Source organism: Gymnogyps californianus, chromosome 1 (genome assembly GCF_018139145.2).
Source record: "Gymnogyps californianus isolate 813 chromosome 1, ASM1813914v2, whole genome shotgun sequence".
Lineage (NCBI taxonomy): Eukaryota > Metazoa > Chordata > Aves > Accipitriformes > Cathartidae > Gymnogyps > Gymnogyps californianus.
Window position 1 is genome coordinate 176,247,412 of NC_059471.1, and position 144,179 is coordinate 176,391,590.

The 144,179-nt window shown below is 40.7% G+C and overlaps 2 protein-coding genes across 2 annotated transcripts; one reads left to right on the forward strand and one right to left on the reverse strand.

Moving 5' to 3' along the window:
- Positions 1-23,980: 23,980 nt before the first annotated feature.
- On the forward strand, positions 23,981-29,110 carry CSRP2 (cysteine and glycine rich protein 2). The gene is made up of 5 exons (XM_050903628.1): positions 23,981-24,113; positions 26,107-26,275; positions 27,268-27,400; positions 28,075-28,168; positions 28,777-29,110. The coding sequence occupies exons 1-5, from the start codon at positions 24,002-24,004 to the stop codon at positions 28,851-28,853; spliced, it is 585 nt and encodes a 194-aa protein (XP_050759585.1). The 5' UTR covers positions 23,981-24,001; the 3' UTR covers positions 28,854-29,110.
- Positions 29,111-33,827: 4,717 nt separating this feature from the next.
- Positions 33,828-114,113, reverse strand: ZDHHC17 (zinc finger DHHC-type palmitoyltransferase 17). Its single transcript, XM_050898094.1, has 17 exons — positions 114,051-114,113; positions 94,684-94,787; positions 85,507-85,629; positions 79,044-79,121; positions 77,488-77,632; positions 71,025-71,089; positions 69,491-69,653; positions 64,759-64,884; positions 63,331-63,473; positions 59,202-59,302; positions 50,607-50,731; positions 47,132-47,194; positions 45,736-45,829; positions 41,734-41,817; positions 41,184-41,341; positions 38,899-38,993; positions 33,828-36,974 (listed from the first exon to the last, which is right to left on the reverse strand). Exons 1-17 carry the CDS (start codon positions 114,111-114,113, stop codon positions 36,836-36,838), a joined length of 1,869 nt encoding a protein of 622 aa, XP_050754051.1. The 3' UTR covers positions 33,828-36,835.
- Positions 114,114-144,179: the final 30,066 nt, after the last annotated feature.

Sequence of the window (144,179 nt, forward strand, 5' to 3'; positions counted from 1 at the left end):
GATGAACCTTCAGGAATTAAAAATGCAGCATGGAAATCTTGATTAGCAATCATTGCTACCCAAAGTTAATGATTGTTAATGATTAATTAACAATTGCTCAAATGAGTTCCTGCAGCAATTGGATTAAATTATATAGGAAATTACTGTGCCATGGTACACTAGACAAATGATTCCCCTAGTGTGTATTTATAGAAGTAAATTGCACAAAGCAAGCAGCAGAACAATTATCAAAACTAATCACTCCTGGAACTTGGGATCTTGTTTACCTTTTATCTGGGGCTGTGAAATGGACAGATAATACTCATGAAAAGCTGTATCACCAGTGGCAAGACTTAACATCTGGTGATGGATGCTCACCCAGAGTGCCAGCCTTACAACAACATATGCTTTTCATGCTCCCTTGTAACCTTCTAGTTTTGAAGGAAGGCATAAAAATTTGCAGAGATTCTGTTTTCTTCAGTGATCAGTGTCAGAGATGGTAGTGAGGGCTTTGTTTCTCTTTAAGGGCTTTATCCAGCAGAGAAATGCTGACAGGCAACTTTATGTGCAGCTGTGTGACCACTGGTTTCAAGGAGCACTGCAGATCTATTTGCATTCATCCCACTGCAGGATCAGCTCTTGGTCATTTATTTTACTTAGGTGTGCTTGCAACAAAGTGAGGATGGAAACTGCTTTATATTATGTTGAAAAGAAAATGGGGGGGGAGGGTAAAGAGGAAAAATGATGCAATCATCAGAAAATTATTTGAAACAACAACAAAATGTTAATAGTCTAATGAAAAGGAGAGATGGAATACAAACCTACAAAACTTGTCACATGGTTGTATTTTTTTTAATAAGAATTTATTTTCAAGTGAATGGATGATTCACATGGAAAAATATGTTCTAAGTGTTCATCGTCTGTGGGAGAGTACTGTTACAACATGCATAATGTGGTTTCGGAGAGAACAGTTTGGCTTTGTTATAAAGATGCGGGCTTCAGTGGTAAGAAAAGTCTATGTTACTTTAAAAATCTGTCAAGGTTCCAGAAATAAAACTTTCTTTAATGGAAAAATATAGCATCATTATTCCCAAGCTGTTATTACGACTTGGTCTTGTCATGCAGAGAAATCCGCAGTTAGTTATCCATGCTACTGAATCATTTGATAGTCTCCTTGAAAGATACCATCCCATCCATTTTATAACATTATAGTAACACAGCTACAGTGTAATCATCTTCCCTTTCACAATATATGAGGGTCATAACACTGCAGTGGGGAAAATTGTCCACATCCTAAAACTTTCATTGCTCCTTCTGGGCTGTAAACCCCTTACCTACATCTGCTGTTGTACTTACTTTCCCTTCCCTCCTGTATTCATTTAGTCAACATGGAAATCTACTGGCAAATGAGCTTCTTATTCAAGTTTCCAAAGGCAAAAGCTTGTTTCACGGATGCGAAGGGAAGCCCAAGTTCATTGCCTCATCCAAAACCAGTTCTGTCAATGATTGCTTCTGATGGGAACGCTTGGACCAGCATTTATTCACCACAGGGTGTTCGTACACAGCACATGGGGAAGGTACGTGTGGTCCTGGGCATATACCAACGTATTAATGTGAGATAACCCTCAGTGCTTTAGGCTGAGGTGACTTGCTGAAATTGGTAGCAGAGACACAAGTACGATCCAGCTTCTCCATAACTCAGAACCAAAACCAGACGAGTACTGAATTGAAAATAAATGTATCAGGTCTTATTTTAATAGCCTTCTCTGAGAAAAATTGTAAAAGGATGGCATTTATCACTTTGGTTGCTTATTTGTTTAAAATATTGCAAATGAAGTGATTTGCTGTAGCAGAAGTATAGTTATTGCTTGTACAGCATAACTTGGGCCGATCTGAATTTCCATTCGTAGCTATGCTACTATCTGGAAACAGAGAATTTTTCAGTAGTTGCAACTAAACCTAGTTACAAGTACTTAGAGAAATTGATAGATATATTTGAAAAAAATAGGTGAGCTGGAAAAAGGAAAAAAGAGAGAAGGAATCTGTTACTGAAAAACAGTCATTACCACATCCATCATTCCTGCATTTCAGGTCTGCCAGCGCCCAGGACAAGACAAAACAACTTGTTACATTCATTAAGAAACAAAGCAAAGATGAAGCATCATTTCTGCTCTTTGATCCTAACTTCCTGAGGGGTAATGTTTATAGCCAGAGCAAAGATGAAAATGTCTATACACCTCTCATCCAATCTGAAAAATGTAATACGTTTCTTTTCCCCACAAAAATAAGATGCTAGGAAATCTTCAAGTAGGAGAATGCATCCATTGCCAGGTACTGTAGGACAGTAGCTATATTCCTTCAACATTACTTTCTTGTTAAAAGATATAAAGAATGCACACTTGCAATTTGGCATGACTTTGACCCAGGCTGTAGCTTTGTTCAATAAACATCCTGACTACAACATTATCTCTCTCTCTCTCCCCCCAGCCAAAAAGGCAACCCATTTAATGTGTATTTTTTGTAAGTAATATTCAGGAAAAAAATATGAAACTGAAAACTCCAGAGCACTACCAGCTACACTAAAGGAGAAAAATGAACCTTTTAGTAATATTTATATTAGTGACTTGTATCAGCAATCCTGATGCAGACTGAAGTAAAATCTCAGTGGCCAGCTCTAACACATGCTGCATACAATTTGGAAAGATCAATATTTTGACACCTTTCTTTTGGCTAAACCTCAAATTAAGACCCAAATCCTATGCATTACAGAATGTTCCCATGCACTACGGAGTGCTCTTGGTGGGATGCCATTTGCCCCTGCTCCCAGTAATTCAAAGCCCCCTTGATGGCAGATGTTTGTGAAGATCTATTTAAGCTAAAGGAAACACGGGTTCCAGTTTCCTCTTGGGTATCGTTCTAGGCCTGGGGAAATTCAAGTCAGATGATAGACAACTTTTCTTCTACAGACAGGAGAAATCCCAGTTCCACGAAAGGAAGCCGCACACAAGTCCCCAAACGTGGGACGGCTGCACCAGATTTGGCATGTAACTGGAGTGCACAAACTGAGCACTGTCCCTAATGATGAAGTTCAAGGAAATGGCCTTAATTGGGCCCTTTGAAAATGATGAAGAATTGAATATAACTGATGAGCCAACGATGACCATGGAAACAAGCCACTACAGCCACTCAGCCGATAACAAGCAAAGCAATGAGTTGGCCAAAACACTGAATCAAAAAGAAGCTGAGCCTTCTTGTACCCACAATGCTTTTCTGTGTTAAAATCCATTCCAGCTATAGAGCAAGAGACCTGCCTTCCTGTCCAATTCCTCACCCCCCTTTTGCCCTTCAAATTGTTTTTTAAAACATATTCTTTTGTAAAGCTTTACAGCTCCCTCCCTCACTATGAGACATCGAATGCCAATGCTCTCATTCTGTATAGACCTTGTACAGACAAATCCTCTGATGTTAACAGCCTGTTTGAGCAAATAGTAGCGTGAGGACTTCAGGATCTGGCCAGGAATAGCATACGCATGTACCTTTCGAACACTTGTCGATACGCCGCTCACCAGCCTGCCCCCATGAGCTAACTGCTGCACTCTTTGCATGACCTCCCTTCTTCCCATCCAACACCCCCTGTCCTGACAACCTCACTTGAATTACAAACAAACCAAATGACATCCCTGAGATTTCAAAGCCTTGACTCCAGGATGAAGGAGTTATATACGAGGACGGTGGAGCATGTCCTCCCTCTCAGGCCCCCCAAAGGGGGGTGGCGGGGCCAGTCAGGAGCCTGTGCCTCAGGAGAACAGCGATGCGGGGGTACTGCAGGTACCTGTGCCACCGCACTATCCACATCAGCGCCTTCAGCTGAGTTTTCAGGAGATCCAGATGCCTAAGCCTCAAGCAAGCACTGGTGAAGGACTACATAGTAGAGCCTTACATTTTAAGCAAAGCTGCAAGCTGCTATTTAGCTATCTAAATTGTACAGACTGGGCACATGTTGGATAAAAATTTACCTTTTGCTGAAACATATTTTCATCCACAGCAGAAATTCGGAGCTCTCTCTCTTTCTCATCCCTCTAAAAATCATTTGAACTTTTGTTAACAGAGCACCTGCAGCACAGGGCACCAGCAACACCCAGTTGCTGCTCGCCTGAGGGCTGGAGTGGGATCCACATGCTGCTGGAGTGACATTTCCAAACAAATGCTGTCAAACTGTCATAAATATTTCCAACATCAGGTCTCTGTGTTCAGACTCTTCAAACACATGCTAACGCAAGCCAAAATTGTACTCAGCGAGGCTCCCTTGGGACTTAAGGTAAATTTGCGGGTTTGTGTTTGCTGAGTTGGGCCTTTTTTGCAGCGTAACTTGGTACTCAAAATGAATGAGGAGCTGTCTCCTGGAAAACTGGATTCCTGGAGACATTTTCATTGATTGTTGTTTTAAAAAGTGCTTTCAGAAAATATGGAAGTGCTTCAGTTCAAAAGGCTGAGGAGTGCAAGATATTTTATGAGCCTCAAATGCATAAATGTTCTAAGTCTACCATGTCTGCTGAACTGTCTGGAAAACATACCATGGCAGGAGAATACAGAAAGGCAGCACAGTGTCATTTCTGTGCTATACATCCAAACAGGTGGTCATGTCTTCCATGGAGAATCAAAGCCTGAAATCCTCACTCAGCTCCAAGACCTGAACCGTGGTGTGGCAATACGAGCCTGTTCATCCCACCAACTCCGATGCCTGAGCAGGGACAGCGAAATCAGGTCCTGAGGTCACAGCCCTGTTCTGCAAAGCTACTAAGGGGAACCTACTTAAGATTCATTCAAGCTGATGGGACTTAAAGTATGTATGTCCTTAAGTGTGCATTTTACCAGGGAGCTTACTTCAGCCCTGACCGAATAAAAAACATTCTTGGGAACCTCTTCAATAAAAATGCTGTAAGTATGGAGCTCGAATCCAGCAAACTGCTCCAGACTGTAAATCAGTGGAGCCCACTGACCGCCTCAGCTGCACAAGAGTCTGTCCCAGCTGTGTAACAGGATGGAAGCCTCAGCTGGGATCAAGCCCACAGACCTGGGACCAGCGCAGATGCTCAGACCCCTATGGCTCGGCAGTTAGGCTGTATATATGATGCACTCAGGTGCCTCAGTAAACCCAGAGCAGGCAGAGCCCTGCTCAGCTCACACACTCAGCAGGTTACTATAGAGAGGTAGAAACCAGGAGGCAAAAGGCAGCCTTCAGCCTAGCCACTTGGGATGCTGGCTGTGGGCTGGCCTCAGGGACCTCCCTTCCTTTGCACCCAACACATGGCAGCCAACACATGGCTTTCGAAAATGGAGCAGGGTGCCTGCTTGTGGTGGGTTGACCCTGGCTGGATGGGTCACCAAAAGTGCCCACCAAAGCCACTCTGTCACTCCCCCTCCTCAACTGGACAGGGGAGAGAAAATATAACGAAAGGCTCGTGAGTCAAGATAAGGACAATTTAATAAAGCAAAAGCAAAACTAAAGGTCGTGCATGAAAGCAAAGGAAAACAAAAGATTTTATTCTCTACTTCCCATCAGGAGGCAATGTCTGGCCACTTCCCAGGAAGCAGGGCTTCAGTATGCATAGTGGTTGCTCCGGAAGACAAATGTAAATAACGAATGTCCCCCCTTCCTCCTCCTTCTCCTAGCTTTTATTGCTGAGCAGATGTCATATGGTATGGAATATCCCTTTGGTCAGTTTGGGTCAGCTGTCCTGGTTATGTCCCCTCCCAAGATCTTGCCCACCCCCAGCGTACTGGCAAGGGGGAGCAATGTTGGAGAGACAGCCTTGATGCTGTGCGAGCACTGCTCAGCAGTAGCCAAGACACTGGTGTGTTATCAACACCTTTCTAGCTACCAATACAGAGCACAGCACGATGAGGGCTGCTATGGGGAAAATTGACTCCATCTCAGCCAGACCCAATACACTGCTTTTCTTTCAAACCACAGCTGGAAGAGATGGATGGGTAACAGCTGAGACAGTAACTAGTCAGAGCCCTTGCTCAGGACTCCTAGGGCACAAAGTCCCACTTTTCTGGTCAGTACCCAAGGAAATGGGCCAGCGTGGGCTGGGGCACTCCTGGTCCTGTAGAGCAAGTTCATGGAGGAGAGCGGATGGAGGAGCAGGGAGGACCTGTGTGTTTGTACTGCTTCAGGGCCGGACACCTCTGATGGGGAAGCCCTGGGCTCCCTGTTTGCATGGGTAACTGCTAGGGTGTTCTTACAAGGAGCAGTCCCTGAGTGATGAACTAAAGCAGCCCTGGGCATAAGGAAGAGCAGGGTGGATAACCCCTCACCCCAACAGCCCGGGCTCTCCTCCTCTTCTGCACCCACACCTGGCAGCCCCAGTCTTGCAGGGCAGCTTGGAGCCTGGCGAGGGGGGCAGTACTCCAGGACCGCTGCCATCCTCTCCGCCTGGAAAGAGAACTAAATCCGGCTTTCCCAGACTCTTGTCGACTGCTCTAATTGCAAGGTTATCGTGCACAATAGCACCACAAGTTGCCTTCAGGGAAGCTGGCAATGGTGCTTCTGAGAGAACAATCCTGCCTGTGTACTAGGCACAGCAATGGCTGTGGGGCACGAACATTTTGCTTAGGATCGCGGCTGGCCTCGGGTATCCTCCACGCCCTGAGCTGACATCTGTGCCAGAGCTGCGGCAGCTCTGGGTCTGTGTAAACACGCAGGTCAAGCAACCTTAAAATCAGGAACCAAGGAACCTTTGTAGTCAGGTATAAACACACTTCTCCTTTAACTGTCCAAGTCCGCTACTGGATTTGACTCCAAGTTGTACAAAATGAGGTAACACTTACACGTGGAAAAAAATATGATTCAACTTCTCCAGGTGCTATGGTATAATATAAAAATCATATCTGACATCTAGTGAACATCAGCAATAGTGACAGCTGCTGGTCTTAGACAAATGCAGGAGTGCTGACACTGCAACGTACAAGTACAATATTGTACATTATCTGCATGTGTCCCCCTCCCACCCACCTGAAATTAAGCCTTCTGGGAAGACATCCAAGAAAGAGTACACCTAACACTCAGGCCCCTTGTCTCCTGTGACAAAACCCCATAGAATGGAGCAGATTTAAGAGCAACAGAAAACCTAAAGCAAAACAAAGAAAACCATTTTTAAGAGCTACGCTGAGTGCCAGAAGGCTAAGCAAAGACTTTATCTACTCCGAAATAACAAATCGGTCCAGTGCCACAAGTAGTCTAGCAGTTCTGGAAAGCATATCACTTAATGCCAACAATAACAGACACCTTCGGTCAAATATGACCCCTTTACAGAAATTTACCATATATGACTAATTCAGACAGACAGTAGTAAATCAAAAGTCTGTTCCTCATCTATAAATGAAATTATTTATAACACAGTGAAATTCTAACATTACAGTGGTATATTGCACAATAATTTTCTTTCATATTTATTTATTTTTCCAACATTTCTTCCCTGAAGTATAGTTGAACTAGGGGCAAAAGAATCAAACTACAAAATACTATATAAATTCAACTGCAAACGTGCTGCTAAGACAAACTAAAATAACACTGAAACTTGACATGAGTTATTTGAAAAGGTCAGGGCAATAGATATGAGATGATGTAAACCTTGTTGTCCTTCCAGTCCATGTGAAAATAATATGTTCGTATACACGTATGTATACATGTGTGCATGTGTCTGTGCACGTGTGTGCATTCGGTGCCCACTTGTGGGCTGCTCTCAGGCAAGGTGGAGTAAAATAAACCAGATGAAGGCTTTGGGGTGGAGGTAGCGAAAAGGCTGCCAGACAAAGGGGAAAATAAAGGATTAGGCAACATGGTATGTCCTGCATTTTCCATACGGCAAGAGCAGGAGGAGCGGAGAGGCAACTAAAGCAAAATGAATATCAGGAAGTGTTTGTATAAGCAAGCAAATAACCCCTAGAAACTACTTCCATAAACATTACTGAGGTGATTAGCATAGAAAACACAAGGAACAGATTACATTTACACAGATTTGAATATCATATGAATTTACAGTAGCTAAAATAAACAACTCCAAGGATCACTGACTTTCCTCATTCAAGAAGGACTTTGGTTGTACAAGTCCAGAGCAACAAGAGCAGTGCCCTGATGGCAGCCAAACTGTCAACCGTCTCCACTTGCAGGACCAGGCAACCCATCGTCTCCCCAGTTATAAAAGTTCATTTCAAACAATGAGGCCTTAATGATGTGCTGACCCCCCCACAAACATCCACACGCAAGTGCAGGGTCTCCATCCTCAGTGGTGAAAGCCTCACTGAGCTGGCATAGAGTTTGCTTGAGCACACACAATCCCGCTCCTCAGCTACCAGCACGGTGAACAACATGTGGGCGAACAGGCTAGAAAATGTCTGGCCGAGTGTCCCACCAGCCTTGCACTTATTGCCCAGCTGTGAACCGGTGGGCTGGAAGCAAGGAAAGAAACTGGTAGAAATCTCCGACACCTCCAAGGTGTTCAGGTGCCCTATGGTTAATGGGATTTGGTGTCTAATGTGCGTGACCAAAAACTGATTTGGTGTCTAACCAGCCTGCCCGTCATCTCTCCAAACAAGAGCTGTACTCCTGAAGCACAGCAGCACTTTGAGAACATTTTCCTGAAATACCAAATGGGTAAGAGCAATGTGAGTGTGGTGAGAGAGGAGGCAATTTGCACATAAGAGGTCTTCTGCTGTGTGCCCTGAATTTGGCAAGTCCTCCCTAAATGCAAAACAGCCACAGGCTGATGGAAACTACCAGCATTCATTATCCTGAACGTGTAATTATCATCAACTATCTCACCCAATGTTAAATCTTCATCTCTCAGCTGATTTCCCTATTGGTTTTGGCACCAGACTCCAAATGCACCGCAGGCAATGGAATCGCCCCATTCCCTTCTCTAATTTTTAGAGCAGACCATTAAAAGTATCATCAAACAGTAAAAATTGTGCTAACCTGCAAAGCAGTTTTATTTTACCTTACATCTTTTGCAATTAAAAAAAAAAAATCCTCTTCTGTTTTGCATAAAATGACTGCTTTTTAGAAGAGCTAATTACTTTTGATTTCTGTTAACCTTTTGCTGGGAGCATAACACCGAATTGAAAACAGTATCTGGTTGCATGACAACAATTACATGTAAATAAATCAACACAAATTTTAGTTGTGAATTTCAGGCCGATGTAATTATTCTTAGGACATTAAAAGCTGGTTTCGGAAGAACGCGTACAATGCTAAGGGGCCTTTAAAAGGCCTAATTCACACCAAATAACCACAGGCTGGAAACAGAACTCTTTTATTTCTGGTGTAAAGCAGACACAAAGGTTAGATTTTGGAATGCAAAATTAATATGAAGGCTTTTTAATGCTGCACTAGCTGCTGAAATTTTTCAGTGCTTGTTGCACTTTTGCTCCTTTGCTGTTTCTGTGGGGTTTGGCCCGAGTCGTGCTGAGAATTTGCTGTTGGAAATACTGATGTTGTGGCTCACTGCAGGAACAAGACTGAAACCACATATGGTGAAGGAGAGGCAGACAGAAGGCTGCTTCCTAAATGACCAGCACCATAACAGTAACGCCGAACATTTCATCTTCAGACTAGCATGTTGACCTTTAATTAGTGAGAAGATCATAGTCGCAACCAGCTGCGATGGCGATATGGCTCTCAGTAGTTAAAACTTATTGCCCCCGCTTGGCTATCCCAACGTTGGCTGCTGTTATCCTCACATTACAGGTGGGGGAAGACGGCCAAGGAAAAGGAGGGAAAGCCCATCCAGACCCATGAAATCCATGGGCCCCTTTTAGCTGTCGTTAGTGGGTTCTTGATTTGGCCTCAGCCTTGGCTAGACGAGGGGCTCACCTACTCGTAGGAGGGTTTTGCAGCCCAGCAACACCATCAGAGCCCCACCAGCGCAACGGCCGGCGGCCACAGCTGCTCTAGCACGACGCACGCCAGCCCCCGGGAGAGAGAAACGCCAAAAGACCCTTCTGCTGTTCCTCCCGCTCCGAGCCACGTCACCGAGGCCGCTATGTGCACACAAAGCATAAACTGCAGGGTACAACATGCTAATTCATGGCTTTTCAATCGAGAGTGGAAAGTTTCAGGTGATTTACATTGAACTGGTGGTGTGTACTTGCACTGAGCTCAAATGTGCAGAACGAATAATAGAGAGTAAATAATAATGTGTGTAACCAAGAATCAAAAATGGCATAGACATCACTATTGTGATGTGCATACTTACATATACATATATACATACAGATAGGTATGGCTATATAAATTTCTGACTTGAAATTTAGTCTCTGACTGAATAAAAAAGTACAAATGTTTTTGAGTTAGGGGAATAAGCCTTTTGGTGGTAAGGAAAAACCACCATTAAATCCTAAAATTTCAATTAATGTATTCTTTATTAAAGAATACTTTTGAACATCTGTACTGCTACAGGAAAAAAAATCTTAGGACAAAAAAAAGAAAAAAAAATCTTACTGTACAGGCAGTACCATAACTTGCAAGGAATACAGAAAATACACATATTTCTGCATCTAGTAGCCAGTTTGGAGTTAATAAACTTCCTAATTTAATTTTTTTTTTTTTCAACCTACTACTAAAACCTCTCTCATGCTGATGACTGTCTCCCTTGTTCAGTCTTTATGTCTCAAACAGCATTACATGTTGGTCCTTTGTCCTCATCCAGAGACCTTTTCCACTGGGACTTTGCATATTATCTTCCTACTTATCTCTGTTCCAGCTTCCCTTATTACCACTTATCTTTTTTGCCCCATTTACACATTTACCCTTTTTGCTCTCTTTGCTTCCTTTTCTCACTCTGAGCTTCACATTTTCTCTTCTGCCTGTCACAGTCTCCCCATTTATGCCTACAAAACAACCTCCAGAACCATTTTTTTTAAAATCCTTGTTTAATCCCTACCTTTTAGACCATAAATCTCAACTACCTCCCCTTCAACCTCTGTTCGTATGTCTTCTCCCATTTTAACTTTTGGGTTAAGTAGGCTGTCTTTCTGACCTCCATACATGCTATCTCTTTTTATGGTGCAATGTCTCTTTTAATTAATTGTATTGAAGAATCTACACCCCAAGGAAGACCAGAAAAGACCCCGTGGTAGACGATGGCAATTTGCTTATTTTTAAAGTTTGTGCGGATAGCTACCTCATCTGTGCTAGAAAAGAAAACAGAGTTTACTGTTGCCCAACATCTAGAAAGATAAACTGGCTTTGAACACAAAGCAGAATCAATAAGAAGCACAACAGCCTTGTTTCATTGCCTTGCTTAATGAAGTGTAAAAAACAAAGTGACAGCACAACAAAGAGAAAAGAATAATTGATTTTTAAATGTATTCCAAAGGTGACATTTGTAATCCAATTAAGGAAAATATTGTAACTTGTTTGGGCTTTTTCCTGACCACGGAATTTCACTTTTGTTAAAGCTGGATCTTCCCTTCCAAGTGATAAAATATCTGTAGGAATCTTTTCGGCTCTTGCATTGCTTTTTTACACTTGTATTTCTCAGGAAAAGAGATCTGTATTTTACAGGCGCTGCTCTATCTTAGCAGGACGGTGTGTGCGCTGTTACACAGTGTGTGTTACGTGATGATGGCCATCGTAATTTGAATGCAGCATTAAAGATAATGAATAAGCCAAGCGCTGAAAGCTGACCATCAGCACCGTACAGAAGGGGTTCTGATGCCCTGTAGCCTCCTAGTGCTTCTGTATTTCTGGGAAAAAGGGATCATTGCCAAGACTGTGTGATGTGCGATAGCTAGCCAACGTGATCTTAAGCACAGCTTGTTTTCACTCACTGAGTGTGGAAGGAGGTCATAAATTGCTATCCAAAGAAACCACAGAAAAGCAGAGTGCCTTACAATGATTTGTTGCTGATGATGTAGTTACAAGATCAGCCAAAGCCAGCATTGCCACTAGAAATTATTCTTGCGCAGTTAATTTCAACTGGGAACCGTTGTGCACCCCGATTAATGCTGTGGCCAACGACAGGGAAGGGAGTAGGAACGAGCAGAGGGGGGCAAGGGACCAGGGGAGCACCAGTGCCAGTGCTGGCTGACGGATATCTCTGCTGATGGTGGAAGGCAGCATCCCAGATGAGCAGTTTCTGCTGGGCAACTCACATCGAGTGCTCACTGGGCACTACGATGGCCTTCATGTTAATACAATCACAGAGACATCTCCAGGCACTCAGTCTTGACATCCTCTCCTTGCTGAAACCCCTGCGTATAATCAGTGTTTCCATGGTACTGTTATTACCTGTTTTTACTGGTTCAAATAATTATTTAGTGATAGAGGTAATTAAAATACTCCATCCAGTGATGATAACTGTATAATTAATAATCAGCATTAGCTGATTTAATTCATGAGGTATTCTTTCCTCTTTAGATGGCACTGAGATGAGCAGTTCAGCTTCAGTTCTTCCTAAAACACATAGGAAAATGCAGATGTGAGGCGTTACTGTTGTATCACACAGCTGCTGCCATGAATCCTGCACACCAGGGATATGTCAGAGACAGGAACGGGTCCATCCAGAGCTAACAGAAACTAACTTTGGTGGCAGGAGCTAATGCTGCCTCACCTGTAGCCGGTATCCACTGGAGAAAGCCACCACACAAATGCAGTGTCGCTGCCAGTTCATTGCTGGGGGTCAGACTGACAACTGCTACGCACCAAACCAGGAGCTCTGCAGGCTGGGAAGAGCTCTCAGCCACAGATGTCCCTCGGCGAGCCACCTGCAGCCAAGACACCCTTGCTTTTCAGGCAGAGCCTTGCTGCAGATGCTTAGTTTCCAGGCAAAGGAAACAGAGGTGGGCTGCAGCTTATGGCTGGCTCTTGTCGCTGCTGCTACATGCAGTCTTAGAAGCACCACTAAGGCAGAGCCCAGTGCCACCTATTCCCCTTCAATGGGCTGCTAATGAAGCATAATCAGGTTTATGGAGAGTGCTGTCTTTCTCCCACCAGGAGACTCAACATTGGATGAGGTATACCTATCCTTTCCTTTTCTGCTGCTGGAAAAAAGAGACTTCATAGCATGCTCATACACTCCCCAGCGACATGTGTTTGTCATTGGTGTTACAGTCAGTTGCAAAGTAGGAGTCCGATGCTCATTTTTTGTTCAGATGAGAACAGGAACAATATGCAATCCCACCGAGCCCCTCTGCAGACAGTCAGGGCAATTAAAACACTGCTGGCTGCAAGGAGACATGCTAGAAGCTACAGCCCAACCACACTCAATAGCTTATTCCCCTTGAGGCTGTGTAGGTTTCCTGCCAAAACTTCCACTCCCTCTCCCTAGATCTGACGGACCTAGCCTGGGAAAGGTGAGGCTGTCAGGGGGAGGGACACCAAAGCAGTGGTGCACCGGTTTCCAGCAGGCATCGGCACGTTGCTGGGTTTACTGCTGACCACCCTCCAGCTCTTTCCGTGGAGTCTGAAACGCTTTTCCTTTGATGTAAGGATGCAGGGAACTTCGTGCAACGGCAACACGATGCAACCTGGAAACCATCCACCTTCTTCTTTCTCACAACGGCTAGCAGGCAGCCCTGGCCCAAGACTGCCAGTGGCTCTGACGAAGGTTGCTCGCAGGTGATGTAACGGAGCCCGAAGCGGTGCTCCTTGGCAGGCAGGCAGGGAACAGCATAATCACCATCCCGCCCTGGCACGACTTGCCTTTGAGCTTCCTCTTCTTATCAGGACAAGAAGCTACACGCAGCGGTGCCGGGGTGGTGGAGAAGGGTTTAGGGTCCTAACCATTACTGGGAAAGGGGCCGAGGGGGGAAAAAAAAAATCACATGGGCTCTTTTTTCAGCCCAACCACTGCTTCTTGACATTATGGATTTAGTAAGGCTGCCATCTGCTATCCAGGTAACATATTCCCTGCAACTCCCTTAGCAGCCCGATGGAGCTGGGAAGCTTTCCGAAAACAGCAGAGTCAGACTATTTCACCTTGCTATCCCCTCTGTGCCTGCTATCTAATATTAAATACATTTCCCTGCCCTCCTCAAAAATCAGTAACAGTATTATTGGAACAAGCTGTGTGGGTCCTCAAATTTTGTCCTGCACTAACGAAATCCTGTCAGTCAGTGACAGAGCTTGTACATGGCCAAGATTACTGAAGCTCTTACCTGCAGGTTTTTCCATGGCACGACACGAGGGATAATCTGGCCTTGTGAGCATACAGTGAATAAATCGAGCTTTACTAAAGAAATCAATACTTTCAGCCTCAATTATGCCTCCTGCCAGGGAGCTGACATCATTACTAGCCCAGGTGTTAGTATTCTGCTGAGCTGGCATCTGAAATATAGCTCATGTTTTGCTAGGCTTTTCAGAAACCTCCGTTCAAAACCTCAGAACTTGAATATAGTAACTTCAACTTTTTGCTGGGTTTTTGCAGTGCTGTCGCCTGATAACATCAACACCAGCAGCCTACATTGTGCTTTACCTCGCTAAATGTATTTAGGATTAGATGCAAACCATGTGTTTCTTTCATCTTTACGGGGTTTAGATAAACCTTACATCAGGCTGAAGCGTTCCGTGCAAGGCCCTGGGAGTCAATGGGAGCTCTCTGCAGGAGTCCAGATCCATCTCCCTGGGGGACCAGGAACACACCGGATTCAGAAAGCTTTGCTGAGCTGGAGAGGGGTCTGAGAGCCTCTGAGTCAAAACCCACTGCTCGGTCTCCTTAAAATCCCACTAGCACCCATATTTCCAACAGTGGGCAGCTCCACAGCTGCCTCCATTTCTGCTCAGAGCCCCTAAAGCAAAGCCCACAGGGAAGCGGGACCCTGGAAGACAGATACTGCTCTGCCCCTCGGCCCCGCTGAGGCACGTTCAGGGCATGCCAGGCGTGAGAGGGCTTGCATGTTTCCGTCTCCCAAATAACTTGTTATTTGCAGCACTGGCCTTGCCCACATGAAAATCAGGTTCAAATCCTTGGGCTGCAGCAGGGGTTTGAGCCGCAGCCTCCCATGCGGTGGGAGACAGCCTTGGCTGTCAGGAGGGTGTTGGATACAGCGGATGGCTCCCTCTCAGCCTCTCCCATGCCACTGTTATACTGGGAGAAATAACCTGGATTCACAGCAAGGGGAGGGGACCGAACACTTGCGAGCATCGCAGCAGGCGTGTGGTCGATGTCCAGCACCCTGCCTCCTCTGCACCCCTCTGCCGGACGACTGAACCGGCGAGGGTGGGAAAATGGCTCTGCCGCTGTTCCCAGGCAGGACTTTTCCAGCCCTAACCTCCGGAGAAGGGGAACTACGTCAGCAGTGAGGAGCGATCGCTCAGCATCCCAAACAGAGAGCGGTGCCCAGCTCCCCCATCAGCCCAGACCCTGAGCACTGGGTCACGGCCGTCCCTAGGGATGAAGGATGGAGCGTGGCAAAGCATGGTGCTCTCCTGGCACGTCTGCACAACCGTGCTGCCCTGCTCAGAAGTAATCTGGGTGATCTACTGACCTCGTATCACTACAGATCATATTGGGATATGTGGTAGAGCTAACCTAAGCAGTGATGTATCCGGGTGATGCTCAATCTCCCTCTGCAACACTTTTTGTGAATAATATTAGATATTTTAGTGCTTAAGGTGGGACCAAGAATTCCTCAGTGTGGGAAACATCTGGGATGCTGCAAAAGCCTAATACCTTTGATGATCTGTGTTGAAGCACACACATCTCCCTTGGCCATCACTTAGAACAAACCAAATTCTTTAAATTAAAAGTTTAAATTTTCTTTATTTCTTAGTTTTAAAATCTTGATAGCAGAGAACTCTTCAGTATCAGTCCCTATATCTTAGGAATCAAGTATCATGAGGTATAGTATTAAAAAATGAATGCTCTATAAAACGGAAGATCTGGATAGATTTCCAATAGGGTCACAAATCTGACTACTGTTTTCTATATTGAGAAGCATCACTGATATAAAGACATAGGTTAACAAAGATGAAAATACTTACAGGTTTCATAAAATTATGCTAGGTTAGATCATGTTGTTTATTGAACACCCAAATAGCTATTTCTTATAATCACTAGGCTATTGAGGATTTTGTAATTAATTTTATCCTAGAATTAAAATTTCCCAGAAGTAAAATAATTTATAAATATGACCAATGATAAAGAAATCAATGAGCTTGGAAAGCACAGCCTTCTCATATTGAATGTCCCCAAGATTTAAAGAGCTGATTAAAAAAAATCACAGCTCTGGTAAACTCTTAAATTGTCTGCTGTATTTTCATTAATTTGTGCAAACTTCATTGATTTATCATTGTTATATTTATGGTAGAATAAATGCATAGCACTCTTGAGATGCATGAATGTTTAGATAAGGAAATTAGCTAAACACATATTCCCTTCTAGGATAGGGCAAATCTGGGTAACTCTGGGCCTGAATTAATTTTTCACTAGCTGATATTGCTTACAGCTCACTTGAAAATCCCTTTTACTAGGGGCAAGTTTGGGGGTTGGCCAGTGAGCAATTAACCAAGGTACCACGGGAACCACTGCAAGGTGGCTGACCTCGAAGGCTGGTAAACGATAAGCTCTAATGCTAGCTTTAAACCATCTTTCGTAATAGGAAAATTAGCTAAATTATGCTCTTTCAAGAACATAATTAAGGGAGCTCTATCAGTAGTAGCAGTATTTGGATAAAACTAGGCCTGACAAAAACGATGTCAGAATATGACTAAACCCCCTGCAAAGTACAATCTGGACTATCTAGAATAAACTTTCATAAAATAATAGCAAGGATTACCAGCAGAGCAAGCAGATTGACTCTGTCGTAAGCAGACATGCGGGACCATGCTTACAAGATCAAACGAGGATAAGATAATCCCAGGTGAGTGGAAGGTATTTAGTGGATGTAAAAGGCCTGAGGACACTGATGTGCAACAAGTCTTTTGAGAAATAACTAGGTCAGACAAGCTGATGATTTACTCAGCTCCCCCAAAACATGGAAAACAACTTTTACGTAAAATTATGGCATAGAGAATTTTGTTCTGAGGTGATAAACATGCTTTGGGTCAGTTTTACAAGTGAAGGGAGAACTGGTTTTGTGTAGAGCCTGTGGACTTTCCCGTGGCCAAGGAAGCAGAAGAAAACAGAGGCACACCTCCCCGCTCACAGAGCTGTCGAATCAGCAGGGGAAACGCATGGGAGCTGTTAATACACTCGAATGCTGTTTCTCAGAAATAAACTGTCCTAATTATAAGCTGCTGAGCTCAAAATGGCAGAAGCCAGACAAAAAGCTGGCAGGCTGCAGAAGCCTAGCTGCCCACGGGGACCTGGCGCGGTGGTTAGGTGGGAGCTCCTCCCCAGGCCGGTGAGAAGAGGCAATATCTGAGATTTTGGGCAAGTGAGTTGGAAAGAGGAATTTATGGCAGGTGTTGGGCAGGAACACCGGGAAGGATGGGGTTGTGTCAGGAGGATGGCGAGGAGGGTGAAGGGGGCAGTGGGGCTGCTCGGGCACTGGGAGGGATGCTCAGGGTAACAGGGTGAAGCAGTGCAGGACAGCAAGGAGGAATGCGGCAGGGTCGGACGCAGGCTCTATCTTTAAAAAATTCTGAACTATGCCCTCAGGAAAGACAGAGACAGAGAAGAAGAGATCTGCTGAGGAGATAGAATATGTATTTTATATATAAAATAAGTATGTATTTATAGGTAATACATATATGCATACTTATAAGTATATTTATAAAATGTATTGATCGAAATAGTCCTTATCAATGGAAATAAAGTATGTGGTGAAAGTTTTCATTCTTGCTTTTGTTGTCCTACATTACAAAGTATTATTCCCGAGTGATGCAGTAATGTATTCCTTAATATTGTTCCTACAGTCATGGACTTATCGACATATTTATGTATGTCCCTCATAGTTATTCTGCTTCTGACAGACTGGCTAAATATTAGACATGAGAAAATTAATTCTTGGATGTCAGACTGTCTTCTAGCTCACTTAGCAGTGCCTCACCATTGAAGAGTGTTCTATTTCATACCAGCGTGGCACCTTAGTCACAGTGAGAATTTCCTTTCTTTGACTACGGTCAGACCTCGCTAGAACTGCAACGCTACTCTCTTCCTTTTGGAATCTCTGCTGTTTATTTTTTATAGTCTGTAGGACACGTTATCAAAACGGAAAATCTAGTAGCTTTGGAGGCTACCTGAGGAGACAAGGTAAATAACTTAGCATCATCACACGTAGTTCCAGCAGGGCTGGGAGCAGGACAGGTTGGACAAGAGAGCACAGGCATTTCACGCAATAAATGGAGTCAGCCTGCCCTGACTCATACGCCTCTTATTTGTCTGACTTGCAGAGATCCTCTCCCTTCATGTAACCTCCAAGTCATGAAACAACAGTTGCTAATACTTCTGCTTCTCGTTGTGCTCCCTTCCCTCAAAACCTCGAACTAAAATTTTTGCTATAATGCTTGAGGTCAGACTCTTGGTCTTGCTCACAGCGAACACCACCTTGTTCCGTAGGAACCGATACTGGCTTTGCTTATGGAGCAGGGCTCTGAGATGTGCATAAATCACGCACAATCTGGTCATTCACAATTCATTGCAAATGAAAAAAAGAAAATCATAAATGGGAAGGAAAAAATCTCAGCGAGTTGCGGCTGCCAGCACGCAGGCTGCAGCACACTGGCAGCACATTTTAAGGGGAGAACACCGCTAACTCTTCTCATTCGCATGCCTGCCATGGAGGTAATTTTTAATCTCGCGGTACTGGCAATTTGGCCCCATGTACCAACCGGTATAGCCGCTGGACAACACAGGTTGCACGCCACCCAGCCGCCGGTGCTGACAGCCCCACGGGACCTATTTCGCGCCCGACCTGCGGACAGCCATTTCGCTGTACAGTGCTTGTGCTGGAGGTTTTGTAAGGAGCTGCCTCCACCCAGCTCGCTGGGCTTTGTTTCTGGTGCGCACGAAGAAGTCGTTCCTGTGCTGAAACAGAGCAACCTGGCACTCGTACAGGTAATGAGCAGCTGATTTGGTATTTGATTAATAAAGAGGAGATAAACCTGCGTCTCCCTCTAAACACAGGGAGCCCTGTGCATAATCCTGAACCGATCCAGCCAGTGCACGACGGCCCTGTGGACTTGGGAGTTTGGGCCGCTTTTAAAAAGCAGCTCAAGCACTGAGCTGTTTTCTACAGCATGAACTGGCTGGTGTGGACAGGCCTAATTGCTGGCCTTTTGTGAAAACTATTAAAGTCCTTCCTAATTAGTCCATGCTGGAGCAATGGTTCAGCGGGGAGCGACGGTGCCGATTCCTCCCGTGGGGGTGCCGGCAGAGTCCCACGCGCCTGGGCACCAGCTCCCACCCCAGCCCGCTTCCTCACGTCTAGAGAAATGTATTTCTGAGCCCTGCACACCTTCCCCCGTGCTCCTGGTGAAACACGATCACGGTGCCCAGCCTGCGTCGACCTCATGTGGATGGTGAAGAAGTTTAGAATTTAAAGAAAAATCCTAAAAATGGGTAAAAACACAGGCTGGGGTCCTAGCTGAGACTGCAGTCGGGATACCTCCTGTTGTCTTCCCGCCTCTCGGGGTGGCTACAGCAGGGTCACACCCTTCACTCCATCGCACTCGGATGCCCCTGCGACCGTCACAGAGCTTCACGGACACGGGGGGGGGGGATGGGGGGGGGGGGGATGGGTGCACACGGCTCCCGCGGCCCACCGCGGGGCCGGGGTCTGAGTCCAGCAGGGATGCGGTCAGGCCCCACGGGTGGGTGGGGTGTGGCGTGTGAGAGCACTTGCTGCCCAGCAGGACCGGGGCTGCGCGGCGGGAGCGGGGCCGGGCCGGGCCCGCCATGGCTCCGCCCCGGCTCTTTAAGCCGCTGCGGGGCCGCGCCGGGCTGAGACGCGCCGGGCTGAGACGCGCCGAGCCGAGGCGAGCCCTGTGGTGAGTGCCGGGCCGGGCAGGTGCGGAGCGGGACGGGACGGCTCCGCGGGAAGGGGCGCCGGCAGAGCCCCCACACAGCCGGCCGCATTCCCGCGGTGCGGGATGGGGCTCGGTGGTCGCTCCTGCCGCTGCCGCCCGAAGCTGCGCCTGTGGGGCCCTGTCCCGCCCCACCCGTGAGGGCTGCGGGGTAGGGGGGGTCCCGTGGCGGCGCCCACGGTGGTGGGGTGGGAGGAGGGCTGGGGGTGCCCCGCTATCCACCGCCCCCGGCCGCTTGTGCAGGGACTGGTGCTCGACCCCTCGCCCGGAGCGAAGCGCCGGGCTGTGCGGGAGCGGCCAGCGAAGCCCCCCGGTTTCGGCGAGAGGCGAAGCTGCCGGCGAGAAATGGAGGGAGCTGAGGTTTCCCTGGCGCTGCTCGGCTGGCTGTATCGAACGGCGCCGCAACACGCTTGGCTTCCCCAGCGGGTCGCTGAAAAAGCAATCCGGGATAACTGGATAGCCTGAAATTCCTCAGTGTCTGTCTTGGGGCTGGTTTAGGTTTCTTGTATTTAAACCTGCTGTTAACAAACGGGTTGGAAAGGACTTTGCAGTTGCCGTGGTTTGTCGCTGGCGTTTTCAGAGAACGCTAGCCGAATAACGTGCTCTCTTCTTGACTGGGTACAAGTCTAGCAGAAGTCAGGATTTTCTTATTAGAGGACAGTAGCTGCAAACAAACCTGCAATTGAAAGTCAAAATTGTTGGTACTGGTAGTCAGATCATCTGGATGTTTAATTACTGCTCTTGAGCTCCTTGAAGGCCTGCCTGAACTAGCCAAAAAGTCTTGAGGGAGCAGGGAAGGCCTGATGCAGGATTGGAAGCCTGAATCTGCTACCTGTGGAGCTCTCGAAGGAGACCTGGGCAGCACCAAGCTCGGGGCGGTGTTAAGAGAGCGGCTCGTGGGCAGGAGTACAGGCTTGTACGCTGTGCTATGTGCAGAGCTTCTTCAAGTCATCAGCCCCTTTCCCCTTAGGTGCCTTCTGGGCACCGCTGCCTCAGGGTAGCCCTTGCTGTTGGGTAATGGAAGAAATATTGCCGTTCTTCCCACAGAAGCCGTCACGGGAACATTATGGGGAGGATAAATGGAAATATCTTCTGTGGAAGAGACCAAGGTCACCTTGAAGTACTGACTTCAATTCCTTTTTGCTTTTCATTTAATGAATTCCCAGAGCCCTTATCAGAAGATTTGAGTCAGCTAATGGTTGCCAGATTGTCTAATACTTCGTCTCCCTTGGGAAGAAGGGGTGGAGCTGCACCCCGTGTTGCCCAATTTTACATGGGAAATCTGGGGCAAAGCTGGAAACCTGATCCAGGTCCTCAGCTCTAGTGTGCACGGAAACTTAATAATTGTTTGCTAGCAAAATGATTAAAACAATTTAGACTCATGTGAATGCACAAAAGAACATGAGCGTGGGGATGGTGAGAGGAAAAGACAGAAGTAGTTCTTGTACCAAATACCGTTTACGTTTTGGAAAGCATACAAAGTGGAAAGGAATCTCTTCTCCTTTTTTTTTTTCCTTTTTTTTTTCCCCAGTCCATGCATTCCTTTTCCAAAGCTTTGTGCAGCCTATATTCCCTTTAACTAAGGACGCTCTTTGCCATGATTGATGTCAGCTGCTGTGCAGTAGCACAGCCAAGCACTTGAATAAAAGAAATGGAATCTTAATTTTTAGACTCTACAGTTGTGCCAAGAATGACAAAGGCAAAGTGGGAAATGTCATAAAACTAATTTTATGAGCTCGGTCAGGGTATTAGTGCTAAACCATGGAGCAGTAATGGTGCTAATCCCGTGGAAGTATTAAACAAAGGGCTATCTCAGTAATTAGTGTCAGTGTGCAAATGGCACTGCTCAGCCACTCCGAGGAAGTTTCCTAAGCCTTTGCTTAGGAATGTACCTAAGATGCCCCAATTTAGGTTAATAAACTAATCGTATTTTCCCACATGCCATGAATGGCTGTCTGCTTGTCTTGGACAAAGGTCTTGTAGCAGCTACTTGGCAGCGTGTCTTACTTGGGAACCACTCAACCTTCCCTGCATCCCTAAAACTGCTGAACTACTGGTCAGGCTGCTCGGGCAGGAGGCTTGTTTTAGCAGCACTAGCAAGGTGGGTCACTTAATTCAGTCTTAGCCAAAACTGCTGCTCTGAGATGTGATTTGCGAGTCTGCTCTGCCTTGCCTGGGGAGCACGAGGCAGCAGCCAGGTGCCCGAGAGACCCCTCACTCTGCACTGAGGTTTCTCCCACACGTCGGTGAGAGCCCCTTAGAGAAAGGGCATCTTGAAGCAAAGTGCTCCTCTCTGGCTCCCTGTGGCACGGCGGCACTTCCAGTTCCTCTCTGTTGGCCGGGGGGAAAACTGGAGATTGGCAGTCCTCTGCTTCTGGCTCATAGGGATGAGCGGCAAAGCTGACTGAAGGCAGCAGGTTGTGGGCATTGTGTGGGGATGCTGTCGCGTGTCTCTTCTCCCTGTCTGGCCGACATAGGAGAGCTTCTAAGGGTAACTGAAGGTGAGTTGTGCCGAGAGAAGTCAGAAGCTCCTGACAAATTCCTTCCTTCCTTCCCTCCCTGATAGCTGACCCATACCACAGTGCTGCTGTGGGGAGCCTACTGGGAGGGAATGGTGCTGCTGGTGGGGTAGGATGGCAGGAGGTGCCCTCTGGGCTTCCAGTGGGCAAACCCACGGTCCTCGCCCAGAAACCCTGTCTGAAACAAGGATCAGTAAGGAGCTGGGGGGTTGATGAGGCCTGAGCAGCTCCGCTGGGTTAGACTCATTGAATCCATAACCCTCTCTCTGGCTGCTGTTGGCCTCCTTGCTTACGAGAGGTGGTCCTCTGGTGGGGAGCTGCAGGGGAGCAAACCAGCATTAACCAACAGTCGCGAGTCGAGGGCAGTTCAGTGCCTACTGGGAGATGAGCCTTCAACAAACACCGCTATGTTAGCTCGTGGTGGTGGCGGGAGGAGGAAAGCCCCAGAAAAGCCAAAGGTGGTGGGCAGTGCTCTGCTTTGGTGCTTTAACCCGGGACGGTTAATGGGAGGAGCAGGAGGAGCTCCCAGTTGAGCTGGGTGGGAACTGCCGAGCACGGGGGACCTGGGAGGGGGCAGCTCAGCTTGGGGTGGGACAGTTGCTGCTTCTGGCTTAAAGTAGGAGGCTGTTCCCAAGGCTGTAGTTTGACGTGATGGGCGATGGTGCCTGTCCCTCCCTGCTAGCCTTCTGAGTGTCCATTGCAAGTAATGCATGAGAGGGAGTTTTACTTTATTTTAAAGCAGCTGTGGCTCCTTGAGCAGTTGGGTTTGGTTCATATACCTGTCTGGTGAAGGCGCAGTTCATGTAATAGCGGTGGAGTCCCTGGGAAATAATCCCCCTTAAACTTCTTTGAAGTGCAGGCGTGATCTCAAAGGAGTTCAGAATGTCCCTACGGCCCAACAAGTGGTTCTCCGGTGAGGTGAACTTTGGCTTGTACTGCATCCCAAATGATAGGCCCTGCAGTAAAACAAAATGCCGTTGTTGGCACAATTGGTTTACTTCCATCAGACGAGAGGCCCAGCGTTAATGAAGCATAGAAACTGAAATTATGTCCATCTGGGGGGCGTTCACTCAAGGTACAGTAAAGCCCTTGTGCATGAAACTGTAATTTGTGCATGTCCAATTTATGTAACTTTCAAAACCCTGGGCAGGGACAAGAGGACACGTCTCACGAAGACTGTGTCTCTGTTTTTCTTGCTGTTCAGCAGCAGCAGCAGCCGCCTCTGTTCCCCTTGCCAGTCCATCTGCTTTTACAAATAGCCGTAGAGAGCCCGCCTAAGCCTTTAAGTCTGGTCTGGGATCTGAAGGGCTGAGAAGTTGATCTGATCACAAAAACTTCTCACGCGGTGGAAGGTCACGTTTTTAAGCAGTTGGCGAAATCGCAGGCTTGTCCTCTGATATACAAACTCCGCAGACTTGCTTTAAAGGAGCCTGTAACCCCAGCTGTCCTCTAGCCGGGGTGGTGGAGGACACCATGGTTAACAAACCTCTCCCCTTCTCCCCTCCTGCCTGGCTGGGCGCGCAGAGCCACCATGCCGAACTGGGGAGGCGGCAACAAATGCGGCGCCTGTGGCCGCACCGTCTACCATGCCGAGGAGGTGCAGTGCGACGGGAGGAGCTTCCACCGGTGCTGCTTCCTCTGCAGTAAGTATTCCCCTCCCGCTCCCCTGCAAAACCTCTCCTGGTGTAGCTGGGGGGTCACAACAGCAAGGTGCTGGTCCACCAGAGACGTCCCAGGCTCAGCTGGCACCCGTGATGCACAGGGGATGGCAGTGGCCAGAGATGGCTTTGTCCATCACATGTTGGGCTTGACTCCTGCTTCCCCACATGCTTCCTGGGCCTGGCGGTGCCGAAGGGAGAGCTTGTCTCCTGGAGAGATATTATCCTACCTGTCCAGCGTGGGAGGGGTGGGATGTGCCTCCCAAAGCGTAGCACATCATGCTTTTCTCCTCCGTTTGCCCCTTTCCCAGCCTTCTCCTCAGGAGTCTAAGGGATCTTTAGGATGGAAACCTGGCTTAAGTGTTGCTCATGCAGAGGAGAAAGCCCAGTGGCAGAGCCCTGTTTGCACTGATCTGAGCTCAGGTGGACTTCTCCCGGTGGTCCTGGGGCCGGCAGCAGCTGAAGGAACAGTTATCAAACCCCTGCCCTGACGTCCCACACAGACCGGGACACCAGCGTGCCTGAGCGTAGCCGAGTTGTCGATGCTTTAGCACAGCCAAAAGCCTAGACTTTCTTGGCACAGGGGCCTGTGGTTTATTTCAGATGAAAGGAGTCCAAAGCATTATTTTCCAGTCCAACCAACAAGCCCAGCGAGGCATTGAAAATCGCTTTCTCTGCTGAAAAGACCTCTGCTTAGATGAAGGGAACAAAGGGTCGCTGTGAATCGGAGGCTCCTGCTTTGCAAACAGACAGCCTGTCTGTCTGGATCAGAGGATTTTACCTTATTACAAACATGAGGTACTGTTTTGTCCCGCTTGCTGGTGTTTAATACCTATGGGCAGAGCTAGGGTTTAGCCCTCTTCGTATAAGCCACAGTTACAACTGCCCCTCTCAAACTAGTTTGCTGTTATTCTGCAGCATAACGTCAGCGGACTGTGCTGGCATGTGAGCCTCAGCGCACCTACGCTCCTTTCCCTTAGCTCTACAGCAGTCACAAAAAAAGATTAGATGTCTCAGCTGCCTCATTTTCAGCCTTTTATGGGAGTTTCTATTAAAAGAAACCTGGAACTTACAGTCAAACAATGGCTCTAGTGTGTCTGAATATTTGCTTTTCCTTAGTGCATAGTTCTGTTGGGGTTAAAGTCTGTAGACTTAACAAACATGTATTAGTTGATTTACTTATTGGATATTTGTGTCTTATAAAAAGAGCCTTGGAGCTAATGAATGCCATAAGCAAAGGTCACCCTGTATTTTGAAGACCTTAAAATTCTTTTAAAACAAAAAATTCATAAGGCTTTTTCTTTTTTTTTTTTTTCTCCCCAAATTCTTTATCACGGGCATAATGCTGTTGCAGATGGAAAGAGCATGCCAGTTGGGATACAAAAGAAGGTTTAAGAAGGAAATAGTTCTGCTTTCTACTGTAACCTTGAGCAGAATGCTTGCATTGTGCTGAAGGACAATGTAGGAATGCCAGAAAAACACAACCCCTCCGGTGACAGCTATGAAACAGTCTCAACTCTGCCCCAAACCAGTACCGAGGCAGGGAGAAAACCTTGAAGGTTTGGGTTTTTTTTTTTCCCCAGCCCCACCCTGGCCAAAAGGGCAGGACAGGGGCTCTTCTGCACCGATAGACTTTTGCTTCATGCTGTATGGCATCTGTCAAGGGAAACTGCTGACTGCACTATCTGGGTTTCTGAGCAGCCTCATTCATCAAACCACAGCAAGTTTCCAAGCTTTAAATGTCATGGGCATGAAGAGGTGGGAGGGAATAGAGCCCTTTATAGGGCTAAGAATAATTCGCGAATTCAAACGACAACCTACTCCCTCTAATCTCTGGCGGTCCTACAGCCTAATAGGAAGAATTGTGGACAAGGAAAGCCATAACATCACTTCTCACTTGATTTTTGGCTTACTACATCTGCTGATGGAAATGGTCCCTTAAGGCAGTTTTAACTTCTTTTTTTTTTTTCTCCTCCAGTGGTCTGCCGGAAAAACTTGGACAGCACAACTGTAGCGATTCATGATGCTGAAGTTTACTGCAAATCTTGCTATGGGAAAAAGTATGGCCCGAAAGGTTACGGTTATGGGCAAGGGGCAGGCACGCTGAACATGGACAGGGGAGAGAGACTAGGCATCAAGCCTGAGAGGTGAGTGACCTGAGTTGAGGGGTGTGGGACCCTTGTCCTTCTGTACTGTTTTCAGAGGAGTCTTGCAGGCTGGATTTTGTTTAGTTCATGTTGTCTGGAATAGAAATGCTGCAAAATACCCCAGTATAACCGAATGCAGGGCATTTAACCTGCAGCGCGCAAAGCTTCCGCTGGTGACTATGTGAGTAGGCACCGTACGAGCAGGAGTTGGTGCAGGTAAAGATGCATTAACCCTGTGCGTGAGCCACAGGGGACTGGATTACGGAGCTGCTGATGGCTCTGCACGACCCCGCAGAGGTGACTGTGGGTCTCGAGTTGCTCTTCTAAATAAGCTGCAGATGCAAAAGTTCAGCAGGTTCTGGCAGGGATGGATTTGAAGAGCTGAGAATCTGGGGCTACAAGAAGAATGAATTTTTAACTGGCAAATGAAGAACCATTTGTGCTTAATTATAGCCAAAACCAAAAGGCCTATTAAATAGTAAACATTCCTAGTCTGATTAAGTTCTTGCTGTAAAGCAAAGCATGGGGAAAGAAGCTGAGGTATGCCTCACAACTTGCTTCATGCAAGTTCCCAAATTATTGCTTGACGTTTAGATGATGTATGCTCTCCAGCCAGGTTCAGTGATCAGTTCAAGTTCCAGATTATGATCAGTGGACAGGAATTTAACACAATTATTTGTAGCTTACTATCTGATAAATCCATGCCCTGATACAGAATTCAGCGCTTCCCTAGAAGTGAAAAGGTGAAGGTTCCTCAGAAAACTAGCTTTTACAGTAGCTTTTTTTATCCTTTGAAGCATGGCCTTTCTCTTCTTGGTTCCCCCCCCCCCCCAAGTGTAATTGGATAGCCTTGCTGGTAACTTACTTCTCCAGTTTTGCAAAAGTACTGTATTCTGTACTGTGTGTTGGACACTGCTCTGTTAGTGTTGTTAAGAAGAGCAAGAGGTCATTTAATAAAAGAGTAAAGACAACAAATGTCCCCTTTCTTTCAGCACGCCCTCTCCCCACCGACCCACAACAAATCCAAACACTTCAAAGTTCGCTCAGAAGTTCGGAGGGGCAGAGAAATGCTCTAGGTGTGGCGATTCCGTTTATGCGGCAGAGAAAGTAATAGGAGCTGGAAAGGTAAGGAACCGCGTGTGCCATTTTGTACCTGCTACGTGGACTTTACAGTGAGCGAGGTATGTTTTTGTGGGTTCCAGTAGGGAACCAACTGCGGGGCAGACTTGCCTTAAAATTGCATTTCTTAGCATGGGAAGTAGTCAAATCAATCAACTTAATTGAACAAAAAGCACTTGAAATGCAGGGTGATGAGTGCTCACCTTGGATTTCAGAGGCGAAGCTTCAATATCATCTCGTGCCAGAGACTTGAAGCAGACTGCGGGAGCACTCTCCCCGCAGAAGAGGGAACAGTCTTGTGGCGTGCAGCTTATGATGGAGGCTGAATGTTTCGGCAGGAAAGGGATGTTCTCTGAAAATACTGCGTAAAACCGTGTGTCAGTCTGCCAGCTGTCTGACTCACTACAGAGAGCCAAAATCTGCTCTGAATTGATTAGAGCAAGCCCAAACCTTTGAAAAGGCTGCCCTGAGCAGGACGCTGTGTGGAATTCGGGGCTTTGGGCCACTCGCAGAAATGCAGACGCTCTCATCTGCTACTGGTGCATTTGAACTGGTTTTTATTGCACCAGTCATCTATAAACAATACTGATGCAGGCATCTCCAGTTAATGCATTTTTTTACCAACTCAGGCATTCTGTGTATTTAAACTATCTTTTTTTTTCCTTCCCTCCCCCCCCCAGCCATGGCACAAAAACTGCTTCCGATGTGCCAAGTGTGGAAAAAGCCTAGAATCTACAACCCTAACTGAAAAAGAGGGAGAAATCTATTGTAAAGGTGAGGAAAGAAACAAAGATCATTTGTTTACGGTTCAAGGTAATGTGTTACAAGGACAGATGCTGAATTTATTCCTGGTATAAGAAACTTTCAGGCTCCTGTCAAGATGGAAGTGCTCTCTAAGTCATAGGAATAGAGCTGAGGAATGAAATAAATATTACTGAAGCTGCTGATGTAGCTTACATCTGCATCAAGCAAAACATTACATACTGAGAAATGCAGCGGCAGCCCGTGCCCTCTGCCTGGGTCAGAGAGCAGATCAGAGTAAGAAAACAAGCATCCTGCCATGCCTTCTTGCGTGGTATTGTGGATATAAACTTGATCCACACAGTGATTTGATGACAACACGTCTTAACAGATACCTAGCCACAGAACCAATGTATGAATTGCTTTCACAGAGTAGGTTGGGAGCTATGTGGACCGAACAGCCATGGCTATTGAGTTCACTCGTGGCAGTTATGCAGCTTAACAAAATGATTTTAAGCATTGCTTCCGATGGGGATTTTCTGGTGACTAATGGGAAGCGGCTGAGGGGCTTTGGCTAGACAGTGCTGTTCTTAATTAACGAGCCAGAAGCCTCAGCTGCTATGTGTTCGTCTTTCTTGCAGGTTGTTACGCGAAGAACTTTGGCCCCAAGGGATTTGGGTACGGCCAGGGAGCGGGCGCCCTTGTTCACGCCCAGTGAGGGGGCACAGCTCAAAACCCTTTATGGCTCTGCTGAGATCCTGCTACAAGAAACAAGAGAGTTTCCTAAATGTTACTAACTACTGTGAAACGGATACTAGTTACTGTAGTGCTTGGGCATATGTTCAGCAGATAATGATTTTTTTTTTTTTAAAAACCAAAAAGCACTGCTTTTTTCCTTGCTTTGTGTATCACACTGTAACACTTTTAATACTGAGTATCAATTCAATAAAGCTTTGCTTGTTGATATACCCTAAACCCAAGTGTTGTGTGCTTTGTCAGCAATAAAAGATAACTAAGGGCAGTGTTGTTGGGGTACTTCAGGGGTGCAAGGGTGGAGATATGATGCTATAAACTTGGTGCAGACCTTCACTGAAAGCCCAATGTGACTGAAAGCTGGACATACATAGGACTGGTCATGGCCTTCAGAAGTGAATGACTCCTCCAGTATCACACCATTATATGCGTGTGCAAGGCAACTAGCTGCTCACTGCACAGAAGTAGTAAATCTTAATCTACTGCTCTGTGCAGTGACACAGCTCTCAAAGTGCTAGATTATAAGTAGCTGTGTGCCTAAATGGCTGCCTGTCTCTGCCATAGAGTCTCTAGTGAATGGAAACCAAACCTTTTTCACCGTAATATTTTGTGGGATTGCACCTGCTTTGGTATTGAGGTGTTATTATGCACAGGACTTACTGTGCAGAAGGAGTACTCTACCAAAACAGCTGCAGATTAATACCGTCCTTACTCAGCAGTTGACCAAGCTCTGGACTATCATGTCAAACTCAGGTTTAAGAGCAGCTTTTGACCTTTTCTTGGTAGTGCTAGGACCCTTAGTTCTGTCCTGGTTTTGGCTGGGACAGAGCTAACTCTCTTCTTAGTAGCTGGTACAGTGCTGTGTTTTGGATTTAGTGTGAGAAAGATGTTGATAACATGCTGATGTTTTAGTTGTTGCTAAGTAGCGCTTACCCTAAGTTAAGGATTTTTCAGTTTCCCATGCTCTGCCAGCAAGCAGGTGTGCAAGAAGCTGGGAGGGAGCAGAGCCAGGACAGCTGACCCGAACTAGCCGAAGGGGTATTCCATACCATGGAACGTCATGCCCAGTATATAAACGGGGCGGAGTTGGCGGGGCGGCGCAGATTGCGGCTTGGGAACTAACTGGGCATCAGTCAGCGGGTGGTGAGCAATTGCATTGTGCATCACTGTTTTTTTTTCTTTCCCCCCGCCCTTCCTTTTTTTTGTTATATTCCTTTTCATTACTATTATTATTATTATATTTCATTATTACTATTGTTAGTATTATATTTTACTGTAGTTATTAAACTGTTCTTATCTCAACCCACGAGTTTTACTTTTTTTTTTTCCTTTCCTCCTCCTCACCCCACTGGGAGGGGGAAGCGGCTGCGTGGTGCTGAGTTGCTGACTGGGGTTAAACCACAAGTTCCCTGAAGATAATGGAGGGTTTCAGCCTCTTGAGGACAGCATCTGACAAGGTAGCTGCAGCGCAACAACAGAGCAGAATAAAATTCTGTCTTTAAACACTCTGGTAGAAAACTTGAACTCAAGTTGATAGGCAAGGAGTAGTGGCAATTAAACACATCAAATATAGTGTAGATCTACCCCATGCGAACGCACCAGTTGGGTGAAAGCCATAATAGTCAGGGGCCTTGACTCTGCTAACGTAACTCTTTAGGAACTGCTGCTAATAAAGGTCTACAATTAGGAGACAATTACTTTTGCCATAGCCAGATCTTGAGTGGAAAGCTCACAGAAGAGCTTGCCTTCTTTTAGGGGCTGGAGCAGCTCTCAACACAAGCCTGCAAGGCCTGAGCTGATAGCACCTGCAATTGCACTTCTTGTGAAGCAAATGGGAGTCACCTCCTCAACAGGAGACCCAGGACCAGCCCACCACAAAGGCTTATGTGAGAATGAGGTACTTAAGCCTAAAACAGTTATGCAAAAATTACCCTGTTTAAGGCAACTTGCCTTATTTTTCTGTAAGTAACCAGCATTTAGTATGAGCAGCTTCACAATTTTTATTATTTGGTTTTTTTTAAATATAGCCCTAAGTTCCTTGAGCACCTGAAGCAGACCTTCACCGGTGTGCTCAAGCTCCTCTGCCAAGCTCCTTTTGCAAAGCTAATGGCTTCCTGCTGCCTACAGTAAGGAGGAGGCACGTGAGATCTGGGCATCGACGCCTCTTAAAAGCACAAACCGTGCCTCAGAGGAGCATGCCGGAGCTCCAGCAGGTAACAGGTGGTTGCAGAAGTGTCTTTCCATCCCTTCCAGTCAAGGGCATGCTATTGCACAGCAAGGGCTTCACTAGAGGCCGACCACATCTGTGGGGAGGCATGAGCTCCATCCCAGTGGCTACAACCCATGTGGTATTCTGGGGTGGAGGGGGAGGTTCAATTTCAATTCTCATCATGCCCAACAGAAGTTAGTTAAAGAAAAGATGAGATTTGAAACTCGGTCCGGTTTGGGAAGCAGGCTGATACTTTTTTTTGGGGAAAAAAAAAACCTTCACAGAGTGAATTTATGGAGACACATTCAAGACTAGGAATGCTGCAATAAAACAGTAAGCCAAGTGTGTCGGTGCGGTCTAAGGCAGAGTTTCAAGCAACATGTATGACTGCGGTCTGAGGCAGCGAAGCAGTGCAAGCCAAAAGCCTAATTAGAAGAACACATACGAGTCAAAATAATACATGAAGCATTTTGTACAGGTTACAAAGGAACAATGTGGATATGAGGCAGACCAGCCAGCCAGCTCAAAATGTCAGCCAAGAGCTTGTACAATTCACAGGGAGGGAAAGATTACAACAAAAAAAAAAAGACAACAGTGAGGCAGAAGCAGTTCACATTTCAAGGTGGGAGTGAGACAGCAAGCAACAGCACAACCCAGGAAACCTGGGCAGAAACCTTTGGTCCGGCTACTCATACTGATGATCCTAATACTTTTCTCCTAAAAAAAAAAAAAAGAAAAAGTACTTTTCTCCTTTGCCAACTTGACAGTTGTACGGGAACGGTTGATCCCCTCCAACTCTTCCAACCTGAGCAAGGACAGCTCTAACTTAGAAGCAGTATCCAGGCGCCAGCAGCTGAGGACATGAAGACAATGACAACATCCCCTTTCCATAGCCTTGTTACCTGATGGAAGTGCTTCCTCTTCTCAGGAAAAGCATTATAAAAAGCAGAGCAGCACTGTTCGATAGACAGAAACCAGAACAATGCTCTTGACACACTACTGAGCAGATGAAACCGCTCCCCATTAGCTGATGTAGCTACTGTAGTGCATTTAAATCCACCGCATTAGCAGAGTTGGCAGGTGCGATTTATGCTGACAAAAACGGGTATCTAACACATTGCTCATTTACCTATAAAAAAAAGAGCTTTCAATTCTGAGAAAAATGAACTGTAGAAGTGATCGGAAGTGATTTAAACCGCTAAAAATCACGGGCTTTCCTTTCATTTCCTGGAGGGAGTCACAGCGGTAACTCACAGCTACATACTGCTCTACATCCCAACAACTTATTTAACGACAGAAAAACAAAGAAATGAAGGAAAGAAGAAAAAACTTGTAACCATAAAGACAGTGTACCTGTCAAGAGAAATGAGTACCCTACACTGAAGTGCTTTCACTTGGTTACTGTCAACTTTTCAGCTGCAGCAAAGCACTGATGAATAAAAGCTCAGCCCAGGCTGGAGTAACGCTTTGAGTTAGTCTCAGTTTGGAGCCCTAATTCCAGGCGATTGGTTCTCAAAAGTACTTTGACTTCATGATCTGGAGATCTTAAGTAGTATGTAGGATTGGAGGCAATGTGAATATAGCACTAAGTTTGTAAGATACTGCAAATAAATTCAACCTGGAATTAGTAGGTGCAATTTTTACTGATCTCCATTCAGTAGCCTAAGGTGGATAAAATCCAAATGCAAGCATTCACAAGTAGACATTGCTTCCATAGCAAAAAAATCTGATTTTATTTAAAGGCAGCTCATGGGAGGTGCGAGGGAGTGAACTCTAATCAAGCCATAATGAGGGTGCAGAGGGCAAGCTTCTTCCCAAATATAACAAACCCCGTAACCACCTTTCAAGTCATCAGGAGCCCACCCATACCTCCCAAGAGCAGCAACTGCTCTGATGGAGCACTGCAAATCTCTGACAGAGAGCTTCAGCACAGAATGTCTTTCTTTTTTAAAAAAGAAAGTACCTTCCCTGATCTTTGCCAGACAAGTCAAAGGGTGGTCAGCAGAGGCCAGCTTGGGCCCAGCCTCACCAGAACCATTGTGTGGGGAAGGGGAGAACAGCACCAACAATTCTCAATGTCAATATTGAACCCACACCCAGCAGAAAACACAGAGACTTTTTTCTCCCCATTAGGTGTGCTCTTAAGTCCTAGCCTTATCCTTTAATACATATTGCTGGCTATAAATATCCTGATTAAATTCCAACTTGGATGGTTACCTTGTTTCTACTCAAAATCTTACCTTTAGCACGGACCAGAAGAGTCAAGGTATTCTGTCTCCTGCAAGTGCCACCTAGAAGCACACATCTTGGTCATACCTCCTAGCCCTATGTGGATGTCTTGTTTACCCTTAGAATACCTCAAATGTCATTAAATATGTACATTTGGCCACCTGAAACGTTCCCTAGAAGGAATTCTCCCTTAAGAAACGTTACCTTGCCAGCACGCTTTGCTCAAAAGAAAGGAGTATCTAGTTAGTGAACGGTAACTCTAATTGGTAGTACAAAGGTATACTTTACCAAAACCCAGTGTAGTAGTTCACAGGATTTCACATCAGCACAGAATTGGGTGCATGCTATCTTTAAGACACCCATAAATCTTTCTGGAAAGACTTTACTAAAATAAGCTGCAAGATAGCAGCTATTTTTCTCATGGTACAGCTTCTGAAATTGGACAGAAACAACACTGTGTGAAATCACATCCCAAGTCAAGACAAACACTGCATCTAAGAGTCAATATTTATTTGATTAATAACTTACAAAATTTAACAGATTTAATTTAGGTAAGGAGAGCTAATTTATTAAACATTTTACAGATTTTTTTTTTTGTTCACAATGTAATACATCAAGATCTCGACAGTATTAAAATAATACTTGGCACAGTTATAAATAAAGAATATACAAAAAAATCCATAGCTTAAAATGTATGATGCTGTTTTACACATTAATCGAAAAAAAAAATCTGATGGACATCAAAGAATACAGAAACCTGCAAAGAAACAGCACATGTTTAGGGCCAAGACAAAATTCCCATTTATTCTACCTATGTCAGATTAAGTTGGTCTGATCTGCTGTTGGTCTGGATCAGCTTTGTTAAGTTTCAGAAGCAATGCAGTTTTGGTTCAACAAGTGAATTCTAAGTTTGATAACTTGACAGAAAAATGCTGCATAGTTGGCTCCCCCCTGCTTGATTTTATGATTTCACATCAAACGACTCAGTGTTACTCAAGACAAGTCACATTTTGCACTGGAAACTTCATACATCCCAAATCCACATATGCAAGCTAATTTTCACAACTACCTACTATTGCTCAAATTCTGCAGGTCTCAACAAAACTGTCACCAGAGAGCTATTAACAAGTAAATAGTGCAGAACTCACTACATACTACCAAAGATCACCTCTTCTTTCGCAAACATTTTTGACATGGACTGCATGACACAATTCATGGCAGTTAATGCTACCGGGCAACTAAAACCAAAACTTGTATCACGTACTGAGCTGCTCTTCTGGTGCTAGGCGATATTTAATAAAGTGGATTGAAGTTCTACAAGTCAACCGACCCCCAACAAAAATGTGGAAAAGAAAAAAAAACCCAAAACCAAAAATGCAGAACATTACTGGTGATTAAAATAAACAACACTGTAAAGTCTTCATGCTTTTTTCTGATTAGAAAAAAATATGAATAACTGATGTCAACTGTTTTCACTGAAATAGAACGTGTCTTCATTAGGATTACAAATTTTATCTGACAAAAATAGCAAAAGCTTCTTGCCACCCCTGCACCCAGACCTCTCCCATTAAAACTGTGTCCAAGACGATGTTGATTTTTCCAGTATTAAACATTCAAGTACTCTAATGCTGCACTTCTGTAAATCCTGATATCTGGTACTTGCAAACTAAGCGTGTGTCTTGAGATCAATGAACAACTACGGAAAAAAATGTTTACTTGCAAATACTGAACATCAACTATTTACAGTTTCACTGCTCCTCTTACTAAGGCAAGGGCTGGGAATACCACTAGATTGCTTTATTACCTGTAATCTGCATATTACAGAAAACGCTAATTTTGCCAAGCATCAAACATGCAGTGAATTTGCAGGGCATAATGCCTATTAACAGCAATATTGAACATCACTAAAAGCTCATTAGATATCTTCCTACACGTTTTTGGTTGAATAAAATGAAAATGAGCAGCTTTAAATACACTAAACACACACTCACAGAGAGAAAACTATTTGATAAATTATTTATATACAGATACACATTCTTTACACTGGTCTCAGACATCTGCTTTCAGGTCCCTCCCCAAACTCCCCTCACAGGTTTCTCGAACCACTGGGTTGCTACAGCACTTAGAAGAGAACTAACCTGATTCTCAGTCTCTCTGTAAACAATAGTTAAGGAAGCAGTGAACAATTCACTATGAGTACATGAAAACACCATAACAAAAATCAGTGCATCACATTCAAGAAAAGCCCCTTTGGAATGCAATTTCAGATCATTCCTTACCTTCCAAACATATCTGTAGCATGAGAACTTAAAAAAAGAAATTAAGGGTGATTTCCACGTGCCAATACACCATCTTCTTCAGAATGCTGCGTTACATTTTCTGTGTGCGGTGCTATTATGGGGATTTTTTTTTTTTTAAAGTTTGGTTTCCGTTATTTTACATCCAAACAAAATAAGCATTTCAGACAATTTTGGGTTCTTCTTCTGCAGTTGCATGCAATTTAAAAACTATCTTGTCTTTTTATAATTGAGATTTTTGCTTTCACATCTGTGGTTTCCCCCATGCAATTTCTCTTCCAACACGTCTCCAATTACACTACACTGTACTGTATGAGGACCAAACCTAATATTGAAACATTGCTAGTTTGTAAGTTGCTTATACAATTACTTCAAAGATAATGAATTTTTCCCACTTTTTTCCTGAACATTATATACGGTAACCTAGTTTTACAGGTCTATCATGCATTTAAGCAGGGCTTTAACTTTGACAGAAGAGCTTTCCTTATTTGCGCAATTGTTTATTTCAGACTACATAATCTCAGAACAGGGTTATTACAAGTATTTAGTTGTACCACTAACTGGTGGCAAAGACAATCACCAAAAAAAGTGGGCAACGTATTTTTTCTCAACATTATCTGACATGCCCTACTGCTATAACTTAACACGTTACAGGGGATTCCCACCACATGATGTTTATAACAGTATTGAAAAGCACATTTTTCAATGTACATAATACTACAGAAAATCTGTATTAAAAAATCACATTACAGGAACTACAACATAGCGATCAGTGAACTCTGCATCATGAAATTTAGTTTTATATTCTAGATTCTTGTTTCAGTGGAATTATTCATATTGGGAAATAAATTTTTCTGCTCAGCACAACGTAACTACTTATGTCAATACTTCAATAATCTCATGCTCCATTGTGAAAGACCTTAAATAAAAAACCCAACAACAAATACTGTGAATATGCTGTCACGAATAATTCTCATGTTAAGAACTGTTAAAATCCCTTTTTGATCTTCCTCCTCTTCCTTATCAGGTTTGGCAGTTTATTCTGTCCATTTTTACTTTTGTTAATAAAATTCTGATGAAGAGAAGGTACCTTATGATTCATCATCAGCCCTACACATAGCATGCTACTCTTCAAGGGATGCGGATTCGAGAGAGAGAGAAAATTTTTCAGGCACCACTCAGATACGATATGCTCACAGGATGAAGGTGGTGCTACACTAGCTGGTAGCCTGATCCTGAAGTTTGGTCATATTCTATTGTATACTGCCTTGTCCAGTCCACGATAACAGGCCGAAAAAGACCACAGCATCTGAATTCAAAGAAGTCTATAATGTTCCTTATACATCCATGGCTACAAACAAAACAGAAACACATGTTAGTAAGCAATATCATAGCTCATCTAACAAAGTACAACATTTTTTGTCTACCTACAAATTCAATTCTTTACCCTTTAAGTTCCTAACTGTAGAAAACCAATTCAGTTAACAATTACCTTAGTGCTTGCTGATGAGCAAATTCTGAAATAAGAAGTAGTCAGCAGACCGGTGAATGTTCGATCCTTGGACATAACCAAGACACTAACTTTCTTGCACTATCTACCAAAACTATATGGAGAAATGTCACATTATTGGCAGTGCACCATCATGTAGCATAGCATGGTAATTCGGATCCCTTTCTAAGAGGAAAGTTGCATTGTATGGATGGATGCAAGACAAAACAGCATGAAGTGAATGTCTTCCTAAAATAATTTCCACTTTTATTAATAGCTGTTTCTGTCATACATACTGGTTCACCAGCTGCAGGTCTAAGATCAATTAAGTCCCTAGACAACACAAAATTAAGAAAGCATTATCTGAATTAAATGAACTATTCAAGTGCTTTCTGCTGCTGAATCAATTAATTGTCAAATATTTAAGATACCTACATCAAAATTCCAACATGTTGGGTTTTTTTAACTTAATTACACATGGGCTGAATAGATCACAGTTTTCTGGAAGAGAAGCTCATGTTACGATACATGCAAGAGCAGGTCTAAGCACCAAGGAGATGACAACTACTTGATGTCAATGCTTCATCCGACGGGTGATGCTAAGTCAGTTATTTTAGACATCAGGTGTTATTTTCAGGAGTCATTTTTATAATAGCAGCTATTTCAGTGAAAATGGTTTGTGAATGTGTCATTAATTTGGGGATAAAACCAATAGTTTTTCCTATCCCATGCACCACCCTGCATTCTTCAGGCAAAATAATTATCTGTTTTTGTTACAACTCTAATCTGTAGGAAGACTGCAACCATACAGAGATGCTTGTCTGCTTCTCGCTAAAAGTTTTGTATGGAGAGATATTAAAAAAAGATCACACAAATTTCTCTTCTAGCACAAAAAAAAAAAATCAAACTGCAACAATAACTCCTATCTCCTGTTCCCCTGGGCATCACCTGAATGAGCAGCAGCTCCCACAGGAGACACAGCATATGCGGCAGGATGAGACACGCTTCTGTCCTTTTGCTGCTCCTTTTGCAACATGCCCTCCACCCACCGATATACCAGCCTCATGCCTTCATTTATTTCCTGCTTTGGCTCCACAAGCTGCTCCATGCTGCCGTATTCCCACCCCAGTGCTATTTCATCCCCAAGCCCTCCTCTTTCAGCTTGCACCCTCATCACTACAGAAACCAGAATCCCAACTTACCCCTTACATACCGATATCCAAAAGCCCATGTCTCACCCTTGTAACACCCACTCCAGTTCCTGGGACACCCTGCTCCCTTCCCCACGAACAGCTTTGCCCATGCTCTTCCTCCTGAGCAGGAAGGAAGTGCTGCCTCCTTTCTCACAGTAAAGAGAGCAAGGGGAGCTACCGCACAGAGCAAATTCAACAGCACATTGAATAGCAATCAGGAGAAAGTGCCTGGTGTGGAAGTGAAGATCCAGGTCAACATCGACACCATGCAATAAGCAACTATCTCTGGTTTGGGCATCTGATTTGTAAAGAGGATATTTATTTCTGCATAAACTCTACAGTAAAAAATGACCACTGCTGGAAAGCATTCTTTTCTGTGTTTACGCATCCCTGTCTAGAGTCACTACAAAACATTCATCACGTCCTTTAACTGGATAGAATGTGTTACTGTAAAAATAGCTGACAGATTCAGCATTCCAAGTAGTGAAAATACTCTAAAAGTATTTAGCTATGTTCTGTTTCAACAAGCTGCACAATTCAAACGTATGCAAGGCTACACAAATAAGAAATTATGTTTACACTTTATAACTTACTTGAATGGGCTTTCAATAGATGTGGTTGTAACTTTAAAGTGCTTGTATCTTCTTGCATTCATTCTTTCATTTGTCGTGATACCCAAGCAAGATATCTGAAGACAGGAAAAAGAGTAAGCAATTTAGCTCACGTAAAAACATGCAAACAAGCCCTGCATGAGCCAGACTGAAAAAGGAGGACCAAATTTACTGTTTTATATTCCTTCTTTTGAAGAAGGAATTTTTGTCTGGGGAAATTATCAGTTCCCAACATAAACCACCATACAACAGCTGTACCAGATTGTGCAAAAGGTTTAATTTTGAAAGTGACCAGAAATAAATCATGATCACTGAATAAACTGTGACTTCTTAGTTCATAAGAGATGCCTTTAGTATATTGTCAGCTGAAGTGTGCTGTAAATAATAGATTCAGGAGTTACTTTACACAGCATTTGAACGACTTACTTTTCCTCCTGACATTCTAGTTATAGCTCCAGTAATATATTTTTCCCCATTTATAAATTTGTTGCAGTAACATAACTTTTCTGTCCACAAGACAAAAAGATGACCAGAAAAAAAAACAGTGGGGGGGTTTCTGTTGTTGCTTGTGGTTTTTCCTTTTTTACACAAGCAGTTGGCCCAAAGGCTATGATTTTCCATAACAGCTTTCCAACAACGTTAGCCTAAAAGGGTATCTTATGTAAAACTGGAGTTTACTGTAATGTGATGTAACTGGAAACAAAAACGTGAGAACTCGCTTTAGCAGCCTTATACTACAGGAAGATAAAATCTTGTAATTCCCAGTGAAATACAAAAAGTCAACTCTGCTGCATGTTACAAAAGCAAGAACATTTATAAAGTTAACTTTGGGCTGGCTTGCCTTGTTTGGATGTACTTAATATCTCAGGCATTTTCTTCGCCTCCATGAAACCCAGTGAAGTTTCACATCTATGTATATAAATGGGCTCTCAATGGCCAACTTTTGAAGTAGGAAGTAAAGGTTTTAAATTATTTTTCTAAGATAGCAGGTAGTGTTTTGACAATAACTCTGGCCAGTTCAATAAGAAGGACAAGTCCAAACTTTATGATGGAGAGGAAAAAAAAAAAAAAAGGCAGCAAGAGTAGAGGCTATGCAGTTGCAAATCAAAAGAAGCAATTTAGAGAATATCTTTAACAATTTCATCATTATGGCAAACTCCAAAGAGATTTGCCAAGAACAATCCTAAGTTTTCTATGCGTAAAACTCTTAGGAAATTTAGTAATATGACTGTGTGTTCGGTTTTCATTATTCCAGGATTATTAAAGAAGTCAAATGCTAGAATTATTTTACTTATTTATACTAATGATACAAAATACTATGTGATGTATTTTTCCAAGTGGCGTAATTCAAAGATTCATCTGTACGCAGATCATATTAACAGGAATCCTCAACGGGGAACTTAATGGGTCATGATATAAGTATGATGGAAGGCTCTCTGGAAAGTTCCATGCTTATTCTGCTAGAAGTCTGGTGGGTTAGACTGCTTTGAAAGCCACCTGAAATACACGTAGTTACTTTTGCTCATTTGTCTTGGGCAGGAAAAACCTCCAAAAGACCGAATGGCTCTCGCTCACACGTATAAGATTTCGAAATTGATATATGTTGTAAATGATGAATATTGTAGAGAACGGAGGACAAAACTTAAATTTCCTGAAAAGTTTTACCTAAGCCTTAGAGGATTATTTTTATTTCCAGGATCTCTGGAAAGATTAAATCGATAAGTCTCATGGTTCATTAATGACAAGTCATACTGAAAGACTTTCAAGTCATACTTAAAGGCTTTCAGTATGACTTGTCTTTCCTTAAAAAGGATAAAGAAAAACTTGAGTTCAGTCAGATTACAGTACAGTAACGTGATCTCAAATCACACTGAAGCAGTTTAAGAAATTATTGCATCCCGTTTGAAGTTACCACCCTCTTTCTGCTAATGACATACTGCATTATTCCAAGTTCGGCTCACAGATCTTATCCTCTATTAGTCTTTATTGCCTTTCTCTGGTCTGTTTTGCCTTTTTGTCATTCTGAGAATGGAAAGCAGGAGGTAGGTATTTTAACCTCTTGGGGGGAAAAAAAAAAAAGCACAAGTGAATGAGAAGTGAATGATGCCTAATAGCCAGAGACAACAGATGCCTGCCTCCTCCAGCGTGACTGAGAGACTAAACACTTGGTCTTCCATAATGAACATTAAAATTTAAATGACAGAACTATTTGATATTCTTATGTCACTCCCAAGACTCAGCATTACAAATGAAGTGCTCTTCCATACCTGATACATCTGACACATGAGTAACACAGCCACCCACATGAAGTGAAAAACACTGTTTAGAAACATCCAAAACATCCACGGAGAACAGGTAGCAATCTGTGTAATATAGGTCCAAAATCCATCCTTTGCATAACTTGTCTCACAGTGGAAACCCCAGTCTAGGGAAAAAACAAAGTGTCAAAAACCATACAGAAGATTTAAGATATGTTTACTGTACATCAACTTAATGCCCACATTAGAATGTATTAAATAAAAAAATGACAATGTGTCGAAATAGTTTTACTTGCTCTCTCTTCCTTTCCCAACTCCTTGAATACATGACACATGTACATACTTGGCTGTGATGAATAAAAAAAAAAATCTAGGACAAGAAAAACATCATCTTCTAACTTAAAATACCCAATATAGTCAATTATTCATATGCAGTTCAATTCCAGAATAAAAATATCCAAAACTCTGATAAGGCAGAAATCTGTAAAAATCCATACCATGAGATAAACAAAGTATTTATAAGCAATTAAAAAAAAGCCAAAAAACCACATTTACTCACAAGAGATACATCCATAAATCATCCAGCAGATCATAAAAAGCAGGAAGAACAGGTATCCCATAAAATAGCGATGGTTCCCTGCTCCTGAAGTTGCACAACAGGGATCAAATTACTACACTATCAGAAGACAGACAACACTACACCAGAAAGTTTAATTGCTTGCTTAGAAGTACTGCTTATTATTGTATACAGAAACATTACTCTCCAATATTAAGCCAATATAACTTCAAGACAGTGAAACTAGCTGGTTTACTTATGGGGTTTTTTTTACTTCTCAGACAACAAAGCAATGTTTTGTTTTCTTCAATTTCTGTGACATTACAGCTGCAATTCACACAAATGCATTTCATTTGTAACCTCTTTCAGGAGCTAGTAACCTTATTGATAGACAACATTTAGAACAATGTTGGTGACAGCTGTTGCAGAGCCCTGAACAGCCAGGAATTACACATCAATAAATATTTTAAAAATTCCATTAAAAAAATCATCAGACTGCAGAGTTCGCTTTCTTAAAAGATATAGAAATATGAATAAATATACAGCCTCCCTTGATAATAAGCTAACTCACAACTTAGGTTTAAACCTGCTTGATGAAGCTAGCTAAAAATAAAATATCTAATAGAATTTGTAAAACAAATACGTGTAACTGAACAGATGAGGCCTAACAACCTGGCTAAAATAATGAATGGGATAAAAACCATTCCGCTTAAGACAGAATTTAAATGCAAGAAAGTTCAGTTACTAGTAAGACTGACCTATTTTTAACATTAATAGAGCTAAAAAGATGCCTCTTATGCGAGTACATCATAATTCTGAAGTACTCAGCCTTCCTTCTGTTTGTAAAATATGTCCACTGTTGCAACCTTCCAACAGCTCTAGGCTGTAAACTAAACCCACAGAGATGATAACGGGCTACAAAAGATTTGGCTGTCATCATCTAACAGCACAGCATTTACTACTTCATTATGTCAAATGTTTTGCCTGCTAAAACAAGAGCATCCTCTGGAGGCAGAAAATAATCAAGTGCTTTTAGCAAGTGGACTGAAAGACTATATAAGCAAGAGATGAGGAAAAATACACATACAACGCAAGCTAGACTAAACACAAGACACTTCCTTGAAAATCAAACAAGTTCCTTCAGACATAAAGTATGTTGCAATATTGCCTTCAATCATCGAAGAGCATATGAGAAACAGTGTTGGGAATGTCCCTAAGGTATCACTTTCATTTGCATTCTATATTTCAGAACTGTTAAGTTTCATAAAAGACATTTTTTAAAAAACACGGAAGTTGAACGGTGACCTAGAGGTCCATCTGAGAGGCATCTGATGAGATGCTTCTTTCAGCAGCATCTTCAATGACACTAAACCAAATTCTGCTTAACAGGAAATCCATCTGTATTTGGTAAAAACATATGCGTAGCATTTAAAACTATAAATGAGACAGGTACAATCTTGGTCACAGTTAAAAAAAAAAGACTTTGGAAAAAGAAAGTGGAGAAACTGCCTTTCTTCTGTATCTCAAATAAGATTGGGCAAAACACAGCACTATTCTCTACAGTTTCACCCTGGACTGGCAGGAACAGTCAGTTATCCTCCACAGTTACAACAATGCTGTAAGAATTGTTGCTAATTTCTTTTATATGGTTGTGCTTATATTATACATAAGTAATAACATATAATAAAGATAACCGATTTTTTACTGATGGAGTTACATTGCATGATTTAGACTGTTTGTTCATTTCTTAATTTTTCCTACTTTTAGCTCCTTGGAGAAGAATCTTTATTGGGGGGAAAAAGGGATCATTATTCTAAACCATAAAATAATTTCTCATATACACAAGACCTACCTTCTGAGTCACTGCTATCAGAACAATAATTCAGTACAACATCAGCATAACCCATGTGACATAACAGTTTAAAGTTTGGCTCTAGGTCCTTTCATGCCATTACTTGAAAACTAAATATCTGGTGCAAGTCTGCACTTTGTGTTTGAAATGTAACTACAAGTTTAAAAAAAATCTGTTATTTTTCATTTTCAAACAACTAACTGTAAAAAACATAATGGTATTTTGATACTTCATTAAAAAGATAAGTATAATCACCTTTAGAGACTTGCTCACTGTAATTTTAACTAAAATTTTGCTGGTATGATGAAAATAATTTGCCCCAATTGCCAATTTATTTATTTTTCGAATAGTCTGCACTTTTTGTCAACCTCTTCAGAATGGTAAAAATATTCTCTCTCAATCTCTTCATGTGCCAAGTTGTATCCCCAAAGGATTTATTTTACAGTGTCTGTACACACTCTTACAATATCTCTCAGTCCTATCTTTAGTAAAATTCTTATCCTTCTAACACATTCAAAAGAAGACTACATAAACCATTTCCAAATTCCACCTTTCCAGAAAGGCGTGATTCACGTTTCCCTTTTCGGCAAACATACCATGAATGCTGTTTTAAGAATGGATTCTGTTTTGTAATCCTATACTTAGAGTCACCATGTACCAATCTGAGAGAGACAGAGAAGCCATATAAGGTCATTTAGACCATCACTCCCCTCCAGTTCAGGGCTGTTCCCATAGTGTGATTTTTAATGCTTTTTTCCCAGCATACTTTCAGGCGTCTTAATGTTTACTTTTACCTCCAGTTATCCCAATCTGTGCAAGACCACTAGTAGGAGGATTCTGCTTTTCCATCACCATTGCTTTTTAAAAACCATTTCCTCCACCTAACAATCTCATTACTCACATACTCTCTTATTACACACAAACTAGGGTCTTTCCTCCCCATCTGTTTTTTACGCTGGAAAGTTTTTTAACTGGAAAGTTACTGATTAAAATACTGGATTCTTTCTGTCCCATTGACAAGTACTCCCCAGTACTCTTGCAAAACAAACCGTCACTAAACATTCTCCAAAACCTGAGCCCATGCCCCCCTACCTGTTTTAATTAAAAATATCTTAGTTCTTCATTGTAAAACATCTAAAATATAAATCAGAAGTAGCTCAGGCAGTAACATCAGTAGGAAATATAAAATAGAAGGGAGTGATACAAGTCCATCTCAATGAGACTTTAGTGATGTTCTATTGCAATTCAAATGCCAGCATTGACTATTTTACTCTTGATCGTAAGACCAGACTACTGTGACTATCCATTATTATATATATTTGGAAGGACTACAATGAAGCATTTATTGGCTGTTAGCTGTCAATGAATCCAGATCCTAATTCCTCCCCAAGATTAAAGTTACCTCTGCTTGTGTCCTAAAAAAAAAAAAACCAGTGAGGCAAGCTGCACTCATTTCCTAGCTGTGAAGTCTTCAGTGCTCCCTGTATAATAATGGCTTTCAAATAAGTTTCTCAAAAAAGTATGACAGGGAATAGTAGCATTTAGAGACTTTATTCCTGTTCTATATCCATTCCTTTCATCACCACTGGGGAGAATAAATGACTACGTGGGTGGTCAAAAAGAGGAGAATACCTCAATGGGAAGTCATTCTGTATCTAACTGCTATAATCATGACATTTTTGAATACGTATACTTTCCCATTAAATTACTGAAAATTACTGGTAAAGATGAAAATTTTTATCTTATGTAATGGATAATAGTCAGTTGTGGAATCGGTACATGCCTTTTCTGCAGACATTAAAAAGCAGTTAAGCTTTGCATCTTTTAATTACTAGAGTTTATGTTAATAAAAATATATACATAGGAAACCGAATTAGACACAGAACAATTTTGAGGATGGGTATATAACAGACAATACAAATGAGAATAATGCAGAGAATCACATGTAGAAAAAAAATTAAGCGCAATATTGAAAATGTTTTTCCTTCTACCAAAAGTCCTCAACAGTTTTTCCTCAGACTTTGGCAGAAGCCAAGTCACTTTAACTGTGAAATGAGGACAGACAAAACCCTGCACAACACCCAGGGTTGATTTCAGAAGCTCTTCCTTTCTTTATCTGTTAAGACAACATCATATTTTAGCAAATTACTCACCTACACAGTTACCCACCCACGGGCAGTGGTGATCAAACTTCGCTATACATCGATTGCATACACCACAGTGTTTGGACCTCACTGGCTTCCGTATCTGTAACAGCAATTAACATTTGTTTAGAAAAGCAAAAAACCCTGACATATTTTAAATAGAAAAAAAACCCCTCAGTTTAAAAGTAAATTGATTTTGCTATTGTTAACTCCTTAGAGAACTTCAAACTTGATACTAATTTTTAAAGCAATCTTAGCTATTAAGCTTAATCTATACATTATTTAACACAAACATCTATACACCAGCATTGAAATGATTTTCACATCATTTTTGTTACATAAAGGATTTTTTTTTCCATACAAAGTTCTCCTATCATCTCCAGCTATTGAGCTTTGTATAGCAACCAGTTTCATTTCAGCTTTTTAACAATGAAAATACAGAATGAGTTTGAGTTCCATGATTCTGTCAGCATCATTCATAACCGAGCTCTAACATAAACTCTTCCAGCTTATTTTCTAAAGACAGGAACATGACTCAACAAGTGGAACTTGGTGGTGCAACTTAAAATGCTAAATTACTCCCAACGTTTTTTTTTAAAAGGTTACATTTTGAAAGAAATATAAAATGGCAATAAAAAAAGAACTGATATTAAAGTGTTCTGAGATATATACACACACACAATTTTTAAGGTGTCACATCTGTACATAGTTTTCCAGCTTCAATTTTGGGAATATTAACATCATTCATGTTCTACATAGGTCAGAGCATTATAGTGTAACACTGATAACCTGGATAATTTTATATTTACCAGTTAACTTTCTAAAAATGAAATGCATTACATTTACTACGGTTACTTTTTTTTTCTTAAGCAGTTGTTTCCTTTTAAATTTTCTGTAGTGAAACTAAGTAATAACTAGTTCAAGAAAAGTATTTGCCTGCGATTTGGCAAGCTTTACAAAAATTAAGATTTATTTTTTTCCCCCTCCTGATTACTGCCAAATTGAGAAATACACCTGATTCCTGAAAAAAATATTTTACTAGAAGCACCACATAATTTTATTGTGTGTTACAGAGGTGGTGGAATGCAACCTGTGATTTTCACAAGTTGTTAGGTGTATAACCAGCCATCTTGGTAGATACATTGGATACTTGGATTTCAACACTGGCAAGTTATTTCCACAGTGATAATTTTTTTTCCTCTTATTGTTGCAGGATTTTTTTGTGTACAGATATATTATTTATTGAAAACACTGCTTAAATTAAAGATTACAAATAAATCCTGCCCTTGAAATTGCATTCTTAAGACCAAAAATGTGTTCAGTATAGGAACATCTAACTTTGGCCTAGTATTTAAAAAAAAAAATTGAAAAAATCAGTGCTGCAATTGATTAAAAAATACACTACCAAGCAGGTACTGCAGAATATACTGAGGTCCAGACTTCCTGTCTCTGCAAGTTCTACTATTGTCTGCAGGAAGAAGAGGGGAGAAAGGAAAAAAAAAAAAAAAACAAAACACATTAGAATTTAGCATACAAACAAATGCTGACAACCATTGTAATAGCTGCTTTTCAGACCCAGGGTTGTGAACTCTATTCATTTCAGGTACTTTCTACACACAGGAACAACTGAAATTCAGCTGAAACTGATTTTAAACCTACTTTATTAAACCAATATGCACATTTGCTTCTAAATTAATTCCAGCTTATACTTATTCCTAGTCTATCTAGCTTGAATTAGAGAAAAAGCAAGCTTATATTAATGTTGATACATCCATACAGTGATCAGCATCAGTTTGACTAACCTGTTGTTAAACCTATTAAAATTAATGCAGCTGAATTTCCAAACAGGAACATAAATAAAACTAGCTAGCAGGATCAGCCAGTCTAAAAATCAGACTTTCTTTCCAGAAGTATCCCATCAAAACCTTTAAAACTATATTCACCTCTTTCCTCAGATGTTGAAGCTTCAAGAAAGAAAAGAAATAATGCAAACCAAACCTCCTCTTACAGATAATGCTATACTTATGGGTCAAGTGATACACAGATGTAGGTATCAGTTACAGCATGCCTATACCTTCACACTAAAAGATAGCTTTTTTTATTTTGTACACTCCTTCAGTACCTACTTCATTGTTGGAATAGAAGGAACCTATTATTCCATTAAATGGTTTCCAACAATTTTTAAAATTCAGCAGCTGAAATCGTGCCATGTGAGACTTGAATGACATTTGTAACATACAGAAAATATCCTGAAAACATCTTTTGCCAGAATAGCCTTCCCTGAACCAGAAGGAATTCGCTCAGCATAAATAGCCTAATGGCAAATAGATTAATCTACTGCTCCCTTTCAAACCACATATATCGTATGCATCAAGGTGGTTTCTAACTGCAGAAGCAATAAAACAGTCCTTACAACTATTTTCTCATCCTAGCAATATAAATGTAACTTCCTTAATTAGGTGATGACCACTAAGGTGGGTATCTTGACCGAAGCCGCAGAAGTCTTCCTCCAAAATACTGCACTTAATAACTGGTTAGGAAAAGTTTATGGAAACTTTTCCTCAAAGTAACCAGTAAAAGCTACAGTCAACAGTCCAGGGGTAAATCAGTGTCTTAATGCTTTCCCTGCTGACCTCAGGTAAATGAGGAACAATCTGTACAGTTTTCTAACACTTCTAAGCTCTGAAAGTTGGACTATTTTTTCTCCTCACTAGTTGTATTTCCATTTGCTATTGGCCCAGTATTCTTGCCTATACCACTGCAACCCTTCAGATCCCCTCTCCAACCAACCACTGCCATTCACAAGCCCTTCCGTGTCCCTCTTGCAGCTTGCCAACTTCAGTACTTTACATCCCTTTCTCATCCCCCTCTGCCATTCCTCACTGCTCTAACATTTCCCACTACAGGACTTGAAATTAAAGGGCCTCCCTCACAAGAATAACTTTTGTAAATAAACCAGATGAACAGAAAGCAAAAAAACCCAACGAGACGTATCTACTGTGATTTCAATGCTGGTGGCGTGGCTTTTGACACCTTGGACAATTTCAGACGATACATTTTGGACAATTTCAGACGATACATTTTGGACAATTTCAGACGATACATTTTGGACAATTTCAGAAATAGTTCCTCTGATTTCAGTGGGAGTATATACTACACTACAGACTAACAAAAGGATGCACAAAGGAATGTAGATGGTGTGATGCTCAACACTGGAGTTCAGTATTGTCCACAAGCAAGATCCCAAAGCTCAGGAGAAGAGAACTGAACAAGAGCAGATAAATCACTTTTAAATACAACTCTCATCAGAGCTTATAACATAGAGACCCAGGAGCACTCAAGTTAGAGCCACATTGTTGTGCTTTGTAAACCTTGGGTCTATTTTCTATGCTTTTGAACTACTGGAAAAATTCATTTATTATTTATTTACTTATTTTAAGAGTGACTTGGGTTATTTTGTAACACAGAAGAAAGGACATGACCTATCAGAAGAATAAATGTCTGAAATTGTTGCTTACTACACATTTCCAAACATACTTAACTTGGTCATCTGGAATTAAAAGAATTTGTTTGGTTGCTTATTCCAAAGCTAAAGGCTAACTCAACATTAAACATCTGAAGACAAATGAAAACGTGAGAAAGCACTACACCGCACGAAGGTAAGACACATACCCTACAGCGGTTTGTACCCCTGATAATAGATCGGTTTACAATTTGGTTAGCTGCAATGTAAGAAATCCAAAACATTCACAGCCATATGTATCTGCCTGAAGAAGTTGCATTTTACAGTTCCTATCCAGTGCAGCAAGGCTTTTGTAACCACACTTAACTACATAAGCAAGTAGATCAAATGAATTGCATATTTGTGCAATCGGCTGAATCCAAACCAAAGTGCTGTTGCTGACTATTCTATTTAATTTAGTCCAGTTGAAGGAAGAGAATTTAGTCTGGAATTTACTTTGGCAAATTTGCAATAACAGAAAGGGAATTTGCAAAGTAAATCTGCACATTGACTAACAACTCAGTTATAACCTATTGGAGAATAGAAAAATCATTTAAGCTATCGCAAGCATCCTTTTAAAGGCTATTATATTTTCATTCCTACATAAGGTCATAATTCCAAGTGGTCTGATGTCGATCCACACAGATGTTTTCACAAATGACCGTGAAGTAGAAGCTCAAAACTCACTTTTGGTGGGATGCGAGCTTCTAGGAAACTTAACCAACGTGAAACAAATAAAATGCTTCTGCTGCTTGTATAATTTTGGTATATTCAATGCTCAGTTTGGCTGCTGAGAACAATGGACTTAAAAGAAATCACAAATGCTAATAATAGTGTTATAACGTCTTAGAAATCTATCATTAGATCATCCATATTTTCTCTAATATTTCTACCAAAACAAAAACCCACCCCAGATTGCCAGGGGTTTTGGTTGCTTTGGCCTCAAAATGTTTGTCAGTCTAATACTTTTAAACACAAAGGTAATGAAAATCAGAGGTGCTTAAATGTCTGGAAAGTTTTTATAAAATCAAATTAACTAACAGTTTTCCCATAATGGGTTATTTGTTTCAGTAAGGCAAAACTCTGAAACTTCACATTTTCATTTTCACCCAACCACTTTTTAAACTTTTTATCGTGAAAATTTAAGTTGCAATTTTATTTTGTTACTCAAAACGACTGAAATGCAACTTTGGACCAGTAAGACTTGAACATATATTCCAAACGTAAAAAAAGAAACCTGGAAGACAAAACTTTTCAACATTTTAGACCTTTTGTTATACAACAATTTATTGAAATTTCATGTACTGAACAGCAAACTACTCTGATCAACTGCTGGAAGGCTGCTGAAGAACAAGTTTCACATATCTCATGGCTTCACCTTTTTCTTTTGTTCTTCCGTGGCTTTGATGATTCCTGGATCAGATTTCCAGGATTTTCCAAAATTGTAGAAAAGTGCAACGCTATTAGCAAGGAATGGAAGATGTATAAAGAAAAAATTGAGATGTGTTTAAAGTCAAGGAATCTAAAGTTTAAAACCAAATTTCCTCTTGAAAATACCCACTGATAATTTTGAAATAAAATTTAAATAAATTTATTTTTTATGAATGCCCTTGAGTCAGTCTCTTCTGAATTAACAAAATTCAGCGCTGCTGTAAGAACTAGCTTCGTACTCAGTATTTTCTACTGCTCAAACTTGAAAAATTACTTTTTAAAATGCTGGTCTCCATGAGGCATTTCTAAAGCACTTATCCTTCTAAAGAATGAATAACGATAGTTCAGTTTTTGTAATTATTTTCCCTTTTAAATAAATTAAATTCCATGAAATTTATCTTCTTAAAAGTATTTCCTGTTTTCACAATAAACATTTCAGAGCTCTATTTATAAGACCAACATTTGACTGCCTATGTCTTCAGTGGCTTGACATCCCCGTTAGATCACAGAAAGGACTGTTTCTAGCCATAGAAGGAATTGTGCTGCAATGACCATTGATGCATGGCAATCAAGTCTCAACACCACTTATCTCCAGGAAAGGTACTGTCTGAAACCTGGTCCTATTATAAGGCAATACCCATATTTTACATCAATGAAAGTTATTTTTAACATACTAATACATCTAATACTCACAAAACCACAGGATTTAGTGTTCTCTGGAAGCGTTTATAAAATCAATTACCATATAAAGACAGAAAATAACCGTTAGTTTTAAAACATATTTCCTGTGTTGAATGACTTGCCGTATAACATGCCTAGTCTTACAACACTTGACATTTCTTCACAGAACTAAAACATTTCTTAGCAATGATGTTGAAAAATCAAATACTTCAGACATGCCTCTTCTACAAAAGGTGGAAAATTATTTACTCTGATAAACCTACAAAAGACCTGACCAACCCGACTAAAGATACCTGCCACCTGTCAGTCATAACTGCAAGGAGATGCCATATTTGACAAAGCTGTAGTAGCAGAAGCCTCTACAGCATTATCCAGGCAAAAAGGACACTTATTACTCAGGCACAAATCAGTGCACACCCAAATTACACTATATTCTGAGTAACTTAGATGAATATTTCTCTCTACTTCGGTAGTCATTAGAACTTCTACTGTAATTAAAGTTTAATATATTGTGTGTTTGCATTACAAAACCCTGCATATAAGACTTAAAAACAAGCATTACGTGGCAATCTGTACTGAATTGGTATATAACACTTTAAAGACAACAAAAAATCATTTTTTGCATGCTTTGAAAAAATTGGATTTTGAAGATAGAATAGATGATCAAATATATTCTACTATATATCTACAAGTATATGCTATTCTGTTTGACTCTGTTCTTGGAAAAAATGTTTCTTGAAGGGATTAAGCAGTATTAAAAAAATTACATAAACCATTGCTAAACAAATCTACATGGTACAGACACAAGCAAATATTAAATGAAAAAACCAGAATTTCTATAGAACAACAGTAAGTATCTCAAGTCCTTCTACACTGCTCTTGCGATGTGAAAGAACCCTGAAATACGAATAAATACAAGTAAGGCCTCTTTTTTACTTCCAAAATGCTAACAAAGTCTCATTGTTCATGTGAAGTATATCCTGAATAACTTTTGTTTTCCTTCTCTTGGGGGGAGGAATTGGCTGTGAATTTCTAGTTAAAAAATATTGGCAAGTTAAGTTAAAATTTTAATCATGTACCTTATATAGGAGAATGTTAGTATTTACTCACTAAAGGCTAATTAATCTTTCCTCTAACAAGCTATTTCCAGCAAGTTTATAATAGGGGGAGAAAACCACCAGCTATACTATAACCTAAACACTCACAGTTCTATTTGATACATTACAGATGAAAAGCTCTGACTTTCTTTAATATTTATACAATCTAATTTCTTCCTATTTTTCTTCTAAAATTACTTGCTGCCAAGAATAAGCTGGTTCAACTTATTTGTATAGCTAGAGAGAGATTACATTTTCTTTAGAATACTAAAAGTATCACCAGGGTTTGTGCCACAACAGTGAAAACTGTTTTTTCATTGAAAATACCTTAATCAGACATCTGTTACAAACAATAAAGATACAATTGAAAAAAAATTATATGACCCATTCCTAATTACTATACGTCATGTCTAGACTGTTAAAGACAATAGGGGGAACGACAATTTATTTTCTATCCAGTAAAAGGGGTTTTATAACCTTAAAGTTTCAGAATCGTTTTTTAACTGACTAAAATTTGGACAACCTGTGTGATTAAGCAGCTGTCCATTTTCTGAACTTACTCTTCCCCCATTTTACTCCATAAAATACAGAGAGAGTGTAAGAGACTCCCCACAGAGTCCAAGTTTTGCCTTTCCTTTTATCATGGTGGTGTCAGATGAGTGCAACACTGACAGTGTAAATGGTGGCAGATAAGGTACTTCTGTGCTGAGGATGGGAGATGTCAGGAGACTACATAAGAAAGTAGAGTTAAGTATAGATAAGCAGTAACTATGTAAATGGAGAAAGACAAAGTCAGCAGTATTTTTCATTAGTATCTTCAAAAACCCATTTTTCATAAGTTTTAAGCAAAACTGGGGAGAAGGGATGAAAACCAACCAGACTGAAGGAGAAAGTTAGAATTGTCTTCTCCAGGATATTTCTGGCATCGGATGTAGATAAACAACTCCAACTGTGGGATTCATCTCACCTACCTCAAATCGCTCAGTATGCCTTCATACACAACAGAAAGGAAAAAGCGACGTCCAATCTATCTTCACTATGAAGATATTTAAATTAAGTCACAGAAGCAGTGCCCTACAAGTGGCTATTTTTTTCCGCTGGCTATGAAAAGCACTCAAACAACTTAGATATGGATGTCCACACTAGAGGTATCTAAAATTATGTTGAACTCCCCTCTGAAGTTTACTCCCAAAGAGATCTTAGCAACTTGTATCACAGACATCTCTCAAAACTCTCCATACGCAAGAAACCCTTGTAGGTTTGCATTAGCTACAGAGTTGGGAATCAGTTCTCCAGAGAGTGCCTTGTTTTGTCCTAACATCCTCATTTACAACTACAGAAGGAAAAATACATTACCATATTATTAAGGGCTGCAAAATGCATGATATAGCAGGCATTCACCTTCTGCCCTGTCACTAATTTGCTGTCTTTTATGAGGTTTCCCCGGTTTTCATTGTGAGAGACAAAGCAGAAACACTCATGAAACACTTCCTACTTTTAGTCCTAATCAATATCCTTTAATTATTAGGATCATAGAATGGTTTGGGTTGGAAGGGACCTTAAAGATCATCTAGTTCCAATGCCCATGCTACGGGCAGGGACACCTTCCACTAGACCTTGTTGCTCAAAGCCCCATCCAACCTGGCCCAGAACAAGTACAACAGGCTGAAAATTATTCCAGGAAACCACATGGAACCACAAAGACCATCTCATTAAAAAGAAAATTAAAACCCAACAAGCACCCCACAACCCATGAGTGAGGTACACATGTGATGAGCTGATTTTTCATTCTGAACTGCAGCCTATTTAAAAGGGCCCAAACACATGCAGCTTCCTGCTATCACAGCTACACATCATACAAGAGTCTGAAACCAAGCCAAAATACACATTATTTAGCAAGATGCTCCCTTCCACTAACTACAAATCCAGTAATAAAGTCCTTTTCTCCTAAAGAGAAAAATCTGCAGCCAGTGTAAGCTGTCGGAGATCAATATATGCTAATGAACTTGCCAGTTCATAACAGCTGTACATCTGGATCCAAGAGTCCAGGTAGATAACAGAAGATAGCTACACAAGAAGCCTCGTTTGACTAGGCATTTATTAGATAAAATCCATTTTTAATCAACTGAAGCTCTGCAAAAGCGCTCTACCTCCATCTTCTATCTAATATAAAAAAAATCCCTTAGCTTGCAAAAAAAAAAAAAATCATTCACTGCCATCTCCCCCACCCCAGAATTTTTTTATTTTTTAATTTTTTTTAATTTAGAAAAGCATTTAGACATGGGAACAGAAGTTCTGGATAGCTGGGCCTGGGGTTTGGATTTTGTGGGTCTTTGGTTCCTCTAGAAACATGGCTGCTGGCTTCTTTCTGCATGCATGCAAGGCTTTTTGCTGTTTTCCTGAAGCTAATTTTGGTAATATAAATGGGTTTTTTTGTTTTTAACTGCTTAACTGTACCAATCGGCTTGTTACAGTTTTTAAAACACTATGTTATTTTAACAGCTTTGTGAAATCATGAAAATCATCATGAATTCTCTTACACCCAGTTTTTAAAATGTTTCCTAATTGAAAAAGTGTGCAGTGTTTGTTTTCTTTCACATAAAACCCATCAATACATGAACTATATTTGAAATAAGATAATCAATACAGCATTAATCAATGATAAATTATTTTAAAAATTATAAATTGGCTTATGCCATCTCATCTCAGCATTGCAAGTAGTATGCTATACCAAAAAAGCTTAATGAAAACTGCATACTCCTATTTGCACCAAATGGAAGTAGTAGAACCAAAAAAAACCCCTGTGAATATTCTGGGTTACAGCAAACCCTGACATCTTAGAAAAACAGAGCAATATAAGAACCTTCTGACAAAACAGGCACTATTTGTTCAGCTGGAACTGAAAAGACTGCGTGAACAACTAAGATACGAACTTGGTACATGTGCCCTGAACTTTTACAGGACAAGAGAACGTTCTACCTATAAGTGCTAATGAAAAAGAATGAAATGTGAAATTCTAGTCTCATGTTATTAGAAATGTACTTTACATCTTTTTTTTCCCCTTTGTCATGGTTTAACTCCAGCCAGCAGCTAAGCACCTTGCAGCCGCTCCCTCACTCCCCGCCCTCGCTCCCAGTGGGATAGGGAGGAGAATCGGGAAAGAAGGTAAAACTCGTGGGTTGAGATAAGAACTGTTTAATAACTAAAGTGAAATATAATACTAACAATAATAATAATGAAATATAATAATAATAGTAATGAAAAGGAATATAACAAAACAAAAAAAGAGAAGGGGAAAAAAAAGAAAAAAAAAAACCCAGTGATGCATAATGCAATTGCTCACCCCCCGCTGACCGATGCCAGAGCAGCGATCTGTGCCTCCTGGCCAACTCCCCCTGTTTATATACTGGGCATGACGTTCCATGGTATGGAATACCCCTTCGGCTAGTTCGGGTCAGCTGTCCTGGCTCTGCTCCCTCCCAGCTTCTTGCACACCTGCTTGCTGGCAGAGCATGGGAAACTGGAAAATCCTTGACTTAAGTGCTACTTAGCAACAACTAAAACATGAGTGTGTTATCAACATCATTCTCACCGTAAATCCAAAACACAGCACTGTACCAGCTACTAAGAAGAAAATTAACTCTATCCCAGCCTAAGCCAGGACACCCTTTAAAAATAAAACTAAATTAATATACAGTGATTTAGTGTGTAGGATTTTTGAGGGTATTTCCCCCCTACTCTGCAAACAGTAGAAGATTAGAATACACTAAGAGAGCAAGACATAACTATCCTGTTATGGGCAAAAGACAGTTAAAGGGAAGCAGCAAAACAGCAGCAAAAGAGTGGCAGGGAAGCACAGGACCATAGACTCATATATCCATAAATATACAGATCATAACTTCCTCATTCCCAGCAAGAATAGGATTTCTGTTTTAACAAATATACCAGACTCAGAAGCTGCTGAGAAAAATTCAATAGAATGGAAACATTTACAAAAATTCAGTACACTAGATTCATCTAAACTGTTTGAATTTACTTTCAAGATTGGTCTTTTAGAAGACACATCATTAAGCCTTAGAATCTATAGACTTATTTTTCATGTGACCACCCTGAAATTCAAGAAAATGCACTGCTAATCTTTGGTTTTATTTGTTCTTTATGATACATTGTTTCGACTGCCCTTTTCTGTCTCATTAGGATTAAACCCAGAAGACCAGATGATCTTCCAGACACCTTCAACATATCTACAAGAAAAGAAAATTCTTACCAAACACCTGAATATTAAAGTAACCCTTGCAGCAATTAAGACCTTTATGTTATTTATAATACAAAGTTCCAGTAAGGCAATTCATGATAGTTTTTTAAGGTTAGAAACTTTTTTCCTGAGCAAAAGATGGTCAGAATTTGTGAAAACTACCAGGACAGGTTTTATCACTTGAACATTATACTCTGTTCCACTGCAAGTAATCATATAAAGCTGTAAAAATACAAGAATCCTTTCTCCAACCACAATGCTGTGCCTCATGCTATAAAAATAGAGCAGGCATGCAATTTCTTTTTTCCAATAAAGCTACAGGGCAATTTTCCAGAAGAAGAAGAATGAATTTGGAATCTTATTACAAAGGCTTCCAATTAAAAATCACCAATTAAAGGAAGATGGCCTCAAGCACTAAGTCTCTAAAACTGCTTGTCAGAGAATTGTGTCAGCTCTAATGAAAGCAATTAGTAACTGAAGTTTTTAGACTACTACTACTGTGTACAAAAAACTGTTGCAAAGGTTTTGAGGCACCTACCTTAAATTACAGAAGCAGTACAGTATTTTATTGACATTCTGAAGTCAGACTTTATTAGGGTAATTAACTGTCTATTACTTAGAAGGTTACTACTTCTAGTGGACAATGAATATTATTCTGTGACAAAAAACACCCCAAACTTCAAGTTACATTAATCAGAATGGCTAACAGAAATAAAAATCTAAGCAAGTTGGTACAAATATGAAGAAAACATGAGCTTCAGGATAAAAATTTCACAATTTGCCAGCCTTAAGGGACAGCTTTCTACATCAAGATAAAGGCCATCATCAAGTTGTGTTGGCTGTGCAGCCATTTTAATATGGTCAAGGACTTTAAATCAAAGTTGCACACATTCTCAGATTTGGTTCAAGCTGATGTTATGTTAGTACAAGAAAGTGTTTCACAGTAACTCAACATTTGCAACCCAAAACATGTAGTAGCATTAGCAAATGTGAGTTTCTAAAGAAAACCTACAAGGTATGGAGAGCTGAGATTCAGAAGTGAGATAGTGTAGTTATTTTAACTGCCTCAGAAACTTGTATTTTACTATTTGCCAAAAGTCAGGTTTTCTTAACAAAAAGAACAGAAATGCAACTTCAGTCTAGAGGCATGACATATTTAGACAGTTCTACTCCATTCCATAGAAACTGGAAAAGTATACCTCCATTTTTAACTACTGCTTTTTAAAATGTTTTTCATATTCATTTTGTACTCACTTTCCTCATTCTGCAGCTACTAGTAAATTTAATTGAGTAAAAACATAGAAAATCAGGCCAGACAGAGAGACTGGTAGTAGGACCAGCACTTCTAAATAACTGTTTCAAGACATACTCATGCTAATATTGATAGAATTTCTTTATTTATTTATTTTTTACTTAACAGCCACTAGATTTTCATTTTTAAGTTTTTTAAACATGAAATAGCAGTCATCTCCAGTCACATGGGACTGCTATTATTCACAGCAGCACCTTTGCAAACACTGTCAGCATGGAAGCCAAAGGCAGCATGGAAGCAGGGTCTCCTCTCTGTTCTCAACCCAAAAATGTGAGGCTCATTTAGCTAAGGTTGGAGAACATATTAACAAGATGATAAAAGGGCTGCACTGCTACTATCCTATTTCATGGTAATTCCTTTGAAGATGAAAAGAAAACCAGTTTCTAGAAAAGTCAAGCCAACATCCATCATAAATATTAAGCTCACTTCAACTATTTACAGCTATAAGAACTGTATTAAACATTTAATAAAACATTAAATCTCTATTTTGTTTTCTTGGTTATTGTAATTACAATGCCCAAGGAAGTTGTTTAAAAATTTGAATCTACTTCCTTCAGGTGGATAACTGATGTTCTTCAGTGAACTCTGAATCAATTTCTACCCCTGTGAGTATGAAAAGTTCATATCTAGGCAGACAGTCAAAGACATAAAAAGATGGGCATATGCTGAATCTCTATAATCTAGTGTTAATACATACATCTTCAAAGACTGAAAATACAGTTAACAAATGTATCTAAAGTTTGTATGAAATGGAATTTGCAAAATCTTTAGGAAGAATTAACTATAAAGCTAATGCCACTGGAATTGATACATACCATGAAATTACCTACTGTTTTTCAGAAAAGCAGTGTCTAAAAATGCAGTCAACTACACCTTGTCACCTCACAGCCAGAGCATATTTTATAAAGTTGCTTACATTTCCCCCACTTAAGAAACTGGTAAAGCACAGGAAATTTTGCAGACTACTGTAAGCCAATTTTGAGGAAAATCTTTCACTTACCGAAGCAAAGCAATAGCGTGCACGTTTTTAAAGCAATAAAATAATTACCATCAATATAGAAAGCAATGTTTAATGGAGATAGTAATTTTAAAACTTTAATTAGTTTACTTACTCTTATGTGTAGGATATATCTAGGTATTACATCATACTAGTAGCATGAAAAAATATTGCTTATTACTGTACACAAAAAAGGATATCATTCCAAAACCAGAAGAACCACGTCACGTACATCCAGAATTTCGTTGCCAAGTATATTCCAAGAGGCAGTGCACTGTGCATGGAGTGATCAAAGAATGACCTGTAAGGTAGGAGCAATGTCACATGGTAAGTTTCAACTTATAAAATGTAAATCCTGAACTACTGCTTCTGAAAAACACTTCCCATTAAAATATGTACTATAATGGGATATTGCAAAATATGCCATAAAAACATTTTCCTCACTTTTACCTTCAAAGTTCATGAGAAATTCCCATTTTCAACCTGTCCAGATGAAGGGTCATGACTGAAAGCTACTTAATTAAAATTTATACATTTACTTTTGAAGTGAATGTCAAGAACTGAACAAGAAAGGTAGAATGAGTATATATTCATGCTAAAACTACACTGTGAAAGCAGTTAGAAACCTGTGAGGTTCCTAGCCTACATGGATAGTGGTTGCAAACTAAATTTACTTATGAGATTTCAGCACTAAAGATATTTTGGAAACCCATACAATGAAAATTTCATGTTAAAATTACTTCAGTAAGAAAAAAGCTTAAGAGACCTTGGTGTTATCAGCCTACATACTTGAAATATTTCAGATTCTTGAATCTTTTGCTTCTGTTACAGTTGCCAATAGAAAGTCAGAAAAAAACCCAGATTAATTCATTTCCCACATCACTAGATTTGCCAAGTTCTAAGACAGAATGCTGCTACTTTAAAAAAAAAAAAAAAAAGCCATCAGAATTATTTTCACTTTCTTATACTCCTGCATTTTAAAGACTATTCTGAATAAAGTTGAATATAGTTGAGACAAACTAGGTGAGTGATCAGATTACTCCATATTCAAGAAAAAATTGCTAAACATATCAAAAGTCACACTCTAAACTGCTAAACTCCTTGAAATAAAACTTCTTCCATCATCTGCCTAAACATCCTCAGGACTGCCACAGACAAATGTGTGCACCGAGTAGTTTCCATTTTACTTCTTTAATCCCTTGCAGTAACTGTCTCTCCTCTAATGGAAGTTTCTCAGGTCTTTTGAGAAAATCCTATAAGGAAGATGAGCTAAGACGGTGAGTAATAAGTGAATATACATTTGGACACACAGTATTCACTCAGCAGTAATCTATCTTTCAGTGATTTCTGTGCATTTTTTCTGTGTGTGAAATGAGTAGCGAGGAAAACACAGCTAAGCAGATTAGCTAAAATTCAGCAGGGAAAGGAAATACTACTAGAATAGCAGCAAAAGTTTAATTCAAACCTGGGCTTTGTGAAAAACACTTCAAAAAGTATTTATACTAAACATTAAGCAAAGGATAAGAGAAAGCAAGAATGTTAATCCTGAATACGTGTCAGGTAGGTCAAAAATATAAAACTTGACAAAACATAGGTCTTGAGAAACTTGAAGAAATCTTGTCCTTGTTTCCTGCAGGAGGCATGGTTGAGGATTTGCATTGCCAAATAAATTATTTGTGGGAGGAGGTCAGCAAATTGCACAGCCTCAGAGATGACAAAAAGACTAAACAGATCATCTCCAGGATCCTGGAGAGATAACAGCCTCATGCCCCCTCACCCCCGTCCGGGTGTACTAAGTTCACTAAGATTCTATGAACTTGGTTTACAGAACAGATATATTTTCTTTTTCTCTTTAAACGGAAAGGAAGGAAAAGCAAATGGTTCTAATAAACATGACATTCAATGCCAGAAAAGCAGAAAGCTCATAAGTGTGAAGATATAATAAGTTCTTCTATACGTGCCACACATGACAACAAAAAGCATAGCATAGATGAAGTAGTCTACAGATCTTGAAAATCTGTTGGAGCATGCCTGCGTGTGTGTGTGCATATGCACGTGCATTTACACATAATAAATCTGTACAAAATGAAGAACCACCCACCATAGGAAAAGATCAGGTTTGAGACCATCTAAGGAACCCGAAGGTGCACAAGTCCATGGGACCTGATGAGATGCATCCGTGGGATGCATCTCATCAGGTCCCATGCAACTGGGGGATGAAGTGGCTAAGCCACTTTCCATCATATTTGAGAAGTCATGGCAGTCTGGGGAAGTTCCCACTGACTGGAAAAGGGGAAACATAACCCTCATTTTTAAAAAGGGAAAAAAGGAAGACCTGGGGAACTACAGGCCAGTCAGTCTCACCTCTGGGCCCAGCAAGATCATGGAACGGATCCTCCTGAAAACTATGCTAGGGCACATGGAAAATAAGGAGGTGATTGGTGACAGCCAACACGGCTTCACTAAGGGCAAATCGTGTCTGACAAATTTGGTGGCCTTCTACGACGGGGTTACAGTGTTGGTGGATAAGGGAAGAGCAATGGATGTCATCTACATGGACTTGTGCAAAGCATTTGACACTGTCCCACATGACATCCTTGTCTCTAAATTGGGGAGACATGGATTTGATGGATGGACCACTCAGTGGATAAGGAGCTGGCTGGATGGTCGCACTCAAAGAGCTGTGGTCAAGTGCTCGATGTCCAAGTGGAGACCAGTGACGAGTGGCATTCCTCAGGTGTCGGTATTGGGACCGGTGCTGTTTAACATCTTTGTCGGTGACATGGACAGTGGGATTGATTGCACCCTCAGCAAGTTTGCCAGTGGCACCAAGCTGTGTGGTGCAGTTACACGCTGGAGGGAAAGGATGCCATCCAGAGGGACCTTGACAGGCTTGAGAGGTTGGCCTGTGCGAACCTCATGAAGTTCAACAAGGCCAAGTGCAAGGTCCTGCACATGGGTCAGGGCAATCCCAAGCACAAATACAGGCTGGGCGATGAGTGGCTTGAGAGCAGCCCTGCGGAGAAGGACTTGGGGGTATTAGTGGATGAAAAACTGAGTATGAGCCAGCAATGTGCACTTGCAGCCCAGAAAGCCAACCGTATCCTGGGCTGCATCAAAAGAAGCGTAACGAGCAGGCCGAAGGAGGTGATTCTGCCCCTCTACTCTGCTCTCGTGAGACCCTACCTGGAGTACTGCGTTCAGCTCTGGGGCCCCCAACAGAAGAAATACATGGACCTGCTCGAGCAGGTCCAGAGGAGGGCTACAAAGATGATCAGGGGATTGGAGCACCTCCCCTATGAGGATAGGCTGAGAGAGTTGGGGTTGTTTAGCCTGGAGAAGAGAAGGCTCTGGGGAGACCTTATAGCAGCCTTCCAGTACTTAAAGGTGGCCTACAGGAAAGATAGGGAGGGACTCTTTATCAGGGCATGTAGTGACAGGACGAGGGGTAATGGTTTTAAGCTGAAAGAGGGTAGATTTAGATTAGATATTAGGAAGAAATTCTTTACTGTGAGGGTGGTGAGGCACTGGAACAGGTTGCCCAGAGAAGCTGTGGATGCCCCCTCCCTGGCAGTGTTCAAGGCCAGGTTGGATGGGGCTTTGAGCAACAAGGTCTAGTGGAAGGTGTCCCTGCCCATGGCAGGGGGGTTGGAAACAGATGATATTTAAGGTCCCTTCCAACCGAAACCATTCTATGATTCTACGATTCATTCTATGATTCTATAATTAAAGTAATCACAAACACAACTAAAATTCTTTATGATCAGGTAACAAATGAAAAACATTATTAGAAAGCAGCCTTTTTCTTTAGTCACCCCTTTCCACAACAGAAGCTACAAAACCTGACTATAATTTAATTTCTCTCTATAAATGTCTTTGGATGCCTTTGGGTATTTAAATTCTAAAAAATTGGGTTTTAATAGCAAACTCGCACATATATTTTTTTCTATTTCTTTCTAGTAACTTTTCCCTTGACTGTTTTCTTCAAAATTCATGCTGATAACTCTTTGTAGACAGACATTCAGCACCCTCCTCTGGAGAATGACTGAATTTCTGTTCTGCTGTTAGCTTCTATTACCTCAGTGGTATTCACCCAAGGTAATTCCATGGCTATTTGCAAGACAACAGAGCATTATAAGAGCTAAAGTTGCACAAGATCTTTCCCAAAAATAGTAATAAAAAAATTCCAACAAAAAAAATAAATGTTGCATGTCAAAAAAAAAAAATCCACAAAAAAATAGAAAGTTAAGATTACTTATCCAATAAAGATGCCAGCAAAACACTTCTTGTGTGCACACTGAACAGACAGTGTCCTGGTAAAACACTTACTTTGAAAGAAACTGCACCATAGCCCAAACGCCACCATACATCAGCCCTTTAATGAGCCAAGAATCAATGTCTAGGTCTGCTATAAACCCAACCAGCCAAATTACTAGGAAAGGAGTTCCCAGCATCACCTTCTGACGGAATTCCTGTATAGAAACAAATATCAGTAAGTAATTCTATTTTTAGGAACAGGTTGTATAATAATATTCTACAATAAATAGGACAGTCACAAAAACCTTAAATAAATTTTCAAGAAGCTTGACATAGGGGGAGGAATCTTCATAAATTTTTGTCATTTCCTATATTTACATATCTCCAAAGTATGGGCAAGAAAAAAAAAAGTCTTCCTAAAATTTTATAACAAATCAATAATTTTATTCATTTATTTTAGAAGAACTGTCTTTTAGAGACTTTACTGTTAATCCAGAATAAAGGCAAAAGTAGCTCTTTTTTAAGAATCTATCAAAGCGTATAAACTACTACATAGCACATGGTAATCTCAGTGAATTTTAAAGACTGAAGTTACGTAAGTAATAGATAAAGTCATACTGAAGCATCTATGAAGAAAAATAGGACCTTTTTTGTCTTATACTATGTGGGTACAATTCCTGATTAAGGCACTGAACTCTTTGCAAATATTCAAAGCACAGTCACAATGCACCTGTACACATAATGCAATGCACAAATCAATTTAAGTCAATTAGCACTGCATTATTATATTACCACAGGGTTAAAGCACAGGCTGTAGCCAGCGCTTTAATCATCAAGATGCAATGTATCTTTAAATCAAGAAGTTACAACAAATCAGTGATAGCAATACTTAATATCCAGGACAACACTCTGCATGGTAAGAAAATATTAACTCTATGTAAGTTCTCAAGCTATAGGCAGGTAGACAATTCTTCATGCTAGAGCAACACATTACCCTTTATACCCTCATTTCTTGTCTCCTCCTATCTGCAGTATTAAATAATAACCTGAGACGAAAAAGGCCTCCACATTAGAGATTCATATATTACATTACACTGCCAAGATTGACTGCTTCTTTCAACACAAAACACTACATAATTAGAGAGGAGATCAGAGCTCAGGGTATCTAAAATGGTACTTTCCTTAGATACCTGAGAGTCAGCTTTGTGAAAGTCTTGGCTATCCCCAACAATACCAGACCACTTGGTACTTTCCTAATGTTTAGTTAGCACAAAAACTAAAGGTAACTGTGTGGAGGCTTAGGCCTTTCTTTCCTCCCGCCTTGAATAAAGCTTTTTTTTTTTCTTTTGCAATTACTTTTGTCACAACAAAACGATGTTTCCTAAAACTGAAATGTGGGGAAACCACAGTACTGAACTGCTTACCTTAAACAAACACACATGCCCCCAAACCACCAGCAGCAGTAATAGTGATTTACAGAAGTGTTATACTACTCCTTACCTTATCAGCTTTTAGTTTTCTCAGAAAGGATGGACTGTCATATCCCTTTGCCTGTCTTGCTTCCTGCAGGTGATTGATCATCCAAACATTTTTCCTCTGTTTTGCTAGATCAAGTGGTGACTCTCCCTGCCAGGAGTATAAAAGTGGGAAACATCCAATTCAAAAATAAAATGCATTCAGAGCACTTTTGAAACAGAAGATTGCCAGGTAAAAATAATACATTTTAAATCAGTTTAAGCTACATGCTGGCATACTTTTTGCTCTGCAGCTTACTTGACATCAAACATCATTCATTCCTTTTGGTCTTTTTCACTCTCTCATAACTATACATGCGTGGACAAGTAGAATATTAAATGTGTGATCCTGACAATATGTATGTCCTGACATAGCAATAATTGTTGCCTTTGGCATAACACATCTGTTTCACTGTTCTACACACAGTCTACTAGTCTGTAAACAAAAGACTGTGCTTCCCCCTCAGCTATTGACAGGCAGCAGAAATCAAGTAAAGAATAAGAACTCGTGACCCACTGGATCATGGAGACTCTCCCAGTCTAAAGCCTGACTTCTCAGTTAATTCTCTGCCTTTTTGGCAGAGTGAAGTTACTAATATCATGGAATGCTTCTATAAGGAATTTTTTCCACAAGCTTAATGTTCTTATATTCATCTCAGTTACTGAAGTCCTAGGAAGAAAATGGGAAAGAATAAACTGATTGCTCATGTCCAACTTATTCCAAAACTGAGCTTTTATGCTTAGCTTGTGCTTCACGTACTTTGGGTGCTAAGCCAGCAATGCTCCATGCTTTCTCTTTCCCTACTTTCAGAGAGGACTGACAGACAAAGCAAGAGAGAGAGACAGAGAGAGATACAGGGGCCAAAGGTGCCTACCAAACTGATTTGATTTTACTGCTTTTTAAACATTTAGGAAGAGAGCTAAATGAAGTTATTGACTGGGTCTAAAATTATAGAGGAGGCAAGAGACAACCAATTGCAGGTACCTCCAGCTTCAGTTTTGCATTTGACTCCTCCTCTCTTCTACTGGAGTTAACTCCCCTCCTAAACAAACCATTCATGGAGGCTTGAAAAAGGGCTGAATCCTCCATCGCTCGGCCCCCTCCTAAAAAAAAAGTGAGACAGGTACCAGAAACTGAAATTACCCAGAAAGGGCAATAATTACTATAGACAGAAGAGATTTCAAAGATTAAAAAGTACAGTTAGCTACCTATATCCCATAGAAAGACAATGGGAATTGAGTACTTAACTGTCATTTTTGCCTTTGAAATCCTGCTCCAAATCTCTAAAAGGAGAGTAAATAGCACAGACTACAGATTATGAGGTAAAGCTTTTAGCTACTTAACAGGATCTTGCACTCCTTCTGTGCGAGAAGTTTAACTAGCAAAATCAGTTAAAAAAAGAATAACCTTTTGACTTAACGTGGCTTCAAAGTTGTTTAGCCAGATGTTTAAGAAACAGATTAAGTTAACTCCATCCTCAACAGAAATGCCTGAAATCAAACTATGGTGCCTGCTTCATCACAAATTTAATAGCACCTTGAATTGCTAATATCTGGAAAACTCCAGAGATGCTGTTATTTTAATATCACCTTATATATCCAGACTGTAAAGATTACCTGTGGACAAGCAATCCCCTCTGGGAGTTGATCTCCCAAGTAAATCCTGAAGTTGTCTTGGGGTCCAGCTGAGCATCCCTTCCACTAGAGGGCCATGAGACACCTAGGAACTGCCTAGATAAAAAGATTGAGGGAGCTTTAAAGAAGTCTTTGACTATGCTTCTCATCACCTGGCCATTTGAATATTTTCCTTATATTCACAGGGGTGGCGGATGGCTGACTTGCTTAGAAAGGGGGGGGGGGGGGGGGGGGGAAATCGGGGAACTTAATCTAGTAACACACTTAGTTTGCCAGCAAGCAATCAGGCTTCAATAGTATATATTTAAAGTGTTTAGATAGAAAGAATAATCTGAAGAGTCATTACCATAGGGAACTGTGTATGTAGACTTCCACAGACAAGCCTACAGATACACTGCATAATCAAGAAACTACATCTAAAGTCCATTCAATGATTCATTAACAGATTTAAAAAAAAAAAAATCTTCCTTAAACCATAAAAGCTCTTTTAGGTCTCTATTACTCTCTAGTAAAAAAGGAGCTTCTGCTTATATTTAAATAAAATTTACAGGTTTCCCCCCAGCCCCCAGTGATAAGCTGACGCCCTGTGAAATCCTGTCCTCATCTGCCCAATCTGTCTACTGGTGTGGCAAGATAATTTCCTTAACAAAAAAACCAACCCAACAAAAAAAACCACTGACTACTGAAAAGCAGCTTCCAACTCCAACTGTAATCCAGTTCTTGAAAAGGAAAAAGAAAGTATCTTACTACCAAAAGAAAAGTATTCTTTTCTTGTACAGCATAACATAAAGAGGATAAAAATCAGGACAAACCCACTGCTTGTATCAAGCTTTATTCTAGAATAAGAGTGCTATTGTTCATATACTTCTCAAACTGTGATGCAAAGTAAAAAGAGCACCTTACTGCGATGACTGGTTCCAATTTGTTCCAAACCTAAGTGGCCAGCAGCATACCCCTTTCTAACACAGACTGCCTAGAGCCGATAACAACAAGGTCAAAGCTCGCACCTGATATTTCAGCCGCTACATAAGATGAACGGCTTTCAGCGAATATATTTCTTTACCCTTAGCTGTCTTACCACCATTCTTGGTCAATTCCATGGGCTATCTGAGAAAAGGACTTCATTAGACAGTGCTGCAGAAATCTGGAAGTGACTGCATCAGAAAGGAGCCTTTCACGATTCCTTTTATTTCTGGGGAAACGTGAGCCAGGCACTTAAAAACTGGTTTTTGGCTCAAAGAAAACTTTTTGCTGAACAGTCAAGGGAGAAGCACAAAACTGAGTTTTTATATGCCTATAAAAATCAACCCAATTCTTATGTTTCCTATATGTTTACTATCACCCAAATCAGCGTCTGTTATAAAGCCACCGGTAGGATGGCAAAACTGCCACTGCTAGAACGATTTTGATCCTCTGAAGATCCTAGAAACCTAGGAAGGCATGCAAGAAACCTAGACTCCACCACAGAAGGCAGGCAGTGGTTAATGAAACCAGGCACATGTCTTCTGGCATGACTGGAAAGATATCATGATCCAGCAGGTTCAAAAACCTATTTTTCTACTGACTGCTGCTGTCTGTCAATAAAGAAGGAGAGACCACAAACTGCTTCAGGCTAGCAGATACTTTTTGGCCAAACATGAATTTTTATTACAGATTTCATAAGAGTCCAGAAATGTGGGCAAGGTGATGATTTTAAAACTCTAATCACACTAATCGGTCCGTCAAGGGAAGCAAGGTATGACACACTGATTTTTTTTTCCACAAAAATACCTTAATTTTTACCATTAGGTGGCATAGAAAAAAAGCTTTTCAACAGTTTACAAGAAGTGAGACTAGAAGCATAATTCATCCACACGACTGACCTTACAGACCAGGAATAATTATTATATATTCATATCAGTACATATAAGAGGCTAGTTGATTTGTTTTAAACACGTGAAAAGCCATGTGATTTTTCTAATGAGTTTTCGTTCATGATCATCAGTATTTCTGATATTCTAAAGTAGATGTAGGACCTAGAAAGCTACCAGCAAAATTTGACCGCACCCTTAAAAAGACTGTTCCATGCTGTTCAAGAAAACAGATTGGTATGTATATTTTTTTTTAGCATATTTCTATCACTTGTGGCCAAGGAAAATAGGCCCTGGCCATATTAATCAGTAGGGAAAATGGTGAAAGGTCAAATGAATTTAATTAAGTATTTAATATTTTATAAATGAAGATTTACAGCTGTATTTTCCAGTGTAACCACTCCATATGTAACACTCATTAAGTGGAAAATACAAATATTTGAAGAGAAATTGAGTAGACAATTCTTTTTCTAAAAGTGAATTCTTCTCTGACACCACAGAAGAAACAGCTTGGGTGGTGAAGTGTATCTAATTTGATATACAGAATAGTCAGGAGTCAGTGGACAAAATCACGTTCAATAGGCTCACCTTCCACTGCTGGAGAAACTCTTACAGACTCCAAGTCTATGGCATAAATTCTAACAGCTGCTTGGCTGGTCTAACATATGCTAGGGATGGGCTCTGTTAGTGCTGAATCTAGCTTCATCATTAAGAGGTTCTGGTAGAGTAACCAGGCAACGTAAAGTTCTGATGCAAAAAAGAGCCCATTTTCTTATTTTACTCCTACTGGTATTTTTAGGCCTCCAACTTCCTTACTGCCACTGGGAGATATACTAGAGCATTTATCATCTCTCTGGAAGAGGACAGAGATGTCTCACATCTCACTCCAACAAACAGACAGTCCCCTCACAACTTCACTACAAGACATGCAGTCAGATTTCCAATTTTGCATCCAAATGCATGGGTCTTCACGCATGCAGTCTAATTGCACACCCCACTCCCATATATTTGCACATAACCATTGGCAAATTATTTACATGAGTACTTTCAAAGGTGCAGATTTAGTGATTATGCATCACTGTTAGGAAAAACTGATTCCCAAATTAAACATTAGTGGCATGGCTTTTGCTTCATCTTCATGATCCCACTATACCCACAATAATAATTTATTCTTGAGATTTATCATAGGCTCTGCCTCAAACCACTTACAATAAAAACAGACCAAGTGTTTACCTTTATATTTTGAGCATCAACATTAGCTCCAGCTTCTAACAGAAGACTAATAACTGTAGTATTTCCTGCTAGGACAGCCCAGTGCAATGCTGTGTTTTTGTGATATTTGTCTCCAAGATTAACAGAAACATTAAATGTAAGTAGTAATCGGGTTGGATCCACACTGAAAAAGAAAATTCTTGTTAGATCTACAGAAGATGAACTCAGATACATACCAACTTGTTGTTAATGAGTTCAATTTCTATAATGAACATTGATCAGGTAACACCATGTAATAGCAAAGTGACATTTTTTGCTGATGATTATGAATGGCTCAAATTCCCTTCCCACCAAAAAGCAACCACAATTCTGTTGACTTTTAAAGGAGCTCAGTAAGACAGCCTGTTCTGGGATGTCATGAAACACATTTGTTATACAATTCTGTTTTCATGTTTACCAAAACCTAACAGTATTAACAGATTTGTAAAAGCATGCACATGATTATATACTTGGCAGATAACAACCAAAGTTCAAAACATGTTATACTTCCACTTCACATTCCAAAAGATGAAAATAAAATACGATGATAATACTGGCAATGGTAGGTATTCATAAAAGCTAGCCTATGTTCCTCTCAACAATCGATGGAGAGAGGCCCTTCCAAGCAGGAATCTAATTCAGATAAATTTCCTCTTTAGAGAAGTGTTATTTTACACCAACTTTTTCCAATCATCTCCACAGGAAGATTTACTTTATAAACTAAAAGTTCGTATTAGTGAGTACTTCTGCCTAATATCCTCTCCCTTTAATTGTACTGGTTTTGGCTGGGATCAAGTTAATCTTCTTCATAGTAGCTCACATGGTGCTGTGTTTCAGATCTGTGACCAGAACGGTGTTGGTAACATACCCATGTTCCAGCTATTGCTGAGCAGTGCTTACACAGCATCAAGGCCTTTTCTGTTTCTCACGCTGCCCCGCTAGCAAGTAGGCTGGGGGTGGGCAAGAAGTTGGGAGGGGACGCAGCTGGGACAGCTGACCCCAACTGACCAAAAGGAAATTCCAGACCATATGACATCGTGCTTAGCAATAAAAGCTAGGGGAAAGAAGAAGGAAGGGGGGACGTTCAGAGTCATGGCATCTGCCTTCCCAAGTAACCGTTACGTGTGATGGAGCCCTGCTTTCCTGGAAATGGCTGATCACCTGCCTGCCGATGGGAAGCCGTGAATGAATTCCTTATTTTGCTTTGCTTGGGCATGCAGCTTTTGTTTTCCCTATTAAACTGTCTTTATCTCAACCCATGAGTTTTCTCCCTTTTACCCTTCAGATTCTCCTCCCCATCCCACTGGGCGGGAGTGAGCAAGTGGCTGCATGGGGCTGAGCTGCCTACTGGGGTTAACTCACAACAATCATAAATGAAGAAAGATAAAGTGGCAATTGTGGAAAGAACATTGACTAGTTAAAAAAAAAAACAACTTTCCAAAAAATCAAAACCAGTCACTACTATACGCCACTTAGTTAACATCAAGAGAAAGTCAAAACTGCAGTGAGATATTACCTGTGTGTTCTGTAAGCTGCCCACATTAAAGGTGTCATTCCATTTTGATCCATCATATCTACATCCTAAAAAAGGAAAAGAAAAAAAAAAGTTGGTGAGATAAGTAAGCACGCTCAAGATCCAGTAGATACAAGGTTTGCAATGAGAAGCAGTATTTTAAGACTAACCAACTGAATTGGACAAAAAATGGCAAGCTTTTAGTACATAATAAAATAGTATTTAAAAAATGAAAACAGACATTAACACCACCATTGCAAAAATATAACCATTCCAATCTATTTTGGAAACTAAGGAACAGTCATGCTGTATAAGACTAGTCATTTCTATCTTACTATTAATCTTCAACATAAAAGTTATATATAGATGGTGTCCTATTGCACTTAAAAGCAGGAGAAAATAATGCACCAATATTTAATAAAATACTTGATAAATTAACATAAATACCATGGCCTGAATCCTACATCCTACTGAATGGTAGCTGCATCTATTTTTCCACTTGCAAAGCACTTTTCCTTAGTTTACTCAGTTCCAAAGGTATTTACATATCTGGATATCAAGTTAATGGATGCCAGAAAATTTTTAAGTTTAAACAAAAGCCATTAATAAAATCAACCTACTCAGAAATAAAACTGTTCTATAATCAAGTGGTGACTAAACTGATGGCTAAAAATAAAAAAAACCATTATTACATTTAACAGAACATAGCCACAGAATGACAAAACAGCATCATCCAGACAATTCTCTTAGATCCATCAGAAAGGATCTAATACCTACAGCATTTTTTTCCTGTTATAGATCCCTGCCTCACTAACATGGAAGTTAGTAATTCCTAAATACAGTGAGGCAGATTAGACTCTCAAGCACATTTGGGCAAGTTCCACAGACCACCACTAACAAAATTACCCTAAGCTAACTTAATGCAAGACCTGAACACTTTTCCTTAGAGGCAATACAGCTATGTCAGTATTTCCTATGCTACTCTCCTCAGTTCTTACTAGGAAAATTAGGTTGAAAGTGTTTTAATAAAGTATTTTGCTACAGAAACTACTGACAGAAACCCAGAAAGTGGATGATGTTGCTTTCTATCACCCCTAGAACCTTCTTCTCCTTTCCAGTAGTCTGCCAAATGCCCAGCACCCTGGGATCCCTGCTTGGTGCTGCTAGCCTGACCTAGGCAGTTTTCCAGAAAATCCAATTTAGTCCTTCCAAATAATTGCTTTTAAAACATTCCTAGCCTGCAGAAAACTTTACATTTCTGAGTTTTTACTCTGCTGGTTAATTAAAAAAAAAAAAAATCAGAAATTTAAAAAACAGTTGATGGAGAGGAAAGAGAACCATTACTTTATTGTATTGTTTGTTCAGAAAAGAGTTACATGCATTGAGACCAAGATCCAAGTCTGTTTGCCCACAGTACTTGTACAGATTAGATCCTTTTGAGCCTACTAGGACCACGCAACCACTGGCACTCCCTTTAACCTCCTGTTGTTGAGATCGTGAAGGAAATTAGAACCGCAGCCTAACCTCAAGTTCATTCATCCTTGAGAAGCATGACTGAATCACAGGTCACATTGTGCGAACAACATATTTTGAAGATTGTACAAATTACTGTAACATGAACAATCACTCTTTCATCTTTAGATTTCATATAGGAAAGCGATTCTTCGTGGCAGCAGGGACCTGATTGCCTGGACATAAGTAAAATGATTCCTTCAGTGATTCCACCTGACAAATCAAAACTACACTTTGCACAGTAGGTGACACTCAGCTAAAAGAAAAAGAAAAAAAAGCCATGAGCTCCAGACTATTCCCTGAACATAAATTACCCAGGCAGGCTACAGCTATTACTCATATTAAGCTACAACGTGGGCTGAGGCAGACCCCTTTTCGAAGGAACTTTAACAAGTGGCAAAGCGACTAAGATTGACTTGCATACTGTTGTATAGATGTAACAAAGATGGTGTAGTTGTGGATAGCAGACACATGCTCTAACAAACCTCTCATCAAAAACTCTTTGTTATTTTGCCAGATCATTACCACAGCCACACAACAAGTGGGACACTTCAGAAAGGAAGCTCTGTTGCTGCTTTTTACCAAAGGGCTGAGGCAAAAAGGTAAACCTTCAGCAGCAGGTACACATTAGGAGACTGTTCTTCTGTTCTGGTGCATACCAACAGGCATTTTAGCATTAATTTCTTGTTTAACTCTCAGTGACAGGTCAATCTGATAACGCTCATGGAGGGGTGTACCTATGCTGTTAGGACACAGTACGAGCACCGCAAGAACCAAAGATATCAACAGTAAGTGATGCAATGATCAAAAATTACACATACTGCTGCCCTCAGTATGTATTTCAAGCGTGAACTCTGTGGACCACAACTGGTAAATTTTTCACTTGTTTCTGAAATAGAACAACTCCGGTTCTGAAAGAGAACAACTTTGCATATGCAAAGATAACCAGACTTAATCCCAGGACACTAATACAAGATTCCACAAAAAGCTTCTGGAGAGGCAAAAATATAGGGGAGAAAGATCTTCCTGCATGGAAAGGAGCTGTAGCAACTATTCTGCTGCTTAACACCTTCTGAAAGCAATGTAGCTGACGAGGTAGGATTCTGAATAGCAGCTAGAGATCAGAGCAGCGTTTAGGCTTATCAGGACATTTAACAAGCAATGGTCAAACCAGTACTGTGATACAATATGGCCTTTTCAAAAGCACAAAAACCATCACAAGATTCCACTTAGAAATGCATTCAATTGCACAGAAAGGGACCAGGAATTTGATTCGCTTTAGAACCATTACTGGTTATTTCACAAAACACAGACCTTCATAGAAAGACCCATCATGTCCTTGTTCAGAATCCTCTTCTCCATAAGGAAAAGACCTCTTTCACATGGACTGTTGCCCAGGGAAAGGGAAACAGGCTTTTAAAGAGATGACATATTTAAAAGCGTATAGTAAAGAAGACTTATCAAGAAGGGAGATGTAAGGCTGAAAACATTTCCTAATTTAGGAAAGACATGTGGTAGTTATTCACTAGAAGCAGAGATTTTGGAGGATTCTCGTGGAATGAACCGAGCGCAGACCAACAGGCGGCTCATCAAGCAAGGTAACACACAGAAGTGAACCTACCTTGTTCTTTCAAACAACAAAAGCTCTGTTCTGAATGCTCTAGTCCATCAAACACAGAGACACTTTTGACAATCATGGGGAAGAAACACAACTGGACTTACAATTCTGTAAGTAATGTGCTGTCGGTTGGGTCTAGGAAATAAACACTTGGTTCAGTGTCTTACACTGGCCTGAGCCCTATGGAGAGAACGATCATCAGTGCCAACAGAGGTAACAGTGCTGAGAAGCACTGCTCACGGACTGCAGCACCAAAATAACCAAGGCTGCTGGTACCACACTGGCATCTCCCAACCTAGATGCCAACTACTCCTAGGTCATAGCTCAGAAGGTGGCCCTATGTAGCTCGGGACAGCAGTTAACAAATAAAACTGCAACTCTGATGATAAAAAAAATGCATACTTGATGAATAAGTGATAGTTAAACTATGAAAGTTATAGTTAAACTATGAGTATGAAATAGTTAAACTATAATTTTAGCTCCAGAATATTTCTTACAACATGATTTTGCCCTACTAGCAACTTTATAGTCACTCATAATCTGTGATTGAGGTAAGTTATCTCACACATGCCACAGGATGAGAACACATTATTCAACCATCCAACATACCATATCCATATCTTAACTTATTATGGGGTGACACGTTTGCGTGTGCTAGGCCCTGATATGCCTTCGGCATTTTAAGTAGCGTAAGCACAGTGTCAAGCAGTCAAGTAGTACGAGCATCAATTTTGAACACTTTCAAGTGCCTTCAAGCTCTTTTCAGTTTTTCTTTCTTGCTTTTTTTAAAATAATGATCTTACCTAAACTTGAACTGTGCTACAGATTCTGTTACTTGCTATATGATTATATCTATATCATGTACTTGCCCCAGGCTTGATTTTGACCCGGGCAACCTACTGACACAAACAACATGAGCAAATTACGATACAGCCAGGTATTAGTCTCTCAAAACTCAGTAAGAGACATGACTAAATAAAAAGGAACAGCTATCAGCCACTGCTGCCTCTTGGCTGAGTAGTACTTGCTGGCATGAAAGTGGCTTCACTTCTGACCAAGGCCAGAGGCCATCTGACCAAGAGTTCTTCCCCTACACTACACTCCAGAAGCTAGAGGACTGGACTCAAGCCTCAGACTGGAAATTTTACCATTGGCTGCTGCAACCCAGGAAGAGAGTGAAGCAGCAACACTGAATTTGGGTTCCAGCTCTGTCTCAAAAAGGGACAAGAAGCAATTAGGAGCAACTTCTTAATCCACCTGTCAGTTCTCTACACAGTTATGAAAGCTGGCTCTCCTCTGATCACGCAGGTCCACAAAGGCATCAGGATCAGAACTAACAAAGCACAACAGCCTACACTGACCTTTATCTTGACATTTATTTAGTTGTCATTTACCACACAGGTACTACAATTGGGTTCAGAACAAGGGCAAGCCTACTCTTTGGATATAAGAGAACCTGGTCTCTGTAAATACAAAAGGCAAAAAAAATTTGCAAGTAGTATAATAGGGTAAGCCCACATAAGCAAAAGCAGTTCAAGTTTCCAAACCCAAATCATGGTATCACAAAGGAGGCAGGGAAAAAAAAAAGGGGGGGGGGGAATTAATGACCTCATATGTACATAAAGGACAATAAAAGGTAGAATCATGTATTTCCCGTAGCTTCTACAGAAACCATGTAGTCTCTGTAGTTGTATTTAGTATAGCTACAGAACTATGAGTTTAGGGATTGTTATTACAATGCTTTTGATATTACTATATTTTAAAGAGACTATATATTAAACATACAAATCAATACATAATTTTAAAGTTGAACTTTTTGAAGTGTTTCCAAAAATTATTGTTAAAATTAATTCAAACTTACTGCATGGAAAGGATACCAAAATCATACTTGATAACATTTGGGGGATTTAATAAGAATCACCCTTTTAAAAGCTGTTGATAACGAGAGCTGTTTGATAATAGGTTTTAAATTTTAAAGCAAGTTTTGTGTGTTTGTGTATGTACACATGTAAAGACACACAGCTTCTTTTGGACTGAAGTATTATATGCTCAGATAAATAGAACAAGTCTGTATATAAACATGAGGACAAACAAACATTTACAGGGAGATTTCATAATCACAGTAGAACATTTTAAAGGCCATTTATACTTCATTAATGCTATACTTTAAACAAGTTCGCACTTGTATAACATCTGCAAGATTTTTCTGGTAACATAAAACCCACATACAATTATACATAATTTGTGAACAAAATACAAAACTTGTTCCTGATGAAAAAGCATTTCTCTCCAATCATTATCTCTTACAAAATAGCGATTATATATGATCAGCCTCTTCTTGTGCCTAGCTTACTCTCTGTCATACACTAAATACTGTTTTACCAAACAGTTCTCAGATACAAACTGAATACTGTATGGAGCAATAGTTTATTTTTTCACATGTACAGGCACAAATAATTTTCTGCAGCAAATTTAGTATTTGTTTTACACAGACCAAACCCACTGATTTCACAGTCATATTCTACCTGATTCATTGGATCATACCTCACTTGCTATTTGAAAGAATAAGCAGAATACAGAAGTGTGAACAGCATTAGCAAGAGTGTAAAACAAGAGGAGGGCTCTGACTTTTCTATATGGTTTACAAAGTAAATCAAATTGGTGTTTCAGGCACCTATCTGTGGGTGAGTAAATCTACAAATTATGATGCAGGGCGAGTAGCAAAAAGGTGAACGTGTTTTTGAGCATACAGAATGAAGGACGGGAGACAACAAGAACAGTAATGAATACGCATGCTATATACACACTTTACAAATCTAGCAGTAATATAAGAGGCTAGCAAGACAATTTTGGGTTGTTTTGGTTTTTTTTGTTTACACACGCGTGCAATTAGTAACAGCAATAAATAAAAGTTGTGGACTGAGGTGTAAAAAAAGAGATGACCTATGACAGCTCTTTGTCATTAGAGTCTTTACGCGTGTATAACCTGATGATTCTGTGAAGAATTCTAAAATATTTGCTATCATCGTCACTGTTAACATTTAAAGATTAAATTCGTTAGAAATAAAGAATGGTAAAAGAACAACTGCTAGAATTTCCATATACTACACTAGCCAGCTATGAATTAAAGCCAAAGTACTCAGACCACTGTTAGAGGAAATTAAGTTAGCAGGTGGCACATCAATACTGTAGTCTACAATAAAAGACAATGAACTATTTTTATGTTTAGTCAGGCAAATATTTTGCATTTCCTGAATGATAGGTATAGGTTTCAATTGTTTTCCTACTCTAATTTTGAGTAGAATCTATTCAAATATGATATTACTTAAAATTTACCTGTCCCTTTGCTATCAGGTAAGCAACAATCGAAGTATGTCCAAACTGGGCAGCCAAATGAATACAGCTACATCCTTCTCCATCAATTAGCGACGGATCTGCCCCATATTTCATCAGCTGTACAACCATGGATAAGTGACCCTGTCTAAATGTAACAAAACACAAAAAACAAACAACTGAATAACTATATACAGAAAAACTATTAAAATTTTAATACTTGAATACAACAAATATGTTTAGCAGTTAATTACACTACCAGAGCTTCCGCACTTTGACTCATACTTTGAAAACAATTGTCATGATCTGATTGTGCAACTGAGTAAGCAAACTCATTCATATGAGCAAATTCTATGCAGCCAATGCATTCATCACATGCAATTCCCTTAAGCATGTTGTATAGCAAAAAGCCAGTCAACAAAAAAACCTCAAGTTATTGGTTTAGAAATCTAGTCTACTGTGACTTCTTCCAATCCACATCTGAAACCTGCTATTTTAAGAGATGTCAAGCTGGCTATATACTCTCACTTTTTGTGGGGCATATGGTTTATCTTTCTACTATTAAAAACAGTAGTGAAATAAAAATAGGAAGAAAAAAAGGAAAACTGAAGGCCTACACTTCCTCCACACTACATTAAAAGCTTAAGCATCTTTTTGGCATAATGAGCATAAGCATAGCCTTCTTGTAGACACAGTGCCTAACTGTCAGTACACAGTGTCTGACATGAGCAAAAAGACCTTTTCAATCTGTCAAGCTTCGGACAATGCTTCACAGAACAACAGATTACAGCTATGAACACCAGGAAATTTAATCAAGCTTTTCTGCTATTAACACAGAACTTAAGAGTGTTATCTGGAACAAAAAGAAATATACAAGCTAAAATCTTTAACAGAGGCTAACAAGCAAGTCCTCATCTTTAGTAAACAAATAATTTTGATACAATAAATGTTCTAAAAGCTAATTTTCTAAGTCTCCTTTTGCAGTCTACAGTTAAAAATATTAATATGGACAGTGTTCCTTTCCTGCCTATTTCTAGGTGGTTGCCTGAAGGAGCAAGCTACTACTCGAAGGCTATCTTCAGTTTTCCCAGCCATTCATCATTCTCGGACCGTCTTCTACACTGTAAATCTGATTTTAAGGGCATCTTTAAAAAAAGTCCACACACGTAATAGAACACTGCAAGGACAATGTCACACAAAATCATCCCAAGCGCCATCTGCACAAGTGTTGCTGAACTTCAGAAGACTGACAAAAATAAGATCTCCAAAGTAAGGGTAAACAAAAGTGACTATAGACTCTAATTTTACTTTACTCCTTTTCCTATCATAGCAATCATCTTCCTCTACATCAGAAAGAGAAGACCAAAACTGAACGATATGCTGAAAGCTCCTGTAGCTCAAACATACCACATTCACAGTGTGCCCAGTTAACAATGACTGAATTAATTCTTATACAAAGTATTCCCATAAAATACAGCAATTTCATAAATCAAATTGGTAGCAAATTCCAAATTAAGCAAAAACACAGGAAAAGAAAATTCCAGAAGACTTTTCCCCACCTTGTTGCCCAGTGAAGTGGAGTAGAATTTAAATCTCCTCCAAGCTGATCAACGATAGCACCTTTTGATATATAGTATCTGGAATAACAGAAACAGTAAACATTATTGCTTGTCTTGGTTAAATATAAAGGACACACAGTAAGCATGTTTGATGTTATGCAAAACGGGCAGTTACAGACCAGAAGACCAGAACCTTTCCTTGCCTTCATATAACGTTCCTTTTTAGAGGTCACGCATATACATTCAATTTTTTGCCTTTTTGGTGTGGGTTGGGAGAGTAGGGATGCTTCCTACTTTTTTTTTTTAAACATGCTACTATTTCCTAGTTTGGTTCTAAGGTAAAACAGAATAATTGCTATATATTAGTACAAACTGTGCTACCACAGAGGTATTTAATAAAATGGATTCTTCTAAAATATTTAGGGATTGCTGCATCAAAAAGAATTCTGAATTAATGGTAAAGCAATATGCTGCTAGAAGACTAGCATATTCAGAGAATTTTGGCTAAATGGCAAAATTATATACAATTCAGCTTGCGGCATGCATCATCACTGGAATGGCCCTGCTGAAGTCATTGTTCCAAGAGCTCACACTTAAGTTACACATTTAACCAAGTACTAAGATTTTTACATACCTCTCAATTGTTATTAATCAAAGGACAAAAACATCTGAGTATTTAAAAAATACTTCTAAATGATGGGCTAGAAATTATTTTTCCCTCAAGAACTTTTATAAAAAGACAAGCTACCTGTAGGAACAAACCAAGTCACCCATATTTAACCACAGCAATTCATATTCATAGTCATTTGTACTGTTTCTGTGAACTGTTTTCCTTGCTGTTTTATATGGGACACTAAACTGGCAATATTACTTGTCCTTTGTGAAAGAAAATGCACACCTTACAAAGAAATTAATGTTTTTAAAAAACAGCCCTTCCCAGAAGGCTTCTAGTTCTTCATTCACTACTGTATAAACCAATGGCGAAAAAAAAAGTTTACTAACAGACCTTTGAAAAGTACTATGTAGCTATAGATTCCCAAGTGCTCGCGCATTTCAAGTATCTGTGCCTGCAGACTTTTTGCTTTCAAAATACCTGTCAGGTATATATGAATGCTGCTCTCCCGCCCACACAAACTGTCCTTCAAATCCTCAGCACTGAGTTTCTGGCACCTCAATTTCCTCTAAGTGTTTCAAGACATTGCAAGAAGAAGGGCAGCAAACAGAACAATTTGAAAAACAGTACTCTAAGTAACTACCTTCTTTTTCTTTAGTGCTTATTGATTCAGAGAGTGAAACTTGAAAAACAGCCCAAAAGTTACCTTTAGGAACAGAAACTGAAAAATGCATTAGCTATACATGTCAACACTAAAAACATCTAAAGGAAAAGTCCTTTTATACAGTTGCTTTAGAGCCATCAGACACAATGAAGTACTTCGGTAGACTTGCCAAAGTCATACAAACCAGAGTTTGTATGACAAACAAGATCTGTTCTGATCGATGGAGGACAGTCCACTCCACTGATCTCCAACACCAAAGGAACAAAACCGCAACATCCCTCCACTGAAGTTAAGCTTTTGGATCCTCAATGAGAAAAACCAAAGATTTTGTGAAAGTATTGGTCCCATGTAGGTGAAAAGACAAGGAGTATATAAGGTAAAGGGACAACGTAATTTTGTTATTGTGAAGCAAAGTATCAGCTACCAAAGAACAAATTTGAAAAAGACACTGAGAAGCTATTTAGTCCCCCTTGGAAAGGAGTTCCCAAGGAAATCTTGTCTAGATAAAAGACAGCACAGAGCAATTCACAGTCAAAGCTTGGATCCATCTTGGTGATGTGACAGCCACTCATGGGGAGGTGAACATTAAACAGATTGTCTTCATTCAAACAGTGGTCCCCACAGAAACATGGAATATGTTCAGATTCTACTGAGCAGCAGCACTGCTTACTCGTTAGTACGTTTTATTTAGAAGGAAGAACTTGCAGTTTGACAACTGGGAAAAGACAAGGCGGCGATCTCCTGCCAGATGGCGCATTGAAATAACATTTTATGTTTCCTTAAGGGTGTTCTTAGACTAAGTTGAGATTTATCACTGCATTTCAGTTTCAGTACACATAAATGGTGAGATTTTTCTGCAAAACCAGACTAAGAACTTAATCTCCTTGCCTAGGTAGATCTTGCAGAAGGAATTTTGTGCTTGGTGAGAATGTTCCCGGAGAAAGGAGGAACTGGGCAATTCTACTCTCAGTGAGTCATCTAAGCTTCCACACCAGAAGATGCCAGGTGTGCAAGTCCTGTTTGAGCAATCTACTTACATTCAAAGCAAGCAGATCTGATAAGAGGTCACCTTAAGAAGAAAATACTTCCACTGATCTCCACATTAGGATCACTAAGTCTTTGCCAGGCATTTGAAAACTGCCCCAGCTTGCATTCAGTGCTTGTGGAATCAAAGCGCACACAGTCACTGTCGCTAGAAGGAGGAAAAGTAGAAGAGAAATCCTTGTCTGGAGGAAGTTCGACACAGGGAATGGGGAAATGCAGGCAGTAGGTAACTGTACAGATATAAGGCAAATTTTTGCATTTTTACAAAACTGAGTTGAAGAGAGACCAACATATCAGTGTTATGATGAAAAAAGAATTATGGCGTGGATGTCTGACACTTATCCCTGACCCTGCAGAAATAAGAAAAGGGTCTGTAGTTTTCCTTAGAAAGTATCAATGGGTTTCACCATTATCTACGCTGAATCTCAAGTCTCACAATAGACAGGATGAGGAAATACTAAAAATAAGAGAAGCCTAATTCTAAGCTTGCACTCTCCACAGACAAGCTGCTAAGCTACTTCATTGGGAAGACCTTATATAGTCAATACCCAGTAAGCAAGACACTGAGATCTGGTATCATGACAGCAGACCACTTACACTCTATCTCTGTGATACCAGGCTTACCAGCCAAAATATTTAATGAATTATCCATTGCACACAATGGGCACAAATAGCGGAGACCTGGGGAAAGATGTGATAGGATCAAACAAAAAGAAAAACACAGAATAATTTCATTCTAAGGAAATGGAACAAACCAGTGTCCCACCAAAGACAGAGTGAGAGAGCGCACAATATGCTGGGTGATATAAACTAAAATAAATTAAGACCCCCTAAAGACAGAGGAACTTAAAGCATAAGAACTGCATCAGAAGGAATGAATTTTAAATACATTTAAACACGCTAGTAGTCACATGCGCTCTAGTAAACAGCAGGAAGAAAATGCAACGCAGTATGTCACAGTGGTAGAGATGCATCAAGAAGGGACAAGAGCTTTGACATATTGTTGAGGAAAAAGGAAGAATTAGACACATTAGATTTAAGAACATTCAGTTGTCAGGGCTCATACTAAAATAACTTGAAAGAGGTATAGCTGGTACAATTAAAGTTATGTTGAATTAAAATTCTCAGAACAAGTTTCCAGCACCCAAATGTAGGTGGACAGATCTCCCTAACATATAATAAAGACCTAACTGGAAATTCAGATAGAGATTTAAGCACAGACTTCCATCTATCTGAATCTGACATTTTGATTTTGAATCACCTCTCTGTCCAATATAGTTGCTATAGCAGGAAATTGTTAGCAACACGCTTGGAGGGAAAAGAAAAGGTAAAATACACCATGAAATACTTGCATGCTAAAGTATTTCTTTCACAAATTTAGCTTCAAAAGAGAACTAATGGGGAATTTAAAATTTGGCCCGATTTTACTCTGTGAATGACAGAAGGTCCCCAAACAAATTTTTTGGGCAGGTTTTTTGTTTGTTTGTTTTGGTTCTTTTTTTTTTTTTTTAAAGAAAATGCTGTAGAATACGTAAAATGCTAGTGAACTAAAGCATTAAGTCCTAATCAAGTATCACACAGGTAGATTCAATGCACTGTGAAGCTAATACAGAAACTATACATAAGTTAATACAGAAACATTATCCACAATACAGGCCTATTTTTTTCAAATGCCTCATGACATACTGATGTTTTTAAATTATGATAGTTGTCTCAATGTCATCCACTTTTCAGACCTTATAAGGACATATCAAATGATATGGAATATCTGTAATACAAATATGTCTTCCAACAGCTCAAATAAGATGAACAATTCATTGCACATAATTCATTATGCATTCAAGATGGATAAAAAAGTCAGCTCAAAATATAACAACTGCTTTCAGATGCTGTACTTCCCTTAAAGAAAAACAGCTATCTGAAAAATTTTATGCATTTCAGTTATTTCACAGCAAGTTGTAAGATGCTAGCCATAAAGACCCAGGACAACCCAGAAGGAAAATGGAATGAAAAGGAAGAAAATAATAGGGTCTAAAATGTACTCTCACAAAAAAGGTTATTTAGGTAAACCAGGGTCCTGCATTACTTTTGCAAGAGGCTCTCTTTCAGTGTGCTAGGAAGCATGTTGGTTACCTATCTTATAATGAAAGGAAGATACCAAATGCAGAATTATGGTTTCCACATAAGCTTCTACCCACAATAAAGACATCAAACCTGCTGTGCTATCTATTGTGTATAATAAAAAAATTTATTTCAGGAACACTGAATTATTTCACAGACTCATTTTGTTTGGAAGGGACCTTTGGAGATCATCTAGTCTAATCATCCCTGATCAAAGCATCTAGATCATGTTGTCTAGGATCATGTCCAGTTGGGTTTTGAATATCTCTAAGAACGGAGAGTTCACAACTTCTCTGGGCAACCTGTGCCAGTCCTCAGTCAGCCACACAGTAAAATAAGTGTTTCCTGATGTTCAGATGGAATTTCACGTGTGTTTTAATTTGTACCCTCTGCCTCTTGTCTTGCCCCTGGGCACTACCGAGAAAAGTCTGGCTCTGTCTCCTTTACTCCCTCCCATCAGATATTTATATACATTGATAAGATTCCAGGTATTATATATTACCAGGTATCTCAGGTACTTGTATACATTGACAAGATCCTCCTTGAGGATCTTATATACATTGACAAGATTAAGCCTTCTCTTCTGTGGGCTAAGAAGTTGATCCTCTTGCAGCCTCATGTCAGATGTTCCAGTCCCTTAATCATCTTTGTGACCCTGCACTGGACTCACCCCAGTAAGCTCGTACCTTTCTTGCAAAGGGAAACCCACAACTTCACACAGATGTCCAGCTTCAACAGTTGAGTAGAGGAAGGATCACCTCCCTCAACATGCTGGCAATGTTTTTCTTAACGAGGCCCAGTATACCATTGACCTTTTTTGCTGCAAGGCTGCATTGCTGGTTCACAGTCAGCTTCCTGTCCACCAGGACTCCAAGGTGCATCTCGTCAGATCTAAATCTTTATTTATTTACCTATCTTTATCTGTTTAACCTTCTTTTAAGAGAACTGCATCAGGACACAGAAAGTCCTTTAAATACAAGGTGGGAAACGTGAACCTGAGATCTTCTAGAAACTCAGGATCTGGTCTGATGAAGGAGCTGGTGATGGACATAGATGGGGAGAACGCACTTAAATGAAGATTTTTTTACATCTGTTTTTATCTGTAAGTACACACATTCATTAATAAGAACTGTTTTGAAAAGTGGACTGATTGAAGATGTGCCCTTTATGCCAGCTGAAAAGTGGACTGATTGAAGATAAGCAGTTTATGTCAAATATTCTAGAAACCTGCTGATTCAATAATATTTTGTGTATTTAGATTTAATTGCATGTACTTAATTCATTGTTTTGTTACTGGTAGAGAAAAAAAAAACATGTTCTATACACACTCATGATTTGTAAAACAGCAAGCACTAAGAATTATCCCTTCAGGATTTAAGCTCTCCATGTTCTGAAATATAATAATAGGTTTTAAAACATAGTCTCAAATATTATGCTCCAGATTTTATAAGCTGAAAAGCAAAAAAATACCCCAAATCCCACAGCTCCCACTATTAAAGATTTTGTTATTACTTGCAAGGAGAGGTGCTGCAATGTCACCTTTTGTAACAGCTGTTTTTTTAAAATGCAAAGAAGTTATTTAAGTTAGAACTTCTTGAAATGCTGAATGAAGTAGGAATTGCCCCTTGCATCATATTAATTTTGCTTATTCAAAAACATTCACTACAATCTAGCATCAAACTTCCCCTCCTCAAAAAAGAAATTTGCTATTTCAACAAGTATACCATAGTATAAAGAAATTCCAGGTGCAGCTGAATAGCTGTTCCACAGGTTTATCTCATCTGAGAAGAGTCTGAGCTTGACTTCTGGACATACAACAGGTTTTATTTCTGTTAACTGTGTCATCAAAACATTGCTGCCAAAATGCAAATTAGGTCTTCTAACTTCTCTCCCCTCCCCCAAATTTCAAGACCAAAAATTGAGATTTTAAGAGACTTAAGATTATGTAACACCTTAAAAAAAGAAATCAACATTTTTAAGGACATGATTAGTTTATGTTTAAGTTAAAGTGTAATACATACTTCACCAGATCTATTCTGTTGTTGATTGCAGCCCAGTGGAGAAGTGTTACGTTTTCTTTGTCTGGTTGTCGTACATCGTAACCTGCTTCCACCAACTCTCTACATCGTTCGTATATTCCATACCTTGAAAATGAAAACAAGATTTTTCAAAGCTGTTACCTTAGATAAAAATGCATTCAGCAAACACCATACTTATGGTCACAACACAAGAGCTTCAACAGAAGAGAAATGAAGAAGAAACTTTACTTCCTGTTTCTATATGATTACAGAACTCTTGCAACAAGAAGCTTCCACTGGTAGAAGTTATATTAATCAATTCAAGATTTTACAGAAAACTTGTCTCCACAGCAAACTATACAGCAGAGCAAGACGAAATATCGATCAGTAGTGTACCAAGTATAAATAAAACTCTTCTCTTCCCAGGGACTCCACTACATTTGTTTCTCCCACCTCTGTTCTCCTTCCTTTCCATCTCTTGAAGACCAAAAGAGCTCAGCCAACTGATTTGACAGTATCTTCCTAAAATTCAGCAGATAACAAGATCATCAGGTCAATTACAAACACTAACAGAGCTCAAACACTTCCCATTTTTCTTCTCAGATAACAAATAGCAATCTTCCTGATATGTTAGTACCATTTTCTTTTTTCTACCACTTCAAAATTCTACACTTTAATATGAAATTAATTCTTTCATTAAAGATGACTATTAAATGTGAGCTACCTTCATTTGAAAAAAAATTCTGCATACATTTTGAAAGTTGAAACAAATCAGGAAGCATAAACATCACTTAGGCATCTAAAGTAGGACTGACTCCAACATTAAATAATCTTTGTCTTGATGCTTAGACTGTTTTACCACCTATTTTTAGTGGCCATAAAAGCAAAGCAGAAAGGCAAGTAAAGATTACATTTCAGCATCCGTACAACCCATACGGATTTCTGAAGTCTCAAGGAGGAGACTGATGTGTGGGCACACCTGGAAATCAAGATCAATGCCTTGTGACCTCTGACTTCTGCTAGAGCAGAATTTTAACAGCCTCTCAAAGTTGGAATTTAAGTACAGTTTCCTTACGCTGCTTCTATGTTCTCCTTTCTGCAGAAGAGACAGCCTTAGACAACTTAAGGCCCTTTTGCTCCACTTGATCAGCTTGCGTAACTGATGTAGAGACCTTTTCTCTGGAGTAGCTACCATTCTTACTTTTTCTTTCATGTATTTGAATGGATCCTCAATCTGGACAGCGCTCCCATAGTAAAGCCTCAAATGACTCAAGTCAACAAACCTCAATAATGCTTTCCAAGCCTATCACAGGTTTGAAGCACATAAATCAGTTGGACACTACTAAAAAAGAAGTACTAGACATAACAGCCTACTTAGATCATTTTGTTTTCAATTTCTTAGGAAAGTTGCACTAGAAATTATGAAAAATGCTAGAAATTGCTGTCATACCTATTATCTTTCCAAACATTACAAAAGATCAGAACAAAGACTACTGCATGCAGTACATACTAACTGGCAACAAGCCTGTAAAATTTGGTCCCTCAGACTGAGTAAAAAAGCAGCAGTCATGAATAATTTTGACAACAAAGCTTTGTTTTTAATCAGTTGGGGGTGGGGAGAGAAGAGGTTTGGTTTACAAAGACTTAAAAATATGCAGCCAGCTAGACAAGGTACACACACTCAGACACACATAACTGCCAGGAAAACTGATAAGGTTCTAAATCTGGCCAATCTTGAGGCACACTATCTCCCAAGCCCCAGTCCAGATCAGCAGTGTGGCCTGACGAGTGCTTGTTCAAATGGCTTAACGTGTACCATTCCTGACATTCCCCTGCCACCCTAGCTGAAAGGGCCACTGAAACTGGTTAAGACTACTAAATGTAGGTCAGCCAAGAACAAAGAGTGAGAAGAGACAGTAGAAGAGATGGGGGAAAAAAGGACTCCGAAAGCAAGACAGCAAATTCTGATCTTACTGCAGTACAATATCACACTAGCATATTACAACATCTGGAGGTAACCTGGAAAGTGATTCATATAGAATAGCAAAATACCTTTTTGTTGACAAGCTGTTCTACTCCAGTCAGCTGTTATGACAACCCTTCCCACTGTAGACAAGCCTGCTGCCTTTGTTTAAACAACTAACTGAAGCCATAATGTAAGAAATTATTGACCTACAGCCCTGCCATTAGGTTTAACAGTCACCAGCTGAAAAAATTGTATTGCCCAAGGCTGAGTTTAGCTGACTCTCATCCTGCTTAAATAAGTAGTACTACACAACAAGCAGGAATTGTATTAATAAAATATTCTAACGTATTGGAAAGATACAGAGAACACAAGAACACAATAATGCTAACTTCTAAAAAGTGTAAGAGGCAATCATGTAAACCTTGCTTACAATGGATTAATATTTTCCTTACATGCACTGGTTTTGGCTGGGATCAAGTTAATTTTCTCCATAGTAGCTCCTATGAAGTTATGTTTTGGATTTGTGACCAAAACAGTGTTGATAACACACTAATGTTTTAGCTGATGCTGAGCAGTGCTTACACAGAGTCAAGGCCTTTTCTGTTTCTCACACTGTCCCACCAGTGAGAAGGCTGGGGGTGCACAAGAAGCTGAGAGTGGACACAGCTGGGACAGCTGACCCCAACTGATCAAAGGGATATCCCATACCATATGACATCATGCTCAACATATAAAGCTGGGGGAAGAAGAAGGAAGGGGGGGACGTTCGGAGTGATGGTGTTTGTCTTCCCAAGTAACTGTTACGTGTGATGGAGCCCTGCTGTCCTGGAGATGGCTGAACACCTGCCTGCCGATGGGAAGTAGTGAATGAATTCCTTGTTTTGCTTTGCTTGCATGCACAGCTTTTGTTTTCCCTATTGAACTGTCTTTATCTCAACCCGTGAGTTCTCACTTCTACCCTTCTGATTCACTTCCCCATCCCACTGGAGAGGGACAAGAGAGCAGCTGTGTGGGCTCAGCTGCCTACCAGAGTTAAACCACAACATTACTATTGGTCAGCTATGGTAAACTGTACAAATGATTTAGATTAGTGTCCTGTCAAGTTAAATACACAACACAAAATGAACCTCCTTGAAAGTAACCTCTGATACCTAGTCAAGTTTTTGTTAGACCATGCTACCAAGACAGGTATAACCAAGCAGCACTGTCACAGTCTTTGGGGGAGGGGGGCTGTTTGTTCTTTGGGGTTTTGGGGGTGTGTGTGTTATTTTATTTAAAGTAAATCTCTAGTCTTCTAGAAAATGTGATGCTGCTTTCTGAAGAACTTTGCTCAAGAGATATGAAAACGAAGGAGAGCTGTGGCAAGCATGCGACTCCACTCTGCTGCCTGTTGAGGCAGAATGCTGCCGCCAATGCCCCTGCAGAAGCCCTGACAAGATGCTCTAATTATGCTACACCGATGCTTACAAATACCATCCTCTAGAATTCACCCACACACTGCTGTGAGGCCCTGGGCAAAGACTACTGCATGGGTTCAGATACAACAAGGAGTGGTAGGAATGGACTCCTTCAGGCTTAGCATCATAGACTTTCCCTCCTCGTCCTCACTGGAAGGCAAACTGCAAGTCACAGGTACTTCCTACTGCTTGGCCACAAAACAAATCACGAAGTTCTGCAATACATCAGAAAAGCCTTCCCAGGAAAACAAAACACTTTCCAAAAGTTAAACCGAGAATGAGGTATATAGCAATTTGTTATTTAAGTCACCATCAGTTTGTCTGTTCCTAGCAATTTATTTTGGTATCTTGAACTCAATCATAACTGATTACAAAAGATGTAACACACAAGGTATAATTTAATAACTCTTCAATTTATTAAATTGTCACAAGAGGACTTAAGGATCTACACAGACAAAATCCGCCTGGCAAAAAAGGTTAGGAATTTACAACAATTTGCTCCTCTTCCTGGAAACAGCAGGTTCTCTACAATTAAATAAAACACTGAATCTGATGCAGTCATGGTTTCTTGAGCTCTGTCCTAGAAATGCAGCATTCTTCTCTCACATACTACCTACAGTCTTCTTCCAGCAATTTGCTGCAGCTGACTTCAACTTGCCTTCTCCAAAGGTTCATGACGCACTGTTAAATTACAACATGAGGAAGTCATCTATTTCAGACACTCAGCATTATAACAACAGTATAAGCGCCATTAAGGGCTCTATGCCCTTGAAGAAAGAGGAATGGAGGAAAAGATTCAAGTCCTCACAAGAGACTGATGTATTAACCTAACAGATTTTCTGCATCTGGGTGAATTCTAGAGGGTGATGCTGTAAACATCAATATGGAGTATAATTAAAGCATACTATTGAGCTTGCCTTGTTCTGAAAGAAATGGGACTAGTTCTTCCAAGGCAAAAATACCATTGTGCAAGCTCATTTCACTATCACAGTCTCTAAGCCATTTCAGTAACTAACCTGTAACATTTTATTTGTCATCGCAAGTTAAAGATATTTTGCATTTACTGCTTTCAAAAATAGTATCCTAGAAGCCTTTTGCATTTAAAAAATGTAATCCATTTTTTAATCTTTCATCTGCAAACACATTGACTCTTGGAAATAGACACTGCCAGCTTTGCTGCATGATTAACATAAAATTTGGCCACAATACTAGGAAGGAATCTCTCTTCAGTGAGCACATCACCATGCCAACAAACAGTAGGTAAGCCAGGAGCTCACTCCCTCGTCTTGCTATCATTGTAACTCCAATCAAAGCTGTTTTAACTGGAAATGCAATTAGTAGAAAAATGATCTTTTTAATCTTTTGAAGTCTCATTCCCATGAACGATGGTGGTTAAATACTAACAAAGCCTTTCATAGTTCTCATGTTTTTTGGGTTAAACAGTAAGACAGTTTTGTTTTCAACAGCAAAGGGATAACTCAAGAGCTGCTTAACGAACTGTTAACAGTGATGTTGAGAGACAAGAGAAATTCAGCTCTTGCGTATGTTCCAAAGCCTCAAATTGTCTAGACAGTTGTGGCTATATTACTAGTGTCGTTAAAAAAAATTGCACCCTTCCATGTGAACTTCAGATACATTTCACTTCCAGCAATATAATCAAACTCCACAGACACAAATGACCAGGCATAAAGAATGTGTACCTGTGTCACGGTCTGCCCATCCTCTCCTGTGAATAGCTGAAAAAAGCCAGGAGTCATTGTCATTTTGGCCAGCCCTCACCAATTTGAATTATTCCATATGTATCCTAATTTTTTCTTATCAGTAACCCTACAAATGATGGGAAATAGTGAGGGAAAAAAGCATATTCTCAAATGTATCCAACAATTTTTTTCCTGAGCAAGATTCAGCATATTTCATGCTGCACTGTTTCACAACACACAGTACTTCATTTTGAATGATCTCAGTGAATAAGACTAACAGAAAACTTAATCTTGCGATAATGAAATCATAACACTTGAGCACAAGGAATCAATCTTCCAGAAGTCACAAAAGCACTTGTTAATATCATTGATGTTTAATACCTATGTTCATAACCGTTATTTAACATACTTCCAGCATAGCTGGAGTTTGTTCAAGTTCACTACAAGCAGAAGGTGCTTATTCACTCTCAACAGAACTGAAAATCACAACGCAAGGATTAATGTGTCCCAGATTTTGTTCTCCTAGTCATAACCCATCATATACTTCTCTACCTGTGAACCTTAGCTGCTTTTCCTTAGTTTCATGGCTTAAAAGATTTCAAACAAAACAAAGGCAGCAACTTTAAGTTATTATGTTAAGATAGTACCCTTCCCAAGACTTCATATTCTAAGTTATGACTCCAGCCTTGGATGGCCCAGGTGCCAGAAGAGATAGAAATAAACATACCCAACATATGACTTTTTACAGGACTCCACTCCCTTGCAGCTCCAGTGAGAGCACTGAATGACATCACAGAGGAACAAAAACAGTACACAGCCCACCCTCTGATTTCGTAGAGGCAGAAAAAATTCAAAGACTTTCTATGCAGTTGTAAGTGAAGTACTTACTAAGTATTAGTATGCTGTGTTCCTCCATTGCAATAGCAAAGGCAAGAACGGATGGGGTTTTTTACTACTGCTTTGAAAACAGATTTTCAAATACGTGTGAGTGGCCTGCTTCTGCTTTCAGATACAGAGTGGAAACTGTATATGAACCAAACAATTTTGCTATAACCGAATACAAGATACCAAGAGATTACACACACATTGTAACATCTGCAAGATGAAGGGCTAAGACACTACTACTTTTAACACTACCTAGATGCCCTTGGACATGTTTATAACAAAGCCAGTGAAAAGTGCCCTTTATATCAATAGACATTAAAACCAAACACTATGATTTTTACTCCAGCACAAGTTTCTACAAAATAAACACAGAGAGAGACTATTTTTGGTATAAAGCATGCTTAGGCCCCGATGTCTGTGGGAGAATTTATCAGGAACCTAATGGGGAAAAAAATACAAATACTGATAAACTCTTTGCAATGAGAACATCAGCTGAACCGCTCTTTTCTATACAAAGTCCTAATTTGATTGTAAGAGGTTATTAGATTTGTAGCTCATAGTGTACGAGCACGTTAATTTAATAAGTGTCCAATCTACAGACTAAGAAGATAAAGCACACAAACAGTTCAACAAGATATGAAACAACCAACAAATACTTCTGCAAAAATGTGTGGAGCTTGCAAACTCTTATTTTCCCTTGCTGAAAAACATAAAAGCAAATGCATTATTTTACTGACATTGTTTTATTTCTCTGTAATCAAGTACCAATAAACTCAACATCTTAAAATAGAATTCTACAGTCAAACAGCATACTTGAAGTATAGATGACTTTTAAACCTTTTCACCCCATTTTTCATCATCATCATCATCTTTAAAGTTTAAGGAAGTAGTTCCCCATTTTCATGTATGTTGCAACAATAATATAACTAGTTACTTTCACAGGAGAAACTCTTAGTAACACAGCACATTGAATACTGTAATAACAACAATGATTATGAAAAAAATTAAATGACTGACTAGCTACTTACATGACGTGACTGTTTCCAGCTTGGATTATCACAGATTTAATAGCAAACAATTCTATGCTACAGTGAAATACACTTTCTACCTGTCAAGAAGCCTGCAATTTAAGTGGTCTTACACGAAATGCCAAATCATTTTGGATGACAGATCAGTTTGACTTTTTTTTTTTAACAGAGGAAGATACACAACTTTATTACTATAATTAGCTATCAGACCATTCTCGAGACCAACAGAATTTCATTTAACTAACGGTAAGCACCCAGCTACCATTTGACTGTATCACACTAAAAAACCTGTTATATTCTCTTGGGGAAGTTTTGAAGTGTTCTGAAAAAAAACCTATGCTGCCAGTCCCATGATGAATGCTACATGTCCGGACTTGGAAAAAAAAACAACCACCCAAACTAAGAGACTAAAAATAATTCTTACTCTATTTTGCTACGTTTTGCTTGAACTTACTGAACTGCTTGGGGAGAGGAGTTCTGGGAGACAGATGAGTGGCCCTTTTTTACAAAACTTTTTGTGGCATCTTACTTACATTAGCACTGAACTAAAAAGTAAACAAAGTCAGCAGATATTTTAATCTAACTGAATATTCATTTTTGAGGACAAGTGGTAGAGGATAAGATCACCTGTTTTTCATACATATAAAAGAGAGGTTATATTTCTACAGAAGTGAATAACTACATCATTTTAATAGAAACTGTATATCTTTTTAATAACACTGAATTAGCAGCATTATTTATTTTATTGCAAGCCTTATGATATTTGGTGGGTTTATCTTCTGCCTTAATTTTTCAGAGATTTTTCCCTTTAAGACAGCTGTTTTATATAACATGGCCTTCAAATCCCAGTAAATACTTAAAATAAAGGTGAGTTCTCCCTCCAGTCAGTCCGAGTGCTGTCTAGATACCACAACTTGCTCATATACCCATGCTGACAGTCCCCCTTTCCTGTGATATTAACCATTAGGGTTATGATACGAAAGTATAGTCCTCTTTGGTGAGATGTCATCCTCTCTGTAAATCACATCTCGCCATGACTGGGGAGGAACATAATGGATAACTCATAGCCCTGTTGATTCTTGTTTGAGGACACCAGAAAAGAATTGTAACAACTCAGCTGAAAGCATAGATCAGTCTAAATTTGAGGGCTAATAGGGACAAATATGTTCTAGTGTTTCAAACATGCAATGAGTATACAAGAATGGAAGCACGTAAGTTGTAAAACCACTTCTGCTGTCATATTTCCATGCTTTTAAGAAGCAGCTAGTTTGATGCTATGCCAGTATTTTCATTTCTAAAAATCCCCTAATATGAAGATTATAGGTTGTAGTATTACTATTAAAGTATTTAGAGCAACAATTGCAGAGTCAGTCAGCATCTATTTCAGGAAGTTAAACTCCTCACAACTCAAAACAAAAAGCAAAGGAAAGTACATACTTCCTAAATCTAAATGGGGCCTGTGTCACATGCAGAGCTGCAAAGCTGCTTTCAGTTGGAGGAGATGCCTTTTAGGAAAAAAAGGAAAGCAAAATTTTCTTTTAAGAAGAAAAAGGCAAGCAGCTCAGCAAGATACTTAATAGTTTAAGCATTCAAATTAACAATACAAGAAAAACAAAAATCTTACAAAACTATCATCTCAGCTCATTGAAGAAAAGTGACAGTGGTGGTGGTTTCTGAATGGTAGACAATAGCAAGCTAAAACGTAGTGTCATGACAATTCTTCAGAAAGTCTTGTGAGTTAGTATGTACTACAGGACTGTGTAGAAGATGAATTTGTATAATTCACCTGCATTAAGAACGCAATTATTAAATTTGCACACTGTTTACTCCTACAATCCTTTCTCAGCAATAAACTCAGTTTCATAGCAGCACTGCAGAATCAGAGATAACAAAGGAAGTTACACAGAGACACATTCCTTCTAACCTAAATAATGTCAACAAATCAAGGAAACCCTCTCCCATATTTTCATACAATGCTTATAAATTTATCTTAACAGTAATCTTGTACAGTTCACTTCTGAAATCTTCCACTACTGTGTCTACAAATAAGTTCACCCTCCACTTTATGCAAATAAAAAAATCCATTTTACTGTTTTTTAACTAATACAGACACAGACAAATCTAACACTCAAAAATAAACTTACTGTGTGGCTTTGACAATGTCCCAAGTGCTGTAATCATCAATGTGGCTTTTCCGTCCAAGAGATTCACTATATCCATGGTTGTAATGGCTTTGAGGCTTTATTTCCTAAAAGACAAACTTGCTATTAGAATACCAAAATCAGCATTACTAAAGTTTCTCAGGAAAAAAAAAAAAAATTCTATAAGCAAAACTAAAACCAGTACCCAGTTCAATATACTACAAAGCTACCTAAATCTGAGGGTGGTAAGCTGACTGGCCACATTTCTACATCTTGCAAAGCAGGCCACTGTATTCCCTAGTATAGATTTCAAACACCTTCCAGAAAACTCCACTTGTAATAGCACAGTTCTGCCAAATCCTACACCGAGGTATTTTTATAGAATGTTAACAAAAAGTAATAGCAATTTTTTTTTGTTTTCGGGGTTTTTTTTTGCTTTTATAAATGCAACATAGCATAGCTAAAAAAAGCTACTGGCCATAAACTGACAAAGTCTCACTCTGCTACTACAAATAAATGTTATATTTCAAATAGCATAGCCAAATACCTTCTAGAAAATAAATAATTGGGAATGATTAATACCAATGACTAGAAACTACTGATACATTATTGATTCAACTCCAGTCGCAGCTTCAGAGGTGATCTATGTATGTTTAACCTATGGGTCTCATAAATAAATGGCATGACCATGACATGTTCTTCACCAGATACAGCTCCCTACAAACTTAATTCTTTTGATGAAGGGCAACACTTCAACACTTAATGCTTCCCTTGGTGGATTTTATATTAAAACACTGTATTGACAGATCACTAGGGCAGCAATACACCATTTTTCTTTACAAACTGCAGGCATGTGAAAGTCAGCTCAGCAAGTTGAAATTGAACGATGAATTTTATACAGCTTCTAAAAAATTTTCCATTTGTTACAAATACTATAGCTGATTGCCTCTGTATCAACCATGCAATTCAGTGTAGTTACGTTGAAAAAAGTGAGAACTGCAACAGTGAAGCCAAAAAAGAAGCAAGCTTTCTGGAAGTTCTAAAAATGCATTTCAATTGATTTTATTAAAACGTGTTTTTTACTTTTACTCAGTTTTCTCCAACATATAGTTCCATGAGCAAAAATTTTGTTTCTTTAATCTATACCTGGAAACACTTTTAAGCACCTTATGAAAGGCGTTTAATTAAGATTCCAACTTCCACTTAGCTATTAAAATGAGGGATCAACTTTTTCATTATTACACTAGACAGATTTTTATTTTTTGAAATAAAGATATCCCAAGTCAAGACAACCATGATATAATACACCTAACCGTAACAAGGATTCGCAGTCACAAATCCCCACCAACTTCTCTCCCAAGAGGCATATGTTGCCCCGCTAGCTTAAGTGACTAAGAGACATATTAGGGGTAGGAAGACTTCCTATTGCCAAGACGAGCAGTCTCCCCATTTCTCACACTCTCTCATCTGTGCAATAGTTTCTGCAAAAGGAGCTGTTGGTCACAATGAGAAGTAACTTCTTACTGTGTCCAGTTGTGGCTAGTCGGCCAAAGTGTTTTCTAGCTTCCTGCGACAACATTAACCAGCTCTCTATTGACTGCAATGGGAGTTTAAATACTGAGCTTGCACGCAGGCAAGTAAACTGCCCTCTGACTCTCAATCTGGAGGTGACTCATCTCGTACTCATGTGCCTTCCCGATCACTGGATGGTGGTAATCAAATCAAATCAGTCATTACAAATTTTTCTCATTAAACTTATTTTAAAGGTATTTCTACCCTAAAATTATTACATGCATTACCTACCTCTTTTAGAGAGGTAGAAAAGAACATTCAAGCCTGAACACCACATTTTAAATATCTATTTCCAGATTTACGTCTAGAAACTTATACCAGTTATAACCTTGGAGTAAACTATCAAGAAGGTAGTCTAGTTGCAAATCCCAAAACTCTCAGTATTAATTTCAAAACCGAGTAACTTCAGTTGAGCATGTTTGTATGTTACATACAATGTACCTATTTCAGACAGGAAAAAAAATCAAATTAAGAGACATTCTTTTGCATTAAGTACATTTTGTAGTACTAAATTGTAGTAAATAGTCATTTATATAGTTCAAACATTTGTGACATTTTACACATTAAAAAAATCTTTCAAGAAATAAGTGTTTAGAGCTTTAAAAACAGAACATAGTAACACTGAGAACTAGTGCAGTGAAAGTCTTCATTTTCAAAATAGATTTATTCTTATGCATAGACTTTTCTTCAGAAAAACAAATTTTTCAATTTCACACAGTACCTAAATGATCAGCAGAGTACATCTTTTCTTGAGCACAATGTTATTTTGTGGCATTCAATTTTTCTTTCTAAGCCTGAAAAACTAACTAGATTAACCAATTAAGTATTGCCAGCCCAGCAGGAAGGTTGCTCTGTTGCCATCTCTACAGGAGAGAAAACCTAAAAGTGTACCAGGGCATCTGCTGTCATCCAAATTGCATGTTACAACCAATTCTCTTACTATCCAGAAACATAGCTTCACTTTGTATTTGAAGATGGCAACAGCTTAACCAAAACCTTTTTTTCCCAGCTACTAGATAAGCCAGAGTGTTATCTGGAGTAAAGATGCTGAAAAAGATACCAGAGGACATTACAATTAAAAAAAAAAAAAAAAAAAAAAAGTAAGAGAAGGCTAAATTCATTACTTTGTCCCACGTGATTTTCTCTTTTCCATCATATTAGGAAAAAAGCAAGATTTATACCATCTCTGTTCACCTATAACTACACCACACAATTGCAGCAGGATTTTTACATATCAAATTGTAATGCTCAGACCCTGAAAAGCTAAAGGATAAGTCAAGTAGGTAGAGGCCAGAACAAAGAAATTCACTGCCCTGGAGCACCTTGATGAGGAGACAGTAGTTCAATGTATTTCTTAGCCTTCCACAGCTGCTGGAAGGCGAAAACGTCTCTCTTGTTATCTAACAATTAGTAAAAGCAAACTGAGAAACTTGGGTTATTTTTCAGGCAGATGTTAATTTACCAGGGAACACTATTTCTCTTAAGCTGCATTTTCCTGACCACTTCAAGCACATAAACCAGGCTTCTGTTCTCTTGAGCCTGCAATAGCCAGTCAAGAGAGCTGCCCATTTACAAGCAGTGTAAATTTATGTCAGCCTAAAGTGACCATGAAACCACAGCCTTACGATACTAATGCTTTCACAAAAAGATTTATAGGAATACAGCAAAATCTTAAGTAATAACTATTAAGCATGTAAATTCAAAAAAGTGAGAGATTATATTCCTTAGCCTCTCCTACAGCTTATCTACTACTTTTACTAAGGACTTGAAGGTAATGACAGTACCCTTAACTTTAAAAAAAATATACTTTTAAATCTCCTTTTTTACTGATAGCATCTCTGAACTACTCTTTTCATGCTGAAACTTTCAAATTTTGTTATATTAATGCAAAATCGCTGAAGTGATTAAAAAGTTAGATTTGAGGTGATGGCAAATATGACTGCCTGACACAAAATGAGTAAGCAAGAAACAGTTCTCTCCCTCTTTTCCCCCAGTACATACATTAGCAGTTACAATCCATTTATTTAATATAAAGACTCATGACAAACAAACTTAAAGTGAACCCTATGTTTCCTGATTTACCAAGAGAGTTGAGTTTGTATTTTACATTTAAGAACAGTTGAAACAATCCCTAAAATCCTGAAAGGTATATGAAGATCACAGCCTCCAACATCATATAACAGAGTCTTCTAACCACAGCGTGAACTGTGGAGAAAAGGATGACTTTAGATTTGCCTGAAAAGAAGATGCAAATACTGTTCATTTTGGAAGTAAATAATTTAAGACAAATTCCAGGACAGCATATAAAATCTGAATCCTCACCCAATACAGTCAGTTTGCTGCAGCCTGGACACAGATTCCCAAGCTTAGAGTCAAAATTTATCACTTAGTATTATCTATGCAACTTGACAGTTGCATGTTGGCTCATAGTAGCATGCTGGCTACTATCAGTGTCATTCTACTGGATATAACTCTTACCTGGCATTGTAAGTGCCTAGTTTACAACTGTGATCAGAAGAGTAACTTTTGGGTTCCCAAGTCAACAAGCCACCAGGAATCAAGATAAAAGAGAACCTGGATTTTGTGAATCACAGTAATACTCAATTCCCCCGGTGACAGGCAATTTAGACCAAGTCACTGCAAACAATGCTGTTACACATCATGCTTGGCTGACAAGGCAAAATATAAGAGAGGCAAGGCAGCAGCTAGGAACAGAAAAGAGCCTCTTCATTCCTAAAGAATTTTTTTCAGGGTTCTGAAAATCCTGTGCAGGGCTAGAGCACAGTACTATAAATGCAGAAAAGTAATTTCTCCTGATTATTCTAGAAAGAATGATTTAGAAAGAAATAATGAAAGACTAACATTAAGAGACTCTAATATGGGTCTACACTGTTTTAGCTGGGCAAGGTACCAGTAAACAGGAAATCAACTGATAGCCTGAAGTAGGAGACCATTATAAGACCTACAACAAGTGAATCCAAAACAGGTCAGGTGCTCAAGTTGTTATCTCAGAGTCTACCGAACACAGCTAACACACACTTTCCTTGAACCTTCAGCGTTTGACTCTGCAGTCCCTATCAGCCTTAGGCATTTCAGAGAACAATTTGGTTATTTATGTCTCTGTTTACAAAGCCTACCAGTTTGATTAAACATCGACTTTGCAGGAAACTAAAATTGTTGTATCCAACACAATTAACCTTCCCAGATGTCATGGCTTGTGATATACCAATATCTAGTCAACTGAACTCAACTGCTAGCTACCTCTGCTTTTACAAAGGCTATATAAACATCAATGGAAAAAAATAGAAATAGTCAGATTTCAAATGACTTCAGCCAAACTAGTACAACCTTATGCCTGACATGTATATGGTCCTATCAATACAGTCACTTCAAACTGAAGTGCAAAGCTCTCCTTAGTTAGTTATTCAATACACAGCACTGAAACCCAAAAGCACATTCCTAAAACTCACAAGGAAGTTCAAATTATGTTCTTTTTAAAGAAAAAAAAAGTTCTGTAATTGAAAACCATCATTTATAATACAACAATACAGACAAATAAATGTTTTCTGAAGCATCTGTTGCTCAAATGAGAAGAGAGTAAACGTAAATTCTTTGTATTTATCCAGCCAGTGGTCAGGTTCTGCCACGTGTCTCCGTAGTTATTTGGAAAGAAAGAATCAGAAAAACCAAGTATGGTGATTGTTTCATTTTACTACACTACATTGTTGCAAACATAACCTGAAAGTAGACAAGATCCTCAAATGCCATTATGGTAATTCCTCCGTCTCAAGGACTGCAACAGTATATTTAAACTATTAAGTTTGCAACAAGGACTCAGCAGTAAGACAACCCAACGTTTAAAAACAAAAAAGCTAAGCCTAAGTACGCAAGGATTTCAACTCAGTCACTTAATAAAACTTGTATAGACACCAAAACTCCTCATAAGCCTACATATGCTTGCGCAGATTCACCCGTTACAAGCTATGTAAAAGACATGGCTTAGAACAAAACCATGCCAAAGCTGAAGAACCAGCGAACACTTAACCTTTCCACCACCTTCTTTGGCAGGTTTTATATTTTTAAATGTTTAGTATAGCAATTTAAAAGACTGCTATTTAAAAAGCTGTGGATATTAAACACAATCTCTATACGCATTGCTACCAAATATAATGGCTTCAACGCAGCCACAACCATCAAATGCTGCCATAATACGTGCAGGCATGGCTGTAAGTCAGCAGCAGGCTGCCTGAACAAAGCTGCCTGTGCCCAGGCATCACACGTCCTTTTTGGCCCTGGTAGGACTGACTACAGTGGTGTTACACCAGGGGTGAGTTTGCCCAACGATAGTCATTCTGCATCAGCAGCTAAGCTAGAAAGAAATCATAAGTACGACATTCAGACAGCATCTACTTTTGGAGTTTAACAGATGATTAAAATACACAAAATACAGATTACTTCCTCCAACCTGTTGGACAGAAGAGAAAACTCTGCTTAAAAATCCTATACTGGTCTAGATTACCTGCCCACCATTATTAAAGGAATAGGAACCAGCATTAAAAAAGTGAAAAATTATTTATATCATGTTTACATCATGCCTTTCACAGAACTTTGTGTATTGTCAGTTTCACTGTCACCATTTGGCTTTTAAGTTCTCACCTAAAATAGGAAAGAATGAATCTCCTCTAAATTCATACACCCTCACCCAAATTTTAGGAAAACACTTAAAATTCTTGAAACTACTATGATTTCTTTTAAACATGACAGACTGGTAATAAAGTAACAACATAACATTTTGAGCCTAGAACATACACCACATTCACAAATGGCTTCAACAATATTCTTAAGTGTTAAAATATTTTTCCTTTTGTTGTGAAAATATTTATTCCAGGAAAATTTAATTTTACAACAACGATCCGCTGTTAAAAACCACTAACAGCTAATTCAAAGATTAAAACCCAACTGAAATCCAAACGCATTTATTTTTTGATCTCTACTGACATTGGCTCCTCCCCAGCTGAAAGTCAGGAAAACTAAATAGGAGGTAGTAGACCAGACGCTTGATTTCACTGATTTACAATAAGCAGGTTGCAAACACCAAATCTCTACTTACTTCATCCTGTTTCAAGGAGCCATTTCCAAGCATGACTTGAGCCAAATTAGCAGTTTACCATTGCTAAAAGAGAAAGTTCATTTCTCTGCCCGCTCTCCCCCACTGCTCTTGGCTCCGTGCTCCTGCTACCTAACTCAAGCTAGCTTTGGTACTCAGAGCTGTGGTCACAGTGAGCCCACTCAATTCATTAGAGGGGGAAAAAAAAAATTAAACAAGAAACAGAAAAACCTGATTCTTTTACTAGGACAGCAAGTTAAATCTGTTTCTCCTGTGAAAAGACAGGCTCCAGAGCCACTAGTAGAGGGAAAGCAAGTAAAGAGAAGGTAGTAGGAACATTTTGGCAGCTGCCAATTGTTGATTTGACTAAGTAATCATGGAACAACACACTCCAGCTTTTAAATATTCAAGGAAGTTAGACTGACAGGATGAAGAAAATCATGTTACTTCTAGAAACCAGTAGAGTTGGTTGGCTTAGAAGGTTGCAAGAGAGACAGATTTTATTTATTTTTATAAATCAAATTTGGTTCCTCAATTACTACCAAGGGTCACTCCTTCTAGATGAGCTTCTCACTTCAGTGACTATCCTTTGACAGTGCCCTAATCACTCATACGCATCTGTGACTAGTTCATCACTACTCATTAGTCACAAAATGTGCAGACTGCTTGCACAGATGTGTAAGTAATGCAGGGTAGGAAAAAAGTCAGAAGAGTGAGAATAAGGCTAAAAAAAGGTGTTTGGGAAAAAAGAAACAAGACAGTAGAGTAGAAAAGGGAACCTCCTCTGGAAAACAGGACCAATAAGATGGGGAAACAGAAGGTAAAGCAAAATATGAAAAATAACTCCAAAGGAAAAAGGAAGAAGTGCAGGGGAGAGGGGAAAAAAAAGTATGCACAGCTCCCAGGAATGAGCACTAACAATACTGGCATTCCCAATCAGTTCTCCTCATAACCAAATGCACAAGTAAAGTTATGCTCATTTCCCCTCAGTACTCAAATCGTTTCATCTTTTCCAATAAAAAACCAAAATGAAATAAGCTTAAGGAGAATTCTGAGAACAGTATTCATAGAAAAAAAAATTAAGAAGTTACGCATGAAAGAATAAGATGACCAAGACTGAATTATTCCGAGATAGCAATTTCATAATTCGTGATTATATACAGCAGGAGGATATCAGTAGGTCAATATGCCTGCTTGGACATAAGGAAGGGAGGAAAATACTGCTGCTTACAGCTGCTACACATGGCTCTGGTAGGCATTAACAGATGGCTAGGACTGCTTTTCCTTCAACGTTATGCAATATTGCTGCAAGGAAGTGATACCATGATCAAAGTCAGACACTTAAATTCTGAATGGTGACCAAGGTAACTGACATTTAAAGAGAAAATACTAACAAGTTCTAAAATAAAAACGTAGAAACAAAAGCATTACCTTCCATAAAATACTGCATACTATTGCCTTTGTTTCTTAATGAAAACAGAAGAAATCATAATATTCTTTTTGTTTTATTGATGACTATAGTATTTCCGTATCTGGCTGCAGCCAAAAGAATCATGATAAAATCGGAAGTGACTGCAACTATTTCAGGGAAGCTAAATAATAAAATAATCCTCATGTATGTGTCTTATATTTAGCAGGGACTATTGGAGCTTAATATTAAAGAATTCCTTCCCCCGTATTTGTGTGTTCAATTTCTCTGTTCTTCACTTGTTAGAATATAGTGCTTTTTAGTAAGCTTTCCCAGTTTTCCTCCTACTTTTAAAAAACTGCAAGAATCTATACAAATTTATTCATCGTAATTTGCATATTATAAACACCCACATTAGTTTATATACACATAAATACTGGCCACTCATGCACTAGCATTAATAGAAAAATGCTCACAAAATAAGTACAAGCAAACCAGTTCATCACATTCCTAAAAAAGATACTGCTGGTATTTATTTCAACATTTTTAATGGAAGTTCCTCTTCTAAAGTTTATAACAACTTTCCTGCCCCTACCCCTTCACCTAATTCTGCAACACAGCAAGTCACAGAAACAGAAGCTGAAGTGATCATGTCTTAACTTCAGAGAGAATCACATTTAATTCTTTACAGGCATAAGAAGAGTAGCTTTTTCTTCTCTAGAAGCAGCAGTAAAATTTAGGGTGAAACCAGTAACAGCTAATCTGACTAACTGTTGACTGTCATCAAGTGGGAGCAGTCTGATCCTTCTCATATTCACATGAAGTCCCAGCCAGAAAAAAAAGAATAATTCTGCAGGGCTGTATAGGTTCATCAGTTTGAGGAGCCAGAGCCTTCAGCAGCTATGAACTGTCATTGTCTGAACTGGGATGATGCATATACACCTTCAGTTTAGCTAACACGTGCTAGAAAACTTCCATCTAAACCACATTACGTTCTCCATGGAAAAAAGTGTGCAATACCTTTTTTTTTTTAATCTTAACTGCTCATATTATATATATATCTCTCTATCAAAAAATAGTTCAGTGCTTGGCTTGCAAAGATATACTATCAGACTCACCTTACTTGGACCCTTACAATTTATGCTGGGATTCTCCCTGCCCCCTATTATAGCATTAAATTACACAAAATTAGTATGACATGACAAAAAACCCCCTTCCATTCCGTGCCAATTCTGTCACCACTTTCCATTACTTTTCACATTTGACAGCATCCTGTAGAGTTTGTTTGGTTTCCCTCCTAAATTTTTGGCCTATTTGCACAGTTTCTTGACACACCAATAGAAAAGATGCATTTATGAAAATCCCTGGAGAAGCTAATTATAGAATACCTGCACAATGAGAAAAAAATCTGTACGTAATGCATTGATTTTTTTTTGAAAGCAAGTGTGCACGACAGCAAGTTACAGTTTAAGTTGACAATGCTTTCTTTAAAAAGCAGCAAAATAGATTGAGAAAAAACTCATTTCAAACATGATAAAGTAGTCCTTTTGCCAATACAGAGTTCCACCCACAAGCAATAGTCAGCCATCACAGAGAGAGAATAATCCTGTACACTCTCCGATGTAGATCTAATTTTTTTTACATAACGAGTTAGAGATGCTCAACCAGAGCCCTTAATCCAACCACTCTATGCAGAGATCAGAGATCATGTGATTTAAGGCACAGCTGGTAACAAGTAAGTTTTGTTTCTTCAAAGCAAGTGTCCATAACCAATTGACTGCTTTCTAGTCATTTACGTACAGATGCTCCTAAACCGAACAGTGTTATACTTGAGGAAGTAATAGCTTCACAAGAAGGCTTTTCAGAAGGCCCTGTATTTGCACACACAGCATCACCAGCAAGCGTTATTTAAAGCAGCTGTGTTTACTACCATTTGTAAAGGTTAAAAAAATTAAAAGCTTAAAATACTATGGTTTAAAGCTTACTTTAAAGTTTTGGTTTAGTCAGCAACTTACATTAACATGTACATACATCTTTTTTGGCTTCCTTTTCAAGGAGTGTTGCATGGTGTTCTCAGCCAAAATCTCAGGATTTCAACAGAAATAAAACTGTATTTTTTTTCCAAGTGATTTAAACAAGTCTAGGTCTCAGAGTATATGAGCTTGCAGACCTCTCAACATAAAAAAAAAATCCCTGAGAACTAGCATTAGTAGTCAGTCATCATGAGAGTAACTTAAAACCAATTACGCATTTCACTCTTATAAAGTGCTAAACTTAAAAAATGCACCTAAGTATGTATCTAGCTCAATCCTGATCCTCAACTACTTGGAGAAAAAAAAAACAACAGTTTTTAAAATTCCCAGAAAAGGATAGTCTGAAAATTCTTTTTCAAGGGTTAAGATTCTTCATTCAATTTTCAAACCTGGTAACATCACATATTAAAAAAAAGTATACTGAAGGTTCTGCTTCATTCAGCAAGTATTTGCCAAAGCCACACTCAAATGTAAATTATGCTGCTTAGTGAGTTTATAGCTACCTCGTCTCTGAGGAACAGTGAAAAAATTAAATCAAGAATTAGAGCACTGGCAAGCGCACATGACAGAATGAGCAGTCAGTCTAGCTATGGACCCTCTTTTCTCCTTGGCACATACAGAAAAAAAGAAAGTTAGTACAAGTTGCACTCAGGCCTCATGGAAAACTTCAATTCACAATTCCCACCACAACCTTGAACCAGCAAATGGAGCTTCAAATCAACAGTCAACTAAGCAAACTCTCATTCCCACTTACGATAAACACAGGCTGGTTCATCTACCACAACGAGGAAGTGCATGAAAGGTGCTTCTAGTCATGCTGATAGTCAATTTTCTACACCATGTGAGAGACAGCTTAGCAAATCTGTGGTCTGACAGTTAAGAACAGGCCCACCCTACCCAACTCCTAACCTTCCACACTGGTCACACCAGCTCACCCTCTACCTTCTGTCAGTACTGTAGTGCACTTGATCCTACAATGAGTAGGTTTAATGAACTGGCAGAAAGTTATTCACAATTCTTTTGTATGGGATGATTTTTCTACTGATTTACTTCCCTGAACTGGCTCATCCTGGGACCAGACAAGCATCACTGGCAGATGCATGCAGCTGGAAGTGTTTAAAAGTAGGTTTCACAATCAGCTTAAGTCAAGCTAAAACTGCCCTGTCATCAGAAGATGTGGTCATACTCACAGTCCTGGCTGCACATTCTCCATTACCTCTTACCAGTTCTCACAACAGCGCAGTAATGGTTTCAGTTAGATCAGGTCACAGACTCACAAAGCAAGAAGTATTCCAATTCACCTACTGGCCACACAATTGCAAGAGCTAACCCTTGGAAGGGTAAGGGACTGTGTCTGGGTTCCACCGTGGCTTTAGACCAGCTTAGACTCAGCTGCAAAACTACATCCTTCAAAGCCAGCAACACAAGTGTTTTCAAAGCAGACTCTGATGTTCTCCCTCTCTTGCTACTGTGCTCCCTCCTTATTGAGTCATCTTCATCTTCCCCTGGTCTTGAGTAGCCTTCCAAGCTCTGACCACAGCATTCACACTACCCTCCATTTTTGGTACCTCCCTCCTTACAGAGACAATCAAGGAAACACTTCTAAAGACCTCAGGGCATCCTACAAGCGTAGGAAGAAATTACTAGATTTCAAAATTACACAAGACAACTTGTAGTCTAATGTTATACCACGTACTGGGCATGACAAGCCTGGGGGTTCAATTCAGCCAGACTCCCTCTGACTTCAGAAAAAGCTTTTGACTTTGTTCTACAGTCGCATTTGTAACAGACCCCAGTGTTTCTATCAACTACAGGGATGCTATGAAAGTCAAATCTTTATCTCATGCTGTCTTTGAAAAGCAGCAGAGGACAGTGTGCATGCTGAAATATCAATTACTGAGGCTGCTCCCATCCAAACATGTCAGTATCAGTGACAATTTTATCTAGTTTTCAAGCAAACAGCAAACAAACATTTTCCTCTCATTCCGTAAACTGGATTCTGCAAAGTTAAAATTTAACCCTCTTCCACATTTATACTGTCTCATTACTTTCCTGAGCAAACAGTTAAACACAGTGAAACAAATGCTGTTCAAAGACTAAAATTCTGTGAAATCTGAGAAAAATAAAGTCTGTGCTTAACAAGTAAAGGCAAACTGAGTCAACACAAATTTAGGTCAAACCAGACATTTATCACTGATGCTTTAAGAGGTCCTGTTCCAGAAAGTTAAAAATCAATTACTGCCCAAATCAGAAGAAAATACGTGGAAGAAAAACTGTAAACAGTCGAAATCTATTTTTAAGTGTTTTACTAGATGCCTGAGAAGCCACAATGTTACCACTGAGAAAAAGCCCAGTGGTGAAAAACTGCATAGTTTACAAGGGAAGTGAGAACAACTGTAAAAAAATCTTATAAAAATGGCAAGAGAAGCATTGACAATGAGTGTGACAAATTAGAAAAATACAGAAAACTGAAAGGCAAACAAAAGGATACAAGACATCTCCATCCCTAGAAGGGCAAGCAGCATCCTAACACCACAAGAAATGGACAAAAGTTGTCAAGATTACAACATCAGAATGATAGAACTGTCAACAAAAACACAAAACCACAGAATCTGAAAATGTGCAAAAAGCACAGAATAAAAACAGCTGAGGAAAAAGCCAGAAAATTTAAATCACATCCTGTTGTCATGATAAAATGCTTTTTAATATAACAACAAATATTATTAAACTTCTTTAAAGTACAGGTTAAGTCAACCATACAGTACAAAAGATGTAAATACTGTTTTTCGTTAAGCCTGAAGACACTCCAGTGATCTGCATAAAAGACAATATGGGTTATAAATGGTTACCATTTGTCCTGGTTATTGCTGGCTTTTCTAGGTTTGATATAGAATTAACAAAAAAGCAAAGACTAGTAATGCTAAGTATCATGGCTTCACAGAAAAATAAACCCAGCACTTTCAGTTGATAAAAAAAGTAGTAACAGTCAAACACAGTTAACGTCCAAAGTGCTTGACTTATTATTGTCTGATATTTTGATTAAGAAATTAAAATATAAAGAAAGTTAATGTAGTCTATCTTGCATGTATTAAAAACTAGAGATAAAAAGCTTTATTCTTATGATTCATTTTGTGACTATTATACATATTGTCCTAGTTAAGGACTATGCTGGCCAAAAAAAGGCTCTTGCTCTTTTCAGTAGCTCACATTTTTAAAACCTCAAGGGAGTATTAATATGAAACTACTATTGAGAGGACACTAAGCATCCTACAGAGCTTGTATTTTGACCCCATGCTATTTCATTGCTGTCTGCAACCTAGGAGTAAACAGTTAGAGGTAAGTTATATAGTGAGAGGAGAAAGGGAGATGAATAAGACCCTATTTCTGACACAATGTAGCTTATATTATTTGGGGAAGGTTGGGACAGGCCAAATAAGGTTTTTTAAATACCAACAAAAGCAAAGTCATATCTAAAATGAAGACCCATCCTGGAACCTATCCAGAAAGCATTGAAAAGACTTGGAGGTGGGTAATCATCTGGGCACAAGCTTCCAGTGTGATGCAGTTCCCAGCAAGACTAGTACAACGGTCTATACATATGGGGAATGCCGATTAAGAACGTGGAAGTTGCTTTACTATTGCAACTGGCCCTGGTGTGACTAGTAGAATAGTGCTCTGTTCTCAAGTTCACTACTATAACAGCTACTGTACTCAGAGCAATGCCATGAAAACACTGAAAGAATGAAAGAACATATCTTAACGAGAGACTCAAAGGGTCAGTACGACTGCAGACCGTAACACCAGTGTAGGGATCCGATAATCATCAGCATAGTAAATAAACACAGACAGACCTATATTTGGATAGATATCTCTCAAGATGTATTGACCAGAAACAAATTCAATTCAGACTAGAAACAGGTTTAAATCTTAAACAAACTAATTAAATTTGGGGGCAACTTTCCCAGCTATACAATATTATCTGTTACTGTAGGATTTTGTTTATTTTCTTTTTTACTTTATAAGTAGTATCCTGGCAATAAAAAGAATTAGTTCATTAAAAAACCCTCAATGCCTGCATTAGAAGGTTGAATTAGATCTACAGTGCCCTCTGGCCTCAAACTACGAAGGTAATCACGATACACGAAAGAAGACTCAACCTTCAATATCAAGCATGCTAATTCGTCTGAGACTTCATGGTTCCATCCTCCTTTTTAAGTAATATAATAAACAATAACTGATCTTTGAATGAGCTCACAAATGTACGCTTAGTCCCCGGAGCAATCCTGACTAAACTACAAAGTCCCATACCTTTACAGGACAATTAAGAACAATCTGCACCCCAATACAACCCCAACAATATCAACAGAATCCCACAGGGAACAGTCAGACTGTAAAATCAGGCCTTTCACCGATATTTTAAACAGAAGAAATTAGAGCCAAAGCTGTCTACAATAAGTTTACCTATTTTCTTCACACTGCCACCAAGGAATACAAGGAGATATTGTGCTTCTAACTTCCCAGGTAGTTACAAATTGAACCACAGGGAGAGAAACAAAGATAAAAATGAAGACTTCCAGCTGGAATAATTCCTGCCAGAGCCCGTAACTCTTAAAATTATCTTCCAGCTTTGCAGGAAGATTTTTCTCTGACTTCAGAGTAAGCAAAAAAAACAAAAACAAAAAAACCCAAACCCACAACTTTCACAGCAAAGACTTTTCTAATGCCAAAAGAGATCTGTAATAACCAATAACTTCCATCTCTCTCTAACATATCCCACACAACGTAACGACACTGGTGAATGCACTACATAGCAGTAACAAAACAGATCTTCCTCCCCAGTAATAGTTCTTACCATTTAGGAAGAAATGCAGCCCTGAACAGCTGAAATACCTTTGGCAGTTCAGGCCATATTAGGCCACACACCAAGAATATTTTCCAATCAAAAAGGAGCAATACAAACAAAATCCATTTCCCAAAGATTCCCCCCCTCCATTCTTGGATTTCAAAATAAAACATCCAAGCCTATCATCACCTACCACAGAACAGTCAGGAAGTTGTTCTTGTTCAGAAGATCCAAGGACTTTAAAGCCAGAAGGCCTATTAAAATCATTTAAGCAAAGGATAACCAGCACAAACAGTAAGAGTAGCATTCCCATACTAGGGCTACATTGTATAAATGGAAGCAGAGCTTGCCATTGTAACTGTCACCAGAAACCTGAACACTGGCAGAAGGAAACAAACTAGCAGGGACTACTCAGCCCAGTGTTACTGTGCCATCCTAGGGTGCCCTGCATCTCTTACAATGGAGCTACCATATCACACTGTAGGGCAGCCAATGACCTACAATGTCCACCCCGAGATCCACATCCACAGGACTACTTCTCTTTGGTCATCCACGCACTTCCCAGTCCTGCTGAAAAATTCACGTATATGAAAAGAGGTGGTACATCCCTCACAGAATCAGTCACCCCAACACAGTCTACACTCCCCTGTATTCAAGGATTTGAAACACCATCCAGTTATCCATGTGCAGAATTCAAAAGCTTGCATTTGGTCTCTAGAAAGACATCCAAACTCAAGCTGAAAACATCAAGAGCTGGATAATCCACTATTGCCCTCCTTTCTTCATTACAATGATTACTCACCCTCACCGTTTACCACTTGTGCCTTTCAATTTGATCCCATCTAGCTTCACTTTCCAGCCACTGGATCTTGTTAAGTATAAACTGAACAAAGCGCTGCATCTCCATAAGAAAGTATTTACATGGGGCAAAAAAGGTGGTCCTCACTATTTCTGATAATGTGAACAGGGTTTTTTCAAGCCTTTCACTGTAAGGCATTATTAAAATAATTCTTAACTCTTTTCCACACCCTTCATTGTTTAACAATGACTTTTAAGGACAAAACTTTATCATTAGTATTACCACATGCTCAGCCAAAAAACATCTCCTTGTTCGTAATCAGTAACCCCCCTTTAAAAATAAAAATCAAGGAATATATTATGTATTTTTTAATCAAAGCATTATACTGGGAGCTTCTGCTGAACTGCTTGTTCATATTTATATCCTACCAGTCAATAAATTTCAGGATACAATCCCATGCCTATTTTCCTTATCTTCAACGCATTACTTCGAATATGGCTGCGCTAAGGTGCACCTTGTTTTACTAGCATAACTTCCCATGAAGTCTGGATGGTTTTGTACAGTTGTTCTGTCCTCCCTGCTTAGTACCCATCCATCTTGTTCGTCTGAAAGTTTTATTAATGACAATTTTGTTATTACTTCCAAATCATTCATGAAAAAAGTCTCGAGTCTAGTAGATTAACTCCTCTAAGACTTTCAGGAACAATGACATTCAGGAATAATTCTCTCTAGCAACTATTTCTGAGATATATCAGTTAGCCAGCAGTTCTCCATCCATTTATCATACACCATAAGATCATTCTGAGTATTACACGAGCAACTGATGTTATTTGTTGTACTTTACCACTAAAATGATATTTACATGCTTTGCTGTTCCACTAGTAATCTTACAACAATGCTAGTAGAAAACAGTGGGATCTACACTGTCATACTAAACTGAACTGAACTTGCGACAAAAAGAAAGAATAAATATCCTTTGAAACAAGAGCCTATTATGTAAGTTTGGCTTGCTTTCATGTGGAAGGGAGGCCCATGAACTCAGTCAGCAAGATACTACACAAAACCCACCAAAAGCAGTCCCATCATCAATGCCCTAGAGCATTCACATTTTCAGCAGCGTTTCTACCTCTTCTTACCAAAATTACTTAAAGCTGAGCCTTTCACAAATAAATAAATAAACAGATTTTCCAGCACTCCAGTATTTAAGTAGTTTTTCACTATTCCCAAGACCATCTTTCTTACAATGTTAATGCTGTGTTCACAATATCTCATGGCAAAATGCAAAGCCATAGAGTCCATATAAAAACAAACACTTCCCTTTCAAAAAAGCCCCTCAAAAAACTTTGAAAGTAATCCAAATTAGTCAAAACAAGAAGACAGCAAGAAGTAAAAGTCTCATTTTAAAAACAAAAAGCACAGAAAAAAATATCTGAAAAAGATGCATGACACAGATAACAGTAGCATAAAACATAAGAAACTGGAAAAGATTTTGACATTCCTATAAAAAGCATCAGTTTTATATGTATACAAATGTAAGAACTGATTATATGCTCCAATGTCACTACTTAGATAAGGACATGGTGCTATTTTCTTAAAAAGTGGAAATCACTGAGTATTAAGGGCCCTGACCTTCAAAAACAACTGAACACAGATGCACTACATTGTTCAGTGGGCAGATCTGTGACAATACAGCTCTGCTACAGTACAGAATCCTCAAGCTTTTAACAGACACTCCAGAAATGCTCTTTTAACAGCCAGTCTCACCACCAACATTAAAAACATCCTTCTCTTTTAAAGCTTATCTGCACAACGGGATTTTAAGGACTAAGGGAGCACCCACTGAAATCCATGTAAATACTACCCTGTGAATAAGATATAGTCAGATACTCAGTATTTCCAGAAAAATCAAATAAAACCCCCTCAAGGCTAGTTAGACAAGTGATATTTATTGCATATTAAAAGATTCAGGTTGGTGTTACAGCACACAATATCTATTAACTTCCTTCCGCATCTTTTGTACACACACTCAACTTTATACACCAAAGGAAGAGTAAAAATTCTACCAGATTGCTTAACTAGTGAAAATCACCAATTTAAATTGAGACATTTTTGTTTGCTATATAGTAATTGCTCAAAGTTAATTTAACAAATACTAATCTTCACTCTTTAAAACACAATGGTTTTCTAACAGCCTGTAGATGCTTTTTATTCCATTTTATAGTTTTAGACTGCCCACCTAAGTTTCCACAAGTTAAGAACATTTTCTTTCAAATAAGATCAATATTGAACAGTCTGGATCGTTACTGAAAACTTCGGTCACTTCCGAAAAACACCAGACACTGCAAATGAGGTTACTTCTCCAGTTAGTCTGAAGAAACATGTAGCAACAGCCTTTGCACATCACTTAAAAACCCCAAAAAATAACAAAAAAAATCAAGACACTTATTTGGGGTGCACCACTTTGCTACTTAACCTTCAGAACCGACGGGTCTATTTTGAAGTTGTAAGCGAGCACAGTTTGGAGAGGTAGGTAAGAGTGGGTAGGATACACAATCACATCTAAAGGCCTACAGACCCTCTTCAGTCATCAGGAAAACTAAAAGCGTCTTTAAGATGTTGTTTAAGGAAAAAAAGTGCCATCTGTTCAGCACAAACTGGAGCCTGGCATATGCACTAATCTTTTTCGTAGGCTGAAAAATCAATTCTTACAATCCTTAATGTATCAGGTGACAAGTCCACACGTAAAAGGTTTTCGAAACTGTTTAAAAATATATTTCAAAACAATCATACTAGTCCTCGAGAATGCACGCATGCTGTTGACAAAGGCGGGTGGCATAAAAGAAGAGCGAAAATACGACACGAAACGACCTCTACATGTTACCTGTAAACATTCCTCCCACCGCCTGGCCAACACATTGGAAAAGACAGACTGTTTGCTTTCAAAGTAAACCCCACACCACCCAGGGAGCGCTGGGCTGGATCGGACCAGGCCCGACCTGCAGGCGAGCCGCAGGCCAGTGCCAGCAAAACGCAAGAGGAAACATTTACTCCTCCTCCTCCTCCTCCGAACCGCTTCCCCCCGGGCTGCCGGGCCGCAGCCCCCCCGGGGCGGCGGTGGCCGTCGCCGAGTCCGGCCAGGCACTGAGCGCTGCTGCTCAGGGACGCCGGTGCCGCGGCACCACCCGAGGGCGGCTCTGCCCGCGGAGGAGCGGCTGGGTCGCGGCGGGCCGAGGAGCAGGCGGGCCCCCACCGCCTGCCTCACCCCCCGGCCCGGTGCCGGCTGGGACCGCCGCCGCCGGGTAGGACGCCACAAGAGGGCCCGCAGCGAATCCTGCCCTCCTCCCCGCCACCGGCACCCACATCCTCCTCCCCGCCTCCCTGCCGCGGCCCGGCCCAGCCCTGCCCTGCCCACCCCGGCCCGCCGCCGCCGCCGCGCACACCCAGGCCGGCAGCGGGGGGGCGGCGGCGGCGGCGGCGCACCTCCCGCCCTCCGCGCACCCCGCCCGCCCGCCCTCCCGCTCGCCTCGCCCTCCCGCCCCCCCACCCCGCGGCAGGGCGCCGTCCCGGCCGAGCCCCGGCGCCGCCGCCGCCTGGCGGGGTACCCTCACCTCCGGGTGCAGGATGGGGACGCAGCCCGCTTCTTTCTCGTACTCCTCCAGAGGCGCCGCCATCTTGGTGCGAGCCCGCCGCCCGCTGCATGCCGGGTAATGCGCGCGCGCGCGCCCGCCCGCCGCGCTTCCCCCTCGCGCCCCGCGCTCGCTCGGTCGCCCGCGCGCGCGCGCGTGCCGCGCCCTGGCGCCCCCGGCGGGAGGGAGGACGCGCAACCGCCGAGCGGCTCCGGCCCCGCTGAGGGGAGCGGCGGACGGCCCGGCTCCTCCGCCCCCGGCCGCCCCTCGCCGCCCGCTGCCGGAACCCGGTCGCTCCCCGACGGCTTCGGCAAGGGCGGTGCCGGGGAGCCGCCTCCGCTGGGAGCGCCGGGCGGCGGCGCAGCGGGCGCTAACGGGCCTCCGAGCCCCGGCGGCGGCCTGCGGATGAGCCTGCGGGCGGATTTCCAAGCAGAGGGCCGCAGCCGGCGGAGAGCTGGCACGGCAGGGCGGCCGCTCTCCTCTCCCCGGGAGGCTCGGGGCTGTTTTGCCACATCTCCGGGGGGGAGAGCGCTCTGATTCTCTGCCCGTTCGCCCACCTGCCTTCCCACAGCCGGCCAGTGCCCGCGTCTGCCGGGTAGCCCGGCCTTACACGGCCCCGTCCCCTCCAGGCTGGGACCTGCAGGCTTCTCGGGGCCCCAGGACGGCTGCTCTGAGGCAGGCAGCCGCCAACCGAAGAGAAAGCAAATTTTTTGCTAGCAACTTCGTTGTCTGGAGGAGCATGTTACTTTTTGGAGATACCGGTATCGGTGCTCCTGAAATGAATATTTAGTGTAATTTACGTTTTGGGAGATACTTCAGCTTAATTAAGTTCACTATAATTTGGAACGAGAGCAAAAGGAGAGCTCCCCTGTACATTTAATGTTGATTTAGTTCCCGACTGAGTAATGTCTGTCCAGTTTTCTTTGGAAGTTATCTTCATGCCTACTAGGTAGCAAAGAGAGCATGGGAAGAAACCAAGAGAGTTTTTATAAGGTTTTCCCTCTCAGCTGCAAGAATGTTTGAAACTCCCTAATAGTTCTGAGGACGCCTGGAAGGGATTCCTTCCAACCATTTGTACCCAACTGAACTGGTGATCTCTTACATCCTGTCACACACGCCATCCAGATGGCCAAGCTATCTGCTGCAGATTCGGGGGTCAAATTACATCGTGCGGGAAAATAGGTTTGGTTCTGTTTAGTTTGTCATTTCTGTTCTTACAAGCTGTGTAATATGCGTACAGCCAGGATTAGGAATCCTAAAGCTCTTTATTTCAAACTTTTTTTTATAAATTAAATTTTTATTAAAAAATGTTTTTGCAATTACAGAATGCTATCGCTGGTTTGACTGCTGCTTTATATTGTCGTGTCTGTGGTGCTTTCATTTACCTTTGTGAGAAAGGGACCTTTAGATAATACATTTTGTTGTATCATAATACATTAAGCTCATAAGCCTAAAACCCCACAATGATATTCTCTTCATTACTCTTTCCTATCATCTCATACAAAATGTGACAGAGAAGCACTAATAAAACCTGACTACAGCATTATTAAACTGTTAAACCATAAATATCTTTTTGCTGTATAAATATATTTAAATTTAAAATTGTCAAGAGGAGGAACGACATAGGATTTAGAAACTGGGGGTGTGAAACAGGTCTAAAAGCACAGACTTGAAACCATAAGGTACTGAAGTGCTAAAAGAGCAGAACAAAACAGAGTATACAGGAGAGGATCTTTTTTTAACTGTGTATATTATTAAATGTACCAGCGCTTAGATATAATTTGCAATCTGATTTGCCTGAAGAAGAGGGGTTTCAACCCCCTGCAAACCCCAGAAATAGAAGTCCTATCAATCATGACAGTTCTTCACTCATATTTATAATAAAAGTGAGGGTGATGAAATAAGAACCAAAAATCTTTGTAGTATTTTTACTACGCAGATTATTTTTCCTTGCAAGCCTAAAGAAGCTGTGCTTCATCCCGTGGCTCTGAACTGGATTGTAAATGCATACCTTGACATCTGTCTGGGTATTTATACCCTGTTCTTCACAGGTCTACACATTTTGAAACCAATTCTGTTCTCAGAGGCATCTGTACAGAGAATTTTTGCCATTAAACTTGAGGCCTCGTCTGTGTATATCGTTCGCGTGCAGCCTATTACATCCTTCTTCAGAACCGAGTGTCCCTTTGTCATGGTTTAACCCCAGCCAGCAGCCAAGCACCACACAGCCACTCCCTCACTCGGCCCCCCCCTGCTCCCAGTGGGATGGGGAGGAGAATCAGGAAAGAAGGTAGAACCCGTGGGTTGAGATAAGAACGGTTTAATAACTAAAGTAAAATATAATACTACTACTAATAATAGTGAAATATAATAATAATAATAGTAATAGTAATGAAAAGGAATATGACCCAAAAAAAGGCGGGGGGGGAAAGGCAAAAACCCCAGTGATGCACAATGCAATTGCTCACCACCCGCTGACTGATGCCAGAGCCGTGATCCGCCCCTCCCTGCCAACTCCCCCCTGTTTATATACTGGGCATGACGTTCCATGGTATGGAATACCCCTTCGGCTAGTTCGGGTCAGCTGCCCCGGCTCGGCTCCCTCCCAGCTTCTTGCACACCTGCTTGCTGGCAGAGCATGGGAAACTGAAAAGTCCTTGGCTTAAGATAAGCGCTACTTAACAACAACTAAAACATCAGTGTGTTATCAACATCATTCTCACACTCAATCCAAAACACAGCACTGTACCAGCTACTAAGAAGAGAGTTAACTCTGTCCCAGCCGAAACCAGGACACCCTTTTACCACCAAGTAACAGCAGAACTAGAATACAGGAACGTGCTAAGGTGTCTCTGCATGAGAGGTCTTCATTCAAAAGCTAGCCGTGATTCAGAAGTTTAAAAAGTTTTCCATACTTCAAGCATTCCCTGTCCTCTCCTAATCTGTAACACGATTGCTTGGAAACAGGGTTCTTCACTGCTTTAGGTTGTCATTGCAGACAGGTTAACACCTGTGCAGAGTAAGTGAACAGCAGATACAAACCTAGCAATCTGCTTCGGTAACAAAGTTTACACCTATTTCCCACAAATCTAAAAGGCTGTAAGGTTAGATGTTTTTCTGGACTCTGCCAAAAATTCACTGTCTGACCTTGAACAATTATCTTCCTCCTCTATGTTTTACTTTGCTCATTTGTAAATCAAATACTGTGTCACCTAATTCAGAGGGGTACTCGGAGAATTTATTATCGTTGCAGAGCAATTTAAGGCTTTCGGATTAAAGATGCCTTGTAAATGCCAGGAAATATTGTTGATCAATGGCAGAAAATGCTCTTCTGCTTGGTTGCACTGAATGGTCATAGCTGATGTGTGAAGTGTTTTCCATATTGACCAAAGAGGTTTTATCCAGTGCAGCTTACCAGACATGCAATAGGGACAGGTCTATAATATTGGCTAAACATGGCATGCATTGGAAAATTATTTAAGATTCTAGTCTGACTTAAGGAAAACACAATTCACCAATACCACAGACAAACAGATTTTCTTCCCTTTGTTTTGCTTTACATTAATCACTGAAAAAGGGCACAAGGTCTAGACACCTTTTAATTTTCAAGGAAGCCAAAATACAGCTTAACTGGGAAGTAAGTAGCACAAAGTCTTGTAATTGCGCATTGTAATTCTGCAGCATGAATTTCACCTTTTTTAATGAAGAAAAAAACCACCTTTGGCAGAGACAAGACATATTTATAGAATACACATCCATACACATGGTTCAGTACTAGGGATGACTGTGCAGGTATTTTAGCTCCTATCTTCCACTAAACTGAAATGTGACAGTGAAATAAAAAGCATTTAACATACATGTCTTAGTAGTAGTTTTGTGTTACGGTGTTACCACTTAAAACAACTAAAAATGCGATTAAACAATGTTTACCTTTGCAATTAAAAGGTTGCAAATGTAAAATATTAAAATATTGCAATTAAAGCTAAGTATTTGCACTCATGACAGGCCAAAACTTGAGGTGAAAATATTGGAATGTCTTAATACAAAAATAGGTGCTAAGTAAAAAGTATGCTACCTAGCCCTACAAAAATTAGTATCTTCAGAGGAGCAGTGTTTGTCCTTCACTTTTCATACATACTTTTCATTAATCCTATTCTAATTAATATATCATGAGATGGATTTGGCACTGTACTGAGGCCTCTCTGAAATTTTCCCTTGCGCAGTCACCCAAAAAACTAGCTTCACTGTCAGGAGCTAAAATATCTGGGGAAACCATATCATGTTCCTGTTCTCTGAATATGTGTGCAGAGGGGCTATGATCAGAATGAGTAATTATCTTTATTATTCGCTATCTACACTGCATTTTCTAATCACGTTACTATTTGAGCCTTGTGTTTTCTGTATTGGAAATGACATCCATCCATTTAGATGTGTATACCAAAATGAACGTATAAAACGTGTCATTCTGCTTGGGTTTATCCAAGTCTATGCTTTCTCTCTGCATTCACTCCTAGATGGAGAGTACCCGGTTCTCACACCATTTGGACCAGTTTGGTGACTGAAAGCCGGTGGGTACAGCCCCCGCCAGGTGGCCTCCCCTCCAGTCTGTTCCTGCTTCTTGGAAGCATTTCCATAACATGTTTCTGCAGGGCAAAGTGCTGCAGCATTACCATATTTCCTGAGTGTTTAAGTATGCACTGGGCTCAGAAACATACCCTTCTTTACAGGCTGTGTAGGTTTTTCTTGTCTGTGGGGGCCAGTATCATTTCGTTGTGCTAACATCTGCCTTGTTGAAGCTCACTCCCTAAGCTATGACAGCACACCTCATAGATTACACTTCCATCAATGTCTCCCATTTCTGGTTTGGCTATTGGAAGGCAAGCCTAGCAGCAACAGTGAACCTTGCTTCAGGACTTTCATTTTAATCCCATGCTGTAGACCCGTAACATTTTTAGAAACTCTTACTCACTAGGTCTTCTCTCAGCATAACAGGAAACAACCAGAGGGAAAATTCAGGTGAAACTAGTGAGCCACTTTCAGTAACAGGGAGAGGTTCACAAATGACCTTTTTCCATCCAATGTCAACAAAACTGTGGAGAATAAACTATGTTGGTATGACCATTTTTCTTTTTGAAGAGAGGTGTCTTTATTGTATATGACTGTAGCTGAGATGGGATCATGACACCATTACTGGGTTTCCTTTCATAGCTGCTTGTGGTTAAGATAGGCTGTGATGCCCTAAAATGCACAGTTTAACAACTTAGTAAAAAATATTTAAACAGATGACAAACAGCTCTTCCCCTATGCTGGGCAGGCGATGATACCTAAAGTCAAACTAGAACCAGTTTTTATAAGGACAATCATTTCTCCTCAGTGAAAGCCACAGTTGGTGGGAAAATGGGGATAGTTTATTTTGCATCATTCTGCCCAAACAGCTCCATGGAATTTGTCTTTAAAAGTACAATCCAGCTGAAAATGCTCTCAAAGCAAGCACATTAGGAGAATATTAAATACGCAGCATTGATACCAGAATCAAAGATAGTGAATTTGGTCAATACAGTGCCTCCTGTAGCTGCAGTCACTGCTTCTGTGATCATATTTCAGGGCTTTGACAGTTGTGTGGATGTGAATAAAACCTGAGTGACTAAACCTGGTTTTGCTCCCAACTGTTTGCCTCACCCTCTTGAGATGGGTTGCTATGCTGGGAGGCAGAGCCATCAGATCTTGCTGTGGGTCAGATCCTGAACCACTGCAGACTTCGGCCCTCTCTTCTAAGGTAACGTGAGTCTTCAGCGTCCTGGGCTGAAAGCCATGGCGGTTCAGGAGAGGATTCACAAGGGGATCGGGTGTCCTTACTCGGAGGTGGCAGCATCTGTTAGCCAGGATGCCTGGGGACAGGAGCAACTTGACCGTGTGACTGTGTAATGTGCCACCGCACGTCAGTCAGCGCTGTTAGCACGAGAGAGCAGTGGGTGATGTGATTTGCCTCACTGCCGAGCACGGTCGGGCTCCTCTTCTCTGCACAGCCGGTGAAGAGGAATAGCCACAGTGGCTACATTAGGCAGTTTGTTTCTGTGAATCACGTCAGAGAGCCTGACAGTGCTCTTACACCAGTTTTATAGTGATGTGTTTCTGAATTTCAGTGGTGGTCATCTTGATTTATGCTGTTGGGAAGAGAGGAAAGTCAGACACAGTGTCTATTTATACCATCCTTTACTGTTTCTCAAATACTGCTGTATATCATGCCAGGCAGTTTTAGATGCCATACAGTATCAGCGATCCTCCTAGAACAGGGGAAAAAACGGTGGAGAAATCCCAGCTGAACTGTTATCTGATGTCTGGATGCTCCCTCAACCACTGTAATTTGGAGTGTACACAGCATGGACAGGGGTACTAAAAGGGAAAGCTGCCTTCTTCCCCACTCCTCCTGAGTAAATCTGGGAGGGGGCAAGCTTCTTTTGATGGGATAGCAAGCCATAATATTGTCTACTGGTCTGCAGATGGTAGGTGTTTTGCAGGACTATTAGTATGGAAGAGGACGAATCTGCCCAAGGAAGTCTGCTCTTTCCCTACACAGCCTCTTGCTCCCTTGGAAACACTTCAGGAGGCTGCTAGTCTTAAAAGAGGCCCAATTATGACGTTTAATAGGAAGCATCACAAAAATAATATATTCGTGCTATTTCACCCTCACTTTCCTAGGGTGAACAAACTCTCCATTCGGCCATTGGAAGCTGGGAATGCCTTTGCAGTGGTGAAAGATGTCACTCATTTCATTTAAAGGGAGCCTTTTCTACAGGTAGTTTTCCACAGTGTAATTGGACCCAAAATCTTTACATTAAATTAAATGCAGGGAGCTCTTCCCATAAAGTTATTAAAATACAATGCTGATGAAATAAGGGTATATAGAAAACAGTGACAAACTGCAAGATGCTAAACATGTATTTAAAAAAAAAAAAGTTGTACTTGTGGAATCCTAAATGACTTAATTAACGCTGGGATTTCAAAACAGTAAGAAATTCAGCCAGTGAATGCAACATCTCTTTCTGGATAGCTTCTTTCAGTCACTTTCTGTTTTTTTCATATAGTTTTTTAATGGAATCATTATTTAGTATTTTAACACAGTCAGAGAGGTGAGCACTAAATGTAGGCTGCTGTTAAGCATAGCACCCTTGCTCTGTTTTTGGTGGTTTTGTCATTTTATTGTGTATTTCTTTTGTGCCAAAATAATCTTACTAGGAGCAAATATGTATAGCCCTTGAATGACATAAAGCAATCTTATTATTTCTCTAGGTGATTACCTTTGCTGACGCAATTCCACATGCAGACAAATTCTGCATTGATTCATAGAGTTAAAAGTACAGAAAATGAGTGGTTTTATCTAACCTGACTTTTTATGCCCACTTTTTTCCCTTTAAGATGATGCACTTCTATTTCCCCACTCATCACGTTCTGAATATCTGATCTTGATACCATGTCATACTCATGGATGACTTTGATGCTATCTTTAATGTCAAAGCACCATCTCTTCTTTCTTTGTTCATTATAGTCAAAGTTGCTCTTACTTAGTGTTCTCACTACCTAGACTGAATGTATCTAATAGGTCTACTCAAGTATTTTTTAACTTACCTAAGTCTGTTAGTCTCCTTTGAGTTTCCCCGTAGAGCTCTTTCAGGAGCACACCCAGGAACATACCACATGTACCAGTTTGTTCTGCTAACACGTCTGCCTGAGCTCATTCTTTGGGGAAACCTGGGACTACTGTGATGCAGCCCTGTACACCAGCTGATACTGGATTATGCTCCCTATTTGTAAGGGAAGATGAACAGACTTGAAGCTGAAGACTGGATTGCACTTTATGAACCTTGTTTTTTTAAAATTTTTGGTTTCGTTGTCTATTTGTTCTCCCAGACCTCTCTTTGCATCCATTGGGCTGATTATTCCAGCTGCCTTTGGAGAAGGTGCAGAACATGTCCAAAGAATGGAGTTTTGAAACACAGGCAGCTGCTGACGTAGGAGCACACTGCCAAAATGAAAACCAATAACAAAACAATAAAATAAAATTAATAGTCATTCCACTACTTTAAAAAGATATTAATGAGAATGAAGCAATAAATATTCAACTATGGTGCCCTTTTATGTAAATATTGCCTCCTCAGGAATTGAGGTTGAAGCAGGCTGAATGATAAAATAAGGAAAAAAATCACAGTTAGGAGTTTAAGTTACCATCTTTGGATGAAAGCCAATAAATGAATTCTTTTTGGTACTTTATATCAAATGAAGTAAATATTTTCCCTGCTCAGTTCTAAATCAAGCTCAGAGGAGCATGACAGACTAACAAACACCCTTCCCCTTTATAAACAAAAATTTGCTAGCTGAATTCAAATAATTTTCAGTAATTCAGGTGATCTCCAAACTTACAATAATAAGACACTCTTATAAATAGCATGATCATAGAATACTTCTGTGTTATAATCCTCTGCAGGAACTGTAGTCATTATGGTCATGATAGTGGACATCTAGAGACCATTGTCAGGGGCGGCATGTTGCCAGAGATGGACCTGCTCATTCATTGAGCATGAAAGGCTGTTTGCATTCATGTAAGAGGAGAAAAAAGGAATAGCACAGGAACAAAATATAAAACAAGGAAACTTTTATCAAAAGTAGTAAGAAAGAAAATAAAAGATTAAAACCAGAAAGCTTCTGATGTTGAGAAGAGGAGAGGAGAGGAGAGGAGAGGAGAGGAGAGGAGAGGAGAGGAGAGGAGAGGAGAGGAGAGGAGAGGAGAGGAGAGGAGGAGAGGAGAGGAGAGGAGAGGAGAGGAGAGGAGAGGAGAGGAGAGGAGAGGAGAGGAGAGGAGAGGAGAGGAGAGGAGAGGAGAGGAGAGGAGAGGAGAGGAGAGGAGAGGAGAGGAGAGGAGAGGAGAGGAGAGGAGAGGAGAGGAGAGGAGAGGAGAGGAGAGGAGAAAAAAGTTCAGTTGGAAGGGACCTGCAATGATCATCTAGTCCAATTGCCTGACCACTTCAGGGCTGACCATTTGCTTTTCATGGGAGATTTTTTATTTCTCTACGGGGTTTTTTTGTAGAAAACAATTAATTGGCTGTTTGAAGTACTTAAAGCATGCCATGCAGGTATTTTAGATTTGTTACATTATTGGAATTAAGGACAGACAAAATAAGCCAACACCACTCATGATAAGCTTTCAAAATTGTGACGGAAAATGTTGCATGAATTACCATCTTATTTAGGTTTTTGCTGAATTTATGATGAATTAATAACCATTGCACACAGGCAAGTACTCTATGCATAGGTGCTGATGTAAAATAGGCTGTGCTTCAACGGGAAAGAGTGGTAGCACCAACAGTTATCTGCCCTTGACTAAGCAAGGATATGTTGGAAGCAGTAATCTCTTCTACTGACTCAATGATACAGTTGGGGAAAAAATGGACATGGTTTTTGGGTTGGATTTCCTTCATTGGATTCATATAATGACTGCCAGAATACTGAAGCTACTAAATGAAGAAATAATCCCCACAATTAGGCTTTAAAATAATAAAGTAAGTAAAATATAGCAAACGTTCAGGAGGCTGGGATGAAAATGGCCAATCTGAACTGCAAACTCAAACGTGCATCACTAAGCTTCAGTACAAGATGTTAAACATCATGCTGTATGATGAAATTTTAATTCTTTTAAAAAACAAAACTGGGATTCAGAAAGTTGTATGTTTAGATGGTATGCTTGAGAATCACGAAAGACATGGAAATGTATAGGAGGTGTATAGCCAATAGTATAATCAAGTCTAGGAGCTGTAGGAAATGAACCAGTGGCACTGTTTTTAGAATAAATGCAGGAGAACTGAGCTGTCACATTAAAGCTGACAGCCCTGTTATGCAGCTCTAATCTGCGGTGCAAAGATCTGGGTTAGGAGAGGATGGAAATCTACAGATGCACTATTCCAAGTCTGCCTTTCTGAGCTTGCAGATGAAAATCAAAAACCATGTCTGATCAGAAACATCACAAAACGTGGGCAATGTAGATAATTCCAGAAGCAGGTGGATGATTTAACCCTCTTTCACGATTCTTTTCTGCAAAAAAAGGCTCTAGATGCTGAGACATTTTCAATGCAATGACTGTGTTATCTCCCTTCATATGCTGAGCTTAACACAGTCAAAATAGCATCGATGATTCCTACAGCTTGATGAGACAGACTTCCCTTGAATTGCTGCAAAGTTTAAGACTCTTTCAGCCCCTGTTCTCAAAAGTGCCACCACTTGAGAGATGTCACAGGGCTCTAACTGCACATCTTGATGGTAATGGGAAGTGGCAACACTTGGGAACTTGCAGGATCAGGACCTTGGTCGCCTTGGGCTTCATTTACTGCTGACGCCTTCAGTGGTCCTAAAAAAAAGAAAAAAGGCTCACTCGCACTTTAATACAGCGGAACTGACAGGTTTGGCTCACAGAATGGTATTTAATAGATGAGTATACAGCCGGGCTTTAAAACTGTTACAAATGGTCACATATTATATGGTAACAAAAAAGTAAGCAGTTTATTATACTATAGCCTGCTGCTGCTAATTTATAAGCTATTTCTCTTAGGTTTCAGCATTTGCTAGAAGCACATACATGCTTCCAGCATGTCTTGGAAACAAATGACAAAACACGTCCATCGGGAATGTTGCACCATAAAATTGAATTTTAATAGAGCAGGAGGGGGCTGACAGCAAAAATAATCAATTTCATCTGTGAAGTTGGCGGTTGGCATATTGCAACTGAGAATATTCTGGCTGTTGTGTAGATGTGAGCTCCCCTGTGTAACACTAACCCAGTCCATGCCAGTCTCAGAGGGAGAGGGGGTAATTCCGTGAAGGTGAAATGAAACGTAATACAGACCTAGTAGCCATATGCTTAGTTTCTCATGAATATCTTCATTTTTCCTGACAGCCCATGTCTGGCGTTCTCAGTTTTTAACCCGGTAATTCTTCCTAGCGCTGTGCCCCACAGCTCCCACAGCTCCAGGTGAAGGAGCAGAGCTGCTGCTGCCTGGGCACCTTGCGGGCCAGGGGAGGGGGCAGCTGGGGGGCACCAGGGCAGCCTAGCACCGGCATCGGGCACTGCCCTGGGGACGGGGACAGGACGGGCAGGGCAGGGCTGTGGGGAGCTGGAGATGGGCCCTGCTGTGGCATCGCTGGGGCAGGGGCTGATGGCCCCAGGGGGCTGACATGGGGTGGGCAGGGTGGGGGGAGCCCCGGGAGGGTGGGCAGGGACAGTCAGGGCGGGTGGTGCCCTTGGCGTCCTGATTTACTGAATAGATCTATTAAATCCTCTCTTCTCACTTCATGGTTCCTTTTCCCTCACAATTGTATGGCAAATATTGTCCTACGTTCCTGCCCAAGGTAGTCTATTGAAGCAGACAAAAAATAGATACATGCAATCTAAATGATAATCTGCACCTTCTGCAGACAATTATCAGTCATCACAAGGTTGGTTCTGCCTTTCACACAATATTAAAAGAAAAAAAAGAGAACCAAACCCAACAAAACTGCCTAAAAGCCTCTCCGTCCGTTACTGTGGTGAGAAAGCACAGGCGGTGCTCTGCGGGATGGAGCAGAGCACAGACAGCCCTGGCACAGACCGACCTGAGCTTCAGCATCCCTCTGGTGCAGCATGGAGCCGCTGTGTTGATTGAGTGGCAGAAGGAGTAACCGAGCAGCACTTCTGCAGATGCAAGCTGGATAATACCCTAAGGCTCCCAGCTCCGGGATTAGCAGAGCCGGTTCATGCGAAGCCAGCTCAGGGTCGGGACCACGCAGAGGCAGCTGCGCACGTGGTCAGAGATGCATGTCAGAACCAAGCTCCAAGGATTTTTACAATATTGGTTTTACAAGAGAGAGACAACAAATCAAAACAGATCTTCAATATAAAGGAGAAAACGAAGAGACTTCAGACACTTAAATGCAGAGTCGCCCCACAGAAGCACAACTCATAGCAAGCTAAGTTGTATAAGCACTGTGTTGTTTGGTTGGAAACTCACTCAGGGCTCATAGATTGCCCTTTGCAAAGGTTCAGTTCCTATCCTAAACCCTGGGTAGATCCAGACAGAAGGCAGAGCAGAAATGCAAAATACAGTGAATGGAGCCAGCTGCAACTGTGTTATTCTTTAAAAGAAGCAGTACAGGAAGACCCACAACATACCTGTAGTCATCTAAAGCTGAAGCCTAGCTCTCATCAGGCTTGACCACTTCAAACCTATGGTGGTGAGCCTGTTTATTACCAACACATGGTTTTCCTACACACAGGCAGCTGCCAGAATTGGGAAGTAGGCAGTTGCCAACTCTCACAAGAAATTGGGTGGAAAAAAAACCCAGTGAATTTGAAACATGAAATATTTAACTATTGACCGTGAATATTTATCTCCTTCTCAAATTTGTTACCTGGCAAGAATGAAGCCTCTCAGTGTTTTACTGGGGAGATAGCTGGTTAATGGAGGAGCTGGCCCAGCTTCTCCCATGCACCCTAAGTAGATAAAAGCCAGTGTCTATGGCTGGTGCGAAAGACCCTACATCCTGCCTGTGAAAGGTATTGCACCCTGCAGATATCAGCTCAACGGGTACTGCATTAGGATGGGAGAGTATGTGAGTGACCCCAACAGAGGCTACTGCCCGTGGCGCTCCCCTGGGGAGGGATACCACGCCACCCTCTCACTCCTCTGAGTGCCATTTTTAAAAATTGCCTTGGCTCCAAAATAATGTGGGTGCTTCTGAAGAGAATACATTTGTGCAAAAGGATGCTGGCTTGAATTCATGTGCATTTGTTTTGTAGCAGTATTTCAAGTGCTTGTCAAACGCATGGGGAAGAAGGCGTTCAGAGCGACAGAATCAATAAATGACATAAACTTGGTAGCAATAGCCTCAAATTGTGGGACTTTTGCAGACACAAACCCAACATTTTTTCACCAAAATCAGAAAAATCATTGTAGTGATTAGCCTTTTAGTGAAAAACCTAATGCTACTCTCTTACATGCTTGAGTAAGGATCCACCGGAATTATGTTAAGAAAGTCTGTTGTGATAGTCTTGCTGTTTAATTTCTCAAACTCTTGTTGTCTTCCAGGTTCTCCATCTTCTGCTTTGATCCCAAACTATGACAGCAGTCTGTAGTCTTGGCAAGTTGGCTACTTCATAGCAGCCAGCTGGTAGGACATCGCCCAAATACTGAAACTGAGAAGTCTAGCCTGATTCCTTCATGTGCTGTCTGTTTAATTCATTAATACATGTATTTCTTAAAATATCTATTTGAAAATGCCCACTATATGAATGAAATATGTCATGTGCAATGCTTCTAAGAAGTCTCATATATCTATGACACTGCTACCGCGATGACTGGAGGAAAGACTATTTTTTCCTGCTATATATTCAGGATCCCCATTTTCAAGTACAGTCTTAAGAAGAACAGAAAGTGAAGGCTGGAATGGAAGGTTAGACTTAATATTAATTAGAAAATAATTAATTAATTTGACACCTTTATCTGAAAGCTGGGAATATATTCCTGTGTTGTTTTGCTGTGTAAAGTGCAGAGCACAACAGGCAGATCTGAAGTATCATATTCTAGGGACAGCATTAACGTGCTTTTTCATTCGTGATGTTTTGGGGGGTTAAGATCACCTATGGTGGGTGAAGTTTTTCAGTATATGAAGAGGACAAGGTAATAGGCACAGGCAGAAAAAACAGCCAAAATAGGAAAGCTTGCAAAACTATCTGCCGTCCTGTTGCCTGTTATTCTGCAGTAAAGAGGCTGTGTAAGAGATGAGCCTGGCCTCTCTGATGCATCACAACAGAGGAAAAAAGAGATAGATGTTCTGTTTATCTGCCATGAATCAACAAGAAGGAGGTCAGCAGGAACATGAAACGAATTTTTATGAGAATGCTGGACATCAAAAACTGCTCTCTCTCTTGCCTGGTTTATCACTCCAGCTCTTCTTTCTGTATTTACGTTTTTGACTTCTAGTGGGAACAATTAAGAAGAAACAATGAGCCTCTGCTGTCCTGACATAAAATGTGCAATAAAATCTAGCCTCTGGAAGAAAAGCTTAGAATCCATCAGGGAGAAAATACATCCTCGTGATAATTGTTCAGCAATGGCAGAGCACTGAGGACACTCTGAGGATATGAGGCATGAGATTATAGTCCTAATAAAAATGTCTGTAAAACAGAAAGTAATTGAGATGTTTTAGAATACATTCAGCAACCATGAACCGACACAATAGGACAAAAAACTATCAGTCTGCTTGAAAGAACAAAACCAGCAGCCTTGCAGTGTTCCCTTCAAGGACAATAGCGGGTTTTATTTTTTTCTGTACTATACCTTGGAGGAGTTTCCAGTTTTTAAAGCACAATACTGCCAGAGCAAGTTCTGTCAAACATGAATAATTGAATTTGAATGGAAATGCAGAGACTCTCAAAATACAACTGAAGACTTTGGAAAGCACTCAGAGAAAATACATGGGCTAGGTTCGCTACTCCTGGTCTCATTTATATCACTAAATTTGGCCTATCTGCACTGAGGTCAGCGAAGTTCTCCTGGTGCAAAACTTCAGCAAAAATAGCTCCGAATCAGGTCCAGTATTTGCAGAGGTCATCAGAGAAAGGGGCAGTGGGTATCTTTGCAAGCACTGACGTAGACGGTATGATTCCATGAATATCAATGGAATTACTTAAGACTTCTATCAGTCAATGCTCTGAGATCAGAGCATTCCTTTTTGCTCCAGTGACACATTATCACTCTGTGTTTCTGCTTATTGCATTAGACACTAATGAACCTCAACACTGGCTCCAAGGGCGTAGTGCAGATTACTGAAGCCTAATGACTTCCCAAATTCTTCGTTCCTTGAAGAGCTCATCTCAAGTGAAGATGAGTGAAGCCAGGTCCTGCCCTCTGCCAGTAGCCTTGTCTTAAGTTGGCAGCAGTCTCAATAAATAGGTTGAGAAATTAAAACAGAAACAGAGTAAGACAAGGTGCAAAATGAAGGGGTGGACTACAGGTGGTGTGGGGCACATGAGAAAGCAGAAAAAGATGCTTGAGTAGAAAGGAGAGAATATGAGTCAGTAAAGCTTTGGAGAAAAGAGAAAAAATGACAGACAAAGAAACCATTAAAACAGGCAGTAAAAGAGAGAGAAAGGAAGGTACTAACGAAGCAAAAGAAGGGTGGTTGGGGAAAGAATAGGGGCATTTCTTACTCGTCATCTCTTGAAACAAATTTTTCTTTCTTGTCAAGTGTTTGTTAATCATAAAGGCACTGCTCTTTAATTTTTGAGTTGTACTAAATCTTCTCCCACGGAATGTATACAGCCTACAGGCTGTGGCAAGGGAACAAGGAAGCCATGGGGTCTCATGTGTCTGGAGTGGAATACTAGCCATAATCCTTTCTTTCTCCATGATTAAGCAGTATTTGACTTTTAGCTTAGCTGACTTTGAAATGTCAAGCATAGCATCAAGGCTTTGGCCTGTTTCTAGTGTTCACAAATCCAGGCACTCAAAAATGGAAAAGAATTTACTTTCTTCCTCAGGGCTTTGCACAGAAAGGATATTTCCAAAAACAATGCATACAGAATTAGAAAATCAGGCAACAGAACCTCCTTTTTACACAAGCAGCTGCTATTAAAACCGAAGACTGTGTGCACAGTGTGCCATTAGTGCCGTTGCCTGAGAAGTGCATCTTTAAGAGCAGCTTTACACTCCCCATGTAAGCCTTTGAAAAGAAAGCCTCATGCAGACAATTCCTCTATACAGCTATGTCTGCATTTCTTACTCTCCCACACTAGGAGAACAAAACCCATTTATTTAAAGTTCTGTTTACTCCTGCTGGCTAGTCCTTATTTCACCAGGGCTGGATGATATCCAGTAAGTGGTTCAAGACTCTTGAGATGCAGAAAACATCCTGTCCTGTCCAGAAAAAGGCCTGTGTGTTTGCCTGATTTGAAAAGCTATTGACTATTGATGACTCACGATCACCAAGAACAGAAATCAATGATGTTACATGCCACTAGAAGGCTAATCATCCAGTCCAGCCTTGCAAAAATGTACAGCAGTTTGTTTTCTAGGCTGGCTCAGTGGTTCATGAGATTTTGAAGATAAAAATCACATTACTTTCACTAACATTACTGGTTCTGACCCAATTTAAATGGCTGCTGCCTTCAAGTGATTAATGTTTGAAACAATGCCATGTTTCATCTGAAAAGATATAATCACAGCTTCCAAGCTATATGAAGCACTCATCTCCAACTCCAGCACTTTGTGGAAATATTGGCTCCAAAGCTAATGCAGGAATTGAAAGATATAGGTGAGAATTATCAAATAGTGTAGTTTCAAAAAATGGTGTCTTAACTGTATTCAATTATTTTAGAAATGTTCGCTTTAGACTGTTAAGTAGTCTCATAAGCAGACAGAGAAACATATATCTAAAGAAGAGAAAATTGAAGAGCAGCAGATAAACAGGAAAATGAGACAGAAAGGGGGACACATGATCTCTCTGAGCTCACCGGGGGTGAGGCAGAAGGTGGGACTGGAAAGGAGCCTCTGGGTCATTGAATTCAACTCCCTGCAATCACACTGTGACGGCATGGACTTTAGGCTCAGATGGATCCTCAGAGTATCTGCTCCCCCACCTAAATCTTGTACCATAAAGCAGTCTCTGAGACCATGTAACAATTGCAGAACCATTAGTACAAAAGGCAAAAAGCCTCAAAAATTACACCATGGCATCACTTTAAAGAGAACAGAAGAGATGCACAGCACTGCCATTAGCTGAAACATCCCTGGAGAATTTCTAGCAGATGGCCCCTGCACCATGCCCCGCAGGAAAGCAAAAGCTGCTCAGCCTCTGCCAATCTGACATGAAGGAAAAACTTAATCCTCAAATAAACCCCAAATCTGGCAATTAGTTTAGCCCGGGGAATGTGAGCAAGATATGGCAGCCAGCAACCCGAGAGGTTTGTCAGATTGTGGTCCTGACCTAGCTCTAATTGTGGCCAATCTATTACATGTCAGAGAAAGCGGATACACAGACCTTTCTCTCTGCCTGTCCCTGGCAGTGCAATTGCCAAACCCCCTAGAATAGAGGATATTGGGAATAAAGAGCTCAAATTTTGTGACATATACAAGATACTGTTTTCCCTCATTTGTTCCCTGCTTTCCCGCTCAAGGCCAGACCCGAGACGTGCAGCACTCCCAGAAGCCTGGCAAGAGCGTGGGAGATTTGTGCATCGGTCCGAAAATCCTGGCCTAGTCACATGATCAATGCAGCGACTGCCGCACCATCCCTACGCCTGACCCAGGGCCTGTTTCCCTTCCCCCATCACCTAAGTGGCCATTTTGGGGCAGGGAAATTTCCTGCGAGAGCAACCTATATTTTAACAGTGAAGTATGCCAACCCCACCCAGGAGTTTTCTAACGTCGGGTATCAAAACCTACCTTGCATACCAACCCCCGCCAGCCGAGGCAGGGCTGTACATAAACCCAGTGAAATGAAGCCGGCCCAGACCTAGTTTACCCTCTCCTTCTATGTACAGCCACAGCCTTTGGCCTTCAACGTGTAAAACTGAAATCATAAACTTAACCTCTGTCTTCACCTTAGGCCATCACACCCTGCCAGTCTGGGACTCAAATCCATCCAAGTAGCCCATGCCAGTGTTCACCCAAAACCCTGTCCAAAGACCATCCAGCTCAAAGGCTACTCTCCTCTCTTACTGGCAACACCCCTCCTCCAACAGCTCTAGCTCCAACTCCAGCCAAATTCTAGCCAGATAACCTTCAACAGTAGCTAAAAAGGCCGGAGTCCCTTTCCAGTTCCCTAAAATTGAAAATATGAAAGTTTAAGACTCAAACAGTCCAGCCTGATTCTGGGCTACTTTCTGCTTCCCTAACTGGCAGTGTTCAAACAAGGCTGTTCTGGTTTCGGCTGAGATAGAGTTAATTTTCTTCTTAGTAGCTGGTACAGTGCTGTGTTTTGGATTTAGGGTGAGAATAATGTTGATAACACCCTGATGTTTTAGTTGTTGCTAAGTAGCGCTTATCTTAAGCCAAGGACTTTTCAGTTTCCCATGCTCTGCCAGCAAGCAGGTGTGCAAGAAGCTGGGAGGGAGCAGAGCCAGGACAGCTGACCCCAACTAGCCAAAGGGGTATTCCATACCATGGAATGTCATGCCCAGCATATAAATAGGGGGGAGATGGCCAGGAAGAGCAGATCGCTGCTCTGGCATTGGTCAGCGGGTGGTGAGCAATTGCATTGTGCATCACTTGTCTTTTCTTGGGTTTTATTTCTCTCTTTTTTTTTTTGTTATATTCCTTTTCATTACTATTATTATTATTATCATATTTTTATTATTATTAGTTAGTATTATATTTTATTTTACTTTAGTTATTAAACCGTTCTTATCTCAACCCACAAGTTTTACTTTTTTCCTGATCCTCCTCCCCATCCCACTGGGAGGGAGGAGGGGGGAGCGGCTGCGTAGTGCTTAGTCGCTGGCTGGGATTAAACCACAACAAAGACCAAGAGAGATGAGGTCATTGGTCATAAGTATAGATAAAGAGAAATAGGATCAGTGCACAAACAATCCATTTTTCCAACTGCACCTGAAGTGAAATGCCAGCCCTCTTCAATGGAGCCAATATTTTCACTTGTAAGGGATAGCTCAAGCAAGTCTATCTTAGAGTTAAGTTGCAATCACAACTGTAGGTGAAGTATCACTCCAGTAACTGAACCACAGGCAAGGATAACACTGCAGAAGAGGTTAGTTTTATTATAAGGACTTGAGAAGTTAATTTTTTATCTCAAAAATGTCAAAGAATGTCAACATATAATTTCATTTAACTTTCTCTGTTTGTTCAGTTTTGAACAATTTCACCATCCTATCTCCAAGTAACTTGCTTGTCATTAAATAAATGTACTTGGTCTCTTTAGACTGTTTGCTTCATCAAATTCACCAAGTAAATTTACTAAGTAGTCTTAACATAGCCATAGGGGAGTCAGTACTGCATTATCCCATTGGGGACCAGTATATAGCACCAGCAGATATTTAATACCGGTTGTGAATCTAATAAATCCCATAGCCGCAGTTGGAGGTAGCCCAGTTCCACCAGTTCTGAGTTTTAAAGAGACATGTATGTTTACTTAGGGGAAGGGGAGCAAGGGATAATTGATGGGACGGACAAAGAAGCTGATGCCACACTTCCTCGAGGACTTTTGTGACTGACTCCCCCCAGGCAATGACTTCTACTCAGAAGGACCACAGAAAGAAATCTACATTGCAAAGCCTGCTAGATGTACTGCCCTGTCACTGAATGAAGAAGAAAATCTTAGCAATACAACAGAAAAAGAATGGGGCTGAATAAGAAAGGAGTAAGTTGTAGCCTGAAAGTGAAACTTTCCATCTTAATACACTCTGGAGGACTAGAATAAGTGCTTTCTAATTAGGTTGCATTTCACTTGGCATATTTATGGCTGTCGCTGCACGAGTAGACCAATATACAAGGCTTTTTATTAAAGGGTCTCCAGAGAGAAGCATCCAAACCTGCCAGCAACCATGTTTCAGAGGTTTAACCTCTCTAACCTTCATGGTTCAGTTAAAGTTCTTCCTCCACACGTGCCGAATACATCATTCTGCCGAGTGAACTGTAAGCTTGACTTAGGCAAATACCTGCTCTATTTAACATGCAATTGCATTACTTTTTATTTGTGGTTACCATTTACCTGATTTGCTCATAAAAGTTGCCTGATTACGTAAAGACATGGTAACAGAAATGCTAAACCTAGCTATTGAGTTACAGAAATCAGATGCAGCAAGCAGATGCCGTGTTCGTGATCAGAAGATCATTGTACGTTGAGGTGTGAGTGATCCACACAGCAGTTAACCTGAGCTGGTGTGCTGCACTCCAGCATGGTCTTCTGACCCGTGCTGTGCTGCACAGATCCCTTGGCCCCAGGGTAAACTTAGGTGGTTGATTGTAACGGAGGAGCCTGCAGGCAGCTCCCACCTGGTACCCGCGATTACACCACCTGCATGTCCTTGCCTTTATCTACAACTGCAGCAACAAGGTCTCCTGTGAACATCCCTTCTATCTGGCTGTAGAAATGATGAATAAAGCTGTTTTCTTTTAAGAAAATCCTGAAAGAGCTCGAATTAACAAAAAAAAAAGTGATGTAACTCCTCCGTGGATGGGATCTGGAGGCCTGTCTGAAGCTGCACAATTCAGTGTTACCAGCATCTGAAAGGACATAAGATTATCTATACTACCCTCTCTTTCTCTGTAACGTTGACACTAATAAATAGCATTTTAAACAGTACTTGTCAGAGTTTGAGTGCCTTTCTTACTGGGATCTTAACGAACCAGCACCTCCTGGTGCAAAGCAGCAGTTAAGAAAGCAGTATCCAAGTCTCTACTCTTCTTTATGTGCAGGACTGGTGTCATTGTTCCTTTAGTTTTCCTCTCAAAGGGTGCTTAATCAGACTGGAAAAGCTATATCTTGCTTGAAATGCTTCTTCCTCATCAACTGAGAGAACCATCCAGTTTGACTTCCATACTCCTAATTTTGGTGGCTTTGGTTTGCCTTGTTCCCTCCAATACACGTGGTTGAGACTGCCAATACACCCTATCAATCTTTTTTTTTTCCTTATGATTTAGTGTCACTTGATTCTAACAAAGAATTTTCAGGTCACAAACCTCCATGTCACCGACCTCCTGGCCACCCAGCCCAGCGCTTTCCTGACAGACCCTTGCTTCTCCATGGATGTTCATCTGGGTCACTCAAAAGCTTCTTGAGCATTGACTAGCTACTAACCAAATGAGACAGCTGCATGTTTTACCCTCAGAGTGAACACTCTTCAGCCTGTTTCTTTTCCTATTCTCCACTGAACTGGAATACAAAGACGTTAGATATTTGTATCTGGCACTAATTGACAAGTACCACCCATGAGAGTTGCTAAACATAACCTTCTTTTTATCCTGTGGAGGGATTCAGTGATTTTGTTCCATGTAGGTGTTGTGCCTTCCTTCCAGATTGTTCCTTCATTTTGTCCTTTGGTAGAGCATCATCTTTTCTATCATTTGCTTTCAGTCAGAGATTCCCTAAGGGAATCCCTCAAATATTTCTTCAGACGTCTCCCTTGTGTCTATAAAGCACAACAGAGCGTGATGTACTGGTGCTGACTTGGAATCAGCTGAACGGAGCACAGCTCCCTGCCTGATGGTGCTTGCTCGGCTAATTAGCTCTGCTGAGGAACCTGAGACATTAAATCCCAGGCAAATGGCACAGTGATGCCGCTACCTTGTTTCCAACACCTAAACTGTGCATTGTGCATTTTTTTTCCCTAGGCTCCTACCCTTTTTCTGCTTGCACATCCAGTTTGAGCAATCGCGTATGAAAGCATGTTTTGAGTCTTATCACTATGCTAATTATTCCCAAACCTGTCTCTCTACATTGGACGTCTCTTTCTCCAAACTGAAATCTTGCTTTTTTCTTGTTTTGGGTTGTGTTTTTTTCCTCTGTATCTCTTCATGGACTATCCACAGTAAAAACTTACCCAAAGTAGAATACACTCTTCCTCTCTTGCATGTCCTCACAATGAACTTCCTGAGTTACCTGACAAGAAAATTAAGAAAGATCATTGTTGTGGTTTAACCCCAGCCGGCAACTAAGCCCCGCACAGCCGCTCGCTCACTCCCGCTGCTGTGGGATGGGGGAGAGAATCAGAGAGTAAAAGTGAGAAAACTCATGGGGTGAGATAAAGACAGTTTAATAGGTAAAGCAAAAGCCACGCCTGCAAGCAAAGCAAAACAAGGAATTCATTCACCACTTCCCATCGGCAGGCAGGTGTTCAGCCATCTCCAGGACAGCAGGGCTCCATCACATATAATGGTTACTTGGGAAGACAAACGCCATCACTCCGAACATCCCCCCCTTCCTTCTTCTTCCCCCAGCTTTATATGCTGAGCATGATGTCATATGGTATGGAATATCCCTTTGGTCAGTTGGGGTCAGCTGTCCCAGCTGTGTCCCCTCCCAACTTCTTGTGCACCCCCAGCCTCCTTGCTGGTGGGGTGGTGTGAGGAGCAGCAAAGGCCTTGACTCTGTGTAAGCACTGCTCAGCAGTAACTAAAACATCCCTGAATTATCAACACTGTTTTCAGCACAAATCCAAAACGCAGCCCCATACTAGCTACTATGAAGAAAATTAACTCTATCCCAGCCAAAACCAGCACAATCATTAACTTTGTTTCCACTGCATATGTTCAAGCAAAGGGGAAATGAAAATGCTGTAACATTAACATAAACAATAAAGTCAAAAGATAGTTCTGTTCAGTGGTGACTCAATAAAAAACAAATTATAATAGATGTATGATATGTAGATAAGAAAAAAAAATATCCTTAAGCTGTGGAAGGAAATTAATGTAATCAAAATGAGCATGCTTAGAATCCATATGTAATTAATATACCATTATTCATACAGGGTAAATATTTTTTGCTTAAACAAGAAGTTTCAGCATTTCATTGCAAGAATTGGGCAAAATCCAAATTGCTTATTGACAAGCTGTAGTAACTGTGTACAAACAAGAGATGAAAGATTTTAGCTTGTCATTCATGATATATTCTGAAAACATACCATGAATCATTCTCAAGCCCTATGCTGACTAAAGCAAAAAGGGGAATCTAGCCTGAATTTCCATAAAATAATTAAAAAAAAGTACATAGAACTTTTATCTTTGGCATTGATTTAGTGCTTAATACTAGTTCCGGAGGTCTCAGAGATTAAGGGTTGCTTCTCTGCAACAAGGAGTAATATGGTGAGCATGAAGATTTTTTTTGGGGGGGGGGAAAGGGCAGGAAATGGGTTTCAGGAAAGGTCATTTGTTTTGTAAACTGAAACAAGCAATTAAAAGGTTGAGTAAATTTTGGATCTCAGTATCTAAAGTCAACTGTGTCTGTTTCTATGCAGTTTGGGAAATAATTTAGCAATTAAAGTTAAATCTCCTGAATAGTTCTGGCAAAATTGGATGAGTGAAACAGTTCCATGAGATGCATAAGCAGAGAGAGAAGAACGTGGGTGAACAGAGGGCAGCCCCAGGGTCAAGCTGCCCAGTGGTGAAGTCCCCGTACGCAGGGGAATTGCTGGGTGGGGGGATTATGTTGCTGCTGCCTTCCTTGGCAGTACAAAAACATGACCAAAGAAAGGAAGTGCTCTTCGTATCAATGGGGCTACACCATTTCATGCTATCTAAATCTTATCATGACTGTGTATCTGCATGCAATAGCCAGTAATTTCCCTTTGGTTTTGCTGTCAAAAGCCAGGCTGCAGCTATCAGATGTCCCTTAGAGTGATACTGAAGGACCTTTAGTAATAACTTTACTGAATAATTGACTTTTTTCTTTTTTAAATGAGAACACAGGGATTTGGTCATGCTGTTGCAGATATAAGCTTGGTGTGATTGTGTACATAGATACATACATACACACGTACATAAGTTTGTACACACACTTAACACACACACACAAAAACACACACACACACTTCTCTGTATTTTGATAATGCTTTGGCTACTGTAGCAAGGATGAGCCAGAGACACCTGGGCGTATTAAAGGTAGCATCTGAATCAATTCTAGCCTTCCAGTCCTCCACTTTGTTAATTATGATCATCTAAATTGCACATTTGAGCTGAATTGCCTTAAAAGTGCTTACTGGAGGTTGGGAAAAAAAAAAGAGTAATGTTCCATTAAAGCTATTATCTCAAGTTGTGGAGTAATTTTTTTTTTCATAAAATGTTTCATTATAACTCAGAAGCAATTGTCTACCCAGGTTATGGTAATTATGTTGATTGTCATTAACCATGCAATACAGAATAGTGTTTATTAATGAAGTGCAATCCTGTAAACAATGCAGACATAGCCCATGAATACTGTATACTTAATTGGGGTCTTGGTTTGAGATATCCCCCAGCTGACAGTGAAAGATGGACAACATTATCCTAGGTGTAACCCCACTGAAGCAATGCACCACAAATATCTTGCTCTTTCATGTATTTAAGGGAATTGGAAATAGTTTACTGAAACTGATATAAAGAATATGCAAGTCCAAAAACCCAGCATGCTTTCAAAGCTGTGTCGTTGATTCTCATAATGGTCTTGGACTCCAAATAATTTTCAGTGTATGCTCTAAAGCATTTCCAGTCTGACTACTGTTGTGAAAATGCCAAGAATTTCTTCAGAAACTCATTTGCTGTTTTGCTTGTGTTAGATGATAGACTAGGACATAAACACTTGCATGCCCTGCTAAAGGAGAAAATCAGAAAAGTTAGCACCATCCTGCAGAGGATCTGCAACACAGTGTTTAAATTAAACAATATATATGGATACTGTTTCTCAGACACCTCTATAAGCTCCTCAGTGGGGCCAGACAAGCACATAAGTTGTTGAGAGTTACAGTTACAAGAAACCAACTGTATTTCCAACAAATAAGGCAATAAAAGCATCTTTTATTAGCTATCTACAAATAATCTAAATTTCTATATATGACCCAGTAGGGAGGGATTTGCTGCCAAGATCATAAAATCATAGAATAATTCAAGCTAGAAGGGACCCCTGGAGGTCACCTAGTCCAGTTGCCTGCTCAAAGAAGGTATGGCTAGAGCAGATTGCTCGGAGTTCCATCAAGTTTTGAACACCTCCAAGGATGGAGAGTCCATAACCTCTGAGGACAGCTTGTTCCAGTGCCTGACTACCCTCACCCCCAGCCTCAAAGTCAAGCTTTTCAAAGCCTCTGGGTGACTGTAGCCTTTCTATGTTACTGCGCTAGCGTGAACAACTTGGAATGTCATCTTACACCCAGTGGTCTCTACAAAACCAGAGAAGCCCCCAGTGATGCGGTGAGTGGCGCTGGCTTGATCCTGTATCACCTGTCTCTGCAGTGCTCCATCCGCTGATGTAGCACTTCGAGGCTCTAGGTAGCTGCCATAGTTTAGGTTAATGGCAGAGACTACTCCTGAGGAAGGCAGGTGCAGATACAATGCAGAACCACCGTTGTTCCCACACTGATGTTTTTGCTAACAAAATTAAGAATATAAAAATGAAGCCAGATAACTTTAATGGAGATTTAAGAAAAAGAAAGCTTTAAGAAAAATATCACTTTGCAACCTTTTTTGTAGCACAAAAAAGTATCTGTATAAGCTTTGGAAATAGCTTAATATTTACATTTATGCAGTGCCTTAATATTAAAATACAAACACAGGGTTTATAAATACATAAATACAAATACAATATACAAAATATAAATATATAAATACAGTGTTTAATATTTATATGGTGCTTTTCATTCTGAAGACTTTCAGCTTGGCTCTTTTGCCTTAGTACACACAGACAAGGAAAACCTTAATAAAATGAACCAAACTCCTAACGAATCATTTCTGCTAAGGATGTGAGTTCATAAGCACTGATTTCCATGTAGGCGTCATGAAAATCTCAATAGTTATCATGGCCCTTTACAGCTGAGGAATCCTTTCTGTTCTGGTATACATTTCACCAGGGACATGGCAGTCACTGATCATGCAGGGGCAGAGGACCTGTAGAAGGGCTTCCAGAGACTTCACTCCTCTGTGCCTACAGCAAACCTGTTGACTCCAAAATTGCTTTTCAACAGCTGATAAGAGTTGATCTTTGCATGGCTTCACATAGCAGCCCTTTTCCTCTTGGGCCTGGGTGCTGACAAGAAAATTTGCTGATTCTGCACAGTAACTCACCTTCTGGCACAAGGACTTGAACGTGGTTCTCTCCACTCTCTACTGGTTATCCTATGCGGCTGAATGATGTGGTCTCACCAGCTGATATTAGTCTCCCAGTCCCAAACCCTCCTCTTGACAAGAGAGCCTGGGTTATGGCTTAAATCTGGAGAATGGGAGTGGTGCAAACATCTCATGCTTTCCCTGTATATTAAGTAACTCCATCCATCCCTCAGGGTGGTTTGTACCCAGCACAGATCTATCTGGCTCCACCTCAGGGGATGAAAATGGACTGTCGCAGGCCTCAATATCATCACTATTGAGCAACAGCATGAACTGTAGTGGCAGCTGAGCCTTGAGCAGTCACTGACCTGGGCATTCAGCTTGTTCCCTATATAGCATGTGCTGGTCTGATCGCATGATGTGCATGAGTCAGGCAAGATACGAGCGCAGCAGCTGCTGAAGAGGCCAAGGGCAAGAAAGAGCAAAGGGCTATGGCAAACTATTGCACCACGGTAGTGGTGGGGAATTGCGCCTAGCAGGAACGAGCAGCCTGTCCCATCCAGATCACAAACCCCAGCCTTGCAGTGCATGGGCACAAGCCAGCCCACACCACCTGGCTCAGGAATGAAGGCTTGCTCACTGGTGTGGGTATCAAAACCAGTCTAGACAAGAGTCTAGTAGCCTTGATTCTTTCCTTCCTTCTGCTACCCTGCACTGTTTTATCATTGCATCCCACCACCTGGCTAGACTTTTCCAAATGGCTGCTTCTCTACTGTACTAAACCAGCACCGCTAACAGCCTTGTGTCAGTGTGGTGGGTTGACCCTGGCTGGATGCCAGGTGCCCACCAAAGCTGCTCTATCACTCCCCCTCCTCAACTGGACAGGGGAGAGAAAATAAAATGAAAAGGCTCGTCGGTCGAGATAAGGACAGGGAGATCACTTCACCAATTACCGTCACGGGCAAAACAGACTCGACTTGGGGAAAAATTAGTTTAATTTATTACTAGACAAATCAGAGCAGGATAATGAGAAATAAAACCAAATCTTAAAGGCACCTTCCCCCCCACCCCTCCCTTCTTCCCAGGCTTAACTTTATTCCCCATTTTCTCTACCTCCGCCCCCCCGCCCTGAGCGGCACAGGGGGATGAGGAATGGGGGTTTGGCTCAGTTCATCATATGTTGTTTCTGCTGCTCTTTCCTCCTCAGGGGGAGGACTCCTCACACTCTTCCCCTGCTCCAGCATGGGGTCCCTCCCATGGGAGACAGTCCTCCATGAACTTCTCCAATGTGAGTCCTTCCCACAGGCTGCAGCTCTTCGTGAACTGCTCCAGCATGGGTCCCATCCATGGGGTGAAGTCCTTCAGGAACAGACTGCTCCAGCATGGGTCCCCCGCGGGGTCACAAGCCCTGCCAGCAAACCTGCTCCAGCGTGGGCTCCTCTCTCCACGGGTCCACAGGTCCTGCCAGGAGCCTGCTCCAGCGCGGGCTTCCCACAGCGCCACAGCCTCCTTCAGGCATCCACCTGCTCTGGCCTGGGGTCTTCCACGGGCTGCAGGGGAATCTATGCTCCACCATTCACCTCCATGGGCTGCAGGGGGACAGCCTGCCTCACCATGGTCTTCACCATGGGCTGCAGGGGAATCTCTGCCCTGGCACCTGGAGCACCTCCTCCCCCTCCTTCTTCACTGACCTTCATGTCTGCCCGGTTGTTTCTCTCACATACTTTCACTCCTCTCTCCTGGCTGCAATTGCTGCTGTGCAGCAACTTTTTTCCCTTCTTAAATGTGTTATCCCAGAGGCGCTACCACCGTTGCTCATGGGCTCAGCCTTGGCCAGCAGCAGGTCCATCTTGGAGCCGGCTGGCCTTGGCTCTGTCGGACACAGGGGAAGCTTCTAGCAGCTTCTCACAGAAGCCACCCCTGTAGCCCCCCGCTACCAAAACCTTGCCACGCAAACCCAATACAGTCAATCACTCCGCAAGAGCTGCTTTCCCGCCTGCTGAGTCAGCACAGATGGCAGGAGGGAACACAGCAAAGAAGCTAATGAGACTGGGGAGCAGAGGGAGGACAAAATACCCAGTGGCTTAAAAAATATCCAATTAATATTTTAAGAAAGGAAAACAGTGTTTGTGAATTGGAGAGGGCTATTTTACTTCTCCCAGCTTTCCCACCTATTTCACTTGCAGAGATACCTTTGACAGCATGTCTCTGTTCCAAGCAGCTGGACCGGGCTTGCAGAGCAGTTCCCCTGATGTGTACAGCACTGTCAAACTCCTGCTGGTATCAGTCTCCTGAGTGTCTCTTCCCTAATTCCCCACCACCCTTGCCTTTTCCTTCCTTTATTATCTCACCTGCAGTCATACACCGAGCTCAGCAGCTAGCTGGAGAGGGCTCTCCCAGCCTGCCGGCATTCTCAGCCACAGTGAGCATTTCTTGGCTTTTATCCACCCAAGCAAGTTCTCCAGTCGATATTATATCAGCTCTGGAAGGAGCAATAACATTCTGCAGGTTATCGGCAAAACTAAGCTTGACAGTTCATCCCACCTGCCCTGCAGTTCCCATAGGGTGAGATTTAAACAAGTTCAGCAAGCCTTTTTACCACTGGTTGCTTGTTTCATTTCTTGGGGAACAGCGGTAAAAATCCCCCATCCCTTGCTCTCATTCCCCACATTTCTTCCTGGGTCCAAGTTTGTTTGAGAAACCAGCTACTTACTCCAGGCTTATCTGGTTCTCTAGGACCCTAGATACTGTTCTCACAGAGATTTCCAGGAAGAGATGAACACTGATTAAGAACAGTTAAGCCAAGGCCACAGTTTTAAACCCAGCATAGTGGTTTTTTGAGAGTGCAAGTTGTAATACTGAGAGAAAGGAAGCATCACCTTCTGCATTAGAATTTGTAATCTCCTAGTGACTGCCTGCCAGGTGTGTGCAGGGCTTCCTACCTCGTCTGCCATCTCTATCTCACCCCTTCATAGAAAAGAAGAGGTTTGCAAAAGAAGAGAACAAGAGAGGTTACAACCACCACAAAACAAGGCCACCTCACCCGAGTCCGTCCTGGCACAAACCTGCTCTGAGAGACCTTCTCATGCTCTTCCCCTGCTTCCACACTTGGCTTCGGGCAAAGCCCTCTCCCTGCTGCGTACCCCACATAGCCCCTTTTCTGCTGGGGGGGACATTTTTCCTGGGATCTCCCACCACAGCCCCTCCCTTTGGTACCTTCTCTTTCCTGCCGCCGGAGCATCATGTGGCCCCTGGTAGGGAACAGGTTACACAGGCCTCCTCTTACAAGCACAATGAGCCCTTTTCATCCCGCTGTTCCTGCAGGATAATGTTCCTGCATTATCCTCTGCTGTTTGGCACAAGTGAACATCTGGTCCTTTTCTGTAAGAAGTGATGCTTTCCAGAAAATTAGAGCAACCTTTCTTGCACAGATCTAGCGGCCAAAGGGCTGGAGGAGGCAGCTGAAATGTGACACGGAAACATGCCCTGGTGAAAAGAAGTGCTTACAGGCACTATGTTTAATGCTGTCTTTTAGTTGACTGAGTTATCAGATTGTGTTTAACAGCAACAGTGACATTTGTGGTTGACAGGAGGTTTTTGAGCAGATACTGTTGTAGCAGAACAATTTGCATGTGATATTTTGTGAATGAATACAAAGTCTAAATTCAGTTCTTCACCAGCTAAAAGAGTGGATCAAGACTAAAAGCCATCACTATTAAGAACGCTGTGTCCCAGGCTGTCTTTAGAAATATTCCAGCAAGAGGCTCAGTAGTCATCTCACGCAACGTGACTTGTTAACCACCTAATATTTCATTAATGACTTTTCCTTCTCCAGTCTCTTTGTCTTCTCTTCCTGTTTGTTAATATTAATTCCATTTCTCCACTCTTATTTACCTTTATCACAGCTTTACTCCTTTAGGAAGAAGGGGTCACCATCAGCTTCTTAAAAAATACGATGATCTGGCATTTTGTTTGATTAATGTAGTTACTTCTGTGAACTGTTCTCCATGGGATTTCGAGGGTGCCAAGGATGTCCTGTCTGCCAAGTGCTCTACTTGTAACACAGGCTGAGATGCATCAAAAATAATCCAAAATCATCCATTTATTAAGAGTTAACCAATGACGAAAAGCTTTGACAGCACAAAGTTGCCTAAATAATATTTTGTAACCTTCCAGAAAGTCACAATAAATCAAACCTCAAACTTTCAGAAAATCAAGAAACCAAGAATTAAATGTGAAGCCCTAAATCTGATAACTCATCCAGATTCCTGCTTCAAAGTAAGAGGAGCATATGGAATACCAGAAAAATACAGAGGCCCCAATTCTTTATATAAGTACATCGATA

Excerpts from the sequence above, each read along its gene's own strand:
- ZDHHC17 (XM_050898094.1), bottom strand. The coding sequence starts at position 114,113 with ATGGCGGCGCCTCTGGAGGAGTACGAGAAAGAAGCGGGCTGCGTCCCC. Across the intron at positions 45,830-47,131 it reads TATTCTGCAGTACCTGCTTG|ATACGGAAGCCAGTGAGGTC; the intron begins GTAGTGTATTTT and ends TTGCTGTTACAG. Across the intron at positions 41,342-41,733 it reads GATTTATGGATGTATCTCTT|ACTGGGGTTTCCACTGTGAG; the intron begins GTGAGTAAATGT and ends TTTTTTCCCTAG.
- CSRP2 (XM_050903628.1), top strand. The coding sequence starts at position 24,002 with ATGCCGAACTGGGGAGGCGGCAACAAATGCGGCGCCTGTGGCCGCACC. Across the intron at positions 26,276-27,267 it reads CTAGGCATCAAGCCTGAGAG|CACGCCCTCTCCCCACCGAC; the intron begins GTGAGTGACCTG and ends CCTTTCTTTCAG. Across the intron at positions 28,169-28,776 it reads GGGAGAAATCTATTGTAAAG|GTTGTTACGCGAAGAACTTT; the intron begins GTGAGGAAAGAA and ends TCTTTCTTGCAG.